Source organism: Vanellus vanellus (assembly GCF_965231255.1).
Source record: "Vanellus vanellus genome assembly, chromosome: 5".
NCBI lineage: Eukaryota > Metazoa > Chordata > Aves > Charadriiformes > Charadriidae > Vanellus > Vanellus vanellus.
The window spans coordinates 30,857,671-30,993,208 of NC_138910.1; the positions used below are offsets into that span (position 1 = coordinate 30,857,671).

General features: G+C 39.9%; 1 protein-coding gene across 2 annotated transcripts; it reads right to left on the reverse strand.

The window, feature by feature from the left end:
- Window positions 1-7,269: 7,269 nt before the first annotated feature.
- BMPR2 (bone morphogenetic protein receptor type 2) lies at window positions 7,270-111,035 on the reverse strand (the record flags this gene model as incomplete). 2 transcript variants are annotated; one of them, XM_082483907.1, is made up of 14 exons in its annotated part: window positions 7,270-7,520; window positions 9,250-10,529; window positions 11,606-11,778; window positions 16,291-16,427; window positions 17,376-17,523; window positions 19,277-19,437; window positions 21,067-21,181; window positions 25,193-25,423; window positions 27,463-27,554; window positions 28,058-28,168; window positions 54,998-55,177; window positions 56,454-56,627; window positions 58,628-58,717; window positions 110,960-110,987. In XM_082483907.1, the coding sequence occupies 13 exons, from the start codon at window positions 58,683-58,685 to the stop codon at window positions 7,270-7,272; spliced, it is 3,111 nt and encodes a 1,036-aa protein (XP_082340033.1). The 2 variants fall into 2 exon arrangements, with proteins under 2 accessions (XP_082340033.1, XP_082340034.1); XM_082483908.1 differs by lacking the exon at window positions 58,628-58,717 and having other exon boundaries at window positions 110,960-111,035.
- Between the last annotated feature and the right edge of the window lie 24,503 nt (window positions 111,036-135,538).

Below are 135,538 nucleotides of genomic sequence, written 5' to 3' on the forward strand. Positions count from 1 at the left end.
TATGATCTTTAATAAATGGAATAATGCACCATTTTACAGCAAGCCTTTTCTTGTAGACCTAAAGAATAGCCTTTTAAATGTTCTTATCCAATGTCTCTGTATCAATACAATCTCTTTATTTAGGTTTATATATAACAAAGCAATTCTTACAAGTATTCATAGAAAACTCTGTAGTGGCTTTAACAATGTCAGCTTTCATAGTGGCATCCACAGATGATTAAAAAACAAAAATTAGCTTTTTATTTCATACTCACACTGTTCCATGAAACACAACTTATACAGCATAGCAAGGGTATTGGGTAGCTTATACAAAAGAAATAACTGAAAGCAATTATTTATAAATTCATACATGATATTTCCTCAGTCATTTGAGAGAAAAAAAAACAAAAATACCCGTTAACAAAAGGGTTCTGATGAGACTCCATATTCTAGGGTTTCTCCCCCTCTTCCCCAGAAAAGCTCGCTCAGAAGGTAATGCGCTCTTTACAGTCTTTCGTAAGGAAAATGGCAGTTTCACATCTCCTTATTTCAGCTTCTACAGAAGATCAAACCCTAGAAATCAGTCTTTGCCATGTTCATTTTCCTCTTATACTGTATTTGGGGGGAAAATAATCAACAGCGATTGTAAAATATGATTCCAGCTTATATAAATGTGAATAGAGCACACTTTCCTCTAGAGACAAAAAGCAGACAAATGTTACATACAAACCTTTTTAAATACATTTCAACAGTGTGAAAGAGAGAGGAGAGTCACAAATCAGGAAATTCAAAAGTGACAAATGAAAGGCAGCTATAACTCGGACTTGTCTGTTTGTTCTTGTGACTTTTTACAAACTACAGAAACATTAACTATTTTATTTCCTTTTGAATAAACAAGATTGAAGTGTGATACTTCATGATACAGTTATGAAGCACAACAAAAGTGAATCAAGTGCTCTAGAAATAAACCTCGCACGTCTTTGCTCTGCCTTGAAAAACAAGTGAATAGGCTACAGAAATGGACTTTTGGGAGAACTTGAAACTAGGAAGTTATAAAGGCTAATTATTTCTGCTTTAAAATAGTTACCAGGCAAGATGCTATGCCCCTGATGGATGTATGCTCCTGTAACGTATCTGCAGAAACCTGCAAGAACTTTGAAGAAAATCTTCCTTACTGTGACAGTTACTGCATCTGTTGAAGTATGACGTATGCATTGAACTTAACCTACTGAATGACCTGCAAATCTACATAATTGATGATCAACAGGCTTTTAAAAATATCTGACAATTACATTATAAATGAATGTAACTTTGACTAGTTCCTGGTTATTATGCACAAATGTAGATTAAACCACAGTGAAATTAACAAAAATGGGCATAAAAAGAAATTCACGTTAGTAACGCACCGCAGCAGCCCCTAAATCAGACCTGCATGAAACCCAGATCAACATTAAAGGGCTTTGGTCTAAATGAGGATTTATCTTGAAACCTTCCACTCCCACTAGTGCAGTTCCACTTCTTGACAATCACCACAGCTGCGCTGGTACTGTCCTAGCCTGACAGCCTGAACCCAGGCATCAGCCAACACCCCTCCAGACAGCAGCCAGGGTTCACCAGTGCGGTCCCACATTCCACCTTAGCTTTCCCGGGGCTAATCCTCCCCAAGAAATTTTTAAAACCACTGCCAGCAGAACCCAACCCTCCCTTGCTCAGAATCAATGGCAGACTCCTCTTTGATTTAAACAGCATTCGGCTCAGGCACTAGCCGATGAGATGTTGATTTCCTCAGACAGGCTTCTGCCAAACACAACTCCCATTTTGATTCGAAAGAGTGCCCAAATCTGTTATCTGCAGAATTGGAAGTTCTGCTACCAATTTTAGTCAGTACGGGAGAAACCTCAAAATAAGAAATCTGATTTGTTACTATTTCACATAAAAACTGAACCTACTGGGGGGTGGGTGGAGGGTGGGATCAAAAAGGGATGTATTTCTACAGCTACAGTTTTATATGACAATATTGAAGCCTAAAATGTAATTTGAATTAATGGACAGAAATACTATGTTTAAATGGCAGCCACACACATAACTATAGCTACTACATAAAAAAGTCTTGCAAAAATTACCATGTATTAAGTATCTTGGGTTATTTTTTCATCTTTAAGAGAGGTATCTTAAAGTACTCAGCTTCAGATAAAGCTTGTCACATGCATTCCCAGCTTTCTCTCTCTCTTATAAATCCATTCCACCTAAACAATCAGTGACAAGATTGTCATGGGAGATCATGCACTACTGCACTATATGTCACAGTCAGATCCCAATTTTACTGTGATGTGCTAAAGACAACTTAAAAATGGCATACATTGTATTTGCTACCAGTGCTACCATCTGATGCTGTAACTCACAGAATTTAATCCTGGAATTTATGCACAACATACATATGCATCTAAATACATACAGAGTTTACATAAAAAAATATGCAATATTTTTTCACTGCAATATGGATAGCTTTTTCACTGAAGAAAGGCTTAAACTTGAACAAAAAATAATAAGCACATTAAAAAAAGGATGTTAATATAGTTATCCAATAAAATGGATAGTGGGAGACCAGACAGAAAAATCAAAACAATCCATATTTATGCAAAATACTAAGTTGTCCAGTCTATAATCCACCTTTCATAGAGTAATCGATCCTATTTCAATTTTCTTTGATAAGCTGCTCCAAATTTTCCAATTAGACATCAGGTCATGTATATGCTACTGTGCTCGGCAATTATTATTTTTATGACTTAAAACCAGAACAGCCTGTTTCAGCAATGGCAACTGCCATCATTGTTATACAAGTAAAAATTACAGCATAATTAATTTCTCCTGCATTGACTGCATATGTGAATTCTAAATTCTCCCTAATTAGGCCGGAACTTTCCATAACAACATTTCAATGGCAGAATGGCTATGATCATTTGAGTATTTTTCATGAAAGAAAATTATAATCTGAACATAGACTTGGTAATGCTGTATTAGTGGACTACTTTTTTTTAAACTTTAAAAAAGGAATATCATTAGAGCAAAATGCACTGAACACTGAAACTATGGCATATACAATGTATACATGTACATTTTTTAAGTAACAATTCATTATTATTACATTTGGCCCAATAATCTATTCCCTACAAATACAGAACTTCCTTATTCTCCTTTCTGAGGCAGGTAGGATTAAAGATTTCTTTTAGAGAAAGCTGGCGGGTGGGAAGATAATGTACTTTCTGAACATATTTATAAGGTGGGTGTTTCTTGTTGTTTGTTTCCTGAAACCTGCCAGCATCCATCTTGCATTGTTTTTTGTCCCCAGTGCACTGAAAAAAAATGAAACTGTGTTGCCTTTGAAAATGAGGTAATTTTCTATGTGGAAACAAGACATGAATGGCAGTAAAAAAGCAAAACAAACAGACATGTTCTTTGTTTCTGAGAATATTCTAATGATGACAATATCAATTGTTTTTCTTTTAAACTAGGAATTCCTTTACCTTTAGCTGTGCAATTGAAGTGCACCTTGGAGTTTCAAGAAAGGCATTTTTAACACTAATGGTTTACCACATGAAGCTACAGAGTATTATTAGCAAATTCAGGGGAAGTTTTGCACATAATCTGACTTGTAAATATCAATTTTAGAAGAAAATAAATCCGACTATGAGGCATGTCTGTTCAAATGGTTAGAATTCACCTTGGTGATCATCTCTATTATAGGAAACAGAAAGAGAGACAATGCATTAACCTAAGCAACTCTTCTGGCTTCTACTAGCACATCATTTTCTAAAACCAGTAAGATTTTAGATTTGGGCTTATATATACAAACATCACAAATGTTTGCTCTAATATTTTACTTGAATTATACATTATAAATTACCTTAGCAAATATTCTACTGTTGCCTATTTGACAGTGGCACAATTCATAGGTATTTACACTATCAATCTATTTTCATTTTGCTATATTTATCTTGTCTGCAATATACATGAGAAATTGATAGAAAATTATCAATTTTCATCATTATTCTTTTTTCTTTAAAAAAAAAACAACAAACACACAAAAAACCCAAAACACATTTGTCTCCCCTGATTACAGTACATTTATCAACTATCCATGTGTCTGATCTGTAGAATTCTCTCTCTTACATGTATTTAGTTTGGTTAAAGATGATTCCCCATGGTATGAGACACAATTCAATATCATTTAATTTACAGAGAAAGTATTATGTGGAGATTGGATTATGTGCTGTGAGCAAAAAAATGTAATTACTAAATTAAGCATTAAAACAAAACTGCTAATCTGATCTCATCTAGCTGTGCAGAATCATTACAATATTTTGGTACCTACTTAAGAGTTTGTTTTGACTGACCTTTAAAAATAAATACCTTTTTCCTCTATTTAATCTATAGTGTATTTTGTGATAAAGTACATATTTCTATCACGTTAAAAATTACATTTATCCATGGTAGATTACAAAGCCAATAGTTTCTACTAATTATAATTCATCCCAAAGGCCTTACAGTAAGTGACAGAAATAGATAAAGGAAAATAAAGTATTATATTTGCTTTAAGAATGTTTACGGAAAACTAGAGAACATTTTCATCTGGTATTAAAATGACTTTGATTGCACTAAGCATGAGAAAGTTGGATTTCTTAGAAAGGACTGGCCTGAAAAGAAAGGCTAGAAGACTGGTGCAAATCTGTCTTAGCAGAAAGAAGCAGTAGCCAAAGCAAGTAACTTATCTAACTTGAAACACTGGGGAGAGAAAAGTGTGTCCTAAATATGATTCACAGCCCACATTTTGAAATGCTGATGGATGATACATGCAAGGCAGAGCAAAAAGTCATTCGGAAAGGAGTGAAGAATCTTCAATATGCATGATAGAGTGATCGTCACAAAACAACATACCGTACTTCAAATGGAGACTCAAAGAAGGCCAAGAGAAGAAAACCACAGCCAGTATTATGAACAGAATGCCAAAAATTCTGATCAGATCTTGAAACCCAGCTGAGCAACTGGCAGATTTTCAACATCTGGGATGCGAGATTGCAGCAGATGGGAAGCTGGAGAGTGAATTAAAAGTAAAACCAGAAAAAGGCTGTATTTTTGAAGAGGGGAGATACAACTGTGTATTTATACAGGCGGATAACAGAATTACGCCTCAGAGACAAAAGGTACTACTTGAACTGCTGTTTAAAGAACATCGGGAGCCCAAAATGCGCCTCATGGCTTGTATTTCTACAACTACGCTTAATCAAAGTCTGGATTTATAGAGTTATCTTGGAGATATCTAGGAGAATCTAAGAAACATTAAGAAGCATTACAAGAGAAAATCATAAACAAGGGAGTTTGGGAAAGAGCAAGAATCAGATGTAGCAAGGCATATATGATGCTAGTTGTATCATCAGATGTAGCAGAACAGGGTTGGCAAAGTTCACCTCAGGGCGGAAAAATAATATAACAGCAAGGAAACAAATGAGCTTGAAAGCACAGAGCATCTGTTTCAGTCAGCTGAAAGGAGGCAGGATTGGGGAGGCAATTGTTTGCTGCCAGTATCCTGCCACAGGAGTTTGGCAGGTTGACTGAATATATTTTCTTTCTTTGAACATCACCAGTTTTCAGATACAGTGATAAAACTTCACTCAGTACCAAAGACTGACGTATGCTGTATCTTTTTTTAGCTAAGTAGTTTTTAGTGAAGTGTTTTTCAATCAGCAAGAACGTGTCTCAGGTGAAAGGATATATCTTAGGCAGAAGGAGGTCCTGATGAATAAGGAATTTTTTTTTTTTTCAGTAGACAGTAAAAACAATCATTCTAAAAAAGGTAAGGTTTACTTGAGATGGTAAAAAAACAATTAATCTCAATAGATATTACATTCATGTTCACTGACACCTAAAATCAATGTGCACACAAACTGAAAGAAGGGTCTACGCAGAGGGGAAAAAACCCCAACCCTCCCCCCCAAACACTCATAACCATGAATTTTAAAAGCATGCAATACATTTTAAGATGAATGAGAGGCTCTAGAAACTCTGAAGAGAGGATGAGTTTCAACTGAACTCAGCAACAACAGTCAATTAGGATGAACCTACCTGCATAAGTAATCGGGCTGATTTTACTCCAGACTGTCAGTAAGGAGGTAAATCAGGAAAGATTCGTGACTCATCACAAAACTGGTTTGTGCCAAATAAGATTCATGATTTTCCCTCTGTGTAAACAAAATACGTTCACAACCTATCTTCGCTAGAGCTTTTAAGTATGACAGTTATGAAGATTTCTGAATAAAATGTATTTTTCAATGTACATCATTAATGATCTAAATAAGGTTTTAAATAAATACAGGGGGTGAAACTGCACACAAAATAAACTGGAAAAAATGGCTGACTGTTTCCTTACATTTGTTCAACGTTTTGTAATTCAGAACTTCACAGTCTGGCATCTACCACCATAAAGGAAACACATTTTCATTTGGAAGGGGTTAAAGGAAAGGTACTGAGCTCAGATTTTTCTTTTTCTGTTATTTGTTACTTTTTAAAAGCCCTTTCAAGTTGGGGAAAATTCATGCATTGTCACCTCAGAGCACAATGTGATATAGGCAGCTGCTTCAAGCTGGCTACGCTGTGCAAAGTTCACTGTCATGACCGGCTGACTGCTCAACTGTCAGGGAAAAATTAACAAATACAAAAAGGGGAACATGTGGCAGTTTTAGAAACACACTTTTCAATAAAGCATACTGTGAACTATAGACTATTGCACATTTCAACATGACACAAGAAAAATGGGGGGCTCAAAAGAGGATACACTTTGTAACATAGAAATATACAGACTAGCTTGTGCACAGAAATCAAAACATGGTTACAAGACACCACTGCAGTCAAACCTGTCTTATAGTCTGCTTATGATCTTAGTGACCTTAAGAAACCGGTCCAAACTGATTATCAGCAATACTTTTTTTGTTACTTTTTTTAAAAAAATATTTTGAGACCACATTTTTGATACACATATATATACTCCGTGGTCAAAACAGACAGACTTAACTTTAGCGATACTAAATAAAAGTGCAAAAACGTTCAAAAAATAAAACAAAATAAAAAAATATGGAAGCATAAGCTAAAAATTTTCTGCATAGCTGAAATCTATTTAAAGCGAGTCCTTGGTAGGGGTTGCTGACAGGAGGAAAAAGCAGTTTTTCTTAAAATGTCTTCTGCATGTTTGTTTCAAATAATGCAAAAAAAAGGTCATTTGTCGGCTTTTAAAGTATTTCACAGGCAGTTCACTCCTGCGTCCTTAGATACCATTGTGGTGGCAGTGCCTCCTTCCGCAAGGTAAACAGCAGTGCTGGATTTGGAGTGAACTGCCCGGTCACTGCCATTATTGTTGACCTCGCAGTGCAGTGGCTCGGTGGAGATGACCCATGTTGAAGGACGCCACCGTTTAAGTGAGTATGGAGTTTTCACACGTTTCTTGATCTTTTCTCCTGAGCCCGATTTGCCATCCTGTGAGGAGTCACCTACTGAAGACAAACAAACAAAACCAAACAAAAAACAAAAACAGAGTAGAAAACAGTATTATGAGGAAGATAAGATTAGACTGGAGAGTCCAGGGTTGTTACTCATGCAAAACAGAACAAAAGAACAAAATCTTATCTTATCACACAAAAGCAACTGTGTGGCAGAGGCACGACAGGTGTATCAACTACAGTAGCTGCCACTAAAACAAGGGGTCAGATTCTGTTCTCTGTCAGAAATTACTTCAGTGAAGTAATTTGTGTTACCTTGAATGCACATTGGCATCAAACAGCAGAATCAGCATTTGACATTTGAGGGGCTTTTGCAATCATAGTATTTTATATTACCTGTAATGGGAGGTACAAAAAAATGTCGCTACTACAGGACAGCAAAGGCTGAACTTTTAATAACATTATTAAATCATAGGTCCCCTAATCCTACTTCACCTGGCAAAACATTTCACTGGGAGACAAAATGGTCCATTCTCTGTTAAGATTGTAAGTCAGGATTTGGGATGTTGGGTTGCAAAACTGGCAAAACCAACTTTAATCATAAGATCTCAGCAGTAGAAATCTGATTGTTAAAAAACTTTCATGTTCCAAAACCTTCAAACCCTTTCTTTTAACTTAACCTTCAGTTAAAGAAAGTTACTGCAATGATCTTTTTTATTTACCTCAATAAGATTTCAAATCAAATCAACATGTTAACACAAAAAATGAATGTTTCCTACTTAAAAGGAAGGCTAAAATATTCAACTACATTTCTTGAAAGATCTGTTGTGGTTTGTTTCTAAACCTTTTCTTTTCAAATATGCCTGGCACCCCAGTTTCACTAGCATCGCAGTGTCTGTCTAAACATAGTCAGAGGTTTGCAAGCACCTTTCAAAGACTACAGTGCATTCTGGAAATATATTCTCTTAAAAATGCACACTAGGAAGCCTTTCCAACAGCTCCAACAAGCCCAAAGACAAACCTCAGAGGATGTACCTAATTTAACTACTTGATTATATTCTTACAGTAAAAAGGAGAGCCCCATTGTAACCTCTTAAATCTTGGCCGTAAAACACTTCAGGCACTTACTCTGAAGGAGCGTATTAAAATAAATTCCTTCTCTAACTACTTTGATTAATTTTTAATATGTACATGGTAAACTGGCGAAGGATTGCTATAATTGTTGGGAGGTCAGATAGCAAAGTAGAGAATGCCTGACTGTCCATCTAGGCTGGGCTAATACAATAAAATCAGTTGCTTTAAAAGTAATGAAGTATATAAGTAGTTATTATAATAAATTATTTTAATCAATGCATCTTAGAGCCAGCTACTCTTAAGAGAATGAGGAAGAGTAAGGAAAAGAAGGTATAACGTGCCCCTGAAGGAAGAAATAGGAAGCTTTTCCAATATGCTTTGCAGCTGCCAAGGTAGGTGCCTTGCAAGGAATACTGAAAGTTAGAAATTACTCCCTTCCTAGAGTCAGAGCAGATAGGTTATAAAGGGACAGATTCATTCCATGTATGTGGAAGGAAGAAAGTGTCCTAACATGTGCTGGAGATGATGGAGACCGGACTTAATCGAGAAGACCAAAATTGTGCTGACGGAAATTAAATTTATATGGGATTTAGTAAGTATGCTTTGAGGAGGGACAGGAGACACAGAAATATTTTCTATTCAAGCAGATATACATAGTTAGTAAGTAAAAAAGTGTCAGGGAAACTGTTCAAGTCCTGCAGGCACTTACACTGCATACTACTGCTATCCAAACTATTTGTGGCTGATAGGTCCAGCGAATTAGGCCTCTGTGCTCTTCTAGTCTGGGTCTGCCCAGGATTTCTTGCTACATTCTGGATACCGACAGTAGCTGTGTCTTGCACTGGACACGGATTACTGTTGTTGTTATTGGCATTTGTTCGGCCATTATCCAGTGGTCGCTCTCTCCTGTCTACTAGGCGGTCCAGAACACCTTCATCATGGCCAACCTGCTGCTCCCGCCTCAACAAGGGTTCATGCTCATCAGGGCTTGAATTAATATTCAGCCGACTATCCTCTCCACTGAACTGGTTCTGAAGCATTTCCTGGGCCCTCTGCGCTACTGAGCTGGTTGTCTGGCCAGATGGCACTGTCCCATTGGCATATTGGGTTGTGCCAGCATGAGAGTTTATGCTGTGGCTTCTCCCAGCCACTCCGTTCATGGTAACTGTCACAACATGAGGTTCTGCAGCATTGATAGTGTTCATCTTGGCAACGCCTGTTTCCACTTGCTTCAAGTTTGATTTGTGCTTGCCACCAAATTTTAACCGTGGCTCCTTTGTTGAATTTTTGGTGTTTAGGGGGAGGCTAGTAGGCCTCTTTGGAAGGTTCTGTTGCTTGGGTAGAGGATAGACCTGAGCAGATGGGACATCCGGAATCAAACACGCTTGACCATTGCCAGCCTGTGTGAAGTCCTGTTGTCCTGTCACCTCTACTGCAAGTTTTATCAGCGGATAAAGCAAGCTGGAACTAGTGCTGCTGAGTGGATCTGGCCCGCTAAACTGCTTAAGTGAATGTTCCATCAGATTCTCATCAGAGCTTTCTTTCAGGTTCTTATCCACTTCTTTTGGATCCAATTTATTTGTCTCTAAGTCCTCCTCTGTTAGCTGCAGACAAACAGGGGTGGGCCCACCTGGCTGCATGACATTTGTAGTATGTAAGTTTGTTTCATCCGAATAAGGCATTTCAGATATGGTGGTCATGCCAGTGCTAGGAGTGAGGCCAGTTGTATTGGTGGTGGTAGTATTGGTGGACAAACTGGTGACACTTGTCTCAGGACTAGGGATGCGAGCTTGTGCTTGTTGCCGCTCATAGTTAATAGAGTTTCTATTCTTTTCCCCTGAAGTCAATGGTGTAGTGGACATTGAATGTTCAGAAGAAATGTTCTTCACTATGCTGTCAGTGTGGTGGATTGAATCTTCAATGTAGGAAGAGGAAGAGTAATCTGGATATGGCCTTATCTTTGATACACGCCTATGATGCGACAGATTCCTTTAAGAAAAAACAAGTGATATTAAGATCATATATGTAAAAACCACCTCATACTATAAAGCTTCTTGTTTAAGAGAGCTGAACGTCTTTCTGTTTCTTTTCATGCATAAAATAAGGACAGATACAGTACAAACTGAGATCCTTCAGTAACTTCCTTGAAAAATCCTCACAGAAAATTGCTTTTACTAGGACAGCAATTTTGTCATGGATGTTACTTATACAACTAAGTCGGATAACATTTTCTTCTATTTGTCCAATATGCTGTTTGTCCAGTTCACTGCTAAGGTACTGCTCTAGTTGCAGAGAAGTGATGCTGAAGGAGGGCAACAAGAATTCAACACACAAGATAGAGAAAGTGATGCTGGGAAAAAGTCACAAGGTCCTAAACCCTGAAATGTCTATTATTTTAACAATTTAGGTATTCTACAATTTGAACATAATTTTTTTTTCATTAGAATAAACACTGCCACACACAGCAACATTACTCCTCTCTCAAATCCAGATCTCTAGTGTATGCTATTAAACACTAATGTCAGTTCTGCAAATTCTCACTCCCTCTGGATCATATATAAGCAGAGAACACGCAGCATCTCTCTCACTGGGGTCAGAGTGACAATGGCCCTGCAGTTTAACTGAAAAGCTACAGGTTTGAGACTTGGTGATTTCCTGAACTCATATTGCCTGCAAATTCACAGTTTTTAGAAGAACATTTTAAATAGAAGTTTTATGCATCATTTAGCAAGAGTCCTTAAAGACAATTCGTTGTCACTTTATATCTTTGCAAGCCTGTTTGGACAGTTTGCCCAAATTCAGTTTAAAAGGCCCTTCTGTGAGAAGTACAATTGTTTACATAAAAGGTGCCCGAATTCTGGGGACACATAGGAGATCTTAAGAATGCAAGGAATCAGGATCATGTCATACAACACCCATATGCAAACCAGCTCACATAACACACACCCACTTCACGGATGCAGAAACGTTAAGCTAGCAGTGCGCTCCAGCTTCCTTCCCGGAGTGAGCTGAGCATTGCATTGGGTATTCACCGCTGACTAAGACAAAACGTTTTCTCTTCTTACCGCTCATTTTGCATGGCAGTTGACATAGGGTTGACTGTTGGACTAACTGATTTATTTCTCTCCCAAATCATCATAAGTTCTGCCATCCTCTCCTCAGCACACTGCGCTGTTAGTCGAGCTTCAGCATCTTGATCCCAACAGTCTTCAATTGTTTCTTTAAGTGACCTCACAGCCTGCCAGGAGACAAACAAAAAACCACCCCTTTATCTTAAATTATTCTCCCTTTATATTGTGCTTCTTATTTACTGTTTTATGACAGCATTCTGTATGCATGAAAACAGTCACAAGCTGGTGAGAAAGAGAAATGCAAGATACACAATTTCATTCAAAGCTAGTTTACTCTAAAAACAGCAATATGCAGGAATAATGTTATCATACCTCACACACACACCCCGACTAGGAAGACAATTATTTAGGAAAAGCTACATTCACCATTGTCCATACAGCCTTCAGCCAACCCCCTCTGATGTATACATGTTCAGCTCACTTTCCCTGCCTTGTGAAAGCTGTGTCCTAAGGACTGATGATATTCTGGAAATGCTGTCATTGTTATCCCCCCCAATTCAGCTAATGGTCCCTGCCTTTCTTCCCTGCACTGTATGCAAAATAACACAGCCTTGCTCATTTCATCATGCTTTTCTTCCTTTGTTTGCTACTGTAACATCCAAATGCCTCATAACTACCAGTGAATTTGTCTGCACTATGGGAGGAGATTACTGCTGCCCTTGTTTTACAGATGGAGAAACAGAAACAGACACGCTTTCCAGGCATCACACTGTGGGGTGAACAGTGCAGTCAGAATTAGAGCTCAAGACCTCCAAAACATGATGCCATATGGTCAGAGATCTGGAGAGGAGACAACAGAAATTACGAGCACTGAACACTTCTGCTTCCACTGCATCCAGAGTACAAAAAACAGGCAGACATTTATTGGCCCCTGCTGCCAATCTATGGCCCACAGATAGGATATGGTTTGCCAGAACATCTCACATCTACAGCCCAGCTTTAACCTCTCCAGCACCAACGACTGTGCATAGTCCCAGCTAGGCACTAAGGTCTTCAATGGGTCCTGCTGACTGCCTCTGTGCCAGAATTGCCTTGTTCGCTTCTGGCAGCGAAAGCCATGACTAGCTCTGTGTGCTAGCCAAGAGCTCCTTGCCCACAGAGCGGGCTCCTGGCATCGCTTGCATCTGGCAAGTCACTGCTGCTTAGTGATGCAGCTATGGCTGCACAGGTGGGGATGAGCTCCCACACAAGCAAACCTTTTATCTCCTTTCCCACAGTAGATCGAAGAGCAACAAGATCGAGCTAAGCAACCAGACCCCTCTTACCTGAGGGACACGAGTCCAAAAGCACCCTCGGGGACAATGACAGGATAGTGTACTGGATCCATTTTCTCTCCCAGAATAAAAAGGCTTCATTTGGCTGATAGGACTTGATTTAGCCACAATTTAGATGCATCTAAGTCAGTGGACACCCTATTCTCCTGTCTTGCCTCTCTGTAAGACTCTCCCCTACAGGTTTCACCAGCGGTAAATTTAACCAGTGTTTAATTTAACATTGTCTCTCTTCTAGCAGATCCTTTCCTTTTGATGTTTTAACAATTATGAAAGGAGCAGAGTGATGACTGTATGGAGAGTTAACAAAACTGAAGTTCTAGAGCTTCACATTTACCACAGTAAGGTGTTTTCTATTCATTTCAGGTTCAAAGAGATTTATACTAAAATGCACTATTTAGAAGTTCTAGCACTCGTAAAAAAGGTAGGAAGGACAGGAAATCTGCATTATTCTATTAATATCCTTCAGTCCTGACCTTTGAAGTCAAGCTTGGGCCTGGCTTTGGTAAATGAGACAAGAATGGTGCTAACATCTCAACTCAGTTTATAGCCCTTGAATTATTTTATGCACATCATCTGCTCAGATTGTTGATTTATACTGTGAAAAACAATACTGCTCATCAAGGTCTGTATCATAACACAGATGTTCAAGAAACAGACTGAGACTGCATAGGTAATCATAAATTTAGGATTCCACATCTTTTGAGTGCCTTAATTATGTGACCTAAAAAATAAAACATTGTTTTTTGTCTTTCTCAAATGAAAAGGGCAAATACATTTCTCTAATAGATGAATTTGCATGAGTGTGTTATAACCCGACATGTCAGCTTAGCTTTAAATAACGGACAAAATTCTTCTATCCCATGCATTAGATACAGGAGGTTAGGGCCTAAGTCCAGGGTGAGGTTATCTGGAGCTTAGTTTTCTACAATAACTCCCCTAGAGTGCTCATTCAGTTGTTATCCTAGACTGGCACAGGGTGGAGTAGGCTGTCTGATACCCATGAGAGAACTACAGATGGTTTATTTATTCTTCTTTTCTCTTAAAGCAATGGTGTAGATCCATCCTTAGAGCTGGACTTATTATTATTTTGAATTTTCGCAAAAAAATTAATGACAACACAAAGAATGTTTTAGGCAGTTTAAATATGGGGATCATTACTAGCTCAGTGTCTAATAATGCTGGAGTCTATCAGCTTGTTAGAACATAATTAACATTTAAAACAGTAGTCAGCAAAACAAAACAAACCTTCTGGAACTGTTTTAGTTATAACTGTCTTCAAAAACAGCTGTCGAGCTTGGTTATTCCAACACTGCATTTGCCAACATGGCTATAGTTAAAACAGTTGCTGTTTGATTTCCTATATAATTTGGGTGTGGATTTTTTTCTTTTTTCTCTCCCCTTCCCCCGACCAGCTGGCAAAAACTGTGTAATAGAAGAACCTCTCTATGAAGCTCTCAACTCAGTTACAACATGTTTTACAACAGTGTTAATACTGGAGGCTATGCTCCTCTCTGAAAATGTTTTCATACATATTTACAAGTACCAGCACAGATGAGGCCTTAGGCTGCCCATTATCTGTACAGTAGCTACACACTTATCAAGTCTCTAAAGATTGAAGGGCATAATTTCAGTAAGGGAATAACTAAAAGTATCTTTTTAAATAAGAGTCAAATACTGAGCGCAGACTCAGCAAGTTTGCCAAAGATATCAAGCTGTGTGGAGCGGTCGACACACTGGAGGGAAGGAATGCCATCCAGAGGGACCTGGACAGGCTGGAGAGGTGGGCCTGTGCAAACCTCATGAAGTTCAACAAGGCCAACTACAAGGTCCTGCACGTGGGTCGAGGCAATCCCAAGCACAAATACATGCTGGGCAGAGAATGGATTCAGAACAGTGCCGAGGACTTGGGGGTGTTGATGTATGAAACGCTCAACATGAGCCAGCAATGTGCGCTCACAGCCCAGAAAGCCAACTGTATTGCAGGCTGCATCAAAAGAAGCATGGCCAGCAGGTCAAGGGAGGAGATTCTGTCCCTCTACTCTGCTCTCGTGAGACCCCACCTGGAGTACTGCATCCAGCTTTGGGGCCCCCAACATAGCAAAGACATGGACCTGTTGGAGTGAGTCCAGAGGAGGGCCATGAAGGTGATCAGAGGCCTGGAGCACCTCTCCTATGAGGAAAGGCTGAGAGAGTTGGGGGTTGTTCAGCTGTTCAGCCTGGAGAAACCTTATAGCAGCCTTCCAGTACTTAAAGGGGGCCTACAGGAAAGATGGGGAGGGACTCTTTATCAGAGACTGTAGTGATAGAGTAGGGGATAACAGTTTTAAACTGAAAAAGGGTAGATTTAGATTAGATATTAGGAAGAAATTCTTTACTCTGAGGGTGGTGAGACACTGGAACAGGCTGCCCAGGGAAGATGTAGATGCCCCATCCCTGGAGGTGTTCAAGGCCAGCTTGGATGGGGCTTTGAGCAACCTGGTCTAGTGGAAGGGATGTTGGACCTAGATGGTCTTTAAGGTCCCTTGCAACCCAAACTGTTCTATGCTTCTGTGTCATTTTCATACTCACAATCAAACTATTTTAGCTTAAAGAAGGTACCATGTATCAGGTGGAAACCAGTAACTGTTTGCATTTCACGTTTCACTTTGCTTGTAATAAAAGACACACACCCCCCACACCAGCCCCCCCCAAACTAAGGGGATTTGCATTACCTCACCTTTGCTGCAGATGAAAGCAAGCACAGAGACTCTTACCAGAGTTCAGCTGACTTGCTGTAACTTGTTGGCCTGCAGCAGCAAGCAATGCTCTAAGCCATAGCTATACTAATTCAAAACAACAAACAACATTATTATGTTTTTAGTCTTGAAAATAAAATCTGCAGATCAAATGAAGCCATATAAAATTAGATTTTAGTTTTGGCAGAGTATATTTACATTTTTGCTAACTATTTTAGGGTGTTACGAGTTTATAAGATGTCAAAAGGCAGAAAATGCCTGTATGTTTCTCATTCAACAAACATAGAACATATGGGCACTTCATGCCTAATACTATGGATACTGTCTAACAATTAATATAACAAGTTATCTTCTGTGTATCACACTTCAGCATCCAATAATAATCACAGTATTTTTCATTAAAAGTAATCTAGCTTTCATGACAATGGCTTTTTAAAAACTGAATTCAATATTTAAGAAGTCCAGGCAGAAGCAGCTCCCAGTCCTTAAATACTAACAATAATAATAATAATAAAAAAAAGTATTAAAAACCGTATTCAAAAAAGGCTTTTAAGAAGTGAGTACACCCTAAAGCTGGTTAAATTGTTTCTTTGAAAATATTCTATCTCACCAGGCTGTTCTCCTTCCACGCTTCTGGGAATTTTGGTCTTTGCTTCTCTCTAGACACTAAGACTTGCATATCTTCAAAAGTGGGATGGTTTCCGACTTCTGTCTGGAAAGCCATCTGGTACTCTGGCACAGATTCCCCTGTTAGCAAAAGAAAGAAAGAAAAACACCACAGATTAAAAGGCAGGGCAAGGACTTCCAGGTGATGAAAGGTAGTATCAAAGTTGCTGTCTATCGAGATGTTCTCCACTTTCCCCCAAAGTCTAACTTCACATAAAAAGTTGAATTAACTGCAAATGAATTAAGTGTTGTTCAGCAACCTCTCAAAGGACAGCATCTTCAAACTTTGCTGGTTGAGTGGCACATTCAGAATGTCTTAGAGCCTGAGGACCACATTTAATTTCTGTGAAATGTTGCTGACTGAATATATTCATGTACTTTATTTGGGAAGAAGCCCAGCAAGATTACAAGTCTCTGCATATAGGGTGCAACTGTTTGACCACGGAGAGAATGGCACATGTCAGATTAACTCTATGCTGTATCTTGGGAAGAAGATGGTGGTTGTGATACAATCTCACGTGTTGCATTTTAAAAGTCTACTTCCTCATGTGTTATGTTACAGGTAGGGAGGATTTCCCTCAATTTTCAATGTCACTAGCATAAATAAAACTATGCCTGACTAAAGGCTACATTAAATCACAGCAATTTCCCATCTGTTCTTTCATGAGGAAAGTCTGAGAGACACTTTCAGGCACTTTTATCAGTTCCAAGAACTGAAAGTACTGCCTTTGCCATCAGCCCAACTCTCAATGTTTGTAAACTCTGGACAATATTAATAATGCTCAAATTGCACTTACCATGAGGCCTGCAAACTGCTTAAACAGGTAATTTAAAGTCTTTCAGCATGAACCATGCTTCACACTGTATTGACAACAATCATCTTGAACACTAGATGGCACCGACTTAATGTCAAAAACAGTTGAGAAAATTATGTCCCCCCTTCACTGTAAAAAGCTATGCCTGGGGGGTAGCTTTTATTGCTGCTACCACTTTCTACTACTTATGTTGTTTTCCAGTTCTTTTAGTTACCTGGGAAGAGGTCTGTACATCTCATAAATATCTCCCAGTAGATAAGGCCTAGCGCATACATATCTACTTGTTTCAAAGCAGATTCACAGTCCCTCAAGTTCACTGCTCCTTCAAGCACTTCTGGGGCCATATAGCGGATTGTACCGACCTGGAAAAACATAAAATCAAAGCTTCAAATCAGGAAGCAATTTCTACATTCAATTTATTATGGAGATTAATTTTTTTAATACCCTACTTTGTTAGATATTTTCTACAGTTAAGGAAAATGCAGTTCTCTTCTAACCAATGTCCTCAGCTTCTAATCAGGAGTCTAGTCATAATAAACCCCTTCCCCTACTCTGTCACTTGTTTGTACATACCAAAACAAAATAACTTTGTCCCTTACTCAATGTTCTCATATGCGATATGATAAAGCAGAAATGTGTGGTTTTTTTTTTCCTGAAATTACCCTGTTAAACACCAAGGTATGTATCATAATGGAAGAGGATGCTGCTGAACAAGCAACTCCTTCTCCTTATTCCTGGACTGTCATCAAGGCACTGCACTACATCTTCCATGGTCAAAGGGTATTAACAGCTTTGGAAGATATCTATATATTTCCACTAGGAAATATGTTAGATTACCACAATCACTCATCAGTACTTGTAGACCAATATTTTGTCACAGAACTATTCCATATGTCTGCATTTTAAATAGTGGTTTCCCTGTTTCTTTGTTCAATAAGCGAAGATCTAAAAAGAGGACCTGTGCACTAGGTATTATTAATGTAGCACTTGTTTTTTCAGGGAAGGTGATTAGCACTGCAAAACACATTCTACGAATTAAATGTAAAGGTTTTCTGTAAAAGCAGATGACAAACATACTGAATCATTAGGGATTTCCATTCTTTGTTTGAAATAGTCTCACTGTATTTCAGTAGCCTATATTCAGGTATCAGTGTATTTATGCTTATACAAAAAGGTAACCCCCACTCTCTGAATCACAGCATCATAAAAAAGAAAGCTTAAGAAATCAGTTTCTTCCTTCTGTCCAGAATCCATTCTAACCCACTCCTAGCAGATGTTTTCCCAATCTGTTCCTTAAATTCATAAAATGATGCAAATTCTATATAGCCTTCCTCAGCAGTCCATTCCAGACCTTGGCTGCCTTCTACAGATTAGAAAGGCTTTTTCATAACTAACCTAAATTTTCCCTCCTGCAACATAAAGCCATTACTTCTTGTCCTGTCCGCACTGAATGTAAACAGTTTATTCCTTTCTCTTTGTAGCAGCTGTTTACATATTTGAAGACCTGTCTCTACCTTTACTTCCCTAAACAACCCTCATTCTTTCATCTTTTCCCATATGGTATTTTTTAAAGCATCCCCTGTTATTTTGTTCCTTTTCATTCTCAGTTGGTCTATGTCTTTCTACATGCACTTACTCTCCCAGATGTATCCATTTAAAGTCCAGAAAATTGAAGATGACATGCAGAGAAATGGTTGCAAGATGTAGAATGTGGTATGTCACCTTTTCAGAAAAATTAACACCAAAAAATACAAAAGAATGTTTGGTCTTCAGTTAATACTTGCAGTACAAGACTGAAGGGACATGTACCACATCATCGCAAACAACATGGCAACTACCTTGCATCTTCTTGTATCTCACACAGAAAGCTTCAGTCTCCAGGGCTGCCAATCTATCACCTTTCAAAATGCTAAGTTTGTTTTCGAGTGTTTTGAGACTAAACCTAGTTTCGAGATTTCAGCCACTGCTCACCTGTATTGCAGCAATTCCCCCTTACGGGAATTGTACCACCTTGTAACATTCATCTTGTAACACCAATGAACACTATTTCTCAGTGTTATTTCCATGCTAATTTGTCTTCCTTTATACACTAGGTTTATCTTCATTTGTACTTACCTCACTAATGGCTGCATTATCTTCCTCACCTGGGCGTACCAGTCTGTTTCCAGTTAACTTCATGGAGAGTCCAAAATCGCTAATTACACATGTTCCATCATTCTTTACCAGTACATTGCGGCTGTTCAAGTCACGATGGGATATTGCAGGTTTGTAATGGTCTATTTGAACATATGGAAGTGCTTGTTATTATTTGAGCAGTTCTACTGTTTGGCAAAATAAGAGAACCTCATTATGTCTGCTCAGCTATTATAAACAGAAAATCAAATTATCTTTCAGTAATATAACATTTTTGCTTCTTTATAATGAGCTCCACAGTACACTATCTACACAAAATGGACCAGTATTCAGAGTTTGACCATATCTATACAATGTATTAGGCTGCTTCCACATACAGTTTTAGTGTTTGCCAATAAGCTTCTTTCCAAGGGATATTTCAGCATGATTTTGGCAGGGGAGACATCATGTACTTAAGCACAGACCTGCTGCCACAGCCCTGACAGCCATTCCAAATGCTCTCTTTCATATCCACACTCCTGTACCAACTACCTACATTATGATTGGGATTGGAACCTGTTCAGAAGATACGTAGATAATATTATTCCAGAGAGTCTGAACATGTTCATCTTGCAAGCGATCTGATCTTTTCCAAAGAATAATCTCAGTTGTTCCCAGTTTATATGCAATTTATTTTGTTAGTAAAGCAGCCAGCACTATAGAACCAGTTTTACCGTGGAATTTAGTCTACTCCATGAGTTTCTTCCTAGCACTCATAGACCAGCCTATGGCTGTCTCTTTTTTGTGATGGAAGGTTTACACATTTTCTGGCTGCTAACGGACACACCTGTCTGCACATTTTGAAATGAAGAAGTTAAGATGATAGCTGCAGTTTCAGTGGCACATAGGAATACTGATTTAGGTATTTTCAGCCTTGCATTTTTAACAGCATCTTCAGTTGTCATTCTTTGCTAGAGTTGATGCTCAACATTTGAGTTACATAGTTTGGAATTTTAATCCAAACATTAGTATCTTAACATAGAATTAATGTTACCACCCTTTTATTTACTGCCAAAAAGCTAACACTTCAGTGCCAGGCCATATCCTGAAGCCTGATACACCACAGATCGCAGAATATGTGCTTCATAATCATGATACTTCAGCTACTGAAATGCTGGCTGAAGCACGCAAACAGAGATATAAAGATATAAATCAATATGTTGTCACATCCGTTACTTTACTGAAACACACATCCGGTACTTTACTGAAACACTCAAAGTCCAGCAGTACCATTTGTACACAACAAAGACCAGGCCCACACCCTCAGACAAAAATTAAGAGATATGATAAATAAAACTACAGTGGAATTAGAAGATTCAATTATTTATGTATACAGTTCACACACAAACTAAAAATTGCTTTGGTGATTTGTGTCTGAACTGCAAAAACAGAGCACCCCATCTGTTTGCTCTCTGCCAGACAGACATCCAGGGCTTCAGGTCTTCAGTAATCTGTTGACATGATACAGCAGCATCACACAACTCTGCTGCCTCCTCTTGCCTTTCTCTGGGGCTCTGCTGGCTCCTACTCCATGTTTTCACACAAGCATCACAGATGCAGCCCACAAAATGAGATTGTTCAGAAGGAAAGAACATGTCAGAAGTTCTGAGCAATGTCTATTTGCATTCATCATTTCCTACTTACCATACTGTCACAGAGAAGAAAGGCAGGAATCTACTACGTGATAGAAATAAGAGTATCTTGAACATCTTGGCATCCCTTTCTGGCCTTACCTCCTCGAGGTAGCTCCGTGTGCAGGTACGCCAAGCCCCTAGTTATAGAGTGTGCCAAACGACAGGAGCTCACCCAGTCACTTGTGTGGAGACTCAAATATTTGCACAAAGAACCCTAAAAAAAAACAAACCCAACACCAAAACATAAATACTGGATTAAAACCATTTCAATGACTCAAAATCTTTAGGAAGGTCAGTTTTATCCATTGCTCCTGAAAGGTAATCCCGCAACTGCTTTTGTGTTCACCTAGGTGTTCTAAAACACAAAATTGGGCCAAAGTTTCACTAATTTCTAGTGCTGCCATTTGGTTTATCTAAAGAAGTAGAACACAATATTTATCACAAAATTACAGGGACCACCTTTAGGAATAATACTAATTATAAAACAAAAGCATAGCATGCACTTGATTTATTCTTTGAAAAAGTCTTGTTCAACAACAGAAGAAAGGTTAACTGCAGACATAATAGCCTGGGTTACAAAACAGAGATCTTTAAACCATTAGTTACAGAAGAATACTCAACATCTCTCACTGGCATCTCCCCTGTTATAATCTATTTATATATGAAAACAAAAAAAAACCCAAAGGTAATTCAGAATAGGAGCAAGTCCACACACACTGAAGAAACAGGAAAAAAAAGAATGCCATGTTCCTCTTTTCTTGAATAAGAAGAGTGAATGTGAAATATGGGGGATTTTTAGTAATTTGTGGTGGAATCTCCAAGACAACCAGAAGGGTGTCAGTTATGATACTGAGATGTTCCAGAAACTGAGAATATCTGAACCAAGATCCAGATCCTGCAAACTATGACACCTTTGGGCAGTTTTTATGCACATAGTCCCCAACGACAATATACGCGGATTAAATAAACTAAATCCCTATGCACGAAGAACAAGTCATCCAGCTGTCTCTGCATACATATTACAATATAATGTTTATTTATGACTACAAACTACCCTGGTTTTGCCCATTGAAATCTGTAATCTTAAAGATGCACCAACATGTAACATCTTATCAGCCACAACTAAAAACACTTTACTGCAAAATTAGTTATGTAACATTTGGTTCAAAAAAAATTGGCATGTGCCATTTGAGTCGACATTCAGGTTTGTAATGCATGCACAGTTCAGATGAAGGCACATAGATACGATAACTTAAAATGACCGAAGCATTAGACATATTTTTTTAATCCCACGCTAAAACTAAAACAAAGTTCTCAACACTTTTTAAGAGTTACAAAAATCTTATAGTTTTCCAGACTTAGCCTGCGCAGAACAAGGAATCCACAAACAGATAACCTCCTCGGTGAAAACACAGACCAAATGTCACTCATACAGGTTTACATGGGCATTTATTTCCCTGTTGTTTAAAATGCTGTTATATGAACTTCAAATAGATTTGGGTAATTAAAAAAAAAGAAATGGAGAATCCACCTAAAAATGAGTTAAAGAATTTTACATTTTTTTCTTATTGTTTAAAGCTTTTTAAGAAATACAAACACTCTTATTAGCCTCCAACTGCCAGCAACTTGGGTGCAGTAATGGATTTTCTTAGCTTAGTGGGTTGAGATTCCAGCCCATTCTAACAGAGGCCACAGGATTGCTGTTGTGGTGTGACTGGGAAACACTCACTGTATAAAGACCTCAAACCAACTTCAAGATCTTTCTGCTGCAGAGCTTGCAGGTATTTTTTAAGCTGGCTGAAGGCTGTGTTTTTATGCTTTTAGTGAAGTTCAATCTAAATGATGACCAGGAAAATTTTTAGTAAAAATCTGGAGAGAGAGAGAGAGAGAGATTTGTAATTGAGATTATTATTGTCAGAGTCATGAGTTACTTCTTAAATTGGGGACATTTGTTCTGATTATGACTTTTGATAAAATTGATGTTTTACTTTTAACAATCACAAGATTTTACTATGTGTTTTACAACAATTTTTCCATTGTTCTAAAAAGACATGAGTGTCTGATTACTGGGGGGACAATTCTGTTGCTGTTCCACGTTTCCTACTGTGTCATCCCTTGCAACTTACTCACTGCTTATTCACCTGTCACACCTCAGAGTCCCATCAGAACAGCATGTTGATTGATAAGTACATGTATCTCTCCTTTTATTACTTGCTCACCTACTTTCTTTGGTCTGAAGGCATGTTTGAATAATAACACAATTTGGGTCAAACCAACCTGTCTTGCTTTCACTGAGGCAACACCAATAACAATGTTCTGGTTTGTGTGTTCCTATTTCCAAGAAGGAAAGTCTTTCGAAGGAGAATGATGTTTTGGATGGGGAGTATTTCACCTGCACACGTTGTATGGGTTACTCCTTATTGAAATAAGATTTACGGCTCCAGCATGAACAGTGCAATTCCCTTTTAGTAGGGCTGCCACAGCAGGGTTCCTTCTCTGCTGTTAGCTCCACATAGAGCAGAACATCTGCTCACTGAATTAAAGATCACACTGTGCACTAATTACACCTGCTGTGCACTTTTTCCATTGACTTCCAAACCACCAGTGGATTGATTTTAGACTAATCTTGCTCCTCTTAGTATCATATTGAGAAAGAATCTGATAATATGATGTCATAAGCCTCATCTGTGCATTTAATCAGATTGTTAACAGATCCTGTTTATATAAGCAACAAGACACAATTTTCAATCAAATTACATTTCAGCTGAAAATCATTTCATTCAAGAAAACAGCAAAACCAGATCACCTGTTAAGACAGTTACGCTATGCCTTCCCAGGAGCAGAATACTCACTTGATTTCACTTAACTCAATTAGTTGAAAATAAGCTTACTCTGCCAGAGCAAGCCAGAGCTGACACGTTTTGCCACTCTCCATCTGGAACAGGCACAACTGAACTTTTTCTATGGTTGTTTCTAGTCTCTGCAATCTTTTCTTAGACACCCATCTCTTATAAGCTGACATGATAAAGTGTGTTCTCACTTAAAACTTTTAGTTAAGATACTCTTTATACTTTTGTGAAGTGCTACGTTGCCTTAAATTTGCATATATGTTTAGATATTTATATAGATGTATGCATTTAACTTTTAACACAAGCATATATATAGAGCCTAAAACACCCTAAGATCATTACTGCTATTTATTACTGTTCTGTTTCTTTTTGCTACTTGAATAAGCAGCTTTTGTCCTACTGTCCCCATAACAAATCAGGCTTCAGCTATCACCTTTACACACTGGAGGAAATACAATATGAGTTCACTTCCTCAAGACCAAAAAGCTCATTTAAAAAAATTATTTAAATGAACAGTTAAAGTCCTTTCCCATACACAAGCAAAAAAACCCCCAAGATAAATGATGAAATGTAATTTTTTGCGTTTTCATATATATAACTGCCATATACATTACATTTTACAATTTTTCATTTCAAAGCAATTCACATTTATGTTGTGCATTTTTTAAACATTTTTGTTTCTATGGATGTGTACACACACAAACACAGCATCAGGAACTTAAATTAATGAATTTGATGGATGTAAGCATTCAGTTAGCTAAGGAGATTTAAAGACGTGGTTCTGGAAAGTAAGGCTGCCTTCTTAAGACTTGTCCTAGATCATCAATATATGGTACAGCAAAATAAATATGGTATGCCACACAAAGCTTTAAAGAAGATAACAAGATAAAAAGCCAACATGATTTATAGTACCACAAACCAGTTTGACAACAATATTGGATCTATTATGTTTCATTGTAAAAAAACCCCACCATTTAAGGCTACAGAGTGAGGTCATATCTACCGCAATAGAGATACCATGTCTTAAAACTAAGAAGTTTTAAATTTATTCAATTATTTTTATTTAAAAACAACTCTTCAAATTCTGTCCTTGAATACTGCACAGTTGACTAAAAAAACCTGTACCATAACCAAGAGCAAATACTACAGCTGAAAACTTATAAGACTACATTTAGTAGCACTAACTGGGAAATCTTAAAAGGTATTACAGTAAATGACACTAAGGTTCATTAAAAGTGTAATTTATATGGATTATTTTTACCTTACTGTGCAAGAAGCAGCAATGAAAAACACTGGCAAATACTAAAGTACATCCTTTTTACGTGGCTATTCTTAGGAATCTAAACCAATCCAATTGATTTCTTTGAAGGACTTACATTGGGGTAATATTCCATCACCAATAAATATTCCATACGGCCATCTGCAGTGAATCTCTCATCCCCCACAATGAAGCGGGCGATATTCTCATGTTCCATCAACGGAATCTTGTAAATGTTCCTCTCATTGACAAAGTTCTGACGATTAGCAAAAGAAAATACTTTCACAGCAACTGGACGTTCATCTAGGGAGCCTTTATACACTGCTCCATATCGTCCCCGGCCAATCAACTGCAAAAAAAACGTAAATAATTAGTTCACTAAATAATAAATGAAGACAAAATCCAAGTTTTCACTCTACAAATATTGTAAGCCAACTTTAATACTTACACTGTAAAAAATAACGAACATTGTGAATATTTTGTATTGAAAACTAGAATTAGAATGCTGTCATAAAAGCTATTTTGGAGCCGGAAACCTCAGCACAGGCCAACTTAGATCTTACTAAATTGATCAATAGTCTGAATATGCAGTAAATAAATCACAAATAATCTATTCAGCCATTTTACATACAGAATCAATAACATCCATGTGTTTTGTGCTGCTAATTCTCTTATTAAACTTTTGCCTACTAAACACTTACAGCTTTTCTGTGATCAATTTTAATTGACTCCAGAGATCACAGACACTAAGCTAAATATTTTAGATTTAGGATAGCTTTATAAGCTGTGCCTTTTAGGTTAGTAGTAAATGATATATGCATTTGTAGTGCAAAGGAGATATCAAAAAAGATAAACAGGTTTTAACACAAAGGAATAATTAATTCCTTAGTACCTGTGAATCTTTATTCTATCCCCACTATGTTAGACAGTCTTCAGAGAACAGCTTTTCCCATCTCCATGGCAACTGAAGAAAGATGCAATCTCTACTCTAAACCAAAACATAGGACCACCTTCAGGAAGAGTCCTAGTTTCTAAAGCACAAAAAAAAATATCTAACTACATAAGAATGTAAGCATCTATTTCATTCAAATAATTTTCAGGAAGACCTAGATATGAAACTGTAAGGATTTCATGGACCAGTATCTTTTTTCTTTTTAAATACTTACAAATTGAGGAGGAAGGGAAAGCAGAAGAGATTACAAAAGTAATGCTTCTCAAGATGATAAAATGATCTACACAGGAAAGTTTTCAAAAACAGAGTACCATTTAATGGCAGACTTTCCATTTCTCAGTCTTTCCATGTCAGTGGATTGCAAAGCAGCAGCAAGTCACTTCAAGGTACAAACCTGGAATGCATTCTACCCACAGATGCGAAAAGGCAAGCACAGGTCAAGGCAATTTGTTCTGCAACACCCTATGACTAGGGGTGAGGAGTCAGCTCCTTAGGATTTAAGAAAGAGGACAGAAGACCCCGTAGCAGATCCCTCCACCAAAGCTGATGCTTTTTCCTAGACTGCATATGAGCATGAGTAATTTCATCTGGGGCTTTGCACACTTCTACAATATACATCCTTATACTCTTGTAAAGTCTGCCTCAAGTACTTTTTTGTTGGCAGAAGGCACCCAAGCTTCTTTGCTGGTTAGTCTGTTGTCACCATTTGCTCAGACCACACTGCAGTGGGGACTACGTGTCTGCAGCCTACATCTCTAGGTGTGATTTCTAATGGGCAAAAGAAAGAATAGTACCACTCTCAATCTCTCTCAGTCATTCTACTGATATATTCCCAGCTAAAAGCTTTTACAAATGACATAAGTTCTATCAAGCATACCAATTGCAAGCGTAACATTTTGCAGTTTTCTGATTATACATCTAATACCAAGCTGAGCAGAAAGTTCTGGTTGGCCTCTAGTTGCCATGGAGATAGAGAATACCCCACTGTGAAGAATGACTATACATAAATGCACCACTACTGACATATACTGCCCTATCTGCAGTAAATTCTATATTCCAAGAGTGTTACTAAAGCATTTCAAATGACTATGGTAGGATACTGTACTTAAAGCGAGCAGCGTCAAGCAAAGAAGATGGATCTTTTGATGCAATGCTGAAATATAGCACAACCCAATTTCCCCCATTACCTCCCAGTGTTTAGTATTTTCTTCTCAAGGCAGAACATGTTCTAGGTAATATCAACAATGTCACTAACAAAACCAGGCAAAATGTAACTGCTGTAACTTTTTTTTTTTCTTTCTTTAAACTATGATTTAGAAGAAAACATTACAGGAGCACTGATACATTTATTTCTGTAACTATACCTGGAAGGTGATATGACCACAAGTGTTACTTTGAATAAAAATGAAGACTAAGAAACAGAGTTGAACATTTACCTCCAACAGCTTTAGATTATCCAGATCCAATGAGGGCTCTGATGCTGCTGCCTCCATCATGTTCATACTGTGCAAACCTTGTTTACGGTCTCCTGTAGAAGGGGGTGGGGAGGGAATTAGACAGGTTCCTTTTTTTACCGCGCTACAAGTGAAAACAATACAACTGACCTGAGACTTGGCAGAAATACATATCATAGGCAAGAACATAAGAAATAAAAAGGAATCCTGTAAAATCTTCTCGGAGTCAGCAGAATCAGCAGTGAAGGTGCTGATAGCAACAAACTTAAGGCTATTGTCTGCTACACAACTATTTTGATAATTGAATGTCACTGGCAATAACTATAAAGCATGTTCATAACCTCATTTAAGCGGAGGATTTGTTGAAGAAAAACGGGTCCCAAAATGCCAGCTTGGAGAAATCATAAACCCCTCTGAACTGTTATGAAAGGGATATCACCATAAAGAGTCAAATAGGAGAAGGGGGAGCGTTATGTGCAAGCATGTAATAGGGGAGAACAGAAGACAAATATAACTGAGCAATAGTCAAAAAAACAATTAAAAAAAAAAAAAAAAAGAAAAGATTGTCAAACCTTACCTGCAAGCATCCTGTATCCAAAGAACAGAGCAGCAATCAAAACAGCCAGTACAGACACAGATGCAAGGGCAATAACTATAGTCTCATCTCGATGAAAAGAATGAGAAGAATCTGAAAGAAAACAAGATGAAGACTCTGTAATTGTAAATTTGAAAGAATCAGCATTATAAAACATGTAATTGTTATTACAACAATGAGGGGAAGAAACTGTACTCTGGCTTGTAAGGCATTGCACTAAACTCTTTTTCCTCTTAAAATCTAGGGATGGCATAATAGCTGATCAGCTCAAACACAGCTGAGTGCACATTCATTGGCAGTTTTTCCTAGTCTTCCCTTGCCACCATAGAGAGAGGCACCAACAGCAGAAAGTGAATCTTCTTTCCAGCTGGCAAAGTTCACCCCAGCCATGCAAGGCTAAGTTGATGCAGTCCTGCTCTGCTCTCTATGCCTTAATCCAGTTTCCTGGTATGAATCAGCTTTGCAACCTTTGCAAGTTGGTTTTTTTTTTTTTTTTTTTTTATATATAATTTTTTCCAGAATGAAAATATCAAAAAAGTTTGCTAATAATGGTACAAATGTGATGAATACTGAATCTCTTGTATTCAAATTTCTACAATGTACATTAGATACAAGTCCATTTGTGCAAATATTGTCAAAATACTTTGGGGTTTTGATTTGTTTCATGTCAGCACTCAGGTAATTTTTAGCACAATTCTCACTCCTTAATTCACAAAAAGACAGAGACATCTCCACAGCCTGCAGCAGAGTATCAAGAAACCTGACACAACAATGAAACACTGAACAAATAACTAGTTTTACTGAGCTTTTCTAAAAATAACATTTGATTTTTGTCACAATGTAAGTATCTTGCTTTTTCTTTTTTTTTTTTTTTTTTTTTTTCCAGAGGGGGAAGAAGTTTTCATGAAAAAAAATTGCTAGTGTCTTAAATAGTTAGCTTAATGCTTCTCCACATCAGACCCCAGTCTTGCTTCTTGCAGGCATATAAAAATTCAGCCACTTTAATATAAAAATTTATTACTGCAGATACTCCTGTGATGTCAGAATCACTGGAATGTGGCAGTACAAGACCTCATTTACTTTGGCTTCAGAACCAAGTTTGGGAACTATGTTTAAACTTGTCTTATATATTGCTAAAAGTACTCCTTAAAAGACTGTAATGAAGCCTAACTATGCTAAAACCACAAAATATAAAATGCACACAAGGTTTAAACATTGGGTAAATTTTTAGGTGAGACTGGAATACAATTTATCCCACTCCAGACTAGCTGAATAAACTGACAAATTCACTTGGCTTGAACTTCATTTAAAAGAAATTAAATACGATTCACTTATTCCTATTCCCAGTGCGGACAGACACAAGAGAACCAGGTAAGAAGAGAAAGCAAATTCAAAAGACAACAGCTTCCATTTCTACAAAAGCATAATGGTAAGAGGAAATAATAACAAGCTGGTAAAACAAATATGAGAGTTTCAGCTGTAACAGAAGTATGTGAAAAATCACCCACCAAAAAATAACATGCAGCTCATATCTGATAAACTCTTTAAGTAAGAGGGAACTTGTGATAATCATGACACCATCAAATTTACATTCGTTCCACCAAAAGAAATACCATCACTACTGTTTTTAGTAAAATAAGTTTCACTAAGAAAATAACCTATTGCCACAGAGCACCGTATGGTGGAACAAGAGTTGCGACTTCCACTGCGAGAAGATTAAAAGATACATGTTACAATTCCCATTTAAATTATGAATTGAAAACATATACATACATATATATTAAAAAACACAACATCACAAAGGAAACTGTTACATCATACAAAGCTGTATGAAATATTACACAAGAATAAGAAGCTGAATAATTGCTGGCAGGGAAATAATAATTTTGACTTTCATAGTTTTTGTGAATGGAATTTACATTTTATCAGCTTATCTTTTAAAATATATATTAAATGTGGTGTTTTCTGCATCAGTTCAAGACAGCACCTAGCATGTACTAGGAAAATGGAGGTTTTGAGGGGCTGAGCTTTTTTGCTATAGTCTGAGCCGTATTTTCTTTGACCCTGCAATGAAGCTGCAGACATTTACATCCTTCCCATCGCTAAATATACAGTAATCGTTTCCACCACTGTTTGCCAAATGCTATCTAATGCCTAAGTTTGACTGCCCTCCTTTAGTTCTTCTTACAACCAAAGGGTTAACAACATGCCTCCATCATGCGTGCCCTCCTCTGCCCTGGAACAGGATTTTTGCTGTTCCTCCACTCCCAGCATGGCCCAGGGCGAGGGCATCCTGAGCAACAGGGTTATTCAGCAGCTCTGGCTGCATTGGCACACTTGCACTTTCTCCCGTTAGAAGCTCGTGAATGGTGGCATTATGCAGGCTGGAGAGCTACTAGAAAATCTCCAAATAACACCATTTTGTGCCGATCAGCAGTAGAAAAACATGCAGAGAAAAAGGATCCTTGCTTTCTTGTTCATTGATAGACCGTCACCTCTGGGGGCTTTTCTCTTTAGTGGGTAGCCGTGCAGCTGCCAGGTAACCTCAAAGAACTTCCCTGGCCTTCAACAGAAAAGAATGTTTTAATTTTATTATTTTTTTTTTTTTTAAGTAGAGCCATTTCTTAATAGATCTTAAATTGGCCTATCTTGAACCAATTTTTAATTCCTATAAACATTTTAAAATAACGTTGTCAACATTCCAACAGCCAAGTCAGTCCTACAGTGTGAGTTACTATTGTCAGGTTGTTGAGTAACATTTGTAAATTTAAGAATAAATACAAATTTCTTAATAAGGGTAACTGAACATCCCAATGAGTGGTAATGTGCAGCTCAAAACACAATGAGCGGGTAAACCCCTGCATATGATAGCTAGTAATTTCCCAGCAAGGACAATTTTACTATCTTTTACCTGTTAATCTATATAAAAAGAAAAGCATAAGACAAACACAATGACAGAAAGCCCAGATGACCCCAAAACCCCACTAAAAGTATTATTTCTATCTGCCCTCTATCTGCTTTGTATTACTAATAACTTTTGATGTTGCCAGATTATCGATCTTTCTTAAATAGAGTAAAAAGGACATGTCACCTATTGACCCAGTTTTAAAGCCTTCCAAAACTTAACTAGACTCTTACTAACTAATGCATTTTTTCAATCCATCTCTTTCTTTGGATATATTTCATCTTTAGCCTTTTACACCAGCTGATGACTTTCCTTTACATGCTTAGATGAAGAAATGCTAGCAAAGCCAAAACCAGATAGGATCTCTCAAGGCATCTGCAGAGGTTCACATTTCCTCTTTTATCTACTTTGAAGTAAAATAATGCATATTATATATATATATATACACATACACAGACAAGCTATATTTCTCTTGGTATTATTTGGAGATGTGTTTTAACTAACTCAGCAAAAGGCACATCAGTGTGGGTCAATAAAAGTAATTACTGACCTTTAAGCAAGGCACTTTTAAAATAAGAATGTAAAATGCACACATCTGCAAACTTATTTTCATTTTTTCTTCCATTAACTTCCATCAGTCCTGTCTGAAACAACCACAACTCCTTAAGATTAGCAAATTCAATACAAAAGTTTAGTTGATATTACACTTCCTATCAGTAGCTCCAGACGCATCACAGAGCACAGACAAAATTTTCTGAAGTGAGGCTTTGTTGGTCTGAAACTGTTAACAACCCCATCCCCAAATTAGCAGACTCTGCTTTTAAAGTTTATTTACAATGACAAGACAACCTGCCCTACAGTTTCAGTAGTTTTTCATCATGTCACAGTACAAACTGACTTTAAACACACATAACTACTATTCAGTAATCTCATTTGAGTATTTGGGTGACAAACACAAAATGAACTAAAACCAAACTGTCCAACACTGGCTTCGCATTTCAGGCTGGGAACACTGGTATCTCAATATTATTCCCAAGCCAACTTATGGCACAAAAAACCCAATAGCATATGCTGAGCAGAATTAGCTGCAGACTCTAGAAAATCTAATGATTACGGAGTTGACCGCTGAGCCAAATTCTACCTACACTTGTGTACAGAAGATATCGGCAATGCTTTCTCAAGTTTATGTTACTGTAACTGAAAGCAGAGGTTAGCATAGTTGCTTGTTTCACTGCTATTTATATGTGAGGTTTTTCATTCCAACTTCCACCTAGGCTCCCTGATCTAAAAACATAATCTGCCAGAACAAAAAATTAAAACCAACAGAAACTGTTGTAAGGCCCAAAACACCTTAAGAGCCAACTTCTTATCCCACTTGGATGGGAAAGGGAGAGCACCACTCACAGGGCTACTGACTCTTCAAGCAGCCATTGAAAAGGCACCCAGAACATACACACTTATATCTTGAACATTTCTGCCAGTAATTCTGATACTAGTCAACATTTTTCTGAAGTCCACCAATCCCATCACAAAGAAATATCACAGCAAGTAGTACAACTTTTTTTTTTTTTTTTTTTTTTAAATAAGAAACAAAGCACGACTCATTAAAACAGAGATTATCTCCTTCTGGCTGAGGAGCAGCTGGTAACCAACAAGCCACCGTTCCCAGAAGTGTCCTGACCTCACCATCGATAAAGCACTTTTTTTCGAGTTCCAAAAACCTGAGTACAACAGCTCCTGCGTATGGAGAGAATTTTGTCAAAGGTACACACAAATAACTGAGAACATATTTCAGAGCAAACTGTGAAGGGGAACACTTCTAGTACTTGCTTAGAAGTGGGTCATCTGGCTGAACCCAGCCCTGCACTTTGGATACTCTCTGCAGGCACTTCTGCCACATTAGAGATTTCTCTCTCTTCTCTCAGGCATCACTGCCGTAATAGTTTCCAAACACTTATACAATATCTTTGGAAAATTATTTTTTTTAAATTAAGCTTCCATATTGCCATACATGGAGGTTGTCTACTGCTGCCCTCCTAACCTTCCCCAGGAACGACACAGAATGAAGAATGCCAACAGTGCTAATGGCATCAGGAGGAATGATATTTTTCCTTCAAATTAACTTTCCCACTATAAACATAACCTTATAATAGTAATTAATGCAAAGTATTCCAATCTGTGTCTATACTTGAAAAAGCTTCTTCTTTTCTTTCTCTGTAATTTAACTTTCAAAAATGAAAGCCTCTTTTCTATGCTTCCTGTTTCCGTACTTTAAAATTAGCATTTATCCTACTATCAAAGAACATTTTGAAAAATGAGAAAACTGAGACAAAACCAGGTAATGCCAAAAGAGTCTGTAAACATACAGAACTCTTCCCTGGGAGCCAGAAAGAGGATGCGCGATCCCTGTATCTTCCTTCCCCATCAGCAAATACTGTGAAACCTTCCGAAAGCTATCCCCTTAGTTCCCCCCACCTCAATATATCTTCCTTCTGTGGCCACTCCAGATCCATCAACTAACCCACCACTACTAATGTTACCGCCTCAGTTCAAGCACCAACGTATGCACTGTGAAGGTAAAATATTCCAGCCTGGTTGACGAACTGTGAGGAACTCATGCAAAGTCTTCACATTTCCTACTTCACTGTTCAGCAGATTGTTGCCCCTGATACTTTACTAAAATTACAAGGTACAACGTGAATGGAATGGGAAATGAGGAGAAGGAAGGATAGCCGCCTCCTTATAGCAGCTGAAAGCTGCCCTGAAAATTCCTCTCTAGCACTATACCGAAGGTACTACACCACCATGGCCAAAGAGTTCCCTGGGACACCGTAGACATCATTGTTATGATAAGACATCTTAAGACAGCCATGAGAAAAGGCAGGGAGTGTTAGCCATGCTGAAAAACTAGGAATCCCATGGGGAAAAATTTGATTGTATAATTAAAGGCTGTATCACAACACAAACACCCACAAGGAAATGGTCTTAAAACTGTGCAAGCAATGATGTTGTTTCCTTCTAAACTTTAGATGTTTGAATATGAAACAGGCTTTGAAATGTTGTTTCAGTGCCATATATTTATATGGGGGTGATCATATAATAAAGGACATTTGCACATAAATTTTCACCAGATCTCTATATTGCTATTAAAGCTTTTCATTCCATTTTTAGAAATCTGCCTACTCTTCATGTAAATGACTCACAGCTGCGTATGTCACACAGTAGTAAATAATGCTACAAAATATGTGTAAGTTTAGACAAGCATTGTATAAAAACATTTTAGAGAAACATACAATTATTCTATATAATGGCAATCAGTTTTAAAAATAATTACCTATGTTCCCACAAAATTTCTGGTATCAATATACCAGAAGCCAAGTGGTCTTACAGCTGATAAGTACCAAAATATTAGTATTTATTTAAATTGCCTTATCACCAAGTACGTAGCAATGTTAGTCTCCAGCAAATAAGGAAAACGCCATCCTTTAACCTTCGCAGCACAACAGTAACATCTGATTCTTCAAAACAACTACAGCTGTACAGACTGATCAAAGTCAGTAAAATTACACAGGGACTGCCTGTACAGATCGCTTTAAAAAGAAGCAGAGTCTTCACGCCATCCTACAACTATTTCTTTGATGTGATAGATTCAATATGTTCATTGCCAATCTGTTGCAGAAGTTGCTTTTCCATTAAGGAATCTTAACGATACCAAGGACGAGATCAGAGGCATGAAGGAAACCTTACGGTTCAGTTACCAACGCAGCACAAGATGGAGGGCTGAAGTGTGGGGGCAATATGGCCTTCAGCTGCAGATGACTGCAAATATGCTCTGCAGATTGGAAAAGAGACTCTTCAAGTAAAATTAATTCTACTTGCTTTTAAAGTTGCATTTCTTTTCACAATGGCCCTGCACAACTTTCATGATAGCAGTAAGATCTGGGTCCTTCGAAAAAACATACAACTAGCAATCTTTTCCAAGGGCCCACAGATCTCAATCACAATCTGTTTATCTGTTCGGTCTACACATAGCTTATACCAAACATGTCCTAGGAATCTTCCACAAAGTGTAAAATAAACCCTCATCCCTACTGCATTCTAGCAGTGCATTCCAACCAAACCAAAACACCTCATCAGGTCTTTTTTTTTTTTTTTTTTTTTCTCTCCTCTTTTCTAGACAGTCATCAACATTTCTTTCCAGCCAACTGACCACTACCTCATTCCTGATCCACTATTCCACAGCAAGAGGCTTCAGTCTTCATGACGCTAGAGCAAATGACAAGAAAGCCTCCAATACAAACACTATACCAAAACTACTCAAGTTATTTTAAGTAAATCTTAAATTCATTCAGTGCACAGAAGAAAATGTGAAAGAAAAGAAAAAGTAGAACTTGTAACAAAGAAATATGTTAGTAACCTTTTAGATACCATGGACATAGGTCAGACTTTCATATATGCAAAAAGAATCCAAATCACACAGCCTTCTACACCTATTTAACTACATGCATTTAAGCCCACACTTTTGGTTAAGCTGGAACTACAAGGTCAGAATACCTTAAAGTTATATTGCACAGACCTTTACAATGAACTCCAGCAGGAGGTACTGCCAGTTTTCCATTAAACCTGTCCACAGCTGAGAATGACGGAAGTAAAAACCCCAGCATTTCCTAAACAACTTTTGTCATTCACCTAAGCTTTTATAGGTGCATGTTTTAAAATAACTATTATCCTAATTCTGATTCATGAGCCCACTCATCTGAAGTGAGGCTGCATCCTTCTGTAAGTGCTTGACAAATTATTAATAAAAGTAAAATCCATGTCCAAATTTTGTAATAAGATAGTATAAAATGTACCTGATACTTATCAACGTGACCACCTTCAATACTTCAACCAAAGTTAAGGTAAGGAAAATTACTATTTCACATACAATTTTTGGAGGCACCTGAATGCACAATGAAGTCAGCAAGAAAACTTCTATGGAAGAAGACTGAGCACTCGATGCTCAAGCAGATGAAAAGCACAACGGGAACTGTATTTTTTGTGGGACATGGTGCAACATTCTTTAATAAAATAATCCTGCCAACCAGTAAAAAGCTAAGGCAATTTTCTTTCATAACTGAAGATGGATGTTTTCCCTGCGCTTAAGAGCCAATCCCTGATTTCTAGTCTATTGGCTTAGATGAAGCTGAAAATTTGCACTTAGTTCCAATCATTCCATTATTTGAAGAAAAGATATAAACAGTCACCAATATGTTTCCACGTTGCACTTAACATCATCACATTTGATTGATTTTAACTTTCTACATCAAATCTTATATACTTATTGTCATGAAGTAGTCTTTATGATGCATCTTCTAATGTTTTTCTCCGCATCAGGAGAGCTAAAATTTTAATTAATTTTTCACATAATCGCATCACTGTATGGAACCTGGGCTGTAAGAATGCACCAGACTCTCATGAGCCTTGCAGTAACATCACGACCTGGCAACGATGCATCACAGATCCCATCTGGCTCCTCAGAGAACGTCTCAAACATCATACAGCTTGGGCTGTAAAATTTATTTTCCATAACATGCTCCAGAAGAATCCTGCTACAGCTAGAAGTCAGTCACTCATGATGGCAAAGTTTCAGTGGGCAGATCTCACGTTAAAAATCTGCTGTCAGAAAATGCAGTTTGGATTTGAGCTTTCTGGGCTTTGTCTTGAAGAGGAGGGCTCCCTCGCTGCCCCTGTGACCAGGCGGTCTGAGGAGTAGAATCCCTTCTGGCACCTCTGTCCTCCTCTGAGGTACCGGCTGCCACAAAGCACCTCATCCAGAGCCAGGCTGTGAGTATTAGATTCGCCTTTTTTGTTTGTTTTGAAAACTGAAGACTGTACTGATACATGAAACCTAAAAATTAAGCATGTGTGGTAATTTCTTTGGCAGAGAAGTGGGTTATGCAACCCCGAACGGCTTTCTCTTTGATGACTAGATACAGAGAAGTGAATTAGCAGCTTGTCACGTTTGTATAGAAGTAATTCCTGAGCCGATAAAAACCCAACACAACTTCTCTTTCTGCCTTTTCTTCTGTGAGTTCAGGCATCCTCAGCATGATTTCTAACACTACTGAATAAAACCTTATAATCATGATGTATGTAAAACAAGTAGCAATTCAAAACCTACCCCAAATTTAGTTTATCTTTCTGAAGTTCCCTCTATACAGGTAAATACTTGGTTAGTACAGAGATAAAAGAAATACCTTGCTTCTATAGGCAAACTGCGTTTGAGTACACCTCACCCTTGCCTTCAAGCTTAATGGAAAGCTAATTTGGGCACGTAACCACATACTGGGGACATCTTCTATATTGAAATAAAATAGTCAGAAAATGGTTTTTAATAAAAAGACTGAAAAACACATTTACATTATCCCCTTATATTGATCTTGGACCAACAGGTCTCCCTCCTTATTAAACTAAACAGTAACACAAGCTTTAACATATTGGCGTTCTTCCAACCTCTGTAAAAACACTGGATCAAAAAATGCATGTGCTGCAATGGAAAAAAAAAAAAAGAGTACTTCAGAAAGCCTCTTTAAAGCTATTTTAAGTTATTTTAAATCCAACAGGCTCAACAGCTAGGTATTTCATTTTTGTAATGTTCCCAGGCACTAAAAATAGAGCCCCAAAAATGGCATCAAAACACTAAAATGCCTATTTTTATATGGGTGAGCAAACAAGCAACCACCCCAAGCCCCTAAATCTTTCAGAAAAGGCAGCTCTGATCCCATGTGCCTGTATTTTTCATGCCTTTGAGAGCTCCAAAGCCCAGGAATGCTGTCTACCAATTGGTCATGCTCCCCTTGCTCCTACAGACCTACGCACCCCTCCCCTTCCCAGCTATTTCCGCAGTGGGAAGGCTGAGCCAAGCCCAGGCAGCGTGGGGCGGCCAGGCCTGTCCAAGCAGGTGCTTGCTGGGTGCACCCCAGAGGAGCGCTGGGTGTCTGTTTACAGCCGTCGGAGCCAGGCATGGCACGGGAGGTGCATTGCTGCTACTGCCTCCCTATCACCAGCTCTGCCCTTCTCGATCCTGTGCTTCCGTACCAGCAGGTACAGCAGTGACCTGTCAATAAAGTTGCACACCTCTGACTGACGCTCAGGAATATATTTTTTTTTTCTTGTCAACCTTAGGAACAGACAATGAAAAATGAACTGATTTAATGGACATGATTGTACAGGGTGTTTGTTCCAAAATCATTTCCCTAAACAGGCAAAGAAATCTGAATTACAGCACAATTTTAGGTGACTAACCCGCTCAAGTAAAAACCCAAGATCAAAACAAACAGATAGGGTGAGAATGACTTCTGACAAGATCTTTCATTTTACTTCTGATTTCTGTCCTAGTACTTCAGATTTAATGTCCTAAATCAGCTTAATAGTGTAATCCTCAAGTGTAGCAAATATTTTACTGCTAAAGCTTAGCTCTTCCTACTTTCTTTAATCCAAGAAAGTTTTTCTATACTTTCAGTACAACTCTGAAAAGAATACATTCTTGTACTAAAAGGTTTTGTAATTTTAAATTTGAAGGCATGTGCTACAGAGCTGTGAGTTAAACCTGTATGACGTTTTAGAAACATTCATGGTTACTAAAGACTGTGTTTGTCTGGTTAATGCCAATTCAAACAACGCCCGTGGTATTCCAAAAGGTCTGCTGCAGCTCTTCCTATCATGGTTTAGAAGGACAAAGTCTAACATGAAAGTACATGTCCCATTTTCCCATTAATCCCCCCTCATACTCTCCTGCTTTTTCCAGTCATCTTCTCTACATGGCCATCTAATCTCTAACTTTTACTACATTCTTTTAAAGGCTTCAAAAATATTTCAGAAGTCTTTTGTAACTTTAAGACAGCAATAATCACTACATTTCCCCACCCTTTAACATCGTACTCGTTGGTCTTACCAGGTATTTCCCAGATGAGGCTATTGTTAGAAGATGAGTGATGAAGCAGAAAGTAGGAGGTCGGGGCCAGCCAAAAATCCCCCTTGTATCTCACTCCAGGTTCCCCGAGGAAGGCAGCAAACAGTATCTTCCCTTCTTTTCCTTAAGGCCTTAGGCACTGTCATTCAGTCAGCATCGGTGTCTCTCAGTCTCTCTCTCTCACTCCCAATCCTCGTCCAGCTCCCAGCACAGCGCCATCACTGAAGACACTGCTCTCCCTCTGCTGCAGTCCCCTGTGTCCATGCCCGTGAGCGAAGGAGGCCAGCGGTGCAGCTGAACCTCCCCTGGTTCCTGCTGAAAGTTGTCTCTCTCTCTCTCTCCCCAACTGAGGGGCCTTAATAAGGGCTATTCTATCCCTGTCCTTGCTTAGATTGAGATCGAGCTGGCTTCTGGGCAGGAAGAACTGCCTTCTCAAAGATGCTTCACAGATATGAGATGCAGCTATTTGGGGACATCCTTAAGCAGAAGGAAACTAAGGAAAGAAAAGGCCATGGAAACCTGACAAGGTGCCCAGCAGAGCCATTAGGAGGAGACAGAAGCATGGCCAGCACTCAGCGGCACAGAAACTGAAACAGTGAGAACGGCCCAGTGAGGAGAAAGGCTTTAACCTCAGGAGGACCCCAGCAAGATCAATAGCCTCCATCGACACGCAGCTTCTGTTTCCAAGGCATCAGCTGGAGTGACCTTCTTCAAATAGACAACTGCATCTTGTATGAGGATACACGAGCACAAATGTTAAATTGTAACAAATGTTAAATGTTAAATTAATGTAATTGCATTGTTTTTTCCTAAAGGAAATAAAAATTTTCCAGAACTTGAAATACAAAGCAAAGAGAAACTCAGGTTCTGTTTCTGGCTCTGTGACTTTGTTTCTTTGTGCTTGATGTTAGCCAGTTATATAATGGGAAAACCAGTACCTTCCCTAACTTCAAAGGTTATTCTGATTATTTTAAAATAGCATGAAGATGAAAAAGGCAATAATGATAAACAGTAATCCTTAGTTTGCACTTATGCAAAATCCTTCTACAGATCTAAGGACTTGATTTCAGATGAAATACAGACATCGTTTGATGTTCCTTTCTCGCAGCACAAGTGCCAGCTCAAGCATCCCTTGCCTCCTACTCCCAGGTGCCTGATCCAGCCCTGCGGTGCCCCAACAGCTGTGCTGTACAGCTGTGGTTATGCTGAGCAGGGAACTGGGTATGAAAGCCAACAGGGGACATCATGGGAGGGGAGGAAGGACGATATCTAAGGCAACACCCCTGCCAAAACAAATATACATTAATCAAGTACGCAGGATGGTATCAAAGCTATCAATTCATGTTACACCGTGGGTATATGAGAAATACAGCTGACTTCACTTGTATAACACGTTCTGTCTGCCCTACAGAAACAAACTTGTTTCAAACCAGGAATAAATATTTCAACGCAAATCTGAATAGGTCACGGGGAGACATTTCATAATCCTATGGAACTGATTTGCTAACCATGTTGGAATCCATGTGATTGCTAGATTAATTTCACAGATTCAATAAAACACTTTTACATACTGAATGATACAGCTTCTGTAACTCTTCTACTTTAAACATTTTTGATGTAATTAAATTTTTTCTTAAATCAATCCCTGAAGTCATTACAGCCTTGTTTTAATGACGCTGTACAATTAAACTGGAAGACAGATTGGCCTCTTCACAAAACACTTATTTACACAAATACTGTAGAAATTAGAATGGGAAAAGCAGCTTTTTAAAAAATTAATACAAAGAAGGCTTCTGTCAATCTGATTTACTCAACACCTGAGTGTACCATGAAATCCTGTTAAATGAATGTCAAAAACCTCAAGTCCCATTAAACAAATAGAAACCTTTTTTGTGAAACAAGAAAATAAAATTAAAATTTGAGACTGACTCCTTCCTGACAGATGTTCCTGCTTTAACACATCACGAAATACAAGCAGTCATAGCCAAGATTTTCAAATTACTCTTCTGGTTCCCAACTGGACACCTTCAAAGCATTTCCAGATTACAGCGAAGACACTGTGAAACTTGCCCACTTTTAATACATATTTGTTTGGTCACCCAAAATTTAAGACACCCCAAATCACTAGCCTTCTGACTTTTTTTGCCCATCATTCTCATGCTACTCTTAAAAGAAATCAGATTTAGGAATATACTATTCCATAAACTCCATTAAAGCGAAAATGCATAACTGGGACAAAAATAAGGATTTATGATTGTCAATTGAAAGGGAAGATTTTACACTTTCATCCTGCACTGTAGTTTGGCGATTGGGGTTTTTTGATTGTTTCCCTTCTAACAATTAGCAGGTAATCACATCAGTTATGCATCTGAGCAGGTGTACCAGCCTATTATTGTTTTAGATAAGAATTCTGTTTCCCAATCTATCCTTTCAAAAAGGAAATCCATGTGTTCTGTTATTTCTATGATGCTTACAAAATACACTTTCTATTTTTCTTCCTAATCTTCCCTTTGCTGTAAGATTTCAAATCCAGGAAAGGTCTGTCAGGAACCCAGTTCACCACAATAATGTAGAAAGTTGTCAAGTACATGAGCATATTTCTGCCAAGCAATTAAAAAATAACTACATTACAGCTGTAAGTTGATAGCCAAACTTTGAAAGGCATTTGCAAGTACATATTTGCTTCTTCAGAAGACAAAAAATTGCACCTACCTGGTAACTATTTCATTTTACAGTAACCTAGAATGAATGGAAAAGTCTGCCTTCCAATCTTATTTCAAGGGCTCCATCATAACGCAGGCCAGCATTGTGCCAATAGCACTTTTGGGAATAAGACACTGCTACTGACATAATCCACTACGATGATTACAAATACATTAATGTAGTGAAGAAATTAATGACTTGCTTCTGGCACCACCATAGCACTGAACATGCTGGGCTGTTCGTCAGGTCCTGCTTAAGCAGAAACTGTAAATGACTAAAAGCGATCACTTCAATTCTTGTAACAGGCTGCTAGATAAAGTTCCAAAATTACCAGTTTAGGCTCACTACCAGCTCACTCATAAGTTAGCATCTAAGTGTGCAGGCATAAAATGAACATCTTTGATGAAGATTTAGGTGACATGTGATGTCAGCTAATTAAATATTTAGCGTTGTGCTCCCCCATACTATAGAAAACTTCTGTTCCACAGCAAACATAACATGCTGACCACACAGACAGACTTAGTAAATGCAGGGCTGTGCTCACCTCCAGTCCCTGCTCTGTGTAGTCTACTATAGATTATAATTCTACACACTAGCTCAGTGTAGGATCAAGTTCAGCAGAGTTGGAAGAAGCTATTCAAACTGGTATCTTTGGAGCCTTATTTCACTTGGTCTACTCTGGAATATTCAGTGAAATGAAGGATTCACAATTTTTGAGTTTTCCCCATTAGCAAAATTTAGTTACTATTGTCTTCATAACAGATATCTAACACCCCAAGACTATTACGAAAACTTTTTCCCCACAGTAGAGCTTGATATTTTCTGTTTTAATTAAAATTAAAAAAAAAAAAATCCCATTTAACTGATCTGTATAAAAACAGGAAAAATGTTAGCATAACTGAGCTATACAGTTGAAATCTCAAATTAGTTTAAAAACTTTCCCTTGATGCACTCTCTCCGACTGCCATTACATACTCACTATCCCACTGCCATTACACACTTACTATTCTCTTAGCCCTGGGCAGAAATCTCCTGTTGAACCCTCCAAAGCTGAGCAGGGTTAGCCCACATCCTCCTCGGCACTCTCACTGCGAGTGTGCCTGTACAAGCACTGTTTGCGAGAGCTGCGAGGCCTGTGGACAGCATCCCTCCCAGAGCACCTGGCACAGCGCTCAGGAGATGTGTAATGCTTTTGGTTTACAGTCTATATTTATTTCACCCACACACACTTTTAGTTTGCACCAAAGATGCTATGAATGGCTCTGCAGCTGGGAGTGTCTAATGTTGGAGCGTACAGTGCTCTGCCCACCCAAACCTACGTGTGGTGGTGGACACTTCCTAGCTTCATCCGCACAGATAACTTCACGACTAATCTGCTGACAGTGCTGATGAAGGCAGAGAAGCTCGAGTAGTTCTTCAGGATCATTAAAAAACTTTTTTGAAAACCAGTTTAAATATTTTCTATATGCTCATCTATCACTGACTTTTGGCGGGTTTCCATGCTTTATTACACAATAAGTTTTCACCAAGTTTTCTCTGCTTTCCCATAGCATTGCGGAGCAAGTGTCTGAACCTGCATTCAAAGGAAGAACATTGTTAAGTGTAATTCACTGTGGCTCAGTTCACATCGGCCATTTTGCTTTACTCACTGCAATTATATTCTCAGAGAATAGAAATGGAGGAAAACAGAACAGCAGTTAGCATATAACCAATTTGTATTTGCTGCAGTTTAGATGTCTGCATTTCAGGAGTTCATGTTGGTGTGAATATGGGTATTTTCTCCACCATAGGGGGTCATTTTGCTTGATTATTGTTGTTGGGGGGTGGTGGTATTGGGTTTTGTTTCTTTCAGGGTTCTTTTTGTGTGTGTGTTGTTTTGTTTTCATTTTTTTTAAACAGTAAAGTCTCCCATGTCAAAGGGACATATATATAAAAACTGTACTTGTGTTTTATAATACTTGCACTAATTCATTAGGGTTTACAGTTATATTTCTGCATCCCACATCACTACTTTCAGAATGAGTTAATGCTTTAATAGGAGAAACAGAACTATGACCAAGCAACAATGATTTTAGTGGCTCCATATAGATGGTCCAGCCATCTAGAGCACATAGCAGCCATGCCTTCCTTCAGATACATGCATCCAGCTTGTGAACAGATTGATAGTCAGGGCTCTGAACCATCACTCAAAGATAAATGGAAATATTTTGATTTGGCACAGGAAAAAAAAAATAAAAAAAAATCACTTTCACTGCCACAGCTCCAACACTCATATTTCCTGTCCAAGTGTTAAAAAAGTGAGACGTGCTTTTATACAGGATGCAAGGATACCATACCCTTGCTCAAAGTATATATAGTTTTGAAGTCCATATGAATGTCTGGAACAAGGAATTTTTTGCTAGTCTAAGAAAATATTTACAGGGCTGCAAGGAGTTTCTAAATGAGCCTCATGCTGCCAGTCTAAAGGAAGGCAAAAATCCAGGCCAAAGTCAAGAGCTGTCTAATGTCATCCACAGATACTTCAGAAACTTCTACAAAATAACTGGCCTAATGCCAAGAAACATATATGCAATATTTTGTAGGCTCAAACTTTGAAATAAATGCATAAATCTAATGCTGACACACTGAATCCACCTCACTGAAACCTTCAAAGAAATGTAAAAGACCCGAATCACAAACTCCTATTCAGCCTCAATGCAACTTGGTATCGGATGTCTTAGAAAAAGAAATACTTCCTCAGACCTCTCAGAAAACATCAAATCTCTCTTTCTGCTCTAAAACAAGAAAAAAAAAAAAAGCTAAGGCAATAGAAAGTCTTCACACTTCCCTCTTCCAATAACTTTCCTTGCCCTTAGAGATTGAATTTCGAGCTTCTCCCCTTTAGACGTATCTGTATAGCAAGTGCTCTTCCATGAATCAATTTTGTATGGATGTATACTATACAAATTAACTGAAATAAGGTAAAACTCTCATAAGTTAGATTTTAAGACTAATGAATATATTGATTACTTTCAAATTATCAAATGTGTTACAGAATAAATATCTTAGTATCCCAAAATAACACACTGACAATCAAAACAGACTTCTGAGAAAGAAATGTATGGACTGTCCACAGAAATCTGATGATGTTCAGTATTTAGAAAGATCCATACATGTTCTGATATTGAAAGCATAGAAGCTAAATAAAAAAAATCTGCAGGTTTCTAACAGCTAGCATTAAAAATCAGATTTCCTATCACAAATCCAGTCCAAATGAGAGCTGCAACAAGGGAAAGTCTCTGTCACACACAAAAATAGACACAATGCTCAGTCTCCCAACTCCAATGCTCAGGTATTAGTGACCATAGCAACACAGCACCACTCATTTGATTTATTAAATACAAAACAGCAAAAATAATAATAATGAATGGTATACATCCACAACAGCTATTTCAATACACAAGGAAGGAACATTCCCAAACCTATCATGGAAAGAAAACAAAACTGCAATGTGACTGGGAAGAGTAACACAGAAACTTCAAGCTAAAATGAAAAGACACAAAGACAGACTCAGTATGGGTATACAGAAGTAGCTACGGATTGAGGAACTCTACGTTTTATATTTCATATAAGTCTCCTGATAACATTTTCAGGAATTCCCCTCACCCTAATCTGCGCTATTAACAACAGTAAGCTTTCTTGGTTATATTAACAACACAAATGTAAATAGACTTTTGGTATCAACTTAAGTCTCTGTTTGCTTGAAGGCCTTTCAATAGTACAATTACATTCATGGGAATCTTCATCAAGATTTTAACGCCTATACTGTTATCATCTCCTGTTTGAACACCAACAATAGCAGTTATTTGGTCTGAAAGCGACAGCTTTGAACAGAACTGCAATTGGTGTATAATCAAGAGTAACATGACCAGGAGAACACTGACGCGATGCTTTCCTGTCTGCGTTGGTTCCCCTGGATATTCTATGAACTCTTTGTTTTTCAAGCATATGGTTTCTGTGAGCCAGAAAGCCAAAATATCACCTCAGATCTCTAACTTCAAAACAGCCCCAACAGCTCAGTTCTTCAGAAATAACAGAGACATCTATAGCCAGGATGCCACGTGTCAGGAGATAGATGCCCAGTTATGAAACTTCACATTCAGAATTACAGAGTTAGTCACAGGTTCACAAGTCAAGCACCTGAGGCAGTTACCTGAATTTGCCGTTCACTTTATTAATATAAAGGACATAAGCCTTTCTTTGTAAGGAGAATAAATTTTAAAAACTGACCCCCGGTATCCATCCCCACGCAGAGATCTTCTGCGTGGCATGGTGCTGCCCCGCAGCTTTTGCTCCCTTCCCTGGCTTAGGGGCAACACGGTAACTCTGCCCACAGCCCGCTCTGCACCCTCTCTGCAGGAGCTGCCTGACATCTAACTGACATAATTCCAGCTGTTAGCCGTTTTAAACACTTTCTCTAGAAGTAATTCAAGTGTTCGTAGAAACAACTTACCACATTATTAAAACCCAAATGCTTTATTTACCTACAGCTCCTAGGATTGTGCCAGCTTGAAATATCATTAGGGTTTTACCTCCAGACACTGTCCTCTCTGAAGATGTGCTGTATGCTATATTATAGAAAAAGGAGCCAAACATCAATGTTAAGTAATGTATTGGATTTTCAGGATCACAATGTTTTCCAGATAAAGAAAATTTTACCAAAAAAGGATCAAAAAGGAACAGTGATTAATGACCAACTCTGAAGAGCCAACATCTTTTAATTGTCTGTCTGGACTTTCAGTCTCCTCTGAGGAGGCCGAGTTCCATCTTGCTGAGCTATGGATGCAACTCGGGTAAGACTGCAAAGCAGCTGGGCTAACACGGAGCTATTCTAAGTGTATGTCAAATGCCAAGAACCTAAAGCTTTCTTTCTAAATTGTATCAGTTCCAAAACCAAGGGGGTAAAATGTGTTGGACAAAACCATGATATAGGATCAGATTTTTGTCAGCAAGCTTAGCACATAGGACAGAACCATGTGAGGCTTACTGAAAATGTCTAATTAAGGAGCAAGAAAAAGACACGAAAGGTTTTCCATGATCTAAACACTATTTTGCACAGATGAGCTTAATAGTACTGAACAGCCAATAACAAACCTAGTATTTACAAGCGATCTTGTGTTTTTCACTTAGCAGTTCAAGTCCCAAGTCTGTCTCTTCCTAAGTCAGTAGTCTACAAAGACCCTTCTCACCATCACTGTGTACTGGGGACAGACAGAACCAGTGATAGGGTGGAGGTGGGAATTTATTAGTAGTAGCTGGCAGCACCTAGCAGTGCTTTATAACTGAACTTTGCAGAATTCTTGTTCCTTTTAATCTTAGCTCCATTCATTTCAACATTATTAAAGTAAAGCAGTGTACAGTCATACTAAAAATCAAATATGAGGAACGTTACTAGGGTAACATCACAGGAAAAAGGGGATTAGGAGGAGCAGCATTCTCAGCAAGCCTAGCAGCTCCTGCCTACCCAGAGAGATAGAGCTGTAGTATTTTGAAGCTAATGCCCTCTGTCAGGGGCTGCAGCAGCGGAGAAGCCCGCACAGAGCCATTTCTGCCACTCCTGCTCACCACAAGAAGCCTTTAGCAAGACAAGACGGGGAGAGTGGGATATCAACAAAGCCAATGTACAAATAAATGCTATTTGAAAAAGCACAGGGACGTAGACAAGTAGAACATTCACAAACAGAGTGTTTTAACTTTGCTTGGTAATGACTACCATGTACAGTATCTTGGCTAATTCAGTCAGTATACTTTGTTGAGGACAGTTACCTAACCACATGGTAACCTGTGGTTTGAGGTAAAACAGAACCAATTTTCATTACAGTAGTTTTACTTTTCAGTTAAGTCTTCAAAAGACACATGCTTCCATGGTGGTGTAGTCTTAACTCACGCTGAAGTGTTAAGACTTACAACACCCAGTCTTCAAATTTTTGGGGTGGGTGGAATAGTTATTAGAAGCCTACTACTACCACTACCGTATCAGAAAGCCTGTCGATCTAAAATGTCCCCAAAAAGCATACCGATATGTCAATCTGCCTTCCAGAGAGCTCCTACTATCTCTCAAATTATCTGGGTTGTTAAACAGCAGTGTAGTATTTGTTTAGAATGTTGATATTCTATAAAGTATATATATGTATTACATTGCATATTGCAGCATTTAAATAAAGACATAAAAAGCACAGCATCCTTATCTGTTCTCCATTTTACCTTGTGATGAGGCAAAACAATTCCTCATCTACTACCTTTCTTACTTACAGTCCAATTTTCCACTAACGTTCTGAAAGACTCCCATTCTCATGAGCCTTATCTACTTTTGCCTTGCATCTATAAGGCATTCACAATACAGCCCCAGCGTGCGTTGTCACGACAGATACCTGCTAATTACAACACTGGATTTATTATACAACAATATGAAAGTCAGACAATACTCAGCGTTCCCAGTAAATGGGAAAAAAACAGATTTACTATATTTGTATTACCTAAAGATATTTGCAGACCTTTAAATTCTTAGAAGTGCATAAAACATAATAACCATAAGCAACTAATTTCCAGGAGAATTGCAAATTAGTGCCTCAAGAACTGCACGATACAAGAACTGTGAATCACCCATTTACATATACCAGTTGGCTGTATGTTTTCACTATTATTGAAGGCAGCAAAAATCACTGATATTTAAAAAACTTGATTTTTCCTTTCTTCATTCCAGACCTTAAACTTGAATAAAATATTTGCTGTGTAGTACTAAAAATATGCAGGACACTTCAAAGATGACAAAGATGCATATCAGGCAATTTTATCAAATGAATAAGCTAAAAGTTATGTTCACATCTACCTGAAGAATTGAGATCTCTAAGGACTCTAAAGTAAAATATTTTTAGCCCTCTGAAACAAAGCGCAGTTATAGCTCTAGCACCTCACAAACACAGTATTGCAATGTCAAGATAAAGATAAAATCCCACCTTGCATCCAAAAACCTCTTTTTTAAGATTCCAACAGATTTTTAAAAGAACTTTGCAAAGGTCTTTGTTCTCGGACCTCCAGGTCATAAACCAGTACTAATTCCTGCTGGCACAGCTCTGCAGTTGCCTTGTACAGATCTATCAAGTGCACCTCCAACAGCAGTTTGACAAAGCAATAAAAAAAAAAACCCAAGGCATTTTTTTTTGGTAAGAATAATGTTTGAAATGTTTCTCCTTTTTCAAATCAACATGTTTGTTCCTATTTTATTTAATACAGTTTTTAGCATTTTGTGGGTTTGGTGCATACCAGAAAATTTAAATCATTTCCAAAACATTCAATCTCAGTGCAAGTAAAACACTCCAATTTCATCTTTCTGATTAAACGTTTCTGTAAGAGAAAAAATTTAGATGTACAGCTTTCTGTCTGTCTAAGTAGGCTTTGCCTTCACAGCTAACATTTCACATTCAGGCTCCAATTACACATCAAAGCTTTACTTTTAAATTCAGTAAAGATGCATGTTTAATCTCAGGAGACTATGATGTCTTAGAAGTTAAAACATTAAGTGCTGCTACCAACAATCTTTAGAAATGGGTATATCAAAAGCAGAATGTCTTAATGGGAATCACTGAACTGAAGTCACTCAACAAGCACTACCAGTTATCTTGGGTGACCTGAAAAGCCTTCCACTGATTCTACAGAAACTAAGGCTTTCACTTGGCTTTCTATGTAACCTTCTATACTAACTGCTTTAATACTGTTTGCTCCCCGCACCAACTTTCACTCTACCTTTTATCCCCTACATTAATCCACAATACTATCACCTTTCCCTCAGTTGCAACAACACAAGAAATAGCCTTAATTTGCACACTTTTCCAAAATGTTATCACTATTTGTAGCAATGCGCACTCTGTGTCACAACCCCCTTCTGCAGTTAATTCATTTCCTGTAACCAAATAAACAACAAAAATAAATAATAAAAGAATATCTTTTAAACATGCATTAAATTTCAGACAGAAAGGCAAGTGAAGGTTCAAGAAAATACACATTTGTCAAAAGCTGGCCAAAAATCCAGAATATGTCATCATTAGGCAGTGTCTTAAAAGAATTATTCCCCAGAAAACCCCACTTTTCCTTTTTCCCCCTCTATTAGCGGCTCCACATATAATCTCTCTTAAGAGAGATACATATTTAGAAATCTTTGTGCACATTCATCTGTATCTCCTTCAGCAGTTCAGCATCTTCATTTTTTATAGTACCCTAAAATAACTTCCTGGGGAGGCACAGTATCATCCTCTTGCACCAAATACTTAACTGTCTCAAAAAACCCTGTTTTTTTTAAAGAGATACTAAGGCCCTTAGTTACTGTCTTAATATTTTCTCCCCTGCCTTATACTATAGTGAAGGTACATTAATGACACATAACGCCTTATCTCTTCACTGAAGGGAAGGTATGCCTGATTGACTCCCTATCATTTCAAGGGTGCAAGTTTTAATCCTCGTGTCAATCAGTCCCACCTCCATCTTTCAAGACACATCTGCCAACTTGCAAAGGTTTGTAATTTCGCATTTGCTATACATCCAAATCACCTGAAATAAAATATAGTGCACATAGTGCAAGTAAGGGAAGATGCTTATTTACAGAATGTTTTCTTAGACTAGGCAGATGAGAAATGAAAGCCCAGCTCAAACACGGGCTATGAACATAGCTGATCAGGGACTGCAAGCAGAACCCTGCTGAAGTAAATGGATTTCAACGATGAATTAATATTGGATACTGCTCTCCAGAAAAAAAAAAAACAAACAACAGTTCAAAATAACAACTGAGAGTGAGCAGGGTTACAACTTTCCAAAATTAGCCTGACATGATCTAATTGAACTTCAGTGGGAGTTAAGATTGGGCCATGTGCCCACAGCAACATGAGTCTAACTACTGCCTCTGACAAGCAATAGTTAAATGAAAACTATTACTACTAACCTGACCCAGCCACATGCAGTAATAATTGCTTTCCTCAAAGTTTCCACAGAATTCTGCAAGCACCTAAAGACAGACTTTTATACACATATTTTATTTACGTAGCAAGAAGTCTGGCAAAGAAAGGCCAGGATGATACACTGGAAAGATAAACCGGTCTATCAGTATTTTAGAATAAAGAAATACCAGTTGTCTTCACTGTGTGAGGCAGTTTCTTTATATCCAAATCTCAGTGCTTGTATTTAATATGAGTTTATAAATCTAAAAGTTGCAGCCACCATTTGTTGCTGTGAGGAGAAAATCCTACATAATTTCAACAATAATATGTACCAGTAATGCTCAACTGTTGCTGCCAGGGATTTTTTCCATGTATCATGTAAATATACCACCTGTCATACAAAAATATATTCTTAACACTCAGTTGCTGTAAGATTAATTTATTTGCAGTGCGAGGAATGCAGCCTTGAGGAAAAGCAAATAATTAAAAATGGCTTTGTTGCTTTCATCTTGATGTTATTCTAACTTGAATGTTTCATTACAGCAATATATCTATGACCAATGAGTAAGATCATTTACCTCTTTATCTACTTAAATTCTATTTAAATGGCCATTATGGATGATTGCAGAACTAATGAATTTGTCTTCAAAACAGTCTCAGAATTTAGGAAGCATTTTGTAGACATAAGAGGCAGATATTTAACAAGTCTCAAAATAAATATTTGACAAAACCAACAGAGTAAACACACATCTCAAAACATTTATGCAGGCAGCCATAGTTGGCCCTTTTTAGGTGGGGTTAAGGGGTAGATATGCACACTGGCTGAAGTCAAGATGGAATTTTTTTTTATCAATTGTTTGTGAAAATAGAACATGGAAGAATAATGAATCTATCCATGAGTGATTTGGCAAAGCATAAAAAATTATATTTGTCCCCCAAAAGTGCAAGTTTAGGTTGAGGATGAGATGTTGGTTTTGAACTTCTGCATTTCAGTAGCTCCAAACTCCACAGGCAAATCTTCAGATATAAAATAAACACTATTGTCCAACCTCTACTTCTCCCGGCATCAGGAAACAGCTGTCTGAATCTTTGCATTCTGAATACTTCCAGACTGTGGGCTCTAGACTACACCCCATCCTACAGCATTTGCAAAATTCTAGCTGGAGGGACTAGCAACCAACAACTACTCAAATCTGCCTGGATTATTTTTATGATAGAAGAGAAGAATATTATGACTATTAAGATATATGATTGTTTTCAATTACCAGCTGCACATTGAGAAGCAGTAAGGATTAAATTCAAAGCTTCAAGAACCTGTTTGTCCTTAATATTATTTTACGTTTTTGTAGAAATTTTGTGACAAGATAGGATGAATTTCTTATATTTATGCCATGACCAAATATGAACTAAAAAAAAAGGTAGCCCATTCTACACAGATGTTTGTGAGATAAACATGTTTTGACATCCTAAAAGACAACGATATAAAAATTAAGTGTAATATTTAAGAGAAGAATTGATATAACAAACTATTGTCATAAAATATATCTAAGATGTATTAAGATCTTAACTTACTTGTAGTCTTGAAAGATGTAGCTAGATTATAAATTATTCAATACACCACTGTTAATTGTCCTACCAAAAATTGTAAGCAAAAGATCGTATTAAGTAATTTTTTTATTCCTCTGTTATTTTTTTGGATGGATTTAGCTCAAGAGCCTAACAATATTCTGCTTTTTCCACAGATCCTTCATATAGCTGCAAGGAAATATCTCTAAAAGAACACCTACAATTTTTCTTAATAATGAAGTTTTAAATTGACTATGTTCATCAGTACTGTTTTCAGGTTCTGTTAGTTTTTAAACTATAGTTGAATTTCCACTTGTTATTCCAGGAACTTTTTATTCGGGGTGATTTTACTGAAAATCAGCAGAAAAACATTTACAAATACTTCGCTAATTGTTAGCTGAACTCATGAGGCTTCACATAATTAACTATACACTAGTCACACCTGCTTTGAAATTTACAGGATCATAAATACAGTTCTAGGAGGCCACATATCTTACTTTCCATCATTCAAGAACTACCTGATGTACAACATTTTTAATGCCTTATCAAAAATATAGATGAAATAGTGCTCTTGCATTTCATGGGCTATACTGAAATAACCTGCAGAAGATTTCCCACATGACTCTCTGTGACCTGTTCAAGTTAATAATCTAAAAGGTATGGTAATATAGATTGCCACAGCCTGTGTAGCTAAACTTCCTAATGTCCTTAAAGCATTCTGACAACTTTATTAGAAAGGCTGGAAGAGTACCCCAGTAAGGTATCTCGTAGGTAATTCAAAGCTTCCCAACAATTCTGTAAAAACTGAACTTTGCCAAAGAGAGAATTCTGTCCTCAATGCTGAGGTGCCAAAACTAAATCTTACAGCATCAAAACGGGTTCTAGAAGGAGTCAACAGGGCCAGGAAAGGGACCACGGAGACTCCAGTGCCTGGAATGGGAGTCAGTAATGTTGCAGGGGTCTGTGTGCCACAGCCTCCCTCTTTTTTCACCCTTTCAGATTCCTAGAACGTCCTCTACCTCCACAGTGCAGTGGGTGTATGGGATTTACACTGCCAGGGGCAGCTCCATCTCTGTCGGATGCAGCAGCAGTAGAGCTTTACAAATAAAACATTAGAGTGGCAAATAAGGCCATCCTTGCTGTTGGAATGGCCAATCTCCATCTCTTAACCTAGTAAAAGCAGACAGACAACTGCGGTAGGCAGCAACCTACTTTTCTTATGCTTATGCCTAAAGCCAAATTTGCATATTATGAAAATGGAAGGTGACACAGTAACACAAAACAGTTTGAGTCAGTAAAATGTATGCTGTAGCACTCAATTACAGCTAGGTGAATTAAGGACTGTGTTACAAATTTAATTCTCCCCACACACACTTTGGAAGTCAAGCTAGATCTTTCAGTATTAAAAATATCACTTAAAAATTATTTGAAGATCTTATCACCCAATAACTGAATTAATTCAGCTTGTAATTTCTACCCTTGCAGAAGCACGAGCACAAGTCATTTTGTAGGAACCTTATCTTCCTATTTTGGGAGGACAGAAAGGGACAAGGAATTATCTTTACACCTTTCTTCCCCTCCTGTCTAAATTCCCTGAACAGTACTAACTTCAGTCAAATTTGGGGAGCCCAATCAGATGACTATTACTGGAGTCAAGTAGAGTCTGTTCTGCACTGCACAGTGCTGAGCTCAGACACTGATTCCAAACGGTGATTGTTTACTGGTTCTACAAATAGTATTATCAGCCAAAAGGCACTATGTTTTATCAACTCAGTTTATCCATTTATATCGTATGAACTTTCCCAGTAAAAGTACTTTTGAGAGCATCAGTATCATCGCTTTCTTAAGAGTTTAAGTTATTTCAAATAATATAATTCCTAAACATTAATTATTCTTTTTGCATTCTATAGCTGTAAATACTGTCCAATTAAAGACATCTTCATTTCACAAACCACTTTACATTGATAAAGGACTCTCGACATACAGAAACAGCTGTACGTCCATTTATATACCTGCCTCCTTCACAATTCTTATTTAGAAAAGGCTATCCGAATGTTTAGGTTAGGCCACTAACTCAGTTTCTTTACAGGTTCTTAATTCTTGGAACACAGCATAACAGCGTGTCTGTTTCCGATCTTACTTCTGTAATAGGAGGTTAAAGGGTCCAATCCCTTGATTTGGATCCATATGCTATGTTGATTTTATAATAAATAACAGATAAACTAATCTGGAAGAAAACTACATTGCTTAAACTAGTACTCTTTGAAAGTTATGCCAAAATTAATCTCTACTAGAGATATGCAAAAGAAAGAAGTCAGACTTCAAAGCACTGCAAGACTGTTGGAGAGAATCTCAACAGCCTGATATAAGACCGGTTCCAGCGCTCAAAGCTATCTGTGAACCATGACTAAACAGATAGGCCAGACTTTTCAAAGGTAGCATAGGTACCTTTGGTACTAAGGTTAATGAACTTACTGGCCTATTTTTAAAAGAAGCCTGAATCCTTCTGAATATCCCCACAGGCTTCTGAAGTTGAGCATCCAAATACCAAGGCACCCAAGATTAGAGACCAATTTGGGAAATGTAATCTGCATTGAGCAGTTGCCTATACAAACAATTCTCTTGTAAGCATTTAACTCGTTCTTTGCAGAGGACCGTGGAATATATAAACGTGATAAACTTCATATGGAAAAGCCCTGTTCTGTTTGCCATTTCTGCTGCATATAAATAGAAAGGTCATGTTTCACATTTTACAGTACCATGAAAGAAGGATCTTTCTCAAAATTATTTAAACCACAAAATCAGAGAGATGGAAACATCTGACTTACTGTAAGGTGTTGTATCAGTAGGGTCAGGAGGTGGAAAATTTTCTGTGAAGTTGACATTACACAAGTCTGTACTACAGCAGCAGAAGCGATATGTTCCATTCTGAATCAAGGAAGGGGTGGTTGTAACTATACACTCCTCAAAGTGACACTCTTGTGGGTCTCCTATATGAGACCAGCAACCTGTAAAAAGAGGCAAATTAATTCTTTTTAAAGTAGGCATAAAATGAATTCTATTTCATGGACAATTAAACACACCTACAGAAATCCATATATTACCTAATTAAATCTTACAGAGTGGGGTGAAAACAGTTATCATAATTAGCTTGTCTGAATCAATACCACCTTTTAAACCAAAAACTGCAGAATTTTTTTCAGAATTTACCACAGCCAAGGAGAAGAAATATGGGCAGTGATGAAGGCCAACATCAGAGGTACCCAGCTGTCAACCTCAATATGACAAAACTTGAATTCTTGAGCCTTCTAAGGAGAAGTATGCCATTCCCCATTTCTCTGATACCACAGACAGTATTACCCCCCTCTGGCCCACAGTCTAGATGAAATTGTAATCTAGTCCCCTCCTTAGAGCTAGGCCACAAGACTGCATCTCTAGTTTGCTGCTTCTTGCATAATTCTAAAAATTCTGTCCTTCCTCATTGTCAACATCACTGGACTTTTCTACAGCATCACAATTTATTTCTTGGTTAACGCAGGCCCCTTCTCCCTGTAACAACTGTTCCTTCCCAAGTACGGTCAATGGCAGTTTATGGATAAATGCCTGGAAGGGAAAGAGGCAGCGTGGGGGCAGAGGTGAGCAGTCAGACTGCTTCTTTCAGCAGATTACCAGATCAAACATGAAACAACTACACAGGATGTTTCTAAATACAAACATTTTCATTCAGCCTTATACTACATTAACTTCTATCCAAGTAACCAAGAGCAGAGTCCCTGAGAATGGTAACCATAAAACGTCTCCAGCCACTGCAAGACCCTTCACCCCTCCCTACTTTCCCCACAGAATAGCAGCAATTGACACTTAGCGATATGTGACAGTTTTATGCTATAGCTGCAATTTCCTTTGTAAACAAACATCCAATCAATATGAATATACATTTTTACATAACGAGACACTTCTTTTTAAATTTATCATTACATCAATACATATACTGAGATATATTCAAGAAAGCCATCTTCCTCTGGACATCCTAAGCAACAAGCAATTTGAGTGGTTTTTCCTTCCACTGTGCATTGATCTCTTCAGTCTCACTGAGAAGTCATTTATTTCAAACTTTCTGATCATATTTAAAATTGCTAAATGGGAAGTTCAAAATTACGCATTTGTACAATGCACAAACAAAATGTCTAGGTTGCAACTGTGCAACTTTGTATCGGCTGGCTAGATCACATAAACGTGAAAAGAGTAGCAAAACTCCTGAACTTACACTGAAATGTTACATACCTTGTTTTACAAGATGTATGTCTCCTTCTCGTGTTTTTTCCCAAAGTCCATAGCAGGTACTACCTTTCATGCACAAAATTGTGCCATTCTCCTGGGAGATTCGGCTCTCACTGATTCCATGGTCCTGCTGATATGGGTCCTTAAATGCACACAGACGCTCCTCACTCTGCGCAGCTTTAGACAAAGACAGGAAAATACCTTTTGTCAGTGATTCTATGCATAAAATATTAACTTTAATAAAAAGATGATTAAGGTCTTCTGGAAGCCTACATTCAAAACCATTCTGAATTATACATATCCGTTCTTTAAACTGTACTCCAACAGTCAGAAATAAAAACGAGGTCTATCCCTAAGTTACTTTCATAAAGAGGACAGAAAAAAAATCAGCAGATCTTTCAAAATGAACGTGCAAATGTTTGAAGTTCACAGGTGCAGAATAAAAATTTCATTGCATAGTCTGCATCATTTGTCCTCAAGCATAAGTTACACAACTGTTAGCTGGTTTCTTCAGCAACCGCATGCGTTACTTAATTGTTTCCAGATCCTAAACCAAGATGATCTTTTACAGACTGCCATCCAACCCAGTGCCTAATTCAGAGGGTTTTTTCCACTCTCTTTCTATTGACCTCTCTCTCTTTTCTTTACATGTTATCCATCCGTTGCACTTGGTTTTGCTCAGCAACCTAGGAGTTTGGGCTCTTTCAAACAACCAACAGAAATACTAACAGCAGAGTAAAACCTGTACAATTGACCAGCGGTTCTGGAAACACTGCCTGTAAACAGAAGCAACGCTGCCTGTAAATTCTCCCTCTGGAATGTCCAGCAGGAACATTATAAAACATAGAAAGAGAGTGCAAAATTAAATACCCCGTGATCACCTGAAAAATCTTTTTGTTTTTTATTAAAACAAAAACCAGCCACAAAAAGCATATGGATTTTCACAAGAATATTTAATCAACAAACTTAAAAAATTTAGTATCTTAAGAACTCTTATGTTTTACCCATACGATTACTGCTTTTTTGTTTATATCACCTCAATGAAAGGAATCAACCATGCTGATATGCCTCTCATCTTTTCTTTAGAAAGAGTAAACACATTCAAACAATAAATTCTTCAGAAAGGCATGAAGTTCAAGATTAATAAATCCTACATTTGTAGTGAATATGATATTTATAATATTTTCATTCTTCCCTTGAACGATTTTATAAAATGCATGGAAAGGTAGGTGTGTAATTACAAGGCATTTAAGTATTACTCAGCAGTACAGCTCAGCAAACATTCAATTGCCATAAGAAATTGGACTACATATCTCAACAGCTAGATTTCATCCAGTTCTTTAGCTCCATAAAAGCACTGGTAGTGAAAAGATGCAAGGTGGAGTCGATTGTTTTTTTGAGAAAACAGATTTTGAACTTAAAAAAAATAGCATATGTAATTGTTAATTATTAAAGATACTGTATACATATAAAAATCTGCTCACCGAGGATTTATTCATTTGATCATTCTGCAGCACTGACCCCAAAGAAGCTGTGTTCCAGCAAGGCAGACTTACTGCAAAAATACTGTTTCATTGTGTCACCGGTGCAGACGATTGTGTAACAGAAAGACAAACCAAGAAACTCAGACACATGCCTCACTTCTAAGGCCGTTACTATTCATTAAGGAGTCAAAATTAAAAATTCTCTTATGCTGAGACAAGCATAAATAGCTGCACCATCCAGAAAGGCAGTCTGGCAGTGACTCCCAGTTTATTCTGTGGCAGCAGTAACTAAAATAGCACAACTTAGCTTGTTTTATAGTGGTCTACTAGGGCGCATACGATCAGTTGAGCTGCTTGTCAGCTCAGTGGCGGTAAAACTCTCAGCTGAGGAGACAGGAACTTCTTAAGCCACTGTAATTTAATCACTTGCAGCTCCATGTACTCCAATAACCGGGCTGGCAGTCCCTGCTACTCACCCACCTCTCTGTACACTGGTCACTTTACATCTGGAACTACAGTTTTGAAGCGATAAATACATTTATTACAAAGCAGTAGGTTGATATTCAGAAACTCAGTTGCCTAAATTTCATACCTAATCTTTTTTCTTTCTAGATGAGTAGAGTTAGTCGAGTTACTGAAGACAAAAAGGTCACACATTAACAGCTAGCATATGCTGCCTCAAGCAGTACTTGCCAGTTGCACGCAGTAGTTTTATTCTCAGGAACAGCTGAGTATGCCAGGCGTGAAGCATCTGTCCTGCATTCTCTGCTCCATGACATGGGACTGGCCAAAAAACAATGTATGAAAGGACACCACTCCACTGCCATAAAAGAACTGGAGCTGACTAACTTTTTGAAAATTGAAAGGAGAAAAAAAATTATCACGGCACTGTAATTTAAGAGAGAACAGGACAGAATAATGCAGCCTTGTGAAACATGACATATCTGCTCCTAGCGACACTATGAAGGTTTTAAAATAGTTGTCTTTGATAGCTGAGTGGGACTAAGGTCATCTGAGATGTTGGTTGTTTACGGAATGCTCAAATTGTTGCAAGATAAGCCCTTTCATAATTTGCTTTTATTGTGAAAAATAAATTAAAGAACAGAATTTATAGAACAGCCACACAGATTTGGTTTCCTTATCAAAAACCTGTGGTTAAAAAAACAAAACCCAGTAATTCCTGGAAAGTACACTTTCATAACACCTCAATAGGTTAAAAAAAATAAAATCTTTTAACCTCTGAACTAATGGAAGAGAAAGAAAAGAAAACTTTTTTTTTTTGCTTTCTACTCAGAAATACAGTTACATGTATCATGTCTGTGCTCCAGAGACACAGACAGCTTTAATTGCCTACTTTTCTGGACTCTTCACCTTTCTATAAATCTCTTAGGATCAAGGTTGAAAGGCAAGAACATGCAGAGGATATCTGAAATAAGGAAAGTTGTTAACCATTGTGGCAGATGCTTTCCAACCATACACTGTAGAAAGTAACAGTTGCTACCAAAGGCTTTCCTGATTTAAAAAATATGTATTGCCCTATAAGAATACCTGCAGAAGGGAGGAAGGGGCAAGAATGAGAAAGTACAACATTCACTGCTAGCAACCTGAGTGTATATCTTTATCAGTTTTCTAGCAAACTAATAAAAACGCAAGTTAACTTGCCACAATTTAATGTCAGATGATCTCAGTGAGAAACTTTTCCAACAAAAAATAAAGGTTATTCACCCAACAACTAGAGTTTTCATGCTGATCACTGCACATTCTTGCTTCGATTATAACTCAGAGTAGTACAACCCCTGTGGGAGCAGTACCCACTGCAATACTTTGCTGACCCCTGCCCCCTTCCCTGATGGCATGGAACATCTGGAGAACAGGGGACATATAACAAAAGCTACTTTATTTTTCTCTATAGCCTCTTTAGGTTCATTGTTGAAGCTGTAATGCCGAAGAAAATTGGGCAGGGCATTCAGATGTCCAGAAACCATCCTGAATAACAACAGAATAGATGAGCCGCTTCAATTTCTTTGCATGATTTTGGCACGTTCCTGCTCTAGGAATCTGGCAGTAAGGTTTCCTTCTTTCAACCAGTGGAAACTAGTCAGCTTTAAAAACTTTTAGTATTGCAATATTTCCAAGTCAGGCTTTGAAAGCAACCTCCAGCCTAGATGAGTATGCCTAAACCTTCCCCCAAAGAAATGGAGAAACTACTACAAAAATACACAGTAGCACTGCGGTGCCTATTCTAAATTTTACCTATTTCAACAGAAATCTTGCCCTTCAAGGTAAAATACTGTTGCTCATTTGGATTTACATGTGTTCCTCATGGATGACCTTTTATGTCAGTTTTCAGTCATCACGGGAGCCAACAGCTATGCATGGTGCATTCAGAGCTGAAACACATCTACCTGTCCTTTGGGAGCTCTGCTCTTGCAACGTGAAAGGGCAGCCACCAATGCTCTCTACAGCAGCTTACCTAAAAACAATTCCAAAGCTGCTTCTTCCAAAACTCCATCCTTGGAGATATTCCACAGCTACCTGGATGTGGTTCTGGGCAACCAGCTGTAGGTGACCAGGCTTGAGCAGGGGGTTGGACAAGACGACCTCCAGATGTCCCTTCCGACCTCAACTATTCTGTGATTCTTAGAGGACACAGGTCTCAAGGTACTCAATGTGCAGTGACCAGACAGAAAAATTATATTCCTCAGCTGGGCTACCTGCTATTTTTTGTCTCCAAGTTAGGTCGAATGTGAGGGTAAGCTTAGAACTACTGGATTCTCTTGTTTGTCTTCAGTTCAAATAGATCTAAGCTCAAGGAAATGCTTAATAAAGATCTTAAATTAAGGTAACAAGAGCAATTAAAATAAACAACTTATTTATCCTTTGAAGACTGAGGGTCTTGTATCGATCCACTTGATATATCCACTTAATTTGCTACCTACATCAGAAAAATGAAGGGCAAAGCCCCTGCAGATGGATATGCTCACCAGATATTAAGGATCCATGAACAGTTCACTGTGCAGCACTCCTTCCCTTACAGATTTCACAGACCCAAGATGCACCAGCAGCGTATGCTCAAATTGACAAAATGCAGAAGCGATTTACAGATCAAGCTATACAGTACACTTGCTCAGACATGAAACGTCCCAGCATACAAACAAAAGCAAGACCTAGCACCAAAAGAAGTGGCAGCACAGGTTTCAAAGGACATCCGCTGCATGGCTGAAGTCATCCTTCAGATCCCAGATCTTGCTAATAGAAATCATGTTGTTTCAACTCTTTTATAGGCCCTTTCAAGCTATCCATCTCATTACTCCTGCACAAGTTAAGCATCACAAAAATAACTGCATTTAAATTCATTAAAATTAATTTGGATTGCAGTTTCTCTATAAATGTGTAAGTCTATAATAACTCTTTCATCATTAGGTTTAAAGCAAAACAAACAGGAAAAAAACTGCTAAACATGCATGTGTTCCCCCAAAGATAGTAAGTCTATGAATCAAACAAGCAGTAACTTTTTTTTTTTTTTTTTTGGGGGGGGGGGGGGGGGGGTGAACAGCTCTGGAGAGTTCAGTGTGCTTAAATGCAATTATCTAATTAAATCAGTAAGTGACAAAAGTGTAATTTTAGAAATATGGAAATCATGACTTCAAAAAGGAGAAAGTCACATAAAAGGCTACATCCAAAACTGGAAAACAATTTATGATTTCTTTCACAATATATAAGCAGCGAAGGACTTTTGGTAATTTCATTATCTTTATAAGGCAAATTTCATAGTAAACTATATTTGTTCATCACATAGAACTCATTATACATTCAGGTCTTTTCCAATTCACCTTTAATAAAAGACTATGAGAGAGATTTCGAAACAACCAAATGGCAACTGAATGCATACATGTCATACACCACTGAAAAAATTGCTACTACAGACAACTGTAGTAGCAACAGATAGGCTGACATTGAAAAGGACAAAAAAGTTAAACCTGAACAACAAATTGTGAAGGATTTATAATGAAATGCCTATTTTCCATTCCCCTTGAACTTGTGTACCAGACAAACTATGTCAAAATAATTCAATAAAAATAATACAATGAACTCAAACTTCCGTTCTCCCATCCAGCAGAGATTTCCAACAAAGACAAGAAGGGAAGGCACCATTCCCAGAAGTTCTACCAAGGGAAAAACCAGCAAGAGCGGGGCGAGCTCTCCACTTCCCCATCATAAATCAGAAAAAACTGAAGTTATTTCTGTTGCTCTCCAGCCCATTTTACACCTACATTTATATAAAAATACACTTTACTGACCAGTTTCAAAAATATGCTCAAAACACGAGCAGCATTACAATTGAGTATGGGTATTTCAAGAAGTAATCTAAGAAACATTAAATGTTCTTAGTTTTCCTGCTTGGCTGCCATTAGGGATGCGTCTGATCACCACACACATTAACCGACTTAACGTGAAGCAGACTGTGAAACCTTATTGTCGTATTTTGAAAGGAGAATAGGGAAACAGACTACATTAAATTACTTTCCTGAAATCATAAAGGAACTGGGAATTGCCCATAGTTTCCGAAGTCCATCCTGTGGCTCACTCTTACAGCAGCAGTGCTCTGAGGGGCATGGAGTTCTTCCCCATGCCACTACACAGTCTCAAGAAAAAGCACCAGGGCTTCAGGAATTTCCTTTTGGCATATAGCTCAGGTTTCGATACGATTGCAATCTTAGTGTTTATCAGTTTTACCGTCAACAAAAAAAGCTGATGAAACAAGTTATTATAGGAAAAATACTACACTGATATTTTCAGTATTTTCTCCCTGTCACCGTACTGCTACTTCCAACTGCTCAGGAACAGAGAAGTGATTCACACGAATACGTGAACTGTGGATGCTTGTAGTGGTTTGCTACAAAAATACCCTGAGATATGTTTGCTATTTGAATATTTGCCTCCATTCCCCACTAAAGATACTTCTGGACAGCAAAGATGAAAAGAAAATTACAAATGCATCTTTTGTGTCAGAAATCTTGTGTGCTATGAATATACAATTCATCCATACTAAGATGAGTTTAAACAAATTAATACACTGTTATTGCTTTTAATATACTAATTCTTTCGTGACCATTTTGTGTTCTAGGAAAACATAATTACTGAAAACAATTACCACAGAAATACCAAAAGTTACAGGAATCCAACTGCAAATCCTTAGAACATGAGTCATGTTTTCATTAATAGCATAGGAAGTCAGTTCCATTAGTACTCAATCGACGCTTCCTGACCTTACATCTATTGAATGCAGTACATGGAATTCGCATCAAATGCAAAGGGATTGGGGAAAGGAAGGAAAAAGGACTCAAATGTTACTCAAATGCTACTAAATTATTTTACTCCATGTTCTAGCTGTTGGGACTAAAAATAAATAATCAATCAATCACTTGACACTTTACCATTAAAGCTAGGCAATACATTTCATGACAGAACAGTCACGAATAAAAGAATCTAAGGTAACAGCCAGAAGACAAACTTGCACATGACCTACAAGAATAGACTTGCTAGCATCACAGACCACATACATGGGTACCATGTTGGTAATTATGTCCAACTGCCTTCATTACCACATAGGTGAAGACTTGAAAAAAGACAAAAAATGAAAAACGTTTGTGATCATTTGTTTGCTTGTAATGGGATTTCTTTAAATACAGGCCACCATACATCCCACTGGGAACCTCATTAGGCTGCAATAGACTTTTTTCAAATATTAAGGGTTTTTTCTGTAACTTGTCCTTTGAATTAGTGAGATTTTCATCAGAACAGCCATAGACACGAAACCTGTTTTCTTCTGGCCCTGTCAGCTCTTGCTATGGAGTTCTTTCATTTACACAATATGGGGAAACATCATCGCCCTCAAGGCAGGGTTATGAGCTAGCACGTGTCTTCATAATGCAAGCTATTAAAAGGAAGGCGAATAAAGTAATGTACATCAGGAGGCTCCTTTGAGTATATCCTTTCAGCTACTGATAGCTGAATTCTGGCATGATGTACAGAGAAACAGAATCTTGAAGAAATCATCACTTTGCTGATTTTTTCATCTTTTTCTCCTCAGAGGTTCTAACTACAAATATTTTTAAATGTGTATACACTTATATACAAATATATCACAAGTAGATGCCTTTTGAAAGAAGTCATTCTTCTACAGATTGACCATCCTTAATACTAACTTATAGTGGGAGGAAAAAAGCTAAACTGCTGGTAATCTCCCATGTATTTACAGTTCCAGTACCCCGCTTTGTAGCATGTTTGACCAAATGCACAGCAGAGCTCTGCACTGACTGGTCAGGAAGAGAAAGAAACTGTCTGTTTAAGGGTTGGGCACAAAAGCATGAAGGTCTGACTTTCTGAGCAAGAGGCTAGGAGCAGCACAGCGCAACACACAGGTGGGAGGGAACGCTTGGTCGGGCACACAGCAGAGCCTGTTGCTTTACGGCAAACTTCTAGGCTACAGGTGGGCTCCACAAACACAACCACTAGGTTAATATTTTAAAGACATGAATAAGAAAGAATGGAAATTTGCACACGGGAATACAATAAGAACTTCCAGGAAGGAAGCAGGAAAGTAAAGAAAAATGCTTCAGAAATTTACATCTGTGGTCATAAGCTTTCCTCTCCTAAAAAGAGAGAAAATAAATACTATAATCATCAAAGCTCTTCCTATATTTTACAGGACATGTCACGTACCTCAAGAAATACTGCAAAATATATTTTGACAATAAACCCTTACAGTTTATACTCAATGTTAAAATCTGGAATAATCTGTTCACAGTACCGCACGCCCTTAGGCTTCAATGACAAAAATTATTTTGGTTTTGTCTGCTTTTGCTGTGTAACATCGCAATTTCAAATGCTGGCAATTACACAGAGCCAGACTTTGATTAAGAACTAGTGCCAAAACTAAAATGATTGCTAATACTGATATCCATTTCAAAGTGATTAAGTGACTACACATGCAGACAACTAAATCATTTATGTTTGTTACAAGACCCTTTTCCATCAAAATAGCATGAGACTAGAAAATTCAAGTGTCATCTTTTCTGTACATGGATATACTTTAGTCTCTCCTTCTCCTCAATCTAACCTTTAAGCAAGCAAGTAAATTTGAAATCTTTCTTCTCTCCTTACTCCCTTTCTAACAGAGTGTTGTCTGCTGACAAACACTACCAGCAGTGACAGAGACACCAACCTTTTCCTGTTGTGGATTCTTCAACAGTACTTGGGTATGTTGGTATTTCAGCTTCATTCTGAAGTACCAGTGGTCCATTAGCACTAAATGAATAAAATAGAACTAGATCATAGAGCAGCTGTGTTGTAATCTCACATGGTGTGCACGATGTTCACACTTTGCTTCCCACCCAGGCACTGTCATCTTGCAGCACTGTGGTACGTGGCCCATGGGCTCCTCTCCGCGCCCTCTGGAATGTGCTGACCCTCTTAGCACAGTCTCACTGCCACAGGGCCACCGATACATGCTCCTCCCTTGCAGTCCACTACTGTTATATACCTCTGCTTAGACACATCCACCATACCAGGAATTTCATTAATTGGAATTAACATCAATAGAGAGGTATGGAGTGGCCAAAAAGTGAACAGTCAACTGAAATTGTTTAGTAAAGGCCTTTTTCTCCTTTACCCCAAATTTACCCTCAAAGGAAGTGTTACCTAAAAACCCAGCTTAAGCAAGAGGAGCCATGCAGGAGAGCAATAGGATGGCAGAGACTTACTGCTAGCAGTTGACAAATTATGTAGTCCCCAAATGCTGCCAGATTTTATGCAAAACCACCTTGAGCTTTCTGCCCATGAACTGTCACTGCCTTATTTCCACAACCTCCTAAATGCTTCTGAGGACAAGCAGACCACCTTGCTGTGCAAACCTCATCTGAATCAGGCATTACCACAGCAGAACCAAAATTTTATCCAACTAGTAAACACACAAGATACAGTGGTGAGAAAGCTAGCAACACCTGTGTTCTGGCATAAGATCTGCTGGGACAAAATTCAAGCATTTCAAGCAAATTTGAACCAGCAGAGTGAATACTAGTTCATGGTTTACATCAAGAGGCTGAGGCATTTTTCAGCTGATATGGGAAGAGATTCAAGTTGAATCTGTAATGAGGATATATCCCATTGACTCAGCCAGGGTCACAAAAGGACAAAATAGAGAATTAAACCCAAGTGTCCTGAAGTCTCAACTACAGCCCTAACAAGTTGACCTTTGACTACCTCTACTTTGGCCACTAATAGGAGCGTCCCTCACCTTACAAGATTTCCTGCAGAATGTATACATCTAAACCAGAAAAAGAATCTCCCTCCCTCAATGATTCAGCATTTTCCTTAACATTGTTTCATAGCTGTGTTCAGCTGGTACAAAGTTAGGACATTTGTTTTTATTGTATAAGTCTGTCTAGTTCAGCACGTTTCTTCCTTCCATCTTTTTCCCCCTATGCTAAATTACCACGTATTTTTAACATAATTAAATAAAATAAATTATTTTAACAGAATTAAATGGAAATGCATGTAACAAACAGGCAGTGGAGGAAGGTTATCAATCTGTCCAATATGAAATTTCTAAATATATCACCTGTTAGCAGTGAAAAACCCACTCTGGTATGTTAAAAACCGATAACATTATCTTAGTTTTTGATTACGCAGGACTGATGACATTTTATCGCACAGCTTTTCACTTAAGAAATAGTTAAAAGCTTTGCAGCAAGAGATTACAGCAGGTTTGGGGTCTTTTTCATGTTGTAAAAATAGTAAAACGTCATGGTATTTTAGCATTCACTTTGTTAGCTTTAAAATACTCATCTTTGTCATCAGGCTTCAACCTATAGCTTGCTTACAGCCATTTCAAAAAACTTCACATGCCGTATTAAAGCAAAATCCAGCCAGTGTGTCCTATGTGGAAGTGCAAGGGTCCAAGCATACTCAAAAAGCCTTCTGAAAAAGCTGTCGATCTCAAATACTAGGAAGCAGAAGTAAACTAGCATAAAACTTACATGATTAAACCATTAAATACCATAGAAGTGTCAAATCATGCAGTATGTTTAACACTCACTTAAGGGAGGATCTAATCTAAACACATTAGTGGAGTACGAAGCATAAAAACATTTACTCTCAACTCCAAATGCTTGGGGTTTGCAATAATTCTAGAGCTTCCACAATTTTAATAAAGTTGAAGACGACGATTTTCTGTAGGGGCTCACAAGGCAGAAAGCACCTCTGTGGCTTCAAACCATGTTGTCCAGTTTGCACCGTCTTCTTGTCTCAAGACAAAACGATTGCTTATTTTATCCCATGAGCAAACAGGAATTCCAGTCTTTATACACAGTTGAATCAGCTCTGAAAGAATTTACTCACAGATTCATGATGTTGGGCAAAAGAAAATGATGCATTTTCAACAAAAAGTATCTTGTAAGCCAGCTTTAATGTATACCATCCATTTTATTAAGTATTACTCTAACTCAAGCTAAAGGTCATTTAAGCCCAAATTTCTGGAAAAACATGAGGAAGGAAGTAGCTGGCTTTCACTGACTCGATGGGATTTTGGACATCCAATTTCTCTAGTTCTCCTGGAAAAATCCCAGCCTACATTTAATCTTATGAAAGCATTAATATGTATATTACAGGATTTAAACAAACCTAGCATTGTTACGATTTTTTTTTAATATTATTCACTTCCTAAATGACTGTGTCTCCATTCAGAGAAAAATAAGTATGTTAATGTTACTGTTTAGCAATTATGTCAGAACAGAAATCACCACAGCCTTAGTCACACATAATCTTTTCCAGTGGCCAGTGTCTATTCACAGAACTGAAAAAGCCCAAATTCTTTATCTTTGCCCTAGACTGGAGTTCAGGGATTTTTTTCTGGGTATGAGCGTCTGGCTTCTGTTTATCTGGGCTGTCAAAATGAAGTATCTGCATGGAATAACACAGGAAACTCTGCAGCAAAAGCAACAGTAAAGCAAACTAATGATGTGATATTTCTCCCTCAAATTCAGATGTAAAAAACTTCCCAGAGCAAAATCGACTATTCAGCTTCTACTTTAGATTCCCTTGAAAAAAAGTCTGTTACTGGATATTCCCCTAACACATGCAATATACTCACTTCGCTCGCAAGCAAGGATGCCATTTCTACTGCATATATTACTAAAACATTTTCTTGAAAACTTTTCAGTAGCTTCAATTTGGAGAAAGATAGTACCCATACAGTCTGTCTTCTAAAGCGTATTACAAAAAGTCTTCCTAGAAGTGTTTATAGAGGAAGCTTACACCACTGGCAATACACTGAAACATTTGAAAACTAGCAAACATTCTGTGATCTGAAGCCATAAGGAAATTAAGTTCCAGAATCATAATCATGTTTTGCCCCCAGTAATATACATTATATTGTCATTTGACTGACTACAGAAGCATAGTCTATTTGGCTCTGAAATCTTAGTCTGAAAAATATGACAAGAGGAGCAAAAGGCAGAAACTAGCTTCCGCCTTATGAGGGTATTCACCCTCTCACCTTCTCAGAATTCCTCAAAGAATACATGTTTAAGTTCAAAAACATCTCAAGTCTTTGTCTTCACGGCGTTTAATGGTATGCCACAGAATATCCCACAAACCGTCATCATCCTGAGTCAAAAGCACGGTCAACATGGCTGCTCCCCTAGGCACCTTAATTCAGCCCATACAAGGTGAAAGCCAATTTATGCACAGGACAGAGTATTATCGAGGACTAGTAAGAGACTGTGGGCTGCTGCAGGAACTCGGGACCTACTTCAAACACTCCTACTCTGTGTTCCTTAACTGAGAGAAGGCATGGAAAGAATTGTAAGCTAAAGGTATTTATGGGTGTTTGTTGAACTGGGTAAAACCAGAAAATATTGACTTTTGCTTCTGCTAAACTTCAAGGTTATCAGCCCATTGAACAGAGGTCACCGTGCATATATTTCTTGGTGTTAACAGTGCTTAACTTGTTAGAAATTTATGGGCACAGCATGGAACTATTTAAAAATAATTCGGACATTTTCTTCATGCATTTATTCTTTCCCATTAAAATCTTTGTTGTACCAATAACAACTTCATCAGCTAAGAAGGTAATAAAAGCCAACTTTTGCAAACTTTATATAGTCAGAAAAATCAGTGTCTAGTCAAGACAAGCTCTTCATTAACTTTTGGTTTCTAAACTTAGAGAGTTAAAAAGGGTATGGTTAGTACATGTAGACAAGCCCAGATTACTGAACACACTTTTGTTTCAAGGACTGGTTTTCATGTACTGAAGTAGAGTAACATCACACCAAAGAAAGAAACTTCTGGGGACAAGAAAACAAATAAAAAATAATTTTAAACGGTAGAAGATTGTTTTTAATGATCTTTGTTGATGCTAATGACAGGAAACATGGAAAAGGGCACTCCCAAAATACAGACACTCAAAGAAAAGACTGCAATCAACCTGCTTTTTTGCATTACACACCTAAGGAAGATACTACAATTACATTCAAAAGGCCATCTTAACGCCTCACCCTATGCTACACCCCAGGTAACACGGGTTAAAACATCTCACAAGACAACAGGTAGTGTGCGCAGAAAACCAAGTTCTTTGGGTCACTAGAGAGCCTAACCCACCGACCAGCTGTTCCAGGGGTGAGCACAGAGCCAGACTGTGTGGGGGCTTCCTCATGCACACTGTAGCTCTCTACCCCAAACATAGATACGATAAGCACTTCAGTCCATGATTTTCAGAGGTCACACTTGTTCTGAACCAGACATGCTGCAAGGGCAGGAAATAAGCACAAATAGCATCTTGGCATTTGGGACTAATAAGGAAGGAACAAAGACAAATCTCATCTAATGAAAAAAAAAATTAAGAGGCTTCACAATGGCAGAATTAACCAATAAAGAATTTTTTTTCCCTTTACATTTACACCTTTTTTGAAAGACTTTAGTCTTTCAAAAGCACAAAGGGGTATATACATTTATTATACGGACACTGAACAAATATTAGCTAATTGGTTTAGGTGTGTCTCTCTCAAAATATTATCAAGCACTATGTCAGCTGCTACTGGGAATGTCACAATTTACGAACTGAACAAAGTAAGTTTTCCTCTTTAATTTAAACGAGAAACATTAGAAAGCAATGTAATTTGGAGTAAACATTTAAATAGCAGCTTTAAAGAAATTCAGATCAGGTTTATTAATTAATGTACTATTTTCCAGCAAACTGGCTCTGATTTATGAAAATTAAAGTATAACATGGAAAAACACTCATGTCTCCACATGCTTTATTAAAGTTATGTTTCTTTATCAAAAATAGTGTTGTACAGAATACTAGATATTATAAATAAGCCACATATACATACAAAGTAGGTTTCCCATTCTTTTTAATAGAGTTGTATAATGGAAATCCTATTTGCAATCTCTCTCTAAATAAGAGATCCTGATCTGAGCCCGAATTACTTGACATGGTGATAAGCCAGATAAGAACAATTTCTGGTGATTAAAATACAAATCCCTCCAATGCTAAATGAATTTAATTCCAATTTTTTTGCTAAACAGTTTTAGATCAGACATGTGTCTTTTTTTTCTTTTAACATAAACATAGCTATCAAAAAAGGGAAAAACCCAGAAGCACAGTGAAAATACACAATTCATAACCTGAATATGTGTTTTAGAGTCTTAAGGCAAGATATAATTTATTCTACATTATTCACTAAACACGTTTACAGGATCAGACAGGTTTTCAGAATCTCTGAGACAAACTAATACTGCAATCAAAGGATTAGCAAACCAGCTGCCTATGTGCCATTACAGCTGATTATCATAGACTGTAGACAGCTAGCTTACTTGTAAAGTGCTTTCAGGAATACTCCATTGTTGCCAGGGAGAAGGGTATGGCAGGACAATGTGGATATTAACTCATTATTTTATTTATTATACATAAAAACTTGAATTTATGGCACATGAACTGCATGCAGGTTTAGAAAACTAAGTTATAAACTACATTTACAGTAAAATCTGAAAAAGTGAAAAGGTGAATAGAATTACAGAACACTGCCATTCAGAGCTAAGCATGCTGCGCAGTGAAGGTTTAACTTTTCAATCTTCTCCCCACATCTTACTAAAAACTAAACCGATGCCAAAATTCATGTCTTGTCAGATGCTAGGATAAAATCACATAAAGAGAAAAACTGAACAATTTGGAAGTTACAGATTTATCTTCAAAATGCTTTCCAATAGTTTTTCAGTTCACATGTAGAAAAATACAAACTTCCAGTAGTCCTCAATAAAAAAAGTGTCTTTGTTATTAAAGACCGTTCAACCAGTTTGTTATGGCAAATACTTTCCTCCTTAAGGCTTTGAGAAAGAATCATTGTTCTGACTGGAGACTGAGCTACGACCAAACAGGAAAGCAGCAGAACCCAGCATTTAACAAGATACTGAAGTGTTTACAGCACTGCTTACCAAAAACCAGGAAATGTCTTTAGTTTTCTATGAACATCTTACCAACACTTCAGCACCGTGTTCTTTCAACATCTTTATGAGTTGCACTACTAGTAATGGGAGAATGTTTGCATCACTCCAACTTGATATAACTATAAAGAAAATTGAAGATTTATTAACTATGAAGAAAATTCAGATGAGGAAGAAAATTATAGTAGTAAAACCATTCCTTTCAGATGACACTGAAGCAAACCCAAGGCTAGTACCTAACTGAGTTCATCCTTCTGGTAGTTGGTAAAAGAAGTAACTTTAGTGAACAGAGTAGAGCTGTATATTGTTATCAGAAGGATGGATGTGGCATTTTTTGCTGCATATGGTTTGCTTTGACTAACACTGGTTTGGTCTATGTCATTTGGAATTACATATTGAATCCTACGATTCCTGTACAGGGAGAAAAACAGGATCATCTTGATTGCAGTTTCTAGCTATTGATACAGCCTCTGCATCTCAGAAGAAGAAGCCAAAGTCAGAATTTCACAGCCAGTCAAGAGAGGCAGTCAACTGCCTAAGGGTAACTACAGAAATATAAATATGCACCAGTTATTCAAAGCATGGCTTTTCAAAAAGCTTTTAGATTAGATAGGTTATTCCTCCCCTCCTTGCTTCTTTTCTAGTTTGTCTTCTTTCCCTCACCTTCTGGGGATTTAAACATCTTTGAACACCCTCTGTAGGAGATGAAACAACTGCCATTCACAGTTTTCAAATGCTCTGTCTGTATGAGGCAGAGTAGTTAAAGAAAAGCAGCTTAACAGAGTTTTATCCTCAGCTTCTTTGTTTACAACATGGCTACTCCCCAAATCTTGCTTGCTGTCTCTATCCCACAATACCAAAAGGTAAACCTCAGGTTTGCAAGCTTTTTTCACCTTTACATAAAAGCTCTTGAAATCCTCCTCCCTATCCATCCACCCAAGTAACGATTGCTAAGAGGGTCTACACACCAGCTCATCCACACCTTCTTTGACTTCTTTATTTTTAAAAGCTGTATTTTCCATTACATCTTGTTTTTTCTAAATCATAATTGCACGTCACCAAGGACAATGAGGGTGAGAAAACAAGAAATACTTTGACTGATGTGGGCTTTAACGTTACCCAGTCACTGTATTATTCAGGGGCCAGAAAACACTACAGAAATTAAAGTGAAGAAGCTCCCAACAACGAATCATTGGATTTCACAGAGGAGGAAAAAGCACCTCATGCTCAGCTTCAGTAATCCTTTCTCCGCCTCCAATTAGTATGACGTAAGAGCTCTCTGAGAACATTGGACCATAAGGATGTACAACATGTCATCAATGCAAAACTGGAAGTAAAATAATGACAATGTAGGCAGATACATAAGTCTCTTTTCTGTAAAGAGGAGAACAAAACACAAAAGAAGAAAACAAAAATCCGGGCCAGGCTATCTTTGTAGGGTAATAACAAAGGAAAACGAAGAAAGTCCAACAGAGGAAGCGGGCAACTGTGACAGCAAGCCAGTGACTGCCATTTACATAGGGAAAGGAGCATTCCATGGATGAAAAATGAGGAATTTAATGCAGTCATGACTAAGATTTCTCTACCCAATGAATGAGTACATAAACTACAAAAGTCTTTCAGCAGAAAGCCACCATTCCCATCAGCTGAAGCTCTTTCAGTTCAATACAAAGCCAAATAAGGCGGCACGGGAAAAAGGCAAATAAAGTCCTAAACAAAAAGAATTTGGTTTTCTATATGAAAATCAAGTTTGAGGGCATTTTCAACATTACAGAAGAACGTTAACAAGACATGACAGTTTTCAGACTTTGCAAAATTACTAACTTGTAACTGAAAAATACAGACAGTGTAAGTATGAAGAAATTCCACAATCTCTGAATACACTGACTAGAGTTTACTCATAAAATACCAGGATTATAATAGCAGTATTTGGACTTTAAAAGCTAATGAAACGGCGAGTGCAGAATCTGTCCCACAACATTTAAAATTATAGGTAGGTTTTCCCCAGTGCAGAGTTCATTATTATGCTCCCCTTTGATGCCCCTTTCACACCCCTCAGGCAGTTAAGGTTCCCTGTCTGTCTTGCTATTTCTCTCCTTAATGTGTAACTTCATTATACTTCCCATCTTTCCTTTCAAAGCCCTACAGCATCCAGTCTCTCTTTCACTTGATTTTTTTCAATCTGCTTATCGTTTTCTTGCCTGCTCCCCCCATGATGCATTTGATAGCAGGTGCCAGTTTCTCCCACAAGTACCAATACACCTTTTCTAGGTCACTTTCTAATACGTACAGCACAGTTCCTATGAGCAGCTGCCATGTCACAAAGTCACTGTCTTCTCTTCATTAAAGCTTGTGCTGAAATTCATTTCTATCACAATATATGCCCATAATGAAGAAAGAAGTTCCCCTTTTTTTAACCATTAAAAAAAGTATCAACAAAACCCCCATACTAACACACGCACTAAGCTGACGCACTACACGGCTCCATTGCAACTACCTTTGGCATTCTTCAGCCTGTGACCTCACCTCCACACTTTGGCATTTTTTACCCTGAGTCATTATTCTGTGTCTTTATTCTGACTATAAACAAACTGGGACAGGAACCAACTCATGCTTTCATCCAAGGATGTATCAAACATATTAAAATAAGAAAGATCAAAACTGTCCCAGTTGTTGTTATGTTGCCTACTACTTACTACAAAGCGCTTAAAGTCCCTATACAGGGGAAGTAATTCATTCTCTCATTTCATGGGGTAACACTTGTGTAACTCCAGAATTAGGGGGAAGGAAGGTGAGGACATTCTAGAGACCTCTCAGGGCTACAGTAACGCGACTGGCACAAGTGCCTGCTATGAAAGACCCTGTTGGTGACCCCTGGGTGAGCCTGCTAGCCAAACCCACAAACGGAACGGGAAGAGCTCAGGCCTGTATGTATTCACCAACAGATGGGCACGGCGCTGCAGGAAGAACAGACGGCAGCAGAGGTTTCTCCCACATTGGTTTGTTCCTACCCGCACAAAAATTTGGCAGTTCCCCCAGTAACCAGGTCTGCTTTATAACCCAGAGACACCAGATGATGAGAGAGCAAAAGTTCTTTTTTTAGGCTCTGTCCTCGTTTACCGCCACAATAAAACACTGCTCACTTGCTTTTTTTCAACCAAATTTGACAGAAAAGTAAAGACCTCATGAATGCTAATTTATTAAGAGTTCAATGAAAGCATGCTGAACAGAGGTGAGAGACACCAGAACTGCTTCAACAGAAAGAAAAGGTACTTATTAGACAGAAGAGAGGGAAAATAAAGATTACTTATAAGTGCCTCCTACTTAATACCAGCACAGCAGCTCTCAAAGGAGCTCTGGCAAACAGGATGGTCCCAATTCTGCCAGAGCTTGTCCTATCACCAGATCTTATCCACATTTCTCACTTCTACAACATTTCACTATACACACGAAACCATTTGCACTTTACTTAAATTGTACTAAAGCTGTTAAATTCCAGTCAAGTGCCAAATGGTAGTGTTAGAGTCAGAGATGAAGACAGGGCAGAAGCCAAGAATCACCGCAGAGGTCTCCACTCCTCCTTCTTTTACATCAGCACAGCCAGATCAGCTTCCCAACCGAGCCCAGTTGCAATGGAACGGGGGAGGAAATGGAAGTATAACATGCAATGCCTTCCTGTGTTTTAATCTAAAATCAGATATAAGCTCACAGCAGTGTCTGTTCATAAAGAAATACAAACAATTGAATCTTATGGGATCTACACACGCACACCCCCATCACCTTTGCTGAAGCATACACTAACACTAATCCTACACTGGCACATGCAGTATCTTAAAAGAATCAAGAATTTTGTCTATTAAAAACAAAAATTTACTCTTGGCAGTAGGATGAACAGAACATACATTCTTTTCATTTTATACAGTTTTCTTGATACGCATAATTTGATTTAAAAGATTCCACATAAGGCACCATTTAAAGCTAAATGAGTCTGAGGCTGTCAATTTTTATTTTCTTAAGCTTTACTTTTTATATGTGTTCAAAGAAAATAAGTACTGAAAAACATCACTGCAAGCATCACTATAGCAACTGCAGCTCTTGAAGCTTCCTTGATGCAATGCACTCAGATTCCAGATGGAACAAAATGCCATGTCTATCTTGCTTTTTATAAGGTGCCTCCCTCTCCTACAAAGCCTCCAAAGACTAGCAGGGACATCTGCTGCAGAATTTGCTCTTGCAAAGACCACACAGACTCAGATAAATTTACCTATTTTCACAGTTCTGAAAACAAATAAAACAATCAATATCGCAATATATGCACCCAAATGCCTGTGTGAAATGTCTAGAACAAGAAAAGAATTACACAAGGTATTTATTCAAGCCCCTTTACAACCCAAGGGTTGACCTCATTAAAGTCAGTGGCAGTTTTGCCACATATTTCAGCAGAGGCAGAATTCCACCCTTCACGGGAGATTCCTCTGGTAGCCCAGCTCTTTGATACACTACACTGCATCCAGAGTATTTCCTAATGTTTCACTATACCTGCTGCTTATCAACTCTGCCTAACTACCTGGATGTGATTTGTAGAAATGGCTGTGTATCCTTGAATCAAAATCTTAGAAAATAATAATAGTAATAAAAAAATTTTAAAATAAGTACTATGGAGACTGTAAACCACGCCATGTTGGTTTACCTCTAGGAAAAGATAAAAGACTGGAGTAAAGGCACCATTGGCTTATACTTTCTATACAGCCATCCAGGGATGAATGAGAGAGATCATTGTGAATTTTGTTCATTGGTTCTACTGTTCTGCGCTATGGAAGCAAGAACAACCAAAAGATCATTTCAGGTGCCACTACAAACTGTAACTGCCATTATAATATTCAAGTAAAAATTAACACTCCATCAAAATGCATCAGTTCTCCATTGTATTCCCATTGCCAAAACACATGGAAGAAAAAACAATGAAAATTCCTGATAGATTCTCTGGCTTGGCCCCTACTCTGAAAAATAATTAAGAGGACATTCATCCGGCTCTTGTCTAATCCCTTTTTGAGTTTGCAGAAGCCATCCCTCAGTTCCAAGGTGAACTTCTGATATTTACTGCACATTCCTTTTTGTACCTTCCAGGCCTAAATGAAATGGCATGAGGTGCAAGGAAAGATGAGCAATTTACCATTGCTTACAGCAGGCACAGGTGTCAGTATTTACAGGATTCTTGCAAGCCTTGATTTTCAAATAGCAATATGGTTATGTACTATTAACATTGTTATGCCCTGGAGATTCAGCCCTTTGTCCTTCAGTTCACAAAAATGAAAACAAGTACCAATACACCAAAGAATACTGTCTCTAGTTCTTCATGCAAGTTTCTGCTATAGCTGAGAGATGGCTCGGTTCTTATGAGTGGAAGAAAAACCATACCCTAGCTGACCCCAAATAATTGGGCTTCCTTGGCACACGTCTCAGAGAATTCAAGAATAGGAAAATGGGGACAGTACGAATTCTCTCTCTGAAAAGAAAATAAATAATGGAGGGAAACACACAGATCAAGTAACTAATTAGCATTGTCCAGGCCATACTTGAAAAATACTAGATACAATGCACATCCATACTTCCCTTCTAGAACCCTAGGCCTTAACATTCAAAATAACCTCGGCTGCCAAATATCTGGAGTTCCCATAAAGTCCATCTATTGCAATGAGGAATCTGACAGTCACTAGTAGGGAAAGTGCAATGAAAAGGTTTAATTTGCCATTGTCATTTGGCAAATGTGTAAGAAGTAACTTAAGTTCTTTTTCTTGAATAATAATTTTTCATTTTTAAATATCATAAGTGAGGGAACATCTGCAATTTCTGATGCATGTCCTATGACATGAAGTTCGGGTCTGAGAAAAAGTTCAAGAAGTATCAATATCTAACCTACAAGCAATTAAGCGAGACTAGCATCAACAGCAGTAACAACCGGAAATATTTCTTAAATTATTGACTACATTCTTAAATCAAATATCTAACCCAAAATTATTTTCTAAATTATATGCACAGAGCTTTAGTTACCAAATGCAAATCCAGACATGCAAATCTGATTACACATTTCTGGCATGCCATCAAGGCACAGAAAAATGCCACATATACTTGTCTGCCTAACTTCTACTAGGGATGATTCAGATCATAATTATTCAGAATCTTTAAAACTTTTTTTTTTTTTTTGGTGATCTAAACAAGTTCAAGGAAATAACTTCTCCCTTGTGGATATTTTGTGAAAAAAGCAAAACTACAATGAAATTGCTTCCTTTTAACTATCTCAGCTACTTTTAGGTATAAAGAAGGCATGCAGGACCTAGGGCTGTAGAGTTCCCAGGTCACAAAAAATGGCTCTAAGGACCTGCAGCATGATTTAGATTATGACAAGGAAAGCTACAACTTTCTAAACTATGAAACAGATATCTTGAAATAATTGTGAAAGATGCAAGTAATTTTCAAGCTTAGGGAAAAAAAAAGTCAACAACAAAAACTTCTGTGATAATTTTTAATTTTATTTTGTACTTCACCCATTCTAGCATTACTAAAAAAAATAAGCTGCAGTGGTCAGTGATACTTTTCCTACATACTAACATCAATAACTGTTGAACATCTGTAGTATTAACAAACTAAATATTCAAAGCAACTTACCTTTTTAGATTGGAGGGAAACATCTGAGGTTTTCAGCTTCGTCAGCAATATTTCCAAGGTTTAGCTTTTGATATGTTGTTTTAAATACTTGCAGAACTACCATTTCTTGTAAAATAAATCTAGGGAGTATAATAGCCATTGTAATCAACTCCTCCTAGCTCAAGTATCAGCTGCACGTTGACGTGCCAGCCGACTACTCAGTGTTCATCCCTCTCTACTCTTCTTTCTCCCCATACTCCCAAGACTTACTTGCAAACAACAGTACCATTGCACTGACTCAACATTAGTTTGTGCAATCCCTCTGAAAAAGCAAACAAGCAGCACATTTTCTTTCAGACAACACAGACAATTTATCTGTATTGTAAAACAGATGTTGTTTTAAAAGCTAACCATAACCACTCAGTGGTACTGCCTTTGCATTGCCCTGCTCCCGGAAAATGATTAACAACATGGTATGGGACAGGCTGCTTCCCTCCTTCATAGTCAACCCAGCTAACTAAGGATGTGTACGGTTTTCAGACAACATAGGACTACTCAGATCCCCATTCTGGCCTGCTTCTTTATGTCTCTATTAACTGATCCGCAGCTGTACAAACAGCAGTGTTTCACCAGCCTACAGTCTCCTTCACTACAATTTATCTCATTCAATAGCACTTCCGTGAGCTTAAATGAGCACAGCATCTGAAAAACAGTAACAAATACCTTCAAGACATACTCCCCGTTATACAAAAAGATAACTACAGGTCTCAAACAGTAAATTGCATGACAGTTTGTCTACCGCATCTCCACAAAGGGGTTTTGCTGAAATTGCAAGTCCTGAGGAGTCTGAGGGGCCATGTGTTAGTTTTATGAATATTCTGACTCATTATCAGGTTCTGTTCTCAAAACAGAAAACAGCACTTTATAAATTCTGCCATAGACCCAGGACAACCATCAACAAAAGCCACCATTTATTTCTTCAGGTAGAAGAGGTTTTGCCAGCTGTGCTAAGAATGCCATCATTTTCCTAAATAAACTATTAAACTGATGAGGAGACTGTAATTTCTAAAGAAAAGTCTGGAAGAGAGTTGTTTTTGTAAATTTGCAAAACAAGTCAGCTAACATGAGCAAATAGTACCTCTCACAGCTGAAAACCCTGGCTGGCAGCAGGTTATAACTCATTTTCATGTTTCCCTCTGCTCCCCCCTGCAATCTTTTGGGGCACTTTTGGGTAATAATACAAGAGAAAGAGGAGCGATCCAGACACATCCATGTAACACACTCATCCAATCCACTGCTAAAACCAGTTTACATTACAGTGGCTCAGCTACACTAAATTATTCTGGGTTGTCTCTACACAGATATCTCAGGGCACAGTTTTGCATCTTATTTGTTCAAAATATTCAGCAGGGTAGCACTTAAATGAAAAGCTTTTTATATTGGTGCTGCTCAGAGCTACCGTGTTTTTTAGAAAGCCTTAAATCTTACCCAGACCAAAATTATAGGTTAAATACAGAAGGAAAAACATGGCAGAGTTGAAAATCCTTCTGCCTAGCAGAACTTCATTTCAGAAAGAGTTCTTTTTTGATTTAAAACAGTCGCCTCAAGTTACTGAATATTTCAGAACAGTTACAAATTTCCTGAAGTTTTCCCCATAACTGATAGAGAGAATATACTTCTAATATTAGCCAAAAAAAATTATAGAAAATATTATTTCAATAAGTTATAGCTGAAAGAAAAGGAATATATAGTTTCAGAAAAGGAATGGATTGAAACATTTACTTTTAGGAAATACTTTAGGGCTCACAAAGAATAGGAAATATGAAAACTAGACCCTATTTTTCTAAGGTGGCGATGTTTACATCTTTAACATGCTATTTCTCATTTGATTTAGAATATAGCACAAGGGAAGTCAATTTTACTGAGAGTACGGGAAGACCTTTGAACATCCTGTTACAGTTATTGTGTCCCACTAATGCAAAGGAAAAAGGCGAGGGACAGGAGGGAACACATTCAACTTTTACAACAGCTAGCAGAAGTTATGGCCTAAGTTTATTTCCAAAAACTTAGCTAACCCCTTTAGCACAATAAAACACAGCAGTTGATGGGTGAAGCAGCCTTTTCTTTCTTCCCCTCCCTTTTTGAACTGCTTCTCTTCGCTGGGAGAGAAAATGCTGAGGCTCCCCTGCCCTGAATGCCTGGCTGTGGTCCAAGCTGCACTTAATGAGGTCCTGGCAACTCCCCGGCACTGCAGACGCCTCTCCAGCACCGCAAACAGCCTTCATCAAATAGACAAGAACCGTGGGCAAAGCTGTGCCTGACAGCAGGGCTTTTACTTCCAAAATAAAGAGACAAATAGACATTCTAGAATATCGTATATCCCAGACTTTATCTCAGCTAATCCAATGTCACTTTGACTCTTCTCCAAGAAAAGCGAGCGCTAATGCATTGTAACAATTAACAAAGTTTACATATAGTGACATTCAAGTTAGCTAACATTTGATGCAAAAGAAACCCTTCTAATTTAAATTGTTAGTAAACCAGCCACCTATTTAATATTACCGGGGGGGGGGGGGGGAAATCAGTAGTAAAGTTCTGATTTCTCTTCTAAGCATCACTGATAGGGCAAATCACTATGACTGAAACCAATCCCTACAGGATAGAAAGAGATTCTTCCTTTAAACAAGTATTTAAGTTCTCAACTAGAGAAACACAATAATACAGTAGTGGCAATACTCAATATAATTTGCTTGAGAATGTAATGTCCACTCATACTTCACTTTTTAAATTACAATAATTTTCATGCTTTGTATCCACCGATGATTTCCTTTTCTGACTGACTACAAGCTTGTTTTAACACACACACAAAAAGATTACAGTACAACCTAAGTATACAATAGAGAGCAGCTTCTCTGCTTCCAAGCTGCTCTACATTTAGTTTCAAGTTTAAAAAAAAAAATAGTTAGCGAGAATATAATGAATTGTGCACAGAAAGCCCTCTCTCTCGTCTAGTTACGGAGTGGGATTTTCCTGTTTGGGTCAGGGGTTTATTTACTTGGAAAGATATATCACTTTTTTCTGCAATAATTTGCAAACTTTATTAAAATTGTAATTTAATTGAGTTTGACCTAGTATCATATTACAGGGTATAACCCAAATGCTTCCTAAAAAGGCCCAAAACATTTCCGTTCAAAAAGATCACTCATGTCCAGGAGACACACTGCATGAAACCATACGTTCAGATCCCACTGACAGCCAAGTTCCAACTGAAAAGTGTAACTTCAATAAATGATCAGCAATGACCCAACAAAGAATCCCATCTCCTCAGGCTCAATGCCAGCACCGTCTGAGCTCAAAACTAACATGTAGGAAGTTTACTCCCTTTACCACTGATACTTCCCTTTACCATCTCATGTTGAAAGCAGTTCTCAGCCCAAGTCTTTTGTTTTACATACATAAATTATATATACACGGTAAGTATACAGTGTTTAGCAAAGGCACTTACTCTTCAAAGCTTAGATTAAAAGACATGGCTACATTCTGTTTGCAGTATCTAATGAACATACCAAGTAAATCGTAGGTTAGCATTGGCACTTGCTCTTGCCACCCAGGCAAGCCTTGTCCAAATGGAGCAAGCTTTTCCCAGAGGTAAGGGATAAGGTTACTGCTTGATCACGTATGACTGAACAGGGGAACCAGATTCATGTGTTTCACAGTGTTATTACATAAATACAGCACAAGACTGTACCTAATAAAAGATGTGGATGAGCTTTAACAAGCACAAAGTGGAGTCATAATAAATGCTATAGCTAACACCTAATGTCTCCCCACTACTGGGAGAGACAGAAGAGGGGTTGCAGGTCTCTGCAGCTGGCACTTGGCAAGTTGACTTTGCTTCCTATGAAAGGCATTTCATAGCATGTTGTTCAATGAAGCACTGCATTTGGATAATTTTGCAAAGGCAAAACATTTAATTAAATGCAGTAGCAACAGCAAAAACAGGGTGTGGGAAATCTGAACAGCAAACAAAGGAGCGTGGACAAGAGTACAAGAAGGGAGGGCAAAGTGTTCAAGTGAAAAGATGCCAGAAGGCAGCAGGTAAGAAGTCCATCCACCCAAAAGTGGCAAAGTGCTATCAAGGTTACCATTGCTGTGACAATCCATTCCTACATTAATCACAAATTGTATTTTAATTTGTGCATAACACTGCTATCAATTGAAATGTAAAACCACATTTACACCTAAATAATGATTTTTTGTATTAGATATCACCAATTTTAAATTAAATTAGCAACCCACCATATGGTATTGAAGAAAAGGTTTGCAGTAACATCATCATCTCACTTTGTTAATTTCAGACTATGAAATATATACAAATTAACACCTGTGAAATGCAAAAATAAGGATTTATATGTAAGGATATTTGAGAAGAGACACTAATTGTGCATAATTAACAGCATGGAGGAGACAGAAATGTTTGCTCTTCTTAACAATATCCAGCAACCTGTAATTTAGCAAGCTGCTATCATGAAAAACCTGTTATTCCATTTATCATTTTCTCACTAAACCGGACTAAAATTTTAGTCTGGATTTCATTTAAATCTGCCTTTGTAACGGCGCAGCTGAACATAGTTCCATAATCACACCACTGAATATTTGCTATGCAGGCTATATTTTGAGAGAGAAGGAGGTGAAAGACCTTTTCCTTTAGATACACTAAAGTAGCCTCTGAATCAGACCGAGAGACTGAGACTGAAAAGGCATCAACAATGCCCACATCAGGGTAATGAAGCAGAAAAGCAGCAGGATCAGCAGCAGCAGAGCGAAGGAGCTGCGAGGAAGCTGGACCTCCCCCACTGTAAGCAGGATGGCACCCAGTGCCTACGTGACAACATGGCAAAAAAACAACACCGTATGGCTGAAGCTTCAGGTTAAGGCCATTCACCTTCCGTGTTTTCCTTTTTCACAGGGCAACTGTGTGCTTTGGAAAATTGCACTTCTTATTTCATTGGACCACCAGTCTTCCGTAGCACAAATCCATGGGGCTGTGTTTAATGTCAAGGGAGGTTGTGCAGGGAAAATGCACAACACTGACCTCACAGCATTCTTAATGTATAGGCAAAATGATCAGAAGACCTTTATTTCAGTGTGAGACAAAAGGTTTTCCCAATGACCCAACACACATCATTTACAAGGATTATCCTGCTGGTTAAAAGGCACTTCAGCTAGCTGACTGCTTAGGGTATGAAAAGGGTTCAGGCTGTTACATTAATTTCCCTCCAGCTATTCGCTTGGTGCCAGTAATAGAGTAGAATATTTTTGAAACGTTACACTTACGTTGCATATGTTTTTTGGATTTTTTCCAATACTGACCAGTTTCAGATGCTAGACACATAAACATATAATATTTTCCAGTACAATTTTCTGGCTTCTAAGCATCAGCAGCTTAGGACTTTCCAAGTCAGAGATTATAGCCTTTTCATTAAAAAAAAAAAAAAAAAAAAAACACAAACCCAAAACCAAACAACAAACAACTTCTAGAATTTTTTCTTCCACAGCTATGTATTGAGTATTTCTCCTTTCCATCATCCTATTCTATCCTGCACACGTGTCAACCATCTTTAAAAAGAAACCAGCTGTATCAAATCACAACTTTCATAGAAAAGCAACAATGAGCTTTAAAAATTCGCTAAAATGCGAATATGGATGTCAGGCAATTTGAAATTTTAAATCTAATTCATTACCCTTTAATGTCATTAATCAATATTCTTTTGGGGCAGGTAATGGCATAAAATAATTAAAAACAACAAAACATTTTGCTAGCAATGACCCCCTTCAATCTTTAAAAGATTGGCATCTGTCTCTAGGGTTGGAATAGACAATTATAGCCCTAGTACATGTAAGCTCCTGTTAAAAATGCCCATAATTCACTACCAAAAACATTTGTTTACCAGGTCACATAAAGAAGAATTATACAACTGTATAAAAGTCCATTATAAAGCATTGATTTATACAAAAGCGATTAAGCGCCAAGAAAAATCTGACTTTATGCAAATCTAAGCCATTTATTATGAACACAAGAGAAATGTAATGGTTTGGCTTAACATTCAAGACCAGTATTCAGCAGAGCATAAGCATATCCTTAACTTGACGCTTAACATTAAGAATCCGTTAATTTTCCATTGTATGTGCACCAAGGAATAATGATTTTGAACCTGATACATAGCAAGTTTGCAATAGATCATAAATACAGTGATAACATCAATAGTCTATCTCACACTAATATCTCTAAAAATCATAAAGCTGTCTAGCATCAAGTAAGTTTGTATCAGTCCCTTATTTTCTTCATAAATGCAAATTACTTTCTTAAAATCCCAAGTTTTTAAGATATTACTTGCACGTTCTTCTGTATGTGATGCTTACAGCTTATCCAAACATGATGCAAAACCACAGAGTAACAGCTTGTGTCCATAAGGCAGCTATCACTTTACCAAATAATCCAAAAAGGAGCAACAGATGAAATGGGAGAAAAGTAGTCACAATCAACTCCTCAGTAGGAAATCTTTACATTATAAATAGGTTAAATATAACCTTATATAAAATTGTACTGGCCTTTTGATTTAAACAAATCAGTTTTTAGAACAGCAACAATATTAGCTTTTTTCATCAACTATCACTTTAAAAGACATCAAATATGATTCAGTAGTAGAGCTAGAAACAGTTCGCCAGAGGTCTGCAAGTTTGCTGTTTAAACGTCTCCTATCTCTTACTATCTCTCCCACTTTATTCTAAAAGTTTTTCAAAAGCAATCTACGTCTTCAGTATACTTCTCAGCAAATAATTATGCACATCATCTACATATCTTCATTATTTACATTTTCTTATTATCTTAAGTAACCAAAGGCTCGCAAATCCAGAAAGTTTAAAAAGCCTTTACCCTCCTGCTGCCAGGGATTAGCATATTTAAGCATTCTAGGGAGGCCCACATGAAACAAAAGAGAAGGGCTGGGAAGCACCACAAAGCAATGCTTCAAGTAGAAATGTGTCCTTTAAAATAAAACAAAAGAAAAGGAGAAAAAAAAAAAAGAAAAAAAAACAACACTGATGCATTCCCACCACTTGCTATTTACCTAGTGGCAGAAACAGACTTAAAAAAAAAAAAAAAACACACGAAATCACTGCAAACATTCAAAAGATAGTGAAAGTCAGTGTATCGCACACAACCAGCTCAAACCTATTCAGTTCCCTTTTCCTTGCAGAAAAGGTCTGTCCCAAAGCTCACTAAAATGCACAACATAGTCAGGCCCTAAATGAGCCTCCTTCTCCCATAAATCAAGGAAACTACCAATGTGAATAGAGGATGAAAGAAATAAATTTCTCTCTCTTTAGACAAGAAGTTCCCAAAACATCAACTCTTAAGCCAAGCTTTTAATTGAGGCAACCCAGTTTTAAATTGTTTAATATGGTTTTTACACATCAGTTGTGAGCTACCAACCCTCTCACGCTCCATGGACCACTTGTGGTTAGACAAAGACTTTTTCTAATCAGCTGCTCAATAACTCTAGACAACCCTGTTATTCAGTAATCCAGGAATAATTCTCTCTTTCTCTCCCGGGGCCATTACACTGCCTCTTAAACCAAACTGAAGTAGGATTAGCACCATTTTGCCTTTTCCCCTCCCCTACTTACTGCTGTTTCTCTTGAGCCAGAGCTGACACTCAGGAAACTGCACAGTGAACCAATTCAGAGAGACGATCTCGAGAAAAACCAAACTGGGGGAGCAGGGGGAGGTTAGTTTTGAAAAGTCAGCTCTCCGAAGAGTCTCACTGCATATGGAAGCACCAGTGCTGGCAGGGGAGAGAAGGCACAGCCAGCTGGCTAGCAGGGCAGATGGGAGGCAGGTGGAAGTCAAGAAAGGTGGTCCCGAGCAGCTCAAGGTTTAGATTAACCTCAGCTGCCACAGAACTGCACTCTAGGCTTCATTGCTTCCTTCAAAAGCAAATCAAATATGTAAGAAATCTACAAATGCAAATAAGCCAGTATGTTGGAGTCAGGGGTCAGATCACTGAAATAGAAATTGGTGCTCACCAAATGCTGACTGGAGGAGTGGTAGAAAACAGAGCGAATCGTCATTGTCAGCTGATTGTTTCAGTAACCCACTGTGTGATAGCATCCACACTTCCAAGAATTAAAACCAAAAACTTTTTCATGGGGAAATTATTCTTAAAATCATTGACTTGATTGTCACAGTGGTTTTATGGGAATTTTATAGAAGTTTAAGCTGTAACCTTGTCCTGTATTGAGTAATGACAGTATAGAATTGTACAAAGAAGAGTAAACTACACTAAAGCTTTGCAGAGTAAATTCTACAGCACTTCATTCTTTGACCTCTCTGGAGCTGAAAGGCAACACCACCGATTTCACAGCAACCCATTACCCAGTACGTACACCAACAGATGAAGAAATTCCAATTTTACTCTTAAAGAAATAAGACATTGGAAGAATCTGCTATGTTCCTGATATCACTTCAGGACAAAATCTTCACTTGGCTCAATTCTTTTGAAGAGCTTGAATACATTTTTGATAGCTTAGTGAATGGACTTGTGGGTAGTCAATTTGCATATATTTTGATAGAATATGCAAAGAGGTTCTCTGAAGATCCCTTTAAATAAACTACAGAGAAAACATTCATTATTTCAGTAACTATGAATGATAGAAGCTGTCCCAGAGAAATTAGACATCCATACACTCCCTGCATTAAAATTTAACTGGATTATTTACTAGCAATGTGATTTCCTTCCTGAAAATCATTTTACGCTCATCTCTGACAAGCCTCTAGAAACCCATAGAAGCCAAGCAAAAAGTAGAGAAATTCATCGTAATTATGTGTTTGAAAATAATAATTTATTTGTGGGGGAAAAAAAAAAAAAACACCAAACCCACACCAAAATACCAAAAACCAGATCTGGATTGTTGGGCAACGAGCACTCAAGTTGAAGAGAAAAAATCAGCAGTGGGCCTGCTAGTCACAGGTATGTGGACTCTCCCCAAATCTTGTAAGTCGCCAGTTTTGGCCTTTTCGGACTTCCTATTCCCATACAGCTTCCTGTGTGTAATTACTTCGCAGAGACATTTCCGAGACATTTCTTAGCAGTAAATCTGTTACTTCCTTCTTCGTGCTGACCCTGAGTAACTTCACTCCTAATGACCTGGACAAATACCAGTGGACTTTGGAATTTCAAGTGTTGCAAATAATCAGACTTGCCTTTCCTTATACACAAGCATCCATGAAATTCAAGACTACTTGTGCTGTAGTCCAATGCAAACATCTCAGGTCTTCCTCTAAGATAAGGTAAAGGCACTGGGAAGAGGGAGAGTTTCAAATGGAGCTGGTGTATAAAGACAGATTACAAAGCAAGACAATTGCACTATTATCACAACAAAATGACCCTAAATTAGCTTTATGAGAATGAACTTTGACAATAATGAAAGATAAAAAGGTGTTTGATCACTCTGAACATCATTTCAATCTACTTAACATAAATGGCTACTCAAATATGAAAAAATACGCAGGCAAGTATTTCAGCTTGGAAGGCAGATGAATATATGTGTAGATGAAGGAAATTCAGGCTTGAAGATTAGCTGTTACAGGAAAAATACTCAGCAACTGATGCCCTTTTTTCTCCAAGTCTTAAAAATTTCTATCTTATGGACTTAACTAGTTTATCACTTAGATCTTGCCTTACTATGTATTTCTTTTACCTGCTTACACCTTGTAAGCCATTTTGCACATCATGTAAATACTAAACTATTCTACAAAATTCTACAATGTTTCACATTTCAAATGCTCAGTTATAAGATAATATTCTGCGTTGTTACAATCATTTTTCTCATATTCAGAAGAACCATGCTTTAGAGACAATTAATTATGTCCATCAGTCTGATGCATGTTTTAAGGGGCGAGTTTAAATAGCCAAGATAGTCAGCTATGAAACTTTGGTCCAAGAACATGAAAGAAGAAATACAGCCCATTCTGCAGCAAAGGGAAGTGTCACAGGCTCTTCAAATTTAAAATAGCACGTAGATGTGTGTTATTAAGTAGCCCACCCCATCGCAGAATCTAAGTACATACACAGATACTGTTTCAACATCTAACAGTCCTGAAGTTCCTGAATAAATACAGTGAACAGGCAGAGCTAAATTTCCTTCTCGGAATAATTGCCAGTAACATTGAAAATTTCAAAGCACGGTACAAAAGCACTGCACACTCCCACTATTTAACAAGTGTTGGAGCTGACCCACAGCAGGAGCCCCTGCGAGCTGCTGTAACTCAGCAGTCTGGCAGAAAACTAGGTCATTAGTCCCACAAACACACTACTTAAATTTCTGCCAGGTTAGTGACTTAAAGCTGCTTAATGAGGGGTTCTGGATGAATACAAGGGAGAGGAAGGAGTACATAGCTAGGAGTAGGAGAGAAGCTGGAAGAGAGAGATCTCCTAATGGATTGCTGCTGTAGAAGGATGACTAAATCATCAGCTCCAGGAATGGCAGTCTCCTGCCTGGTTCCTGAAGACCCTTTCCAGAATGCAACAAGTAACTGGAGACAAGTAAGAAAAGAACTGTAAGTACTCTTCTGCCTCTCCCTACCTCAAAGGGCACCTACTGACCAAACCTCAGCTATCGTTACTTGCAGACATTTCCTAAAAAAGCAACTCCGTGCAAAAATAAAATTCTCTATTCATGGATAAAACTGATCTACCTAAAAGAAGTGCATCTAGAATTGAATATTAAAACTTTTGGAATAGAATAACAGGTTATCTCATGGGCTACTTGCTTTTCAAGGTAACAATGAACCTGTTCTACCAACACAAACTGCTCCCTAAAACAAAAATAGTATGAATGGTGAAGGTGTCACACCCTTTGCAAATCACGATGCTAGCACTGACCCTGGCAAGCACCATTCCACAGCAAATTAATGACATGTGAAAATTAACCTTTGCTTCCAGTTAGCTGCCTAGCTTACATACCAGTCCTGAAGTTTTCACTTTGCCCTACCTACTACAAGAGCATCAGAAAGAGATTACTTAACCACTGAAATGCAGAGATTCTGTCCCACCAGATGACTATCTTTAGCTGAAAGGATTTAAAGTATTTTCTGGCTATGATGCACTACTTTTGTATACATTCAATGAACACTGCTCAGTTGCAGCTGTTAAGAACGACAAAGATAGGTAATTCATTCATGAAAGTGCAAGTTACACAAAATTGTTCAAAAACTATCTAATCTTATTTAAAACATAAGCCATGACAAGTCAAAAAAGTTTAATATTTAGCTCTGAAACCATCTGTTTCCTGTGGGATAATGGCTAGCTTTCAATGAAATCATAAAGAAATCACAGTAAGTAGTTAAGGATTAGAAAAACAAGACAAGACATCTATTACTGTTTATGAAGAATATTTAGAGAGGTTCAGAAGAGTTTGTCTGCCTGCTTCAGTAGCCATTGGAGTGGGGGGGAATCTACCTTCAAAACTCATTTCTCTCAGCTTCATGAAACTTTCAAAAATGTATCACAATATAACTGTAAAACCTGTAAAAATAGGCAAGTAAGTTATAGTAATAAATACTGTTAAATATTTGATCTTGAAGTTCACTTCAGCTGCACACCTAAAAACTTCCACAGACTGTTTTTAAAGATGTACCAACAAAACCTAAAGCCAGTAAGGATGACACTAGATAACAAACTGAAGTTAGTGGTAACTGAATATTTGAAAGCAGCAAGAATATACAAGATACTCAAATTTAAGTTCTTCTGATATTTCCCTTAGAATACTGTTGTTTCTTTCTGCTGGGTTTCTCCCTTATACCCATCCAACACAGCTAGCTACCTCTGCCCCATGTTCTGTTCAGACGAGGATACGAACCTGGGAGGCCTACATAATCCGTGCATGAGAGTCACAACAGAACTTTTTAATCTGCTAACAAGTCTGTTCTCAGTCAGGTTTTTGCCTGGGGTGTGGAGGGTGGGAGCAGGTATGCAGATGGAGAGGGAGGACTGTAGTTTTCTTGCTGCTGTTGTTTTAAATATAGTATTTCAGCCATACCAAGAGTGGTCAGCAGACCCAGCTTCTAAACGAGCTTGACTTGAACTGAAGTGACCTTGCCTCCCCAGCTTTGCTAATAATACTTGAGAAGAGGATCTCTTCCAAGTTCTTGATAAGCAAAATCATAGTAGCAATTATAAGAAGATGCTATGACAATCACACATTTTCATCATCTTATAGACAAAATGAGAAAGCTCTACAAGCTTCCAGGGCTCAGTATCAGATTATGAAGACAAACCCAGCCAGTACTTCAGTAAACCCGATCTGGCCTTCTGGCTGGCTGCCACAAAATCTTGACTTCATTTAAATTCTGCTCCAATTCTATTCTCTATTGTTTCATTGCTTTAGGGAGCTTTCACTTCACAATGAGGGCACCTCTGCCAATCTAGCCCTGCCTCTGTAAATAATTTACTGGTTACATGATTTCATCATAAGCAGTGACTGGAACTGCAGCATCAGGGAATTTAAAACATAAGCGTCAAATAGTCCACTTACCAGAATCCCTCCCAACAGCCAGAGCCCTATCACTGGCCCTTAGGCAATTTCTGGCAGACCTGGAACAGGTCTCTGCTTGCTGCAGGAATCACCAAATATGTTTCATCAAGATGGGGATGAAACTCCCCTCCAAGAAGGGTAACTACTTCAACACAGCCAGTGTAAGCTTCAAATGAAGTACGCTGGTAAAGCAAGGAGAGGGGGCACTCTATACCAATTCCTCCCTTGTGTCTTTGAGCCAGTCTCTCATATTGCTTTTAAGATTCATTGTGTCTCATGCCCAGAGAAAACAGTCTCAAGTCAAACCTCTTGCTGGCTCCCTTGAAAACTAAACTGCCTCATGCAAGCTTTTAAAAATATGGAGGGGGCAAGGAGGTACCTCATCCACACCAGCCAGCTGCACCCCTTCACCTGCATAAGCCATTAAAAACGGTACCATTGTCTTCACAAAAGGAATGATGACAAGAAAAATTTTACTCCTGTAAAGGCCTTTAGAACAATCTTTCCTATGTAAAACTAGTTGTCAGATGCACAGTTTGTGTCACTGGGGCAGTCCCAGAGAGAGAACGCAACAATCTCTCTCCACAGGGATGTAAGGTTTTGTTATTTGAAACACGACTGTAAAACTCAGAACATGTGCAGCTCTGAAGGAGTTTATGCTCTGCATGAAGACGCGTAACCTATGAATGGACCCATTAAAAACACTCATCTGAATACAAGTCCTTCTGCTTACAGAGCAGAAAGCAAGAGGGAGCAGTTACTAGAATACCATCCTCCACAGCCGGCACCTTCTTTGAGATGCATCAGGAGTGGGAACAAGCTGCAGAATAGCAGTGATGTGAATTCTCCATCGTTAGATAATGGACTGCTTGCTCATCTTCTTCAAAAATTTTTTGCTAGGAGTTACAGATTTCTCCCTGCAAACTCTACGAAATTATTTTGCCAACTTTTGGGTTGTTTGTTTTTGTTTAAATATTAATAATGTTACAAAACAAATTCAAGCAGAAGGAAAGTTTTCATCAAAATTGAAAAGCAGTAGAAGACCTGATGGCAATTCAGGTCAAATACATTATAAATATTTCCATTAACACACTAGGTCTGATTTGTCCTTGGCTTTTTATCATGATTTGGTTTTGTTAAACTGACCACCACAAGTATTCCTGTTCTAGTTTATCTTCATATTATTTCAGCTCAGTATGCTCATATACATAACCTGAAACTCAAGTTTTAGGACGTCTTCTTAAACTAATTGCATTGTTAACCATCTTTTCAATGTTAGCCAAATAAGGACAGCATTGAGGGACAGCTGGGTTGACATTATTTATATTTACTTACTTTTAATTTAAATTGAGAGAGGAGGGAATAATTACGTTTATTATAACCAAGCCTGGAACTCTGCCTGTAATTAAGGATCTGACACATCTTAGGAGAACTCTATTTTCGGTTGCTTAAGACGTTTGCCAAACTATCAGTGTGGTCACAGATCTCATACAGCAAGTATTTTTCTCTTATTTTACATGGAAGTGAAAACCAGATTCTGTTAAAATCATGCTGTCATGCCTGAGAGTAAGACTAGAAAAAATAGCTTGTGAAGTCCATATTAAAATACTTTTTGAAAGTGTTCTGTTGACAAATTCTAAAACGGGAAGAAGCTGAATTTAAGATGTGGCAGACGGGCTGCCTCATACCAAGGGTGTGGCTTTTGGTCGGTTTGCGGCTAGCTCTTTTTTTTCTTTTGGGGAAGTGGAAGGGGAATAGAGGGAGAATTGCTCATTTTCTTGACAAAGTACCAAAATTATAGGCCTCTGAAAAACTTCAGAAGAAGTTGTTAGTTTGGAAACTCAATTTTTCACAGACCAGCAGCACTGGACATGCTCTACAGTTTCTCTAGGACATTGGATTGGTGTACATGCTGCTTCCATAAGCAGGTAAAAATGTGGTCAGCTGCTTTATGAATGAGCCAAGGTGAACTTACCTTGAGTTTCTCCTCCAACAGTCAAGTACCAATTCTGGTAAAACTGGAATTAAAAGCACAACCCTCTCCTAAGCTCCTTGCTCTTGCCAGGAAAGCACACAAAATAGGAAGAAAGGAAAATACTAAGAATGCTAATATATAAAAAGCAGAGAGAAGACAGAATACAGGCTAGTGGAGGACGCAGCAGTGGTGCCACTTCTCAGAGAAGCAGACAAAAGCAAAGTAGGTCAAAACCAAATGAAAAGATCAAAAGCCAGAAGAAGATGCAACTGAAGCAGAGAAAAGAGAGATTGGAAATGCTTGTAGTCTCCAATAAAGAGCAACTCTGCTTTGCAAAAGCAGCTTTCCCCCCTGACCCCTACCCTCTAGGTACCTGGCATTTATTCTACAATTCTGGTCACAACGTAGTCCTTAAGAAAAAAATATTATTGTAGTAAGAAACAGTAGGAAATAAACTGCTAGGATCAAAGCATACAGCAAGATATTTTTTAATGACATTAATAATAATTAATAATAGAAACTCTAAAGTTTCTAGCAGTGCACATTTATGTAACCAAACAATCTCCCAACAACATGAGCAGTAATTTACAAATTGAAACTAATAACTTCTTATCACATAGGATGAAATCATTTGGGCAGAACTGGGGATACGAGAATTATCCAGTGGCTACAGGTTGAGCCTACAAGTGCAGAACTCGAGCAGTGTTCCACCAAAGACAACCAGAGACAATTTGAGGCAAGCCACTCTCTATGCCTCAATTCCTCATCAGAAAAATGAATAGATAACACAGCCCTATCTCACCAGGATATATTCCCTGCTCGTTATCTGGCACTTAGAATAACACAGACTAAGAATTCTGTTATTCTTTAGCATTCATGAGGATAGCAGTAGCAGGGAATACTTGTTTTAAAGAAAACAAAAGCTTACAGATATTTCATTAAATAACATGCCCATCCCTGGCAAGGCTTAATCTTTCATATGAGAAAGGCCTATGAGAAGTCCTAATATTTAGCTGAAGAGATTGATTCCAATGCTTCAAATGTCTGGGTTTAAGGTACAATTCAGCTACTTCAACAGCTAGCTTATATTTGTATTCAGTAGCATTTAGAGAATTACATCAACAAACAATAATGGTAACATACAATATATTTTGAATTAATATATTGCTTCTCTGCAGGTTCTTATGTGTTTGGTACCAAACAAAATTACATACGATGGAAACAGAGCTGAGAGAAGGAACCTGTTCATACTATGGCAGAGACAGGTAATTACGGACAAACTGTGTGCGTGTGTCGGGCTAACATCAAAAGTCAACTATTTAGATTTACTAAGAAAACAATTTCTCTCTGTCCAATCTTTTCCAGCGACTAACTCAAATTTGATTTTTTTTTTCATATGCTTAAAGAGGTCTTTATTACATAGCTCTTGTGAGGAGGATTCATTCTTCACACCAGTCTAGTGCCTAGAGCTTAGCCATTAAGCCACAGAAGAAAATTAGAAAGGAAAAAAGTTTATCTCCAATTATGTTATCAGCATTCTTGCACCTCACTAGCATTTCTTGTGCTTCCAAGCAATAAGTTATTAAAATAACCTTTTCTGTTATGGATCTCTTCTCTTTTTTATCTACGAACCAACACTACAGCATACATTCTTCTATTTTAATCCACTCTTCATCTGTACACCACAACAGATTTCAATGCTTGCAGATCTACTGTACTTTTTCATTAACACAGTTTGAAATCTGCACCTAGTTAGCATGTTTCTCCCACAATAAAGAAACTATAGTTCAGTGTCCATGGTCCATTCATAATGGTTTTAATATGGCAACACTGTAAGGTTTGGCAACTAGTGTATTTTAATGCAGGAATTTAATAACACTACATCCTCCTTTTTGGAACTTGAACGCTCAAAGTATGAACTCTCCAAAGATGTCTTTAAATGTTGTTTCCTAATTCCAAAGTCACTAATTTTAAGACCATAATCATCCTGCTCTGTCACACAATGAGCCTTAAGAAAACTTACAAAGCTCACTATTAGCAAAAATAATGGCTATTACAAATAGCAAGGGAACAGAAATCAGCTGATTAGACAGAACAAATAGACACAATTACTTTAAAGTTCCAACATAGCATATATAGCTTAAAATTCAAACTGCACTGAGAAATTAGCAATATCCAAGTAAACCCATATAATCCACTTTAACTGATTCTCAGATAGTAGCCCACCAGATTTCCTCACACTAAACTCACTACTTGAGATGTGAAAAATGAATAGCTTCAGAAAAGGTTAACAGAAAATGCTCTTAGGGTTTCACATGCTCGTTTACATGTTCTTCATGTCTAGCAGTTTCTTAAAAATCTACAGGGAAGGCAGGGCTCAGAGTACTTTTACGTATACCAGTATTAGACACCAAAACATTCTATCAACATAACTGGATAATGCTAAGGCTCAAATTACCTATTTTCTCTCCCCTCTACAAGCAGAACAGGCACTTGGAGAACATTTGACAGAAGAGGAAAAAAAAAAAAGTGAAAACCACAAAGGAAATACACAAAGATGAAAAAAGGAAATAAGAACAGTGAAATTTCAGCAATGTACTCATGTCCCTGTACTTTGTTTTTTCTTGCAATAAAATAAACAAGGATACACACTGTCAAAAGAAAAGGGAAAAAAAAAAGGTTACGTAGAGAATGTTCTAGTTTACTGCTGCTTCTAAGAAATGCAGTGAAATCACATCAGAGTAGAGACACTTGGATTTGGTAATTTAAATATAGATACATCTTAAGATTAGAAATTGACTTTCATCTAAAATAAGGAACATCCACCATGTGCCTACCAAGTAAGCACCATATTTTTGCTGAATCATTAAAATATATTCCTGTAGCTGGGCAATTGTATACACTACCAAAAAAACTATTTAGTCATTTGTTCAGCTGTCTTAGCTGTTTATTAAACTTCACAGGAGCAGCTCAATCAAACAGACAAAGAGGATGAGTGGATGATACAAAACAACAGATATTTGGAATCCGTGGCCTGCTTGGGGTAACAAGTCAAAGAAATTTGAGGGGTCAGGAATTGTTATAAAAAATTCAGTTTAACTAAGCAGAATTCAAATAGCAGTAAGGTAAAACGCAAGGTAAAACACTCCAAAATACATTTCAAATGACAATGTATAAAATTGAAACAGAGCAGTTAAGAGTGGTAAGAAATTAATAAATGCATTTCTAAACGTTCTGAAAACAAAATTTCATTAAAAATTGGTATCTCTAATAGTTGTATGTTTTGCAATAAAATCACCACTTTTCACAACTTTTCTCTGTAAGTGTAGTTCTACTAATTATGCTGGTTTCACAGTCAGCTTTCAATTATGAGATGTCTCAGTAGAACATCAGCTTGGGATCGTAAGGAAAGAAACCCAAAATGGTGAAGTGGATGACAATGGACTGGGAGCCAGCAAACCAGAGATCTGTGGCTCTTTCCAGGTGGCATGTGTAGCAACAGCGAGATACTTCATCTCACTACAGTCCTCCTTCTATCCATTGTCTAGATAGTTTGTAAGTACTCTGATACTTTTCCTCATTACTATTACAGTTAGGCTTCAATGCCTTTTTTTTTTTTAAACATCTGTACTACAACAATCGGCAGTGTGCGTAGCACAAGTTCTCAAAACACAACTGGTGTCTCAGAACAGAAAATCCAGGGAATGGGATTTGTCTCCAGCTCCCAAGAAACAACAACATTTATGGCAACTTAGACAATTGCTTAGATGGGATAAGCAGCTATTTTTAACTATTTTGCTTAGTGGCTGCACTTGAGGGAGGCTCCCGTTTCCTTTCTTCGTCTTATGTAGCAGCCGTAACTACTATTTCCTTTTCCCTCAGCTGCTTTTACAAAATATCTGGGCTTGCAGCTTGCAACAATTCATCGTCTTCAATACTGTCACAGGTTCAAAGCAAAAGCCGAATACTGCTTCCAAACCAACCTCTGCCCCGGAGGGCGGCATGCAACTTTACCTTTGAATGCATCTATTTCTGTTCCACACAGAAATAGCAAGCCTGAATTAGGCAAGGCACTGAACATGAACCAGCAGGCCAGTCAGGGCATCCAGATTTAAGCTGCTGGTCTTTAATGCTGCTGGTGCTCCCACTAGTAAGCGCAAAGGGGATGCAGCTCTCACACAAACATATTTTGATTGTGCTGCTTAAGCACTGCTACTTGGTGTGATCATTTGCACTTAAGACAATTTAACTCGAGCACAGGAATCTGTAGAGACAGACAGTACTGTATGGTTTGTCAGCTCCTGATAAGGAAAAGCAACTATTTGATGGACCATTAGAGAGGAATTTAAGAGCTTCTCTCTAGGAGTATCATTGCTAAAGACATAGTTAACTCTGACTCTAGTTTAAGTTCTGTTAATTTTAAAGCTATAAGAGGCTTATTATCGTATGCTAAAACAAATCTTCTGCACTCCTGAACAGAACTGGATAAACGCTGCCACATGCCAGGTATGGGACAGAAGAGAGGAACTCTATCATTTTTCCTCAAACGGAGACATTTGAGATGAGGACAGTCTTTGTATTCACATCTGTATACATTTTGTGAATAAAAACCGGAAGGATAGGAAGGGCAGAGCAAGCAAAGGCTACAGCAGTTCTAAGCTAACTTCCAAAGCCTGATCTCATCTGTCTTGCACAATACAACTCTAAACACAAAGATGAGAATTCAAAATATTCTAGCAGAACTATAAGGCAAAGTATCCGCTATCACACTAATGACTAACTGCAGATCTCCAAGACGGCATGATGATTTTCTTTTTGAACTGTCACACCCTCCCCTTGCCATACAGTAGTTGACAACACTGAGAATAATTTTGATTTTCTTCTACACATAGTGAAAAAATACATTAGCAGCTTGTCTTTTAAAAGTCCTTGAAACCTCTAGTAAAATGCACTGCAGGAGAAGTAGCCTGGAAATCTGGGGCATGGAACCTGTATATTCCCTAAGTACTAGAAAACCTCTTCACACAATTTTACCGTAACTGTCCCCCTCCCCAAATCCTAACCAAACCATCATATGATTCTTCCGAAAGCATTATTTAAATATGTATCTGAAATCGCTTCCTTAATTACCCACTCAAGCTCATGCATGTTTAAAAGAAGTTTAGTAGATGAGCCACTTCTCATGGGCTATAATGAGCCAAGTTTATGTAGGCAATGACTGTCCTATACTGCCTCAAATCTCACCCCACTGCATTTCTCCCAGAACAAATGATGCATTCACAGAGGATCTGTCATCTGTTGATCAAGATTCTCAGAGTTTGTGTTCTGCAAGACAATAAAAGTAGAAAAATAAGAGAGCCGCACTTTTAGAAAGCATACCAGAAGAGTTGGGGAAGCTAAGCATTCCTTTAGGGAAGAATAAACTTCAGTCTTTTGCACTTCCTTTATGCATCCCAGTTGATTTGAGCACTTATCAAAGATCTCTTTTTAGTAACATGATACAACTTGTTTCTTTTCATTAAGGTGAAGAAATGCATAAAACAGTAATGTTCAAGTTTAAATAAAAATGTCTTTTACAATAAATGAAATAAGGGGACTGAGTGAAAATGAAGACGAGAGAATACCCAGAAAGAAGCACACATGAAGAACCACCTCCGAACTGGAGGATATAACATCCAAGGGGAAGAGAGAAGCAGGAAGGTCTGCAACAGTGGAAGTCTATTCTCTCTAAGAACTTAAAATTACCCCTTCTTCCACCAACTGAGGCAGAGATCCTGCAGAAAAAATACTTTATAAAAATTGTCACAATTATGCACAAAGCAGCTGAATTAAGGCCAGACAGATAGTTACAATCAAGACATTTTTTCGCTTTATGTGACTGGTTTCACGTTTGGTTTTAATGCTCTGCTTTTAGGTTATTCTGGTTTTGCTAGTGAAAACAAAACTAGAATTGTGTTCATCCTCTCCTAAATACAACATTTACAGCTTCTCTTCTTTAAGTGCTCCACTTGGAGTCTAAACTACAGAGGAATTATCATCTCCTGCTCAAGCAGAACAACTAACAAGGGAGAAGCAATTATGTCCACAAAGCCAGATAAAATAGGAAATTACAGTGGGAATTTAGTGTACAAATATTCTGCAGCAACTTTGAATGTGCATGCTAACAACTTCTTTCCGAGAGCTATCTTACACTTATTGCAGGTTAGGAGCATGCACACAGGCAATCAAAGCAAAGCAGTTGGCAAACTATTTAGTTTCCATCTGAACTGATCCTGTTCCTTTACATCTCTTTGTTCATGAGTTCTTAACATTTATCCTCAAGCTGTCATGGTGCATCTCACTGCTTGTGCCTCCTGTGCTATCAGGGGCATCTGCTACTCACTGTTTGTCCTCACGTCACCAAGAAAACTTGAAAATACCTTTCCACACTTTCCTTGACAGCTCCACTATTTTTCCCCTCAGCCGTCCTTCCCAGCTGATTCTGGTAATGTCCACATAGAAATCAAGCTGGCAAATCCAGTAAAACTAATTAAACTGGGCTCAGCTTGTGCTACATCACACTTTACCTTTGCATTTTGATATGCCTTAGAAGTAGACACATCCGCTTAAAAAAAGGGGGGAAAAAGGCACCCTTTTGTTGGCAACCTTGTTTGAAAAAGTCAAAGCTCACTCTACTACTCTTCAATTAAAGGAGGGAGATTAATCTTTAATAGCATTTCCTAATACTTTTTGCTATAAAAGTGTACTTCAAACTTCCCCCCACCTCAACTAGATAAGCTTTTCCTTCAATCAAATATATAATTAACTGTACAGCATTTCATTAAACTGTTTCTTTCAAAAACTGCCACTCATATGAAATGAGAAGAAACCAACATTCTGCAATCCAGATAGCATGTTTTCCAGTCACGACGTTTCATTCTAGGAAGAGTATTGCTTGTGATCAAACTGAGCTCTTGACTTGCCTTCATGTGTGCCCACCACAGCACATTCCTTCGCTGCAAGGTCACTTTTAAGAAGGTGATCAGCCTTCCTTGTTTGGTACAGGATGAATGATGCTCTCTGCCTGTCTAGACTGAAACCTGATGGAATGCAGTTACCTCTGCACCTCAGATTCCCACACCTCACGGAAGTGAAGCAAGCCCCGGTGTTATCAATTAAGCACTGAAACTAACTGCTTTATGTAATTGCCACAAAGGAATTTGCTATCAGATTCCATCGCATACGTCATCCTCATTTGTTATTATATATTTCAGCTAAAAGTAATAACTCCTTGTATGTGGCATTCCTAGATTATTTTAAACTATTTAGTTGCAATTATATGTTGAAAGCACATGTCAGTAACATAAAGGTAAATTCATTACATGCTTATTCTAACCTACTAAAAAGAATAATAAAACCAAGGGTGGAGAAGGGTGGGCAAATCTAGGAAAAGAATCAAGACATAAATACCTTGTCCTGTAATAACACTGGTAAACATCCAACCAGGATGTCTAGTTTTATCTGGAGAAGCAAGGATATTGCAATAGGCTTACTTCTTAGTGTTTCCCGATATTCTTATTAAAATGCCTGATGTCCAAAATCTGTGCCAAGTTCAAAGAACTAACTGTAAATTTGTATAAACGAATAAAGTATTCATAACACTGGAATACTAAAAAGGCTGGTGGGATTACACCAGCATCTTGTATAATAAACATTTGAAAATATAATATAACTGTACTGAACTTCACCGTCCCAAAGTGATTCTTGTTTTAAGCTTATAGCATAAACACAAAAATATGTGAAAAAAGCAACATTGAGAGGCTCATAACTGGCATCACTTCAGCACAGAAAGGGAAAATGACTTATTCAAATTTCCACTTAAATACACAACTTTCACATAAATTTTCATTTTCCCTTCAGTAATCAAATACAGAAGACAAGGTAGCTGATACAGTACGGAGTTCAATATTTAGAATTATCTTGATTAACTTCAATTAGAAGCCTGGCTAAAGGCTGTTGATGTCTTTTGTTTGGGTTTTATTTTGCATTATATGCAGGAACATATTGCAGGAAGATTGGAAGTGATATATAACAGCGTTGTTAAATGTACATCAAAACCTGGTGTCTAAAAACTACGGATTTAACTATATTTTAAGCTTTGAAGTTGGCAGAAAAGATAACCATATACAGACAAATACATGTAACCTGCCACCAAAGAGGAGCTGTAACGCTTCTTGTTAGTTGTAAAGCAACGTTAAAACACAGGTACTATTTGTAGAACTCCATAGCCATTTAATCACTTAAATTAAGCATTCCTTGCACTGATTTTCACAAATATTTAACAACAATTTTATGGAAGATTAATCCTAAACAAATGCAAGGAGATAAAGTCATAAAAAGGGTTGAGATTCTATGCAATTCTCATTTCAGTTAGTACAACTGTGGATTATTCAGGTTCTTTGTATAAAAGCATGCTCAGTAAAGTTTTGCAGTATTTGCCACATAAAAAGGATTTTTAGAAGTTAAAATTTTAGTTTCTTTACGCTCCCAGCAGTTTAAACAAAAACCTGTTGCTATTTTGATGGGTACTAGTTACACACACTGCAGTTCAGACACAATTCTGGGGGTCATATTCTGGATTTACTGGCAACTCCAGGTGCTTTCTCACTCAGCTAGTGCAAGCTTCTTTCTGTAACAGGACATACAGAAGGAGTAAGAGTGTAACACACATTGCCCTGCGTGCTACACACAGTTCACCATTCCGCCCAATTGGTCCCCCAATTTTTAATGAGAATCCTAATTAACTATGGAGTTTTTTGACTTTTCTGCCTATCTTCTACCCTCCTTACTGGATCACCAGCTCTGCTCACAGTTCTGTTTACACCATGTTAAAAGCCCATTATTTATTCCTCTACATGCCTTAATTATGTTCTCAGCTCAGTTCTTTTGCTACTAACCCTCTCCCACTCTTCCAAAACCAGTAGATAAAATCAAATTGTTGTCCAGATATCACTTTGACAATATCTGCCTCCTTTTGCAGAACTTCACTTGCTTCAAGATGAAGAACTTTTTTTTGATGGCTGCTTCAAAGTACATGACATCTGTATAGTTGCTTTAACATTTAACTCTTCCGTTCCTCAGCAGGACCGAATTCAACATCACTTTCACTGCATTCCCTCTTCAACACCTCTAGATTTCCTCTGCTCAAAATATGCTTGCCAGTCTCATATATTATGGCACTACTTATCACTCAAGCATCTTAGGACCTCACTGCTTTTTTTTTTCCCCCTGCACAGGGGAAAGGCAGAAGGAAATATTCTTGCATTCTCAAAGTGGAACCATGAAGTTGTTTGCATTACTATATTGTTATTGTATCACTTCCTTATTTTACACACCTTCTCCCCAGTTTTTAAATTCATTTACTACATTCTATTCCACTACTCCTTAAAATAAGGGAAGCTAAATTTGCTGACAGCTTCATTAATGGTACTACTTCTCTGACAGGAAACAATAAGAGCAAAGAAAGTCTCTGTATTTGCCATTTAAGGTATTTCTAAGTTTGTACTGAAAAATTTAGGAAAAAAAATATTTACTAGATTTTAAATTCTTAGCTAAAACAATGTTAAACAACTGTGGCCAAATAATTGTATTCTGCTACAGCATTAACTACTACAGACTAAATTTAACTAAAATTTAATTAGACCAGATTCATTTTTGTATGACTAAAAGAGAAATTATTTAACAGGTCCTGGTAAAATCTGGATGTAATTAATGAATGTAACGTTTACCAGTCACACAAAATAAGCTGTTTATAAGGACTTTTTGGAAATTAAGAACACTAAGCAAATGGCTAATTAGCTAATACTAAAATATTAGGGTTAGCAGTGAAGCAGATTGGTATGCTTGAATTTTGGTAACATACTGAGTACATGAGGATGTATACCCATACAGACACACACACCCATATACACGTATTACAAGTCATCTTCACTTTATCTATGCAATACACACTAGAATTGGGGATTTACATATGTTCTACATAAAAAAGTTTACAGGGCGATCCAAATACTGCTGCAGTGGGCATGAGAAATGATTTACCCTAATTTTTTTCCATGTTTCCGCATCTTTTTTTCACTCATTGAGATTCACGGCGTCATTCATCCCAGCCTGCAAAGCAGAGTAAGAATAGCACAGAATGCTGGAACAAGTTCTTCCACTTCTCAGCTGAGTCCTACTCAAGTACCAGCAGCAAGCCCTTCGAGACAGGAGTGTGCGCCCTGACCCAGCGCTGGTCTCCTCTTACAGCTGGCAGAGCCCAGGCCTATGTGGCTATTTCAATCAAGGCAGCTGCTGCAGCTACAACTCCCTGGCCTGCGCCATTACAGCTAGAAATAAAGGAAAAGAACTCGAAACATGCAAACATAAGAAACTGACACCGTGGTGGCATCCGGACGAACTTCATTACAGGGTTCCTTTTATCCTTCTCTGATTGCAACTGAAATTATTTTAATACAGAAAGATTGTTGTTGGGCTAAGTGCCTGTTTTGCATATATATGGCGGTGCCACAGTTTAACTAAAAAGATAGATACTACCATTTTCCTACTACAATCTTAGTTTTCTTCATCTTACTATACTGGCTCTACATATCATTCGTGTCTGAGACAGCTAAATATAACGACAATTTATATTTAAGAACTGGTGATCATAAAAAAAAAACCACAATATTCAGCTAAGAAGGTCCCTTGTCTACAAATAAATACCGAAAAATAATTTCCAGGGTTTAGGTTTTAAACAAATAAAAGGACTGGCAAAGTTCACAGCATATCGCACATACCTGCAGTGTATAGTATGTCCACACTAAGATTTTTGCAACTTAAAAGGTACAAGGACCAAAGCCTCCCAACTAAACCAGCTTTACTGATTTCTCTTTGAAGGATAGCACCAGAAGGAAGGATCAATTTTCAAGTAGTTTCAGCAACAAACTAACTACAACAGAACCACTCCATCGCTGACAAAAGCAAACATTTTTTAAGCAGCAGACAACTGCTGAATACAATCATTATTACAGAAAATAGCTTGAACACTAACATGACCCCATTATTTTTCCTGATATGTGTTTGTCAAGTCTTAGCAAACTTCAGAATAGCAAAGGATTGTGGATTAGCTTAAATTCTTGGGAAAATCTAATGAAGGTTCTCTAATATGGATGGTCTATGAGTTTCGTTCCAAGTACCTGCACCCATGCCGCTTTGGTTGCAGAAATAAAATGTTTTATTTTTAACAGAGACCAAGTCAAACTGAGTAAGTCTGATAAGGCAAAAACAAGAGCAATAGAGCATGTTTACTCAGTCGTTCTTGTCACTGAACTACGTTAAAGCTTCTCACACCAGGTGAACCTGACCTTTGTGACTTATACAGAGGGAAACGTACTTCACGCCAAGAATGATGAGCTTGGGAGATGACTGCCAACGCCCAATACTTTGATATTAATTAAGTGCTGCATTCTCTAATGTATAAATTAAGGAGCTCAATTAACATACATGACCTACGATTATACTTTCAGTCATCTCAGTCACTCAAAAAAAAAAGAAAGAGAGGCCTCTTACCCATATTTGCTTACAACCCAAAATAGAAAAAGTATATGTAGTAGAAGAAGGAGCATAGATGTAGTATCAGTTTTTTGGCTAAACATAATAGTAATCACTGCTGTGCACCACTGCTAGCATTACCTAGCCCACTTGCTGGTAACAGTCATGACAGCAGCTCCAAGGTTCACTATACCAGTAGCTGTGTCGTTGGTGGCCATTCACTCCAACCCAGGAGGAGAGAGTACCCGCCTTTCCATTACCCCTGCTTAACACAAATAATAAAACTATTTTTCATGCACTTCACAGGTTCAATGAAGTATAATACATAACAAAAACATTCAAAGGGACCACAGGAAAAGCACGTTACAGCACCATTGAAAAAGATCATAAGGAAGTTTAATGCATGGGATAACTGAGCTAAAGCTACATGTATACACAGTATAGTCAATTAAATCCAGTTTTGAAAGTGTGAAAAACAATGCATACCATAAACTGCAAGTTACTCATACACACTGCAAAGTCGTAAATGGATGACAACCATTCAGTATAGTGATTTGGGCATTCTTTTGGAAGTTTAGTTTAAAAAATTGCCTACTACATTGTTTCAGAAACGCAATTTGTTCCACAAGCTGCAGACTAATTGCCTATAAACATGCCCTTTCTCCCACACTTCTTACCCAACTCCCACCCCTCCCACAAAAGGGATCCCCAATTCTCCCCCAGATCTCCTAAGGCATGCCGAGTGAACAGAAGACAAAATATAATGTTCTTAGTCCAGAACAGTGTACACACGGACACACTTGCCAGCATCCCTGCACCAAGTGGGCAGCTAGTTTTAAGCAAAGAGAATTACCCGGGAGCTCCCCTCAACCTTGGAATTGTCTCCTCTACTCAGCTCCTAGTCTTCATAAAAACAGTAGCAAATAATTCTCTTGAGACTTTTAGCATCTTTCACATACGGTTGAAGTTGGCCAGCAGAATCATAAATTAATGGTGGAGATGGAAGGGTTTGCAGATGGCAACGACAGTCTTCTGTGTCCATAGTACCTATTTTTCCCTCCCTCTCCCACAGAAATAAGAAACAAAAGAGAAAATACAAAGTACTGAGAGATGCAGAATGTAGACACCTTTAGAGTTCAAAACAAAAAACCTGATTTGATGCAGACCCAAGAAGGCAATCAACAAAACTGACACACCCCAATGACTTGGAATAAAATGCCATCACCACCCAAAAACCTTGTGGTTTCCAAACTCATGAGACAGAGGGAAGGGGAGGAGGGTAAAGGCATTATCTAAATTACTAGGTCTCTCATTCATTCTCACAAAAGAGAACAGAAATCTTAAAACTGTTACCTACAACTACGCTTGCTTTCTCTCCCCCAGTGCAAAAACTTCATTCCACCACACAACTGCAGGCACTCATTCTCCAGACAAGTCTGACAAATGTAAGACACCATCTCTGTCTGGCTCTCTAATACGCCTTGATTCTCATCCCACTGCAAACCAGATTGAATCCTTCATCCTTTCAAATCTCTCCTGCCCAGCCAGCCTTTCCTCCTGGTCCCACACCCAGACTGACCTCTCGTATCAGATTCCACTCCTGCTGCTCAGCCCAGTTCCCAGCTCTGCAAGTAACAGATCCCTTGAGTCAGGAGGGCACCATCAGAAATCAAAATTTTAGGAAGAGCGTAAGTTTTCAAAAACAGCTTTTTAAAATTGCAAAAATTTCATTTTAAAACACTGATAGTCAACTCAAGCTTCCCATTGCAAATTACTGTAGCCAAGTTTGAGACGCTAGGCTTCAACATGTGAACTTACCAAGACTGATGTTCCCCAGCACTCACCTATGTGTGTACTCCATGCTGTATGTTCAGATGGATTACCACATATTAATTAAGGCGTATCTTAAACAATCTTGAATTAGAATAGAAGGGGGAAAAAAACTCTACTACTGTTGCATTATGAAAAACATGATAACTAAGCACTGTAGCAGGACAGACTACCTAGACAGGCTGCGAAATCCCTCTTCACCGGAGATTTTAGACAAACATTGTTATCTGCACTTATGCAACCAGACCACGGAGGAAACAGAAGCCACTTCCAGCCTTACACTTCTCTGAGCTTATGTTTCAGAGAAAGAAAAAAAAATTAAAAAGAAACAACATGTCACTACTCAAATTGATTTTCTATTTTGGAGAACAGTTGTTCCATCTCATTTATTTTTAAATTCAAATTCAAGCAGTGAGCAGTTCCACTAAGTCCACAAGCTTAATAAAATTAATACTTAAAAACCGCATGCAAGCTATGCACAGATTCCTGCCCTACCCAACATAACGCATCACCAAGACTGCTTTATTCAGGGCATAAACATTTTGTTCCAAATGAAACTTTACACACTGCTTGCACACAGCCCTGGCTGGGAAAGTCAGATTCTGCTCAGAAAATTACAGCACATGTTCATGGCACAGTCAGACTGAGTCCAAACACAATACTGCTCCAGCAACAGTAAGCCATGCACTCTATTGTTAGGAATGAAACATTTCTGAAGAACCTAACATACCAGCTTTCTCTTCCCTCTGGTAAGGCAGAGAAAGGTACTACCTGTCAAGGAAACAATGCCACTTACTATACAGACTACTGAGAAATACTTAACAGAATATAAAAAGGCAGGGGGGACAACGATGTAATAGTCAACAAATTATTTTTTAGAGAAGTTCATAATACATGCTAGAGAGGTGTCATCAAAACAACCACTTTATACAAAGTTCACCAAAAGAATAATTGTAAGAAATACAGTCATGCTTCCCTCTTTGTCCAGGGTGAAGTGAGGTTTGCCTTCCTTCATCAGAGAAGAATAGGCAGACAATTTAGCCAACCTTTTACGTGGTTCCTTTGAGGGTAAAACCATTCATACTGAAGTGAGGTATCTGTGTGATATCTCAGGGCTTGAAATTTGGGCTCCTCAGCCATCAGATGAGTGCAGCTTCCATTTCCTCACAGGCTATGCCTACACTGCACAGTGCAGGATCGAAGTTTGCTTGGAAACTGGAAGCAGCTTGGCTGAAATATCACAGAGGGTCATACAGGCTGACTTACCTAACGGAAAAAAGGCACTTAGCAGGGTGAATGGCTCTGTGCAGAATCCTATGCTTTCACAGCTACACTATTTCTTTACACAACTAGACAGTTAATGAAGCCCTAGTCTGGCGTACAGGCTTGTACGTGTGGTTATCCATCAAGCATACCAGTCGTGTCCCTCAAGCAAACAGTCTGTTTCCATCTGCTAGGCTAATACTTCTGAGACAGCTCCCAAGTCAAACAGAAAAATGAATTTAATTTTTAGATTACCTCTGAATGAGCCATAAATAATGGGTATAGCACTAGTAAAGATGTAGAAATTGGGGTGCAGACAGGTTTAAAAAAAACGTTTAGTATTAAAGATACATAGAGTCAGTTACTAATTCAAAACACTGAATTAGAAGAACTGAGTTGAATAGCCAAAGGAGGCTTTTCCTCATGTCACACAATTCATATTCCAAACAAATTATGCTGAGACACTAAAGTAACTTTAACTGGCAAAACAGAATTGGATAAAGATGCTTCAGCTCACTCACTGTAATTAATAATTAAAATGATCATTAAAAAAAAATATTTCAATCTCTATCCAATTCCATTCACAGAAAATTTTGCAGGCCTGCTGAACCACACAGATACAGACTTATGGAAAGACTCCCAAAGATTAAAGGATATTCTGTTTGCTTTAATTTTCACTTTATACTTTCCGCAAATAATTTACACATTAGACAATGGAATGCTGTCAACCCTGGATACGTATAAAGAAGGAAAAGTGGTTTAACATTGCATATCACAGAAGGTAAGCAAGTGAAACGAGGAGAGGTTATATCTTTAATACCGGTTCTAGATGAACACCCACAAAAATTCTTTAGCAATATTGAGGAACAGCTCAAAGCTTCACTAACCACCTCTTCAGGCAAAACCCTCACGATTAATGCATCCAAATCCTCTAAAATATAAGGGCGTATAAATATGTCTCATAGTTCTAAAGAAAAGATTTAGAAAGAGGTATTTCAAGTCATTTGCAAAATAAAGAACAAAGTGGCATAAACCATTTTTTGCCAATATAACTTGTTAAACCCCACAAAGTTTTACTGAAGACTAGTATAAGGAAAATGTCCTTACTGTATCATTTCTCTTTACAAGGAGTAACATATGATTTAAATGCAGAGTTACCAGATACCTGTTCAGATCTGGATTTTATGGTAGACGACAGTAATAATTTTTACCTAATGATCAGTAAATAATTTTGAATCTAGAGCTAGTTATTACATCTTCAGTTACAAAGGTGAAGGAAGAATTACTTTTTTTCTTCATTCATTTTCCAGATTGAGAGTGAAGCTCTCATCTATAGCCCCACTGTAAGATTATTTTTTTTTGTCATTTTCTTTATGCATCTTTACATCTTTCCTTTCCTGCCCATAGGAAACCCAGGTCTTTGTGGAGCTTTCCCCAAGGAGGTCCAGACATTCTCCTCGAAACAGAAATTTACAAACCTATTTTAAAGATACTTTCCCTCTGATGTCATGATTTTGCATTTATAAACACTCAATTCTATATACTGCTGAGATATAGTATCCATTCACTAATCAGCAATAAGAATTAATAAGGGTTTTCAACGCTACAAAGGCAGCATTTTCACTCTGATGGGAGCATACAGTTCATACTTTGGGGGAGGGGAAGAGAAGAAAGAGTGTTGGCTCTTTCATGAACATAAAAGGGCAGAATTACACATTAGTGTAGCTTCCCCATGTATAGACATATTTTTTTTTTCTGAAATGCAGCGCAACCTTAAAATCAACCATTAGTTACTTTAACTAAAGCTCAAATCAGGCATATAATTACTTTTACAGAGGATTTTAAGCAAGGTTTTTTAAGATGTGGATTGTTAAAATTTCACAATTAAATAAATCACGATGAGAAAATAGGTTCCTATTCACAAAACAACCAAACAAGTTGGCACCATTAATACCCTTTTAACAAGGCAAAACCAGAACTGAAATACTGGGCATGCTGTTGCCAGGTCAGGATTGAGGTGAATTGGCAAAACCGTGCAAATGGGCTCTGACCCCACCTGCCCAGCCCTTGGCCTCCTTCAAATCCATACTCCCTCCTTCAGTAACCTTTCTCCCTCACCAGGGCAGAGAAATTACCAACTCACTGAAGTTTTCACAAAAGGAGGGGAAAAATAAAGCCTAAGCTTTTTTTAAAATTACATTTGAAAGAAAAGTTGAGATGCTGGACATTCTTGATTCATACGTGCTTTAATACTAAGACTTTTGACCTTCAGAAGTCCCTTCTTCCAGAAAGAAGGGGAAAAAAAATTAAAAAAAAAGAAAAACACTCCTCTGAAATTACCACAGAGAGACGCTGCAGACATCAATCTAAAATAATGGCAGCCAAAGGTCAGGATGATATGGGCAACATCAATCTTTTCATTTAAATATCTTCCTGAAAGAGACCTCTTAAAAAGCAGAAGTGAGAAAATCAGAGACTATCCAGTCAGAGCAATAAAGAAACTGCCCAAACACATATAATTTACAGGATTTTCCTAAAAATTACAACAAGTATCTTCAACTTCGACAAAGAAATCAATTTTAAGACCTCACTGAAACGTAATATAGAAACTACCATCAGCGTGTTGGGTTATCCCAGCAAGATGCAGCGATTTTTATTACAAGGATTCATTTATGAATTATACACATCAGATTACAAAATAACACTAAAAGCCACAAACACTGTAAATTGGATACCGATTAGTAAAAAGACACTAAAGTCCTAGAAGTCTTCCAAAACTGCTGAAAAATGCGTACAGCAAGAATTGCTATTAGTGCCGAACAAAGCTGAGTAACAATCAGAACGCTCCAACATACTAATCTGTCACCATGACAGAAAACCAAAGGATGCCAGACCAATACACACCTCTCTTCCAATATCACGGCCAAGCATCCTAAATGTCTAACCTTGAGCTTCCGAGAAAAATTAAAAATAGGTCTAGTGCACTCAAAAATATGAATAGGGATGCTCTTAGCATATATGCTTCCAACTTCTTGTTTAAAAAAAAAAAAAAAAGAATACTCTTCACGATCTTTCAGCATTCCTCAACAGTGTTCTGTGTTACTGTTCTATAATTAACAGTAACAATAGAAACAGCTGAATTTTTTCTTCAGGTATCTCCTCCAAGAAAAAAAATATACATTACAGTAAAATTGCAGCACATGTTTAAGGCCCCTAAAAGCACCAATGCTGATAAAATTAAAAATGGCTGTGCCCAAAGATCCCACAGCAAAACAGGCACAGCTCTGCTGACGATTAAAATATATATTAAAAATTCCTGCATTACCTTACAGAGGGCGAGGTATGCAAAACAAAAAGATTATATATTTTTCCAAAATTGAAATAAGTTATTAGACAAGAGAAGCAGATCTAGGCAAAGCATACATCTTGAATGCAGGTCGAGTTCGTTTACACAATAAAAGCCGATTTTATTCTCCGAGACGCTTAACGTATCGGGATTTCAAAACTTTTATCGGGCTTCGCCACCGAAATGGATGCACACCACTTTTTAAGGAGACACAGATGTGCCCAAATACCAGCGGACCCCACCCCCCTTTCCCTCTGCCAAAATGGCTAGTTCGTTACACCCACTGGCTACTTACCAGCCGCAGTGCTGAGCAGCAGGGTGGCACTGGAGAGCAAGAGCACCAGCACAAGGTGCTGCAGTGAGGCAGTCATACCTGGGGAAGCCGAGGATCGAGGCAGAAGAATAAAAAAAAAAAAAAGAAAAAAACGGGGGGGGGGGGGGGGGGGGAACCCCGACGAGAGGAATTTCCTCCTTCTTTCGCACAGCCTTCCTCAACTCTCTCGGTTTACGATCCCGCCTGGAAGGGCAAATGGCAGATGAGAGGAGCCGTCGTCGCTCTTACTCCATTACACCCGCCTGCCTTCATGCCTCGGCAGCCGGCACCGCTCGGCGGACGCTGGGGAAGCGCCGGCTTCTGCCTCCCGGCCCCGAGGCATCTCCCCCCGCCGGGGAACGGCGACGCGCTCCCGGGGGAGCTGGGAACCACGCTTATTTCCTGCGCAGCTTCACGATACCGAAGAAACACGCCGGTGGAGAAGGAAACATATCCAGGCGCCGGCCCGCGCCTACAGCAATGTCAGTCAGAGCAGCCCCCGTAGGTTGGCCGGGGCACGGATAACGAGCTCTACGGGCTTACGGCAGAGCCGCGTCCCATCCCGTTAAAGGTCTCTTGTCTCCTCGCCGCCTCACGCTCCCGGGAAGGCGGCGGCGACGGCGGCGATCCCCTCAGTCCCTCCGCGACGAGGCGCGACCGGCTCTGCTCTCAGGGCGAGGGCTGCGGCCGCATCTCGGCCCATCTGTCTCCCCCGCCGGGCGGGCTCCACCGCGCACCCCGGCCCCCCCGCCCCCCCACCACCACAGAAGCGACACCACCCCCCGGCCACCCCGACGAAGGTGGAGCGCGGGGCGGCGAGGCCCCTCCTCGGCGGCTCCAGCTGCGAAGACACCCGGCTCCCCTCCGCGGGCGAGAGCACGGCGGAAGCCCTTCCCCGCGCCGAGGGAAGGCGCTCCCCCCTTCCTCGGCCTCCCTCCTTGAGTTTCCACAGCGCCAGGCAGCCCCCGGCCCGGCCTCTTCCCTCAGGTCTCCGCTCGCCGCCGGGGGCCGAGCGAGGCGCAGCTCGCCCGGGGAACGGCTCAGCCCCTCCGCGCTGCCAGCGCCTTCCCCCGCGCCGGGCTCGCCGGCGAGGGGCAGCTCTGCGCCGCTCCGCCTCCTTCCCGTGCCCGCCGCCGGCTGCGGGCAGGAGCCGAGGGCCGGAGGTGGTGTGTCCGCCCTCCTCCCCCTCCGCCGCCGCCCCGCCGCGGCTCGCGCCCCCTCCCGCCCGCCGGCACCAACGGCTCTCCCCGCTCCAGACACAAAGGGGAGTCGCTCCAACTGCCAGCCGGGGCGCCCGGCTCGCCGCGCCACGCCACGCCCCTCCGCCGGCCAGGCCACGCCCCCTCTGCCCGCCGTCAGCGGCGGGGCCGGGTGCCGCCCCGCCCTCTCTCCCGACCATAGAGGTGGGCCTCCAGGTAGGTAGAGAAGGGCCCCCGCTCGCGGGCGTGGGGGCGACCCGCCCCGCCATGTTGTGGGAGGGGGCAGCGGCCTGCTGGGCCTCTCTGGTGTCGGCGGCCTTACCGGCGCACCGGGAGGCCCACAGGGCTCCGTCAGGAGTAGGGGCCCTGGAGGCAAGGGGTGGCTGTGCGAGCTAGGCCCTGGCTTCGCCCCGCCCGGCACGGGTGAAGGCTCCGGCAGACCTTCCCGGGAAGGCCGCGGGCGGCAAGGGGCCACCCCCGGGCAGCCTGGGGGAAAAACGTTAGAGAGCCCATCAGGGGGGAAGCGTGAGCTTAAGAATCACAAAACCGCGCTTAACAAAAAAATCATCTTTTGCAGGCTCTGAGATTGCATCAGCTTTGAACTCCATGGCCTTCCTTTCCAAAACCCCGAAGCTTCTGCCTTGTCCTCTGCTTCAAGCCCCTGTTGTCACGGTCCCTGTTGAGCTCCATTATAAGCACTGGCAATGCTACCTACCCCTTTCCCTTAGCGAACCACCCCTGCATTAGAGGAGCTTCACAGGCAAGTCCATCCAGTCACCTGACTCTCCCAAGCAAAACCATTATCTGCCTTTTAAATTAAAGAGATTTTATGATTTCAAAACAAAGATAAAGTCAACCCACTGAGCTGTTTGTATGCTTTAACCTTTGCTATATTGCACAGGACCAAAGAGATAATTGAGGCTAGCAGCTGATGGGAGAACTCCGACTGGAATGTACTGGCTGATGTTCTGGCCTAACAAGGCTCTTTCAAACAAGTTTTACCGGGTGTAGTGTAGAAAAAGGTTCTTAAAAACATCCTGCACACAGAAGGCACCTTCATATCCAGGCTCCTCCAAAGGGTTGATTAGGGAAATGCTTCCCTGTGCCTAAATTCCTACAGCAGTTTCAAGAATGGGGTACAAGGAATATAATTTCAAAAATCCAATTCCACACCTCAAATATTAAATGCTGCTGCATGAAATGGTGTAGTTGCAAATCAGAGTTATGGTTTTAATGATAATAAAAGGCTTCTGCATAACTCCATTCCTCTTCACAAGCCATAACAGGTGAAATAGATTTAATCCAATCCTTGCGTCATCAAGAGAATTATTAAATGAATTCTAGGATTTTTATCATTGTGATGCTTCAGCCAGAGCCATAGTTTGACATTCCTAGAGTCAAGCTGAGTTTATGTGCCTGATAGTTATAAAAATGTTTTAAAAGTTTGCTACAATATCTTTACTTCCAGTCTATGCAGATGTAATATGGAAGTTGGTGACAGACAATGAAATATAGAATCCTATATTGTAATTTGTATTGCCACTTTCCAGAACTGCAGCCACACATTAACCACAGCATCCTTCCTGTTATTTGTGGAATGTGAACTGTCAAGAAATAACCTTTAGGAAAAAAAAAAACAAAACAAACACCACCACCAAACAGAACAGTTTTACTTCCAAGAGAGGAAAAAAACCCTGACATTGAGTATTTTTTGTGGCCCCAAAATCCAGTGTTCTTTTCTGGTTCAGCAAAGACACTGAACTATGCAACATACCTTCTGCCCAGCTCTACCTACCAATAAAAGAAGCAAGATTTACTTCGTTCACAGAAAACAAGAACCTAACTGTGTGGGTTGCGCAGCACTTTCACTGTTTAGTTGGTAAAAGAAAATTACTGTAATTGTTTATGACGTGTATCAAAACCTGCTCAGCCTGAAGTAAATGACAGAAGTCTTGCTTGTTTTAATGATTCTAGTTTTGGCTCGTTAATACTGGGAGTTCCTCTCCACAAGAAATAGTACAAACCAGATATTCTGCCTTAAAAAAAAAAAAAAAATTACTTTTTTTTTTTTCTCCACAAAATGCATTGGATTTTTGTTCTGTGTTTTCCTAGAAAGAAGGAACAAGACATGCCATTTTTAATACAATTATTTCCTCTCCGCTTCACAAAAACCCAGATCCTGATCAAGAAAACACCCTTGCGAAGGCCGTGGGGTTGTATATCTGCTTGGCCTGAGCCTATATCAGGTCCTTGGACTAATCTCCCAGACTTGCAATCCCAGCAGTTGGCGAGACTTTCTCCTCCTTCCCTACCCTATTTTAAATTTTGCAAAAGACCTTCTCCTCAAGGGGCACGTCCCTCCTAGCCCGGTGTGACTGCGAAGGGCCCCTGGCTCTGCACTGATGCTGGGCTGCAGACCTGGAGCTGCTGCACCCCTGTTTCTCTGGAGCTGGCAGCGCCAAGGAGGGGCTGACCCCCACTTCACCACACAGATGTAGGAAGTAATCACTGCTGTCTAAGCACAGAAGCAGCTTCCTTTTCCCACGGTGGTGGGAGGAAACCAGAGATCTAAACTGTCACAGACTCGCTCATTGTTATGTGCTTAGACAAGAACATATTTATAATTCTTTCTGTGATACTGTTTTATCCGTTAGCTAGGATTTCGCTAGCCTAATATTCAGCAATGTCAAGTAAGAGCCACAGAAAAATACTCAGGATAATGAAAACCTGCAGAGCTGCAGCACAGTATGTCCATGGTGGGGGTTCAGGTAAAGGTAGGGAGTAGACAAGAGAAAACCTGTAAAACTTACCAAGATTTAAAAGAAAATATTCTGACTGAAGCACTGTATTTCCACCAGGAAGAACTTCACCCAATGAAACAGTAATATTGAACTTAACGGAGACAAGACTGTTAAAAACTAGAATAAGGAGAAAAGACCTTACAAAGTAGGTGCTGTTTTGCATCTGCGTTCACTGTTCTTGCAGTCAGGCAGGGGCAAAGCTGTGCCTGGAGGGCAGTCATGGGGCAGGGTGCAAGGAGGACAGCAGCAGAGGAGCCGGGGTATGGTGGCTACAAGCTCCCCGAGGTGTCAGTCTGACATGCACTAAGTCCACGGCAGGGCACATGTGTCTTGCTCTTGGGCAACAGAGCTTTGAGTGACACAGCCAAATGCAGCACACTGGGGCTGCCCCCTGTGCTACCTCCATGTTTGAGAGAGACACTGAGATGAGAAACAAGGCTGATACGTACCTCAGATGTTTCCCACTGTCGGTCATACTGGTGCACACGCAAACGGGTCGATATCACTTGCAAATTCAGCACCGTACATAAGTGAAATTAAACATGTCCTTGTTAGCGGCAGTCTCCTTTAAACAATGCCTGTATTTATTTTTAATTGCCTGGAATATGGAAAGTTATTTTCATGCTTCCAAGACAGTATTCCAATTGGTGGAAAATAAAATGAACAAAGAGTGAAGAAAACCAAAATAAACTACCAAACAATAGTGTGAGCCCTATTTCTTTTTAGAAAGTGCAATTTTCAGGCACTTTAAAAAAAGATTTCTCAGGAGATGTTCAGTTATCCAAGAGTTTTTCAGTGCTGACGCAACATAACTGTTATCATCGTTAGGACTCAGGGGATTGTTCTTTTTGACAGGGCCTTTCATGAAGTCAACAAATCAGTTTAAAACAAGCCATAAATTATATTTGGCTGCCCATCGGCTTGGCCAGAGTGTTCTCTCAGTGCTGTCGTAATTGTTGGGGAAAGAGGATAACAACGTGGCCAAATGTTTAGCTTTGGGGGGATATTTTGTTCCTCATTTAAAAACAAAGCATCCCCATAGCATTGACTCTGATGCGTAAACATACATTAAAACAGCAATCCAGATGTTCACAGACTTGCCTACAAATAAACACCCCCATTCTGGATCCTAAGTAATAGCTTAATAAATAATGAATTTGGTACAGGTCTCCACCGCACCTGTCTGCCACTCACTGCTAAATTAGGGAACTGTCAGTAAGATCATCTCCCCATTCTCATCTCCTGTATGTGGAGAGAGAGGTGGTTTCTGATAGCTAGCATCCAAGCCTTGTATAGCTCTTAAAATTATTATTAACATTCTGAATCACAGCCAGAACGAACAGAAAAGACAATACTGTCTACTTACAGTCTGCTGAGTTAGCAGCTAAAGCTTCAGCCAATGCAGCCAAACAAGTAATCACACGCAGACGTCGTTGCCCTCGGAAGTATTAATTACTTATTTTATAAAGATTTTCCCATCAGTGTCAAATCTGGGGTGTCACACACAGGCATTAATGCACCCCCGTTAAGTCCCCTTGCTGTTAGAGGTCAGGATAGTGAGTGTGGCTGTGAAAAGACCATGGTTACAGGGAAGCAGGTACATGATATGCAGAAAGAAAAATGGTGAATCCTCCAAAGACTTTATAGGCAACCTGGACCCAGAAGTACCGTTCTTCAGCATGGACACATTTCCTTGGGAATAGGGAAAGGCACCCTGCCCTTCAGAGCCTTCCTGCAACCTACCAGCATCTGAATTACTGTCTTTTTCTGCTCTTTTTCCAGGGCTCAGCTTCATCTTGGGAAAATAGATTCCACAAAAGAGGGACAGAGAGACATCAAGCTGTGACTGAAGTCATTCATGGGGAAAAGTAAATTCCTTTCTTTTCTTTCTGACAGACAGGAAAAGCACTATCCATGATGATCCATCTGCCCTGCCAAGATGCGATACTGGCAAAACCCTGTGGCATCACATACCAGCGTAGGCTCTCACGCTTGCAGTTTCACCAACAGCCTCAAGGAAACAGTAAATTGAAATCCCTGCCTCAGAGGGAATTCGTTTCCCCTTTAGTCCAGTTAAATAATCTGTGCCAGACATTACTTTTGGCCTTTAGACTCATAAAAGTCCGTCTGAAGGCTGTTATGACTTCATTTTTCTTTGTCTCTGAAGCACCAACTTTTGAGCCTCTGATTAAAAATAAACATGTGCGAGTATGAACTAGCAAGTGTTTTCAGGCCTGGGTTTTTCTAACTCTACTATGTTGCTGTGTAATCTACTGCAAGATGAACCCTACTCTGCAATGAAGTCACAGCAGTCTTTGACATCATCATCGTTCCGTATTGGAAGAGAAATTTTGTGGCAGCTTTGTTTACCTTTTGGTGGGAGACTTTTAATTAATTTAATGCAAAAATTAATTGCACTATTTTTGTGGCAGTCCCTGGAAAGATTTATTTTGATCTTAAACTTCTTTTATTCTGGTCTCACATTCCCTTGTTCTGGTATAGTGAGTGGTTTCCTACGGGGAGCCCATAATTGCATGATCAAAGGTGCGAGGGTCAAGCCTGGAAAAGGAGGGAGGTGGGTGTGGGACAGGTAAGCTTTCCGCACTCGAGAAGGAAGAGGAAGGTGCACACTGTGGGATAAACACACAAAAGGAGTATTTGTATCTAAAAGGATTAGCAGTGAAATAGTTAACAGACATTTTTACATTTCATAATACATGATATTTCCCTGTGATAATGAGCTACCAACAATTTTCGTAGCAGTTGCTGTCTTGTTTTAGAGATAACACTGCTTAGTCTGTGGAAACTTTATCTCCATTTTGGGGGTGGAGGTGAGAGAAACTTTTGAGCTGGCTCTGAGAAGCGCCTCCCACTTTGAATTAAGCTTGAAATCATACGTTAAAGGCCCTTTACAGTTTGCCTGTGTCTCTTGGTTTGTTCTCTCAACACAAAATGGGAAATTTGCTGCAGGGTGTTTATCAGTTCAAAACATCACTTATTCATTAAATCCAACAATGGACTTAGTCAGAAATAGAGATGTAATGAGTTATGTCAGAATCATCTTCTGGTCCATAGCAGAGAGGTATGTCATCACTACAGACCTGCAGGGTTTCATTCCTGAGAGCTACCTGAGCCTTCTCACACTCATGACAGGGGGCTGGGAACAGAAGCCGTGGCATCTCCCACACACTCTCCTCCTACTGCTACCTTCCTTTTTTCTTTGGGTTTTGGGGTGGGTTTTTTTGCTGCCACTGTTTGTTTTTGTTTGTTTTTTTTTTTTTTAAATCACTCACTACACAAGCTATTTGGCAGTGCAAGCCAAGCTGGTTTTCAAAAGCCACCTTTTCCCTTTTGTTCTTTAATTTCTCACAGCCAATTAGACATAAAAATATTTCCCTAATCAGCACAGTAGTTTTAGCAGAAAGCTAATAAAAATGCCCTTTGAGAACAAAATAAAACCCTCTGATAAAGCCTTGGTGGACCTGCACTCAGTTTGCCATGGTGGATGCCTGGAGGAAGCAGCCTGTGGGCGTGCTGATTGCTGGCCATCCTTGAACTCCACACCAGCTTGACAAGAGTCGGACGTTCATCTAAAGGAGAGAAGCAGTGCCTACAAAACACAGTTGTTTCTTATTATTTTAAATTACATACTTTAATGGCAAACCAGCCACGCATGTAATTGCTTCCCAAACATCCTGAGTGGTGGCAGTGGTGGCACCATTTGCCCTGGGTGATACCAGGCGTTGGAGGTGTGAAGCCTCAGTGTTACTCCACTCCCCAGAGGACACATCGTACCCCTTGAATGGCTCTGACATATTTCTTGCTGCCTGCCAAGCCTGGATGGCGGCACAGTCAGGGTTGCATTTGTCCCCTACCTTTTTTCATCCTTTCTTTGGCAGCTGCTTTGCAGCTGTGGCTCTCCTCAGAGGCTGCTGGTTTGGGCAGCCATTTGGTGTAACAGGGCACACATCCCCTTCTCTCTGCATCTGTCAGCAGCTGCAGTGCAGCCCTCGGCCTCTGCTGTTACCTAGCTCCTTGGTGTCTTCCTATTTTCTTTTCAAGGAGTCAGCAGCAGCGTCAAGGGAACAGCTTTTCCTCAGGCTTCTCACAACAGTTCCCCTTTGCAATGAGAAAGCATATGTCAAACGTGAACCCGACAGCAGACCTTCTTCAGGTTTTGCCTTCTCTTGCAAATACAAAGAACAGCGAAGCAACTTTTAACTTGGGGCTTCCTGCCACCACAAGCACGGTGGCAGAGGGCTGACCTCTCTTGGAGCCATGGCTTCCAGTGGAAGATGCTGCTCTGAGCATGCCTGCTCAGAATTCCTCTCTTGCATGCAGCCAGCTCCAGAAATGTCACCTGCAGAAAGGGAAAAGTCAAATTATTACCTTTCACTACACCAAATAGGAGGTTTCTATCCCTTATGCTTCTGCCTATAACATGCCATCTGTTGCCTGACAATTCTGAAACTTATTTTTTAATCTGTGAAGAATGTTCCTTCAGATCCAGAAATGAGTCAGTATCTCTGTATGATCTGCTTGCCTCTCACGGATCAATTTGGAAAAATAAACCCAACTAACTGCTTCCCCGGGACACCCATCAGGAATCCCCTTGTTGGAAGTGATACACGCCAGACCACTGACTCCAGCCACCAGCACCAGTCCGGAGTTGCTCAGGCATGCAGCCAGTGTTGAGGGCACAGTCACTCCTTCACACCACACTATCTTCTGTCATTTGAAATTGCAGAGGTCTAAAAAACTTTGACTTACAAATGAGAACCAGGCCTCCAAGGGCCATTACCAGACTTGCCCTCAGCTCTCCCTCAGCTTCCCATCCCGGGTCGCATCCATGCGCATGGTCCCTGGACGAAGTGTGGGCATGTGGGGCACACACTCCCCTCGGCCACCGTGGCATGCAGAAGACACGAGCACCTGTAAGCCCTCCCGGCCGTTTGGTTGCACCTCAGAACAGCTCCGCGCCGGGCCAGAGCTCCCCAGGAACAGGATGGGGTCAGAGCTGAGCAAAGGGCTGCTGACCATGAAGCCCCACTTCAAATGTCCCCGATTTTGGATAACCAAGTGCAGGCACCTGCAACTGTTGCAGAGCCAGAGCTGGGCTTCACTTCTCTCCATCCCACAGCTGCCTTGCTCCTTTGGCCCGGCCCCAGAAGATACAGACGCAGTGATGGGACAGAGGGCTAGCAGTGACATTTTGTGGGGGACAAAAGACTTCCACAGCCAGCTGCACTCACACCATTGCACTCAGATACAACTGGAAAAGGCTCAAAAGTTTCTCTGCGCCTGCCCGGAGAAGCAGGTCCCTGGGGCGGGCCAGTAGATAATCCTCTGCTCAGAAGGAAGCGGCAAGTCCCATGCTTTGCTCAGCGTAGCCAAAAGCTGTAAAGCAGATTTCTCCTGCCCTCTGCTAGTGTTCAGACCTCCCCTGCGTGTTTTGTTGATGAAATCTCTCACCCCAATTTGGGAGATAGCGGTGTTTGCTAAACACGCTCTGCCTTGCTACCAGAAGAGCTTCTGACCTTGTCCTGTCTTCTTCTTGGCGTTTGGCAAATACTTATCAGGGCTCGCAGTGACCTCCAGCCAGCTGGGCAGAAAGCTTTGGAGCCAAACATGTGCACAAATAATTCCAGGGGCAGCTGTTACTACTGTATTATCTCGTCCTGTGATTTCTACAGATACAAATAGTTAATACACATTGCAGTCTGCAGCCTCTTCCCTTTGGCACACCAAAGAGCATCTTCCTCCAACTCAGGGCCATTAAACCCATCTCAACAATGGGGGCCTTCAATCTGGTATTAGCCTGCGTTGCCAAATATATCCTACCCTCGGATGAAACGAAGCCCAAAACAGCCAAAGCCACAGATCACAGACCTGCTGTCTTTAGCTGAGAAGGTCACCAATTAATCACCCTTCCCAAATTAAGTGAAACGGAGGCCACTCTGTGCATATCCAAACATAGCACCCCCCCCCTTCAACTACTCCAGCCTCCCGCAGCTCAGACACGAGGTGTTTTTTCACCCTGACATGTAGAGGTCCAAGCCTGATCACAGTTCATTCAACCCGAAGAGCAGCAATGACTCGCTTCCAGAAAATGAGACTATTATGGCTAGAGACTATTATGAAAGCCTGCATGAAGCTGAGACCAGATGTGTGCTCTGCTCATTCCAACTGTTGCTTAGAGCAAAGCCCTAGTTTGTTTTGTTTTTGTTTTTTAAACAAAACAAAACAGAGGATTGTCAGGAATTAGGCCTCCTCTGTACCAAGAAAGATTTTTCTCATGTTTTTCTGCACTCCCATTACAGCTGTGTAGCTGGGCTGCCAGCACACATCCACCAACGATGCTGCAGTAGCCGCTGACCAACTGCCAGGGCACAGCAGCTCTTAGAGGGTGGATGAAAACATGGAAGGACCCCTTACACGATAGGATGGAAGTGAATGGGGATGCTGTCCCATTTAAATTTGGCTCCCAGAATCAGCCTGTTGTCATTGGGACTTTATGTTATTGTTTCAGTAGGATCCTCTGTACCATCCCCTGGAACTCAGAGTGGTTGCATGGCTACAATAATTCTTTGCCTTTACGGCGAAACCTTTCATCAGAGGGTCTCAAAGCAATTTGCCAGCAAGAGCGGGCACAACCTCACACTGTGCCTGTGAGATAAGCGAAGGATGGAATAGATTAACTGCTTAAAAGCACACAGCAGTTCTGTGGGTGAAGGAAAAATAAGAAAAATATATATCCGTTTGAAACTGTACAGGGTTTTAGAGAGAGGCAGCCTGGAAGGCTGCCAGCATGCTGAAATTGCCACCCCTACACAACCATGAATACCATGGAAACCAGCGGGGCACCGACAGGCAGGAAAGGAGATCAGCAGAAAAATGGCTTTCCACAAAATGTAGCCAGGCTGGGACGCTCCTGCTCTCCTGACTGAGGGAGGAGTACGTGCCAAACCACCAGTGCCGCTGCCGGTGGGAGCTGGGCTCCTGGAGGGAGTAATTCCCAGCAATTTGCTGTCCTGGCGGCAGCTGGTGGGTGACAGCAGAAAGTGGGATGGCTGAAGACTGCTACATCATGTCAGCTGTGGGTACAGAGGTAATTGAAGCCCTGAGTGCCAGGTAGAGCTTCAACACGTGCTGGGAAGTGTAGGAAGATGAAAGTAAGTTGACACCTGAATGAGGACAGGGAAGGAACATGCACGCGCAAGCTCCTGCGTGCCTTGTCTGGTGAGGCACGATAAAGAGGCACGAAACACTCAACAGTAGTAGTAGTTTCCCCACCACCACCCCCCCGAATACCAAGAAAGTTCAAAAAAGGATTCCTTTAAGCTGAGCAAAAGTAAGGAAAGGAAAGAGGCCTGGAAAACAAAACCAAAAATAACAAATGAAACTGAATATAACAGGAATAACAAAAATAAACAAACCCAGACAAGCGATGGGGGAGGAATGAACATACTGTTAATCTGTCAAGTACACCGTGCACACATTAAACTATAGAGTAAGCTCAGAGCAATATCTAGCCTCCCAACTGAGCAAGGACACCTGCTTCTTACCAAACAGCACACATCCCTTAAAAAGTCATACTCTTGGTAAGCCAAGTCAGGAGGAATCTGAGCATAAAACCAGCTGGACCGTTCAAAGTGCTGTTAAAAGGAACAGCAGCATCTCATGAGTAAGTGGAACATGGGGGGACCTTGGAGATATGCATGTCCCAGAACCAGGCTTGGCAAAAAGCAGCCTGGTCAGTGGAGATGAGAGGCAGGTAGAGAGAGCTCTCCCTCCGGCTCTCAGCAGCTGAAGGGTGCAGAGATGATCTGCTACACATCCTAGCTGGAATGGAGGTCAGGGGAAAGGGAATTATCTTATAGAAAAGCAAAGAGGACTGAAAAAACAGAGAAGTGGAGCGACATTTCTGCCACACTAAAATGCACAAAGCTAATGGGCCTTCCAGTAAGCACAGAGGAGGGCTGGAAGGGGATGGGAGCGCTGCCACGGCCTGCCCCGATAAGGCTCTATCTAGGAACAGGCGAGGGCTGCGCAGCCGGCGCAGGACCACGCTCACAGCCCGGCCCGAGAAACGGGTCCGGGGGAGTGCGAGAACAACAGGATAACATCAGGCATTTCTCACGCAGCTGAAGGACCGCCGCTGGTCATCAGGAGACAAGTGCAGATGGGAGACTTTAAAGTGGTGCCAGAAAAAACAAGCTACAGCCAGGGTCGAGGAACATGGGATCCGACTCCTACTTGTCAGCAGTTGTGGTGTATACATTGCTGAAAACAGATGCAGTGCCAGGAAAATCCAACTCCCAGCATGAAAAAAACAACTTAAGAATGATAATGAGAGAAGCCAAAGTAACTGCGACTGTGAATTAGCGATTACATAAAAGCTTTTATCTTAAGTTATGTTAGGCCAAATTCTGAAATCATTTTTTCAGCCAGAATGCTCCCTTGAGACCCTGTGATTTGGCCACAAATTGCTACATCTTAAAAAAAAAGAAAAAAACAAAACAAAACAAAACAAAACACAAAACCCAGAGATTTTCTTTTTAAGCTAGCTGGTTACTACACAGCAGGCAACAGCCTTGACTTCGCATCAGACACTTCTCCAGGAGGTAGCTGAAGTTCTCTGCTTTATGCCACCGTCCATCTGTACACTGTAACCGTGAGGCACAGGAAAATTTTCAGGCTTTGCTCCCTTATGCGACTGATACTCAGGGAAGCGGGAACATTGGGCTGTTAGGTATGAAGGGAAGCACACATTAGTCAAAGCGCCTTTAAACAAGTAAGGTACAATCTGTATCGCAGTTCCTTCCACTGAGACATATCAAAGCTACTCCTGAAAAACTGAATGCACAGTAGTTGGGTATTACCATAAAGAAATGTAATAATCATCACTGCTGACCCCTTTCCTTTTTTCTGCAGAGCTGCAATGTTCTTTGGTATGTCTGGGCTGAACAGAAACAAAAATGTCTTTTCAAAATAAACGATATGGATGAAAACCAGCCAGTATCCCAGTGGCAGGCACACAAGAACAGCATAAGGATCCTGTCTCCCACAGAAAGAGCTTCATCCCATTCCCCGGGCGTTCCTAAACCCAGCAGGAGCTCTACACTTCTCACCTGGAGGCCTCTGTACAGTTTCAAATGGAGCATCTGCAAATCCCAAGTCCCAGTGAAATGCGACCACTGCTGGCAGAGCAACTGCCCCACAGCTGCACTGAGACACCGCTCACTTCCCAGCACCTTTCCCCATTCTGGTCTGAGACCTATTGAGCACGTGAACCTTCCCTGCTTGGGCTTTGGGCTTAGCTTGCCATAAGTGATACGCTGCCAACCTGCAATTTCTAAAGAGGTATCGAAAATAACATGAGAAAATGAACATTTTGAGCAGGAAACATTCCCTTCCTATAAAAGATGACCTGCTGTAATAGCCCTTCCAAAAGCAAAGGGAACATGCTCAAATACCTGTCGTAAAATCTGAAGCTGGAATGCTCCCCAGCCAAAACCGCTGGAAATAACTCTTTCAAGTCATGCAAACACTTCGGAGTTTCTGAAAAGAGAAATAGCTGGAAATAGTTTCAGATAAAAGAACCTTTCATGCCAGATGGCAAAAGGCAAACAGATGGATCAGATAGATGGATAGATGGGGCTTAAAGCCACTTTTGTCTCAACAGTGGGCTGGGCTTGTGTATGCAACGTCTGAAGGCAGCATATCACATCATCTGACCCTTAAATGTTAGCTTTATGAAATCATATCAGATGAAACCACAGCGTTCAAAAGCATCTCTCAGCCTGGCGGGGCTCTCATCCTCCTCCCCCTCTGCCCAGCAGCACCTTCTACAGTCCCTGAGCTGGCAATCGCACAGACCTTTGCCCCTCAGGTTTTCCCCCCGCCCCGCATCAGTTCAGCAGTCCAGCCTCTGTCAAAACTCAAGAGGGTTTGTCACGGCACAGGGAGTTTTGCAAATATTTAGGCAAAACGCTTTTTTCCCCATAGTGCAACAGCAGCAGGGTGACCGCAGACGGTGAGAAATGAAGGATGCTGCGAAGGCTGAAGTGAAATCCCCCCAAAACTGTGTTTGATATGCTTTAACAGAAACTTACTGAAAGCAGGATGTGATGCAAACAAAACAAACCAGGGTAAGCGCACTGCATTTTTGGTAGCCTGCGCAGTGTGAGAAAGGTGATGTTTTAGTTCAGCTGTGATTTTGGTGACTCAATCAAAAGAGACCAAACCGAGCCACCTCAGGACAAGAATTATGCCATGATTGATGAGGATGGGTCTGAGCCATGGCTTTGCGTGAACCCTCGTGGTTTGCTTACAGCCGGGCACCTGCTCCTCACCACTTACTTGCTTCTCAATAGAAGATGACTATGGGGGGAGGATTGGGACGGCCCCAGTGCTGGCAGCTCATTTCCTGTGATGTTTGTCATGAATCGCAAGGGCTGCTGTCCCTGCAGGCTCCATCCAGCGGCTCATCCCCTGGGACTTCAGTGGGTTGCTGCCAGTGTGACATCCCAGCTCTGCTGGATCACCAGCCAAAGCAAACCCAGGGTCTCTGCATCATCTCAACTAGTACAAAGAGATTACCGAAGTATGGAAAGATTAAAATAAGAACAATGAACGGGACCAGGAGTAGTTTAACTTTCTTTTAGAAATGGGGGGGGAGCTCTGTATTTGGACTATGTGTCCCTGGAGATTTCACATCAAAAATGGAACTGCATAATGAATGTTAAATATTTATCAAGAAAATCACAGTTGAGAGTGGTCTGTAATGACAGATCAAAAAAGAAAATCAACTCTGCGCCACTTCTATTCTTGCTTCTTTATGACGCATGAATTCATCCTGAAGGACTTTAATACTCACTTTTATAGATGTTTCTGCTTTTCACATCAGACAGTAAACTCTTTCCTGTCTTGTCCGGGAAGACTCTGAGTTACCAAAGACAAGGCAGGATTACGCCATCAAAGTTACAACATCCGAGCCCTGACGTGACTAATCCCGACGTAAATGGGAAAGACCAAGATGTGTAGTCTGCACGGTGGGTAAGCACAGAGCCAGACAGTCTCCTCCAGCCCGTGGGCGTGTGGGAAGCATGTCCCCTCCATGCAGGGATGGCCTGGGGTAGCAAAGGGTCTCTGGCACCTTTTTCCTCGAGTCCCTTCATAGGTACAGTGGTGCAGGTCCTGCGGGCACACCGAGGCTCATCTCACCGTGGTCCCCCTCCCATGTAAGGGCAGCACGGCTCAGAGTAAGGGAATTATTCCCAGCAGGAATACTGGATTGTTTGTTTATTTTCTTTCAATAAGCATGTACATGGGGAAAAATCCTCCTTTGCAGAAGTCATATCCTCACTTTCTACCTGCGGCCTTTGAAAGACAAGAAGAGCTGCCTTCTCTGTGTAAACCTCACAGCCAAAAATACCTTAGAGAGCATCCCAACTTCTTTATCCACCTTAGAAGTAGTTGTCAGAAGAAGACATTGCCAAGCGCACTCCTTTCTCCAGTAGGTATCATATTGTGATGATTCACACATCTCAGCTGAAGGGCATTTCTAAAGCATGTCCATATGATGCGGTGACAGAGCTGTGTCAAATCTGGCACCTGAGTGGTCATTTTCAGAGTAAGGACACTCATTTTTGCTAGTCTAGCCCAAAACATATATGAAGTTGGCCCAAATACTCCCCAAGAACAGAGCATGGGTGGCTGATGCGGGCTCCCACAGGGGTCAGCATGGGTGCCCACCCACTCTGCAGCTGCAACAAGCCCTGGGACTGCTGGTGGGTGGCTGGAGAAGGGGAAGGCAACACTCAGGTCCACCCTTGCTCCCTTTTTTCCCTCCCCCTTCTTCCAAGCCATCCCCTCAGCACGCCAGGACCTCAGCCTTAAATGCCATTCTTGCCGGGGAAACCACACTGGTTTTGGTGGCTTAAGGTGGCTCTGCATTTGAAAGCAGACTGGCAGGAACTCATCCACCCTCTATAAAGAGGCAGAGGCAGCACTCTTGACCCAACTTCATTAATTTATTGGAAGGTGATGGCAAGGAACTGCTAGTTTGAGGGACATCCCCCAGCACAGCAGCGTTTCCTATACTTTCTGCCATCGAGCCGACAGCATGGACACCAGAAATAAGAGATGTGTGTAAAAAAAAAAAAAAAAAATGAAGCAAAGCCCGCATCTTTTGCGGGCATGAAACAACTATAGGCAGGCAAAACAGCTCATTGCAGCGATTTCTAAAGGTCAGGGTTTCACGAGGGGGCGGCGATCAGCAGCTGACAGCCAAAGGAAACCCAGATGTTTCAGTTGCATATTGAGGAAATTTGATTGAGAAATCAGAGAAACGTAATAAGCACAGATTCTGTTATTCTACATTCAGACTTTTTTTTTTTTTTACATTAAAAATGCACTCAGTGGTCTTTATTGTAGTTTTGACCTCAGCAAATGGGAGTCGTTCAACTGTCAGTATCAGAGTTGCGAGGTCCAATGATCTATTCCAAACTTTATGCTAGCTGATGTTTTTGACAACCCTTAGACTCACACAATTAATCAGTGTTTCAGTTTTTATCAGCATAAGTTTCTAGCTTTATGCTAAAATAAAGGAAAATTAAATGTATATACCAGGAGCCAGCCAAACACCAGAAAGCTACTACTCAGAAAAACACTGTAATTTTTTCTGTTGATCATACGGTGTGGGACATAACACTCAATTTTTCCTTAACGCCTGGAGCCACTTTTAGATCATGCCCTAGATTGTGCTTTCAGATTGCACAGGTACACTTGGACCGTGCTGCTATATTGTCACAGGACTCAGTGCCCCTGGTGCCTGCGCTTGTGACTCACCGCAACACCACGAGGCGTCGGAAGATCCACCTCCACCGGCATCCTGCGCCCATCAGCTTTGGCTTCCAGTGAAAGCTTGTGCAAACCCCTGCGAATGGCACAGCTTTCCCCGTCGGGACGCGGCTGCTCTCGCCACCTGGGGAAGGAGATCAGCAGGAGGCTCCAGGAAACACCAGTTAGAAAGGGCTGGAGGCAGCAGCAAAGTAAAAATAAATCCAAACCGAGTGCATCAGAACACATTTAGTAAAAAGGAATATTTGTGGTCCTGCTCTGTGCTTCAAGTGCAGCATTCGACAGAAGTGGTCTCCTGTAGCAGTTCCTCATCCCCTTTCATTGGTAAAACGATGCGCATTAGTCGGACTTTGGAAACAAAAGGTAAACAATCTGATAAAACAGATGGCTGGTTACTGAACAAGGATTTAACCTTCGCTACAAAACAAGTCATCTTGAGCATTTGCCTATCAACACAGTCTCGCTGAGGCCCTTTATGAGTGCCTTTAAAAATAAATAGAAAGATCTGATCATAATGAGAGTGGGATCTGTCTGAAACGCTGCACCCAGTAACTGAATTTCTTACAGACTTTTCAAGAGATGTGAAACTTTTTCAGGCCTTTGGAGAATGAAGACCTTCACTCGCAGCTCCACTAAATTCACCATCTTGCCCCAGCAACATAAACAAAGCAAATATCGTGAGACTTGCAGACTGCCCCAGTCGGGACAGTAAATCGCTTTCCACTTCTTGCATAAGATGAAATATTTCCTGGTTTGCAAGGTGTGGCCGGGCAAAAGGAATGGTTCTTTTTCTTTAATTAATTTTGGTGTTATTTGTATCTGCACTTTCTTGAATAGTTTCAGGTGCATTAGTTATCAGGAGTATCTGCTTCAAGACATAAGCAATGAAAGTTCTCAGTCTGTCTTCCCCTGCGGTGTTTTAAAACCTCTTCTCCCGAAATAAGTGCGGGGCCTTTCCCACAGATGCTCTGGAGCAGAACTATTTTGATCGCCAAAATACTCAAACCACAAACTCGGGGGGGGGAAGAAGATAAAAGGCCTTTCAAATCAAGCGAGTAAGCCAAGGGGGAAAAAATAGACTCAGTCATCTCTCCTACCCATTTAATTAATAGCATTCCTCTCCAGAAATGGCAAGCACAGCGCAAACCTCTACGAGAGCCTTTTTTTACAGCTCAGCTCTGTCACACAGCTGCCCCTCTCCTGCCCTCCCTGCGGGGACATGGCTCTGCCCGTGCCCTGGCCGGAGGGCAAAGCCAGCAGCGGTGTCGGGGCGGGGGGACGGGGACGGACAGGGGTGCATGTGGCTCCCCAGCGGCAGCCTTGCTCCAGCCAAGCATTTGAGCGGACGAGATATTGCAGTGAAAAGGAGCGGGACTGGTTGTGCTGCAAGATAAGATTGTCTGCCAGGGCTTTGTTGGAGGCAGCCTTGCAGATGCAGGAAGGAAAACAAGCTGTAAAGATGGTAAAAGGAGAAGGAAAAAAAACGCCCCAAGGGAAGCGGCGCTGGCACAGGAGACCAAGAGCTCCTTGTCAGCGAAAGGCACAGTAACAGACACAGAAGCAAACGTGAACAGCACAAGTCAAACAGCATCACATCCTGCCTTAGGAAGCCCTCTCACCCTGCTCGCTTGTGCCATTCTGCACCTCTGCGGGCAGCCAGTGCTGGGATGGGAGACCAGGGACGTTGGTGTGAGGTGGGACAGCCCACCCATGCCCGAGGTCCTCCAGCCCACCTCACCTGCAAACTTTCCCAAGCAAGCAGCCAGGATACTGGCTATGAGGCCGCCTGCTTTGCTCCCAGTGACAAAACCTATGTGGGAAACAAGCTGCGGGGGCTGGCGCTTCCCAGGCAGGTACGAGCTGCTGACCTGGCGGGTATTTCACGGTGGCAGCAGGAGGAAAAGCATCTGGTGGCACAGTTTGGAGGAGGAAGATTAAATGCTGCTCCTGTGAGAGTGGCAGCAGGTGAAGAACGGCACAGCCAGCCCAGCAGCCACGCGAGCCCTGCTGCTCACAAACCAAGCGCAACATGGACACGTCTGTGCTCATGTCCCATCAGCTTGTTTTGGTTGCTTTGTTGTTTTTCCAGATTTACCCTCCTATTGCATCTGGTCATTCAATCTGTCCCATTGATGTAGAGAGAGAGAACAAGGACCTTCACAGAGAATCCATGGAGGCCCACCACTTCCTTCTCAACAGAGGTTTTTCCTTGCTTGAAGCAAGGCGTCTGAGCAGCAAGGATTCAGGGAGAAATCACGGTTTCACTTTAGCTTAAACTAGTCCTGTGGAGCCCAGCCTTGTGCATCCTCCTGTCCCCAGGGCATTTTATGCAGCATAGTTTCCTGGTTTAAATATCTCTGCCTGTTTCTGGTCCTTTCCCCATTGCCCCAAGCCACCACAAAGGAAGGATGGATTCCCCTTCTGGACAGTGAGGACAGTGTGAGGTGGGGAGCCCAGGGGCAGCTGGAATTTCCACTCAGAGGTGAGAAACAGCAATGCGTGATGCATTGTTCTGATTTTCCATGGTCCGGAGGCTAAAACCAGCACCTGCAGCCCCACAGGAGTCCCACTGAGAGCACAGGGAGGAGCTGTGGGGTCGGGACAGGCACTGTCCTGTTTATATTCAACCGGCTGGTGATAAACTTAAATGAGCCAGACAAGACCTGAGACAAGATCATCCACAGAGCTTCCTGCTGCGCTTTGTTTGCTCGATGCATCTCGCAAGTAAAACCAGTGCCTCGTCCCCACGTGGGTGAGCCACGGTCCCTGGCACGCACTCAACCTTGAGCGCAGGAGCGGAGGGTTCCCTCCTGCACCAGAGCCATGCATCGGAGGCTGCACAGCCCCAAGACACAAGGAAGGCAGGGTACTTACATCAAAAGCCATGGCTGCTGCTTTGCGCCCTGAGGCTTGAGGTCTTTTTTCCAGGACGAGAGACTTGTGCTAAATACCTCAGTTTGTTTAATCCACCATACAGAAACAAAATCCTGAGGGGTTCAAAGCTCCAGTGTTTACTCTATCGGGCTTATTTCTGGGCTAAATAAACCGTCCAAATCTAAGTCTCCACTGAAAACATCAAAACACGCTAGTTGAAGCTGATGAATAGTTAGCATTTGGCAAAGACAAAGCATGAATCCATAATTATTGTAAGATGAGTCACCTGGAGAAACCAGAGCAGTAGACAATAAAAAAAAACCACCAAAACCCTTTGAATAACTTAATGAGAACGAAGATGCCTAGAAACATGCACATCAGTGATAAGAAAACATCCGCGCTGGTGAAGGCAGGAGAGGGGCAGGCAGCACTGCCCCAGCTCTGTGGAGGATCTCTCAGACCCTCATGGTCACCTCTGACCAAGGACTCCATGCCCATTCTCACCAGAAGCCATCCCTGGATACCAGGGCGGTCCGACGTCTATATTCCCTCCGTGACTCATAGGATTGGAACAAGCCAGACTTTTGCAGACAACAAAAAAGATAAAAATCATATTGCTTGGGGCAGTGCCAAGCTATTATTTCACCCAATTAGAGTCTCGAACTGCTGAAAGTTAAAAGGATTTCCTCTGGAAAGAGAACATTCCCCAGCCAGAAAGTCTCCAGAAAGGTACAGGAGCAATAACTCCTGGCTTTCGGCATTAGGAAACAAGCGTCTAGACAAAGGCTTCTTTTTTTGGTTTGTTGTTGGTGACGTTTTTAAAAGATGCTACAGTACAGATCCTGGAACTTGGATTTCTATTTTTACACTCTTTCTACCTGTGACAGATTCACATGTGCAGAACATGCTGGGGATGGTTTACCCATCTTTGGTTATTTTATTTAGTTACCACAGCCTCAAGGTACTATAACCCCTGGGGTTAAAATGGATGGATATCACTATGTGGATGGACGCGCTGTCCTGAGCAGCAGGAAACAAGAGCTGTCTGTGCTGATCCCCGCAGCTGAAACTGCCTCCTGGGTTGACCACGTGTGGTTTCGACCCCGTGTCAGTCCTGCTTCAAGAAACCTCAGTTGGATTTGAGGAGCACAAGGGGCTCCTGCACAGGGGTCGCACAGGAAAGTGCCCAACACCCTGGTGCAAAGCTTCAATGAAGCCCCCTCGTGCTGCACATGGCACAGCTGGGTCCAGACACAGGAGACCTGTTGGTGTTCCTCACCCTGCTTGGCACCTCCCACGCCTGCCTGCTGTCAACCCAGCAAAACCATAGAGAACGGTACTAAAAAAAGGGCAAGTGAGGATTTTACCTTGTCCTGCTGTTCCCAGGTGGGTGCGGGCTGGCTGCGGGGAGGGAAGCACTCTCCCTTGCCACAGCACTGCCCATTATTGCTTCAGTGTGTCGCAATGCACCAATTGAGTAATTGGCAATTATATTGCGTTTATCTTTATCTTCAGTGTTATGGTGTTACGTTCACAGCTGTATAAATAACAGCCCATCTCTCATCCATGGTAGCTTCCATTTTGCATGGCACTGCTGATCCTGCATCCAAGAGCAGCAAGAAAGCCTGAGCTCCGGTTTCGGTGCTGTCCCCCACCTGCCCAGTGCCACCTGCAGCCAGGTTTAAAAAGATCATTTTTAAAATGTGCTTTCCCACCACTACAAAAGCGAACCTCTTGCTTTGCCACCGTGCAAAAGGAAGTGCTTTCGTCTTTTGGCACAGCTGGTTTTAATTCCTTCTTCGAGAAGAAAGAATTTGACATGGCTGCCCTGAGACTGGCTGCAGCTTTATCAAGAGAGATTTCATTGTGGACTTAGACAACCTCGCTTACAGCCATTGTACTGTCAAACAGGTTTCCTTCCTTTTCTTTACAACACTTTTGCATCACGTCCTATTTAGAGCTCTTACAGTGCTTCATAAATAATGGGATAATGAGAGCCCTGCACACTTAGGGGATTTGGGAGGCATTATCTCAGTTTTTAAGAGGTGGAATGTGAAGATTAGAGATTAAAGGTGGCAAACCCAATTGTCTGTGGTCCAAATGACAGTTTTTCCACCTCGTTTCCTTTGGATCTGGAACCCTTCTTGGCTTCCCAGGCAGCGGCCCAGCTCTCCCCACTTCGTCTTAGCACTTCAGTCCTACCCTGTCCTTTCTCTTCAGGATAGCTTACAAATTTTCACCAGCACATCACCACCAGCCCCTCATTGTATTTTGCTTGAGCTCTGTAGAGACAAAATTGCTGTTCTATTAGCCAGTAACTGGGATGAGAAATTGAACATCAGAAAAATCTTTTACCATAGATTATCACTGCTGAAAACACTGAATCATTGAACACAGAGATGCTCACTGCTACGAGAGGAATAACCTTTTACTTTATAAATAAGGCAGAGTGCAAAGGAAAGAAAGCGAAAGCTCAGAGCTAGGGCTCACCCGTGGAGGACAGGCTGTCGCTGCAGAAGCTCCTGGATTTCTAACAGGAGCTAATTAAGTGTATGCAAGTTTAAGCATGGACAGAGCATTCGGCAATACTCTGTGCTAATCCAAGGAGGCAGCCTCCGGCTCAGGGCATCACCAGCTCCGTGGGGCCAAGGCTGACTGATGCTGAGGGCCCCACATCACACCCTGCGGCCAGAGAGGCACAGGGTCTGAGCCTGGCAATTAAGAAAGCAACATTTCTATTCAAAATTTTAAGCTACTCCAAAAGACAACACGCTGCTGTGCTTTTCCCCAGGGAAGACAGGAAGCCACTGCCGAGCTGTCTATAGTTTATAATAGAATTATTATTTTTTCCAGAGAAAGTGAAGCCTCCCTGCAGGGGCACACAGGCACCAGGATGTGGCACAGACAGCAGGAAGCCGACTTGTGGGATTTTCCATGTGCAGAAATGGCTCTAGAGGGATGGGTGAACTGAAGGTTTGACCTGAAAAACGGCAGCGATTCTATCCATCCCCAGCAGCAGGCTTCATCGCCCCTAAGCAGTTACCTCCCATGTCTCCACCTCAGTCTCAGGAGGCACCACTCATTGCAAGGGCACACAAAATTCTGAGGTGGCTCTGGGGAGCTCCTCATCTCCGAAGCAGAAGGGCCAGTGCCCGGAGCGGTGCAGGGTGCCTGCCCATCCCATTCCTTGTGGTGGGAAAAAACAGGGTCCCCTCCACTTGGCTTCTGATGCCCAACAAGACCTGCTGCACATAAGCACAGACACAGGGAAGACACACACAGGGTGTGTGTCTGTGGGTGGGAGGAACAATTTGTGGAAGGCTGAAGTAAGCAGGATGCCTGTGGGCAGCAGGAGATGCCTGGAAGGAAGCGCACATCCATGGCCAGTAGGCACTGGGATGAGGGACTGCTGCAGGTCAGGGCAGGGCTGCAGCCACGTTCCCTCAGTGGTCCCATGCAAGCAAGTCATCATGCACAGGGAACACTACCAGGCAAATTCCTAAGTAGCAAAGAAAAACAAAAGAAAACACCCCAAACATGTTTTCCAAAAGACTACAGTCTTAGCCTGAAGAAAACACTCATTTTCCTGACAACGGCTTTCACAGTGCAAAGTAGCTACTCAAAAAGCCAGATGATGTCTCTGGTGAGGTGTCCCAGTAGAAGCGAGCCGCGAGCAGTGCCTTCGCTTGCTGATGTGCTCCCTGCATAGCAGGGAAGGGGACGCTGTACACAGCTCCCCCATTCCAAAGATGGGAAAAAATAGCAGAAAACTCCACAAAAAGCACACCCAACCAACCAAAAAAAAAACCAAAACCAATCAACCAACACAAACCCAACCTCCCACCAAAAACCCAAACCATTTTAACCTTGCCAGGCACTCTGGCACTTGGATTCTGCAGCTGAAAGCCCAAAGCCAGCACAGCTTTCCTTTGGGGTCAGTGTGAACAACCAGGAGAGGAGCAGGTAGGAGATGCCAAGCACCACAGCCCAGAAGCCAGTCAGGTTCATGCACAAAACTGGTCCCCTCAGAAGAAACATAAAGGGTTGTCACCAGCCTGGACAGAAGAGCCGCACAGTCATTAGATGAGCACCTGGCAACTCCCAAAACGCTGGGCTGGTGGTTGTGTCCCCTGCATCGTGAAATGAAGGCTGTGACTTCTTCCTCAGGTAGGACAGCCTTTGCCTGGTAGGGTCTGTAAGCGAGTGCACAGGCAAGGGGACTGTTGGCTACTGATTAAGAATTAACTTGGGCTGTGAAGGAAGACTGCCCCACCAGCTCTCAATCAACATGGGACAAGATTTTCAAAAGCAGAGTGGGCACGACCTGAGGACAGAGGGTTTAAAGGGCCCAAGGAACCTGTGCAAGATGCTTTCAAACTGTAAACCATCCCTTTGAAACACCTTCATTCACACTGTTCTAGGCTTAGTCCTAGTTATCAGCCATTTTTCACTGTTAGCTTTGTTTTAGAGTAACCCATACTGATTCTTCTGTTCCACAGATCTCACTGTTTTGCATCATCACTCTGGCTAGTTGTTCTTTCGGCATTCAAGCAAGTCAAGGCATATATCCTTAACCTAACCTTAGTTTGGGGGGGTTTTGTTTGGTTTTGCTTTATCAGTAGACAAAATAAAAGATCAAATTTTGTATGGATCAAATCACTCACAAAGATTAGTGACTGATGGTACAGGCTCCACTTAAATGCCCTGTTGCATGATTATTTCTTACAAGAGGGGCTGTGCAAGCCTCAGGACTTAAACTTCTATTGCAGAAAGATCAAAAGGCTTGAGTCCCAATTAAAGGCATGTCCTACTTCTTGGGTAAG